The sequence below is a fragment of the Coptis chinensis genome, chromosome 2 (genome assembly GCF_015680905.1).
Source record: "Coptis chinensis isolate HL-2020 chromosome 2, ASM1568090v1, whole genome shotgun sequence".
Taxonomy (NCBI): Eukaryota; Viridiplantae; Streptophyta; class Magnoliopsida; order Ranunculales; family Ranunculaceae; genus Coptis; species Coptis chinensis.
In genome coordinates this window covers 109,298,793-109,411,653 of record NC_141457.1, presented here as the reverse complement: position 1 = coordinate 109,411,653, position 112,861 = coordinate 109,298,793, and the positions used below count along the sequence as shown (strand labels likewise).

At 37.6% G+C, this 112,861-nt stretch overlaps 4 protein-coding genes, 5 long non-coding RNA genes and 2 pseudogenes across 23 annotated transcripts in view; 5 read left to right on the top strand and 6 right to left on the bottom strand.

Annotated features, from left to right (window-relative positions):
* LOC147520433 (cytokinin riboside 5'-monophosphate phosphoribohydrolase LOG1-like) overlaps positions 1-37 on the bottom strand; it is a 3,416-nt gene extending 3,379 nt beyond the window's left edge. Inside the window, exon 1 of the mRNA XM_086591941.1 lies at positions 1-37. This exon is cut by the window's left edge and continues 638 nt beyond it. The gene's annotated coding sequence lies outside the window, so the exon portion shown is untranslated.
* A 21,733-nt stretch (positions 38-21,770) lies between these two features.
* Positions 21,771-35,868, bottom strand: LOC147520432 (5'-3' exoribonuclease 3-like). Its single transcript, XM_086591940.1, has 23 exons — positions 35,465-35,868; positions 35,232-35,334; positions 35,058-35,134; positions 34,777-34,968; positions 34,534-34,653; positions 34,289-34,351; positions 33,540-33,686; positions 33,260-33,424; positions 33,104-33,181; positions 32,863-32,949; positions 31,360-31,731; positions 30,880-30,975; positions 30,098-30,193; positions 28,557-28,627; positions 27,760-27,888; positions 27,588-27,664; positions 27,467-27,507; positions 27,293-27,367; positions 26,009-26,166; positions 25,555-25,659; positions 25,396-25,471; positions 23,397-23,476; positions 21,771-22,676 (listed from the first exon to the last, which is right to left on the bottom strand). Exons 1-23 carry the CDS (start codon positions 35,666-35,668, stop codon positions 22,004-22,006), a joined length of 3,285 nt encoding a protein of 1,094 aa, XP_086448066.1. The 5' UTR covers positions 35,669-35,868; the 3' UTR covers positions 21,771-22,003.
* Positions 35,869-45,462: 9,594 nt separating this feature from the next.
* On the top strand, positions 45,463-48,229 carry LOC147520431 (uncharacterized). 4 transcript variants are annotated; one of them, XR_015212640.1, is made up of 4 exons: positions 45,463-45,864; positions 46,043-46,149; positions 46,384-46,524; positions 47,154-48,229. It is a non-coding gene; the product is annotated as an uncharacterized LOC147520431 (long non-coding RNA). The 4 variants fall into 4 exon arrangements; XR_015212638.1 differs by having other exon boundaries at positions 47,129-48,229; XR_015212639.1 differs by lacking the exon at positions 46,384-46,524.
* A 3,919-nt stretch (positions 48,230-52,148) lies between these two features.
* On the bottom strand, positions 52,149-53,260 carry LOC147520430 (uncharacterized; the record flags this gene model as incomplete). The annotated part of the gene is made up of 3 exons (XM_086594281.1): positions 52,149-52,882; positions 52,945-52,954; positions 53,013-53,260. Coding segments are annotated over 3 exons (747 nt in total), but the record flags the coding sequence as incomplete, so codon positions are not given.
* A 2,215-nt stretch (positions 53,261-55,475) lies between these two features.
* Positions 55,476-98,265, top strand: LOC147520424 (uncharacterized). Of its 12 annotated transcripts, none has more exons than XR_015212622.1 (7): positions 55,476-56,357; positions 56,466-56,535; positions 57,752-58,787; positions 59,094-59,183; positions 89,528-89,624; positions 97,930-97,971; positions 98,080-98,265. It is a non-coding gene; the product is annotated as an uncharacterized LOC147520424 (long non-coding RNA). The 12 variants fall into 12 exon arrangements; XR_015212621.1 differs by having other exon boundaries at positions 97,873-97,971; XR_015212620.1 differs by having other exon boundaries at positions 97,930-98,265.
* On the top strand, positions 60,672-61,873 carry LOC147520429 (uncharacterized). The gene is made up of 2 exons (XR_015212634.1): positions 60,672-61,547; positions 61,652-61,873. It is a non-coding gene; the product is annotated as an uncharacterized LOC147520429 (long non-coding RNA).
* On the top strand, positions 65,129-66,050 carry LOC147520428 (uncharacterized). The gene is made up of 2 exons (XR_015212636.1): positions 65,129-65,511; positions 65,637-66,050. It is a non-coding gene; the product is annotated as an uncharacterized LOC147520428 (long non-coding RNA).
* Positions 66,334-68,479, bottom strand: LOC147520427 (putative pentatricopeptide repeat-containing protein At3g49142; annotated as a pseudogene).
* Positions 68,815-68,983, top strand: LOC147520426 (U2 spliceosomal RNA; annotated as a pseudogene).
* Positions 85,475-87,467, bottom strand: LOC147520425 (uncharacterized). The gene is made up of 2 exons (XR_015212635.1): positions 86,955-87,467; positions 85,475-86,841 (listed from the first exon to the last, which is right to left on the bottom strand). It is a non-coding gene; the product is annotated as an uncharacterized LOC147520425 (long non-coding RNA).
* A 5,325-nt stretch (positions 98,266-103,590) lies between the features above and the next one.
* On the bottom strand, positions 103,591-104,091 carry LOC147520423 (uncharacterized). The gene has a single exon (XM_086594280.1). The coding sequence runs from the start codon at positions 104,089-104,091 to the stop codon at positions 103,591-103,593; it is 501 nt and encodes a 166-aa protein (XP_086450406.1).
* Between the last annotated feature and the right edge of the window lie 8,770 nt (positions 104,092-112,861).

Here is a 112,861-nt window from a genome sequence, read left to right as displayed (position 1 = left end):
TACATGAGCAACTTAATAGTATCTATGGGCCTGGCCTGGATTTTGACAAAAACTATTGAAGTATATTTGTAAAGAACTCGTTGATGCAACTTTTGCTTGTTTGTGGCCATATTCATTGACTTACGAAGGAAGAAAAAACAGTAAACCAAAAAAAAAAAAAAAATAGGGAAGAAAATAAAAATAAAACTTAATAAAAGGGAGTAATAAGGGTATAGTCATACTTAAGGGGAACCAATGGTCATTTGAATACACTTGGACAGTTGGACCTAATGGGCAGGAGTGATTTTGTCATTTTCCCACTTATATAATCCAATTATATCCGACACACAATTGTATGAGAAAAAAAATATTTGTGCACTCAACAGTATGCTATGGTAATATGGTATGCACGTCGCGTAGACTTATGGGAGGCGGTGCTGGGAATCAGGACCCACTAGGTCCATTATACCCGTTGATATTTACGGATGTAATCTAAACCGTCCGCGTTAAAGGGTTTATGGAAATGGAATGTGATATCTTGCTTTTGAGGTGAGTGTGACAACTGACAAGTTCTGCAGACGAGATAATAGCTAAAACGCCTAAAAGGAGAGAAGAAGCCCATGGATCTCATATGTGGGCCAATTCAACTATTGTCCTTTGGACGTGTACCGTGTTTCTGTCTTTCTGATGCTTGGTGGTTGGTACAGTTCTCATGCCCCAGCAAAATAATATTGTATGGTAGGAACCACGTTTGGCGTGGCCCATACTAATGTATTGTCTATGTATTTGGGTCTTACAATCTTGGTTTGAGACTTTGAGACTTCGAGTAGACTAACCAGTAGTAATAAATAATGTAAAAACTTTTACAAATTATTGGGATAAAAATAAATAAATAAACAAATTATTACAAATTTATCATTAACCAAAAAAAACATATTTTGTGTTGGGCACCCCCAAAATATATCAAGTTAACTTATTAGTAAGCACTTCTCTCCTTTTTTTATTTCCCACATTTAAAACTCACGAGTCCTAATTAAATTAGTCCTAAATCTTAATCCCTAAAAACTATACTCTAAGTCCTAAATAACTTAATCAGACATAATCAAAACAATAAAATGGAAGACCCTAACTTTTTATAACATGAAGATCCTCACTACGGACGGATGCCGACGTGTTTGTTCTCCTTCCTCTATTTTTCTCAAACTTATCACTGTGAACCCGAACTACTCCTCTATTACAAACAAGTTTAACCCTAAAGTTATTCTATTATATTTTGATTTGGTTTCGATTTCTATATACTAATTTGGTGAATGCAATTAGAGAGTGGTCGAAGAGAGAAGAAAGACACAAAGGCTAAAACTAGTTAGTCCCAGTTTTTCAATTTTTGGTGAATTGGGTGGGGGGTGTACGGTACCTTGTGTAGTGCCCAACGTAAGTACAGACCCCAAATTGAACTAGGGTTCTACCCAACATAATTTGGAGAGTGTCATAGAACTTGTGAATTGAGCTTTTTCATTGATTTTTCTCTTGTTTTTCCTAATATGTCTGTGAATCTGATTGCTTAAATATTTTAGTGAACTGAATTAGTGAATCTATTTGTTGTGCACTACTCGTGCATTGCTTCTAGATACGCACTGATGATCACACATAATAAGACACTTGACAAGCATAAACTGATAGTTTGATCAATCTGTTGTTTGAGCTGATTCTAGTTAGTCTACATGGTTAATTAGACTTTCATCAAGTCAGACCTCCATTAAGCACAATTTTGTTGGGGAATAACGATTCTAATCGATCCCCACTACACAGATAACTTGTGATATGAACACACTACTACTTCAGACAAATTCTAAATATCCACTACAACCAACCTAGTTTGCCCAACTCTCTAAACAACTATTAACAACAAATAATAATGTAAAGAAAATATAAATCATACCACAATACAAAGATGTACCGTGGTTCCACCAATAATGCCTACTTCCACAAGAGTTAATCATTTTATAACATGGGAAGGAAGATTACAATCACTCCTCTTAACTCTCTCCACCTTACTAGATCACTCCTCTCTCTTTACAGGGTTTTCTCTCTATAAAGGTTTTCTCTCAATCTTGATTGCTCTCAAAATTGGGTTTCAATTTTGTGACTTCTTGTGTTGGCTAGGTTTTCCAAAACCTTGTTTTTGGTTTATATCCCAAAAACTTGATTCGCGGTTACTGTAGATAGAAACTGCGAAAAATATACATGGGCGCGGGCGCGCTCTCAACAAGGCCAATTTCAAAGCGTAATGCCCTCCACGCGTCATGTTACGTTTTTTCCAAGAAGACCTTTAGACTAACTGAACCAATCTGGCGCTCACTTTTTCACATAAACAGCGGAAGCGCTTTCTCTCCTCTTCTTCCTCATCCTCATGTGAGGGATAACTCCAACAATCTCTCCCTCCCGAACAGAGAGGGGGGTTACCTCCATGCAATTTCCAAATCAATAGGAGGAGTGTGCTACCATTCCGGCAGTAGCACAACAAACATCAAACTTACCTTTCGATAAGACTTTGGTCATCATATCCGACCCGTTCTTGTAGGTATGGATCTTCTCAATGCACAAATGCTTGTCTTCGAGTACTTTTCTAATCCAATGATAACGCACATGTATGTGCTTGGATCTAGAATAAAAACTCGATTCATTCTCAAATAGATGGCGTTCTGACTGTCACATAGATCTACAAACTGTTTCTACTTTAGCCCTAGTTTATTGAAGAATCCCTTCATCCATAGCATCTCTTTGCAACACTCAGTGGCTGCAATATACTTGGCTTCTGTAGTGGAGAGGGCAACACACTGTTGTAACTTAGATTGCCAAGAAACTGCTCCCCCTGCAAAAGTAAATAGATAACCAGAGGTGGACTTCATCAAGTCAACATCACCTGCCATGTCTACATCAGTGTAGCCTTCAAGTAAGGGCTTACTTCCACCAAAACATAAACACGCTTTGGATGTGCCCTAGAGATATCTCAATATCCACTTAACACCTTCTTAATGCTTCTTACCCAAATTTGACAGAAATCGGCTTACAACACCAACGGCGAAAGCAATATCCGGTCTTGTACACACCATTGCATACATCAAGTTACCCACTACGGATGCATAGGGAATATTTTCCATCTGACTCTGCTCATGCTCACCCTTTGGACACTTCTCTTTGGTCATGTGGAACTGGCCACCAAGCGGACAACTGACTAGCTTCACTTGATCCATGTTGAATCTCTTCAACACCTTCCCAATGTAGCTTTCTTTCTCAACAACTTTCCACTCTTTCTGTCACGAGTGATCCGCATCCCAAGTATCTGCTTTGCTTGACCCAAATCCTTCATCTCAAAGGGCTTACTCAAGTATTTCTTCAACTTGGATATCTTGTTAATGTTCAGGCCAACTATCAACATATCATCCACATACAACAAGAGCACTATGAAATCCCCATCTGAAATTTTTTGAACAAACACACAATGCTCAGAAATAGACTTCTTGTAGTCATGCTTCACCATAAAGGAATCAAACTTTATGTAACTACTATCTCGGTGTTTGCTTCAACCCATATAAACTCTTTATCAGCTTGCATACTAGGTGCTCCTTACCTTTGACCTCAATCCCTTATGGCTGGTCCATGTAGAAATCTTCTTCAAGGTCTCCATGAAGAAAAGTTGTCTTGACATCTAGTTGCTCAACCTCTAGGTTCATACTTGCGGTCATACCCAATACCACCATGATAAAAATCATCTTAACTACAGGAGAGAAAATTTCATCAAAGTCAATACCTTTCCTTTGACCGAATTCCTTCACAATAAGGCAAGTTTTGTACCTTGGGTGTGGATTATTCTTCTCATGCTTGACTTTGTAGATCCACTTATTCTTGAGAACTTTTCTTCCTTTCAATTTCTCAACTAAGTCATAAGTGTAATTCTTATGCAAAGAATCCATCTCATCATGCATGACCTTTAACCACTTCTCTTTGTCTATACCTTCAAGAGCCTCTTGATAGTACATAGGTCTCCACCATCAGATAATAAAACATACGTATGTGGTGGATACCTGGTTGAATCTTGTCTCTCTCTGTCAGACCTTCTTACCCTATCTTCTTGTGGCTCAGGAGGATGCACTTCTGCTTGCTTAGGTGGTGGTTCATGCACTTTATCTGGATCTTCTATATCAATAGGTTCTATCCCATCATGAACAATAGGATCATCATCATGAGCTTTAAACCCATAGTTCTCTGCATTCTCAATGCCTTCTGCACGTTCCATAGTAGGAACTTCTGGTTTTAAATCAACAAGATCATTAGTTAAAGCTTCTAACTTCTCACCATCCTCAAAGTCTGCTATGGTTTGGTATTCCAAGAACACAACATCTCGACTTCGGATTACCTTATTATTAATTGGATCATAGAGTTTGTAGCCAAACTTCTCATCCCCATAACCCAGAAAAATGCACTGCTTGGCTTTGTCATCAAGTTTGGATATCTCATTCTTGGGAATATAAACAAATGACTTGCACCCAAATACCCTCAAGTATCTATAATCAACATCTCTGCCTGACCATACTCTCTCTGGATAATCACTATTCAGAGGTTTTGACGGCAATAGATTAATCACATGCACAGCGATACACATTACTTCTACCCAGTAACTTCTAAGTAACTTAGAGTGAGACAGCATGCATCTTATCATCTCTACAATGGTACGATTCATCCTCTCGGCTATACCATCTTGTTGCGGTGTCTTAGGAAAGGTCTACTCATGACGAATCCCATGACTCTTGCGATACTCTTCAAACGGCCCAATGTACTCACCCCTATTATCTGAGCGAATACACTTCAAAGGCTTCCCTGTTTATCTTTCCACCATGTTATGAAAAATATTGAACACGACAGGTACTTCATCCTTGGTCTTCAGACTATATGCCCATATCTTTCTTGACGCATCATCAATGAAAGTCAAGTAATACAAAATTCCCCTATGGGACTTATTTTCATAGGACCACATAAATCAGTGTGTACAAGCTCAAGGACATTGTCCTTTATGTGAGAGATGAATTTTTGGAAAGACACCTGTGTTGTTTTCCTACCAAACAATTAGTACATCTATTTAAATGCGTATATTTGATGTCTAGCAAGGCCTTTTGCTTGGCAAGAACTTCCATGCCTTTTTCTCCCATATGGCATCGTCTCTTATGTCATAGCTCGGAGGAAGTTTCTTCTTCTACTGCATTTACTTCTGTTTTACACAAACTAGCTTGTGTCTTGTAAAGAGAGCAAGTTTTCTTCCCTTTGGTTGCTACAATGGAACCTCTACTCAGTTTTCATACCTCATTACCAAACGAGTTTAGAATGCCATTATCATCTAACTTCCCAGCTAAAAATTAGGCTTAGCCGAATGTCAAGAACATGTCTTACATCCTTGAGTGTCAAGGTGTAGCCAACATTGGTTTCTACATGAACATCACCAATGCCTACAATCTTTGATACGCCACTGTTACCCATCTTTATCTCACCAAATTCACCACAGCTGTAGGTAGTGAAGAACCCCCTGTGCGGTGTGACGTGATAAGATGTTCTTTATCTATCACCCACTCTGTATCCTAGCATGAGGTACTGAGATAGCACACACCACATTCTGACATAATTCCCACTAGACCATCGTCGACTAGTGCAGTAGTATCTCTGCCTGTGTTTCCTTTCCTCTTTACCATGTCTTCATGTTCACAGTTATTTTTCTCATCCCTCTTCAGTGTTTTGTACTCATACCTGAAGTGACCCTTGGTGGAACAATAATAATATTGTCTCTCAATAATAATATTGTCTCTCTACCTTAGGAGTTCTAGCTTCATCCCTAGATTTGCTTCTGTCATCACCTCTAGAATGAGATGGTTTTTTGCTCTTACCTCTCCCCCGCTTCTCTGTGACAAGGATCTCTGAGTAAGAGGAGCTGCTTCTTGAACCCCTTCTTGTCTCCTCATTTAACAATGCCCCGGTAGCCATCTCCATGGAAATGACTTACGAAAAACTACTAACGTCTCCCAATTGTTGGGTAGAGAGTTTAATAGGAACAAAGCCTCAACTTCGTCTCCCATATCAATCTTTATCAAGTGCAACTGATTGATGGTATTTTGTACTTCATTAAGATGCTCAGACATTGAAGAACTTTCTTTGTACTTCGTGTTAGCAAACTTCTTAATGAGCAGTACTTTGTTTCCAGCCGACTTCCTCTCATAGAGGTCTTCGGGTTTCTTTCACAAGCCAAAAGCTGTAGTCTCTTAGGATACATGGTGGAAGACATTGTCGTCAATCCACTGTCGAATGTACCCAATTGTTTTTCTGTCAAGCTTGCTCCACTCAGTCGCAGCAATCGTTTCCGATTTTTCTCCTCCATTTTCAATGGATTGTGTCAAGTCCTTACAATAGAGCAAGTCTTCCATCTTGGCCTTCCAAATAGTGTAGTTCGCTCTATTCATACTAGTCATGCGAGTGTTTACAGAATGGTCCATCTCTACAAGTTATTTAAACTCAAATTTTCTCTCAAGAATTTTGTTAAACACCTTTCAAGTAAAATTCGGATAACAACCTAGGTTAATCTAACCTGGCTCCGATACTACTTGTTGGGGAATAACGATTCCAATCGATCCCCACTACACAGATAACTTGTAATATGAACACACTACTACTCCAAACAAATTCTAAATATCCACTACAACCAACCTAGCATGCCTAACTCTCTAAATAATTATTAACAATAAATAATAATGCAAAGAAAATATAAAGCATACCATAACACAAAGATGTACTGTGGTTCGACCAATGATGCCTACTTCCACAAAAGCTAATCCTTTTATAACGTGGAAATAAAAATTACAATCACTCCTCTCAAGTCTCTCCACCTTATTAGATCACTTCTCTCTCTTTACAGGCTTTTCTCTTTATAAAGGTTTTATCTCAATCTTGAGTCTCAAAATTAGGTTTCAATTTCGTGATTTCTTGTGTTTGCAAGGTTTTCCAAAACCTTGTTTTTGGTTTATATCCCAAAAACCTGATTCGCGGTTACTGTAGATAGAAACTGCAAAAAATAAACATGAAGCTGAGTCGCTCGGCAAGGCCAATTTCGGCCAGCGACGCCCTCAAGTGCTTCGCTTTTTTTCAGTGCCTTGGGTTTAAACCAATTTAAGCCTGCGCGCGCTCAGACCTTTTCACGCGAACAAAACTGCTTTCTCTCCTCTTCTTCCTCATCCTCATGTGAGGAATAACTCCAACAAATTTTACATAAGACAACCGAATAGATTATTAAGCATAGACAAGTTCTCTTCAACTTACCCATTCAATCTTGAGATCCATGGATCAACTGCATGTTTTCAATCCACCTATTGGATTTATCCAAGTTTCGGGACTCATGTTCAATGTTATAAAAACGCGATAGGCGGTAGTCGGGCGGTGGGAGAGCGCCTTGGCCTTCTAGGCTCTAAGCGGTTTTTTTCCCCCAATATATTTTATAATATATATAGTAATACACACCTATACTACAAGAAATTGAGAAAATCATTTACCATAACTCAAAAAATAAACACAAACAAAAATACTTCTTACAAAAATGCGTAATAGTTGAAGAATACCGACTTCATATAAAAACATATTCTTTCCTATAGTTGCATATAATTTACATTAAGCTTTAGTTTTTTAAATTCATTCAAATCCTAAGCCTACATGGGTCTTTAATTTTCGACATTTAATCATTTAAAAAAAACATTTGACTGGAACGCCTAGAAGTCGATTAGCCCGTCTAATCGGTCCACCGATTTTTTAAACGACTTGGGCCTAAGTGAGTCGGTTGGGCACCGCCTAGTGCTTAGAGACCGCTTAGATGGCCGCCTAGACCGATTTTTAGAACACTGCTCTTATTGCTATGTGTGACTATGTGTGACTATATGTGGCTATGTGCTCCATTAGTCACTAGTTCGATTCCCCTCAAAGCCACTGGCGAGGCAGTACCCAATCGCATTTCCAGCCAGACCCCGGAATTAGTCGAGGTGCGAAGTTAGCCCGGACACCCGGTTAGCAAAAATAAAAATAAAAGGCTGTGTGATTGACAAATATAAGCTCAATTGAGATACATGGTCTATTTCTCTCACTTTCGTGTAATTTTTAACCATGCAAATTGAAACAAATATTAGTCTAGCATTAGTTGATGCTGGAAAGAAGGATTGACTGACCGACATTCCACCCGATTTTCTCAGATTAACTTCAAATACCTTGATCCATGGATTATGTCTTTTGTTTTACCTTCAAATCATCCATCACCAAATCATTTAATAATTTCAACATAATAACACTTCGTTACAAAGTACGTCTTATCCAAATAAAGGTTTCAACTTATCTCTTTAATTGGTCAATCTTACATGTAGCTAACATATAAAATGACATTTATAGCTGTGTGTTCTCAATCAGTCAGTCCATTGACTCATATGCTTTATATATCCGTTTTTTAATTGGCTCTTATGTGGCTTAAGTCTCAACACACAAGCATGGTCACTATCTACGCATATATTAATTAAAGTGAGTAGGTTTGATCTTATTGAAAGCCTTTTACCATAAAAAGGGGTTTTGAATATTTTAGTTCTTATATGTTATACAAATACAAATGGAAGAGTTTTAAGATTTAATTAGTAATCAAGGTGTGTGACCCAAGGAAGGACACATCTACATGGATTTTGAAGTTTCATCATATGAACCAACCCAACAAAATGGGATTATTCTTTAGGATTCTATTGGTTAGATGTTTTTGGTTGGAAAGTGGTATGGTACTATGGCCAATGGAAAGTGTGTTGGAATTTTCAGGACTTCGTAAGGTCTCATTCATGGCTTTCTAGAGTTAGTCAATCCTATAAAGCTAAAGAATATTTTTTTTTTTTTTTTTTTTTTGGTAGAATAAGAATATTTTTTTTTCGTCACCTGGCCGAATTCCATGACTAATAGCCTAAAAACACTTCAGATAAGTGACCACGTGTCATTGCATGACTTGCATGAATGTGCATTGACTACAGGGTTTAATGTGCATAAGTTAAACCGTCGCAATTGCACCGTTTACCCCCAATATCCAGGAGTTGTTAAAGTTGATATCACAAGTTTAATATACTTGCACTAAATGAGGTTCATGCCTTAAGATAATGCAAAGATTACTCTAATGCAAAATTCCTTGAAAGAGAATTAGCAACTTGACAATGCTGTGAGACTCTAGCCAAGAATGGAAATCATCATGATTTTTAATTATAAAGTGTTTCAATTTTTCGGGAATTTTGACCTAACCCCCCAAAACTATGTAGTGTTTTGATTAAACTCTCCATTTTTAAAATCATTTGAGTTTGCCTCTATTCCATCAATCTTCGGTTACGTAAACGTTAGTATTTAGTATATTGACAATTTTGCCCTTATAAAATAGGCTTTGGAGTTTTGTAAGTTTTGTATAAACCTCTTAAAATTTAGCATCAAATTTGAGCTTGCCCCATTAGCAAAATTGAAAAGAAAAAAACTAAGGAGAAAAGTTAGGGTTTGTACAAACCCCCCAAACTTAGACATCAATTTACCAAATTCGGTTTCGGTTGGTTATGTTTATAAGTCGGTTTAGTTTGGTTATGTATATTTGAAAACCGATAGAATCGGTTTGGTCGTCGGTTTAGTCTCAAACCCACCCGAACCGACCTGCTCTCTCTCTCTCTAATTGATTTAATTTAAAAATATATGAAAACTAGTCGGTTAACATTGGTTAAACCATAACCCAATTGGTTCGGTAAATATAACACAACCGGTTCGGTTCTGTTCCAAAAAAGTATAAACTGATAGGGTCGGTTTGGTTGTTGGTTTAGACCCCAAACCGACCCGTGCACACCCCTACATGGGAGAAATATTTTTTTTCTCCTTAGTTTTAACCAATTCACCCTAGAAATTTTCTTTTTAAAATTTTCACAAAAAAATCAAACTCAAAATTTTTTTTTTGGGTTTATACAAAGGATCCTAATTTCACATCTTTAAAGGAAAGGGGAGGGGGTATAAACTCAAAACACCCTAGTTTTTTTCTTTTAAAATGGGATAAACTCAAATTCGATGTTTGGGGGGTTTATACAAAATTATAAGGGCAAAATAGTCAATAGATAAAATACCAACGTCTTTTATAGACAAAATTGACGGAGTGGGGACAAAATTGACCGAGTGGGGGGCAAACTCAAATGATTTAAAAATGGGTGGTTTAGTCAAAACACTACGTAGTTTTTAGGGGTTAAGTCAAAATTTCCCCAATTTTCCGTTAATTTGTTAGCTCTTTGTTTTATAGGATAACGCGAAAATTTGAAGAAATACTTTAGAGCATTTCTAGGAGGTGGTGGAGGCATCAACTGCATGTTTAAGGCAAGTATCCGCAAAATTTGACTAACTATAGGTAGAGGCAAATAACAGTCGTAAATTTGGAGTATGACTTACCACCCGCGACACTATTACTGTCGCGTGACACTCCCAATGTTGCCACAAGTCTTTTTTTTTTAAAAAAAACTCAAGCAATATTCCTACCATCGCGCCAAATTGAAAAAATAGAAAAATATATATATATATATATATTGTCGCGACATTGGCAATGGCGCGCAACATTATCACTATCGTGCCGCATCCGTATCCGAAACTACAAATTTGCCTCTATGGATGCGGCTAAACAGTTGATACCTCCACATTTGCCACCACCTCATAGTTCAAGATTTCGAATATCCAAAATTTCAACAAATCTAAAAACCGGAATTCCGACCCTTATTCCGCTATATTCTGAAATTCTATATTTTTCGACTCTTGAACCGGAATTCCGACAAATCCAAAAACTAGAATTCCGGCCCTTACTATATTCCGACTATATTTTGAAATTATGTATTTTTCGACTCTTTAGTTGAAATTCCAAATTTCTCAAAATCCGAAATATTAAGTGAAATTCTGAAAATTCCGTCAAAATCACGAGCTATGTTCCACTAGAGATGGTTTTTGACGAAATTCCAATTGTTCGAGGCAAATATGCAATTGATGCCTCCACCTAGAAATGCTCTTAAAGGTTTCCAATAGACACTGCTGGATCTTCTATGGTACTTGTTTCATGTTCCACAACTATATACGCATAACGGCATAGGCTCGTTGTTTTCCCAGGTTGGCATATTTGCCCATGTAATTTGCCCACTACAATTGATGCACTCATGTTCTAAAGAGAGGATTAGCGTGTATATATTTGGATTCTAAGAGACTTAAAATGAGTTTAATTTAAATTGGGAAGTCAGTGGTGATTAAGAAAATCTGATCAGTGAAGTGCAGTGTGCGTCATAGCTTACTTCATGGCAGGTCTAACTCAACAGTAGTATGTTTTCAAATTTATTCCTTGTATTTGCAGTGTGCGTTCTGCTCCACAATAAAAAAAAAAGAAGTCACAATGCAATTTCACTTTGATTGGAACTCGAGTGACATAACAGACGCCTTCACATCCAATCGTGCTTTCAGTTTTGGTCTTTGAATCATGTCTGTCTTTACAATAGCTTGACAACATTTCCGTTCACATTTTGATTAGGGAAAATTGTTATTTTTAGTTGTATTTTTGTTTTGAAAAGCTACACATTTGCTTCCTTTTCTCCACCTAGTGTAGTAGTTGTATTTAGAACTTTCATATGTACAATTTTACATACTTTGATCGACGTTTTTGTGTTTTTTGTTTTGTTTTTTTTTAGGTTTTTCAGACATACACCCTCATTTATAATTGGGAATTAGACATAACCCCCTCCTCTAATTTTCTTTAGACATGCCCCTCCCTCCCCCCCCCATTTTAACACTTGATGCCAGTCAATTAGGTTTGACTCTCATTAACCATTAGTCCAGAATTCTATTTTCTTTTAATAAAATAATAATTATAATAATAATCTAAAATTCATATGATGAAATGTCGAATATGCTCTCAATGGCCATCAAATACATGAATTAAAACTTTAAACACCCGTTGAGTGCGTTCATCGGTTTATACTGGTTAAATAGTATAATACAAAGACTTGATTTTAAATAGCAAATTGCATACGAAATAGAAATCATTGAGGGCATATTTGGTATTTTATAATGGGAGTTTTAGATTTTTTTTTTATTAGAAGAAAATAGAAAGCATGTACTAACGGTCAAAGCTGACTGGCATTAAAGTGTATGCATATTGAGGGTTATGTCTAATTTTTTGAATTATAGGGGTGGGGGTCTAAAAAAAAATTTTTTTTTTTCATATGAAATTTTTATTAATAATGATAAAAAGTTTTACAAAAAATTTTAAAAGTGTAACAAACTGCGCTGCAAGTCCTTTCTGAATGACAAATCCTATCTTCCTAAATACAAACTCGTTAGAACCAGCTGCAATTACGTTACCGTCTATAACTTTCTGCAATCTCTTAAAGAGCTCAACAGATTGTTGTGTCAATAAACCAAAAGTATCGAAATTGAACAAAATGAAACAATGTTGGTTAGCTTTTACAAGCTCTACCGTTTTACCGATCTTTTTATGTTGTTGCTTTCTATTAGTCAAGCTTTTCCTACCTCAAAGACTCCATTCCCCAGCCCTACCAACGGAGATGTTCTAGTTACATCAACACACACATGTCTCCCCTCAAATCAACTATAGGTCAATACATCCACAACTGTAGATCAAACAAAAAAAAATACGGTCAACCCAATTTTTTTTTTTTTTTTTGTGTGTATTTGGAGAGAGACCCTACTTTCCCATCTAGTAGGAGAAAATTCTAATTGACTCATCCAATAGGGGTGGTAATACTAGTTAACCCATTACACCCACATAATAGTTTACCATCTAGTAGGGAGAAATTCTAATTAGCTCATGTAGTAGGGGTGGTAATACCGTAATACTAGTTAACCCATTATACCCACACGATAGTATTATCTGTTAACCAAAAGTCCAAAACCAAAAGATTCCTCTTTAAAATAGATTCAAATGAAAACATTCATTTGACTTGTGAGAAATTCAACAGCAACAGACGACAATTTCTTTAAAAACTTACTCACTGCCGCTCCATATATACTAGTATACGTAACTTCGGCTGCCACTACCTCCTTTGAAATATGAACAGCACCATTTTTTTTTTATTTTTTTTTGTATTTTGTTATAATTATCCAAGGAGGCATGAACTGTCTATTGGTTCCAATTTTCTTTAACAACTAGCTAAACATTACATGTCACGAAGCTACCTCATTATCCATTAACTACATATATAAGCACGCCGACACCGTGGTTAATGAAAATGAGATGAAATGAGAAATGATATTAAAGTGGAAAAAGTGAATTTGAGGTGGTGCAATGGGGGCACCAATGGAAAGGTCCTCACAAATCTCCCCACCAACCCGACAATTTCGAAGCTCTAACTCGACTGCCTCCAAGGCTTATCCGATTTGATCCATTAGTTCTCCTTTTCTCGAAGAGATGACCTTTTCCATCAGCTCCATAGCAAAGTCTCTTTAAGACTCCCATAAAATACTTGTTTAGTAGTAAAATGCTCAAAACAATAAAACACGTGAAGTTTCAGAGTAAAATAATAGATATAAATATAAATTAGAAAGTAGACCAGCATATACTAACTAGTTATTTTAAAAACTTGCTCAACAATCGTAACTATATATATATAAATTTTCTAACAAATTATGATTCTTGTTTTCGTCGCTAATCCGTTTTAATTTCCTAACAAATTGTTTTAATTAAATTTTAAAAATCCATTTTAATTTCTTAACAAATCATTTAATTAAGTTTTAAAATTCCGTTTTTAATTAGGTGAGATATCCTGTTTTAATAGTTGACTTAATTTTAGAAGTAGGATTCCCATTTTAATTAGTTTTTTTTTTTTTTTTTTTTTTTTTTTTTTTTTTTTCAAATGGAATCTTTATTGATAAGAATAACGAGTTTTACAAATAATTAGGGCAAACGTGCAACAAGCTGTACCGTAAGTCCTTTCTAAATGACAAATCTTATCATCATAAATACAACTCGTTAGAACCAACTGTCATTACGTTGCAGTCCATAACTTTCTGCAATCTCTTAAAGAGCTCAACATATTGTTGTGTCAAGAAACTAAAACTGTCGAAATTGAACGGAATGAAACAATCCTGGTTAGCTCTACAAGCCTCCTCGTGTTTCTCAATCTTCCCTGTCGCTGCTCTATTAGCTGCTTCTCTCACCTCAAAGACTCCATTCCCAATCCCTACCAATGGAAAGACTCCAGTTACATCAACACACGCATGCCTCCCCTCAAACCAACTGTAGATCAATACATCCGTAGGCCGAAGTGTCGATCTTTCCTCATTCGAATCAATGAGAAAATTCATGGGAGCCTCCTTCTTCACTTGTACTCCAGCCCGGCCTCCAAAATGCATCACATAAAATATCTCTGATATGATCATGTCGGTATTTGAAACCTGAAAAATATCTACAATGTGCTGCATGGTCCTCGAAAACATCTAGTCTACTCCTTTTACAAACAAGGCATAGACCACCATCAGAGTACAAATGAATTATGAGACGGTATAGGAGAATAGAACGATACTCCACCGATGACAAACGCTGTCCAAATCCCTCTATCAGAATAACAAGTAGAAAATATTTTGCGTGTTCTGACTGCAAGCATCCAATGATTGCTTTCTTACGAGCAGATAACACAAACTCCCTCTCAAGACCATCAACAATCTTATCATAAACACTTCTGCCAAAACTTTTTGTGGTTTTAAGGGGACGATAGCATTCACAGCCATAAAACTGTAGTCAAAATCGGGTAGACATAGACTCAATGCATTGCTAGCAACATCAAGAATATCATCTAAAGGCACTAGGCCACAACTCCTAAGAATGTGGTTTTGAAGCTTAAAGTCTGACAACGAGAAGCCACAAAAGCAAAAGTAGAGACATAAGTGGCACAATAAATACCTAACCCACCTAGACGTAATGGGAGTGTCGATAAACACCACTGCAAATCACCAAAGTCAGGACCATCATAACCCATAATACCTTGGAAAACACTGCGGAGATGTCTATCAAAAGTCTTAAGTGCCTCTCTGAAAAGGGATGAGGGACAGTCGAATTGCAAAGACCAACTTAGAGAGCCCAGCACAAGCACGTAAAAGCGCTAACTCACACTGTGGACTTTCCAATGCAGCTAAATAATCCATCAGAGTCATACCCTTTTCAACACGCTTGCGAGCAAAGCCCATGACAAAGGATGAATCAGTGTTGACCGCATCTCCAAGCAACCTGACCACTTGCTGAGGATAAGACAAATCTGAAGAAAAGAGACCCGAAGTAGAGCAACATGGATCCAGTGATGGCCAAAATATCTCAGTTTTAGCCACATTAAGAACCAGCCCGTAAGAAGGACCTTCTTCCTAAATCATACCCAAAGCTGTCGCCACCTATTCTGTATCTTCGATTAGAGTCCCATCATCTAGGTACCAAGCTTGTAGCAATAACTAACAACTAGACTGGATCTGTAGAATCAGAGGATGCAACACCAGTGCAAAGAGAAGGGGACCCAAAGGGTCGCCTTACTGGACCCCGGTAGCAGACCATATGTAGCCATCCCCCAAATATAACATTGCAGGTTGACAATACAAGTACTCGACCCAAGGGGCAATAGTTGGGCAACAGATACGAACCTCTCTCAACATGGTAGTCCGATCAACCATGTTAAAAGCATTCTAAAAATCTACAAGCAACATCAAAAGAGAAATATTATCACTATTAGCATACCTTACTATATGGTTCACAACATGCAAAATTGTTTCTGCTCCACCATAAACACCAACCCATACTGAAAATCCTATAAGTACCGTACCACATCTTTGGAAACTCCTTTCATTGCAATCTTGGAGACCATATACCACCAAACCATGCCCACAGCTATGGATATCATCCCTGTAACCAAAGATTCACCACAGGGGTCAATGCATCTAGTAAATCAGACGATATAGCTATTGTAGCACCACTCATGGCATCCAACAAATGCTGAGCTCGAAGACCATCACGACCACAAGAAGTACCTTTCGGAAACGACCTAATACATGACAATAGGGCGTCTCTCTCTACTACTAAAAGGGGCTCAACAAAATGAACATTTGGTCTTACCGGTGATTGTCACATCGGGTGCTTCTCTTTTAATGCACATATATGGTCTCCAAGATTGGAGGCAACTCCTGATAATGACAACACTTTTACCGCTACATCAAAGTGTCCATTAGCAACTTTATGCAAGCATCGTTGCACATTCTGAGTGGGGACAGATCTCTGGGGTGGCTGGATTGAAGGATGCTCTATTACAGACTCTAAGAGACGAAACATCCCACCAGACTCATTCCATGTCGTCAAAGCATGGAGAATCTGTTTCTATTAAAGGTTTTTATAGTACCAAAACAACGTTCTTGACGATTTTGTGGTTGAAAAACTTATAGAGTTTAGCGCGACAAAAGAAGGAGATGAACCCAAGGCATAATTGAACCAGGATCAATCGTAATATCTCAAAGAGTAGACTTCAGTGCAGTAGAAAAAGCTAAACAACAAGCACATGGTATACTTTTCACAGTACAAAAAGGTCTACAAAATGCGTTATCAAGTAACCTCTCATCAAGATGCGAAACAACACCAAGCGGATTAGGTATCACAGTCACCCCTGTGTGTCGTGAGTGTAAGGTCCGTAATGTTGGGTTTAGGGGGCGGTTGAGGTATGCCCACAATTACACATGCGGGTTCTCCACTCTCCATCAAAGCAGGCGATTCTATGGTATCATCTGCATGACGACATGGTATACCAAGTGCTTGGATGCAAAGACAAATGTCACACATCCATTTGTCTAATGACTTTAAGGAGTTCTCTAGTGACAAATACAGTTCACGATCATCCTTAATTTCATCTCGTACCCTTTCGATACTCAATTGGTAATCCAAGTGTTGTTTATCGAAATGTGTGAAAATGTAGGAAACAGTAAACCCATTACCGTTTACTCCATTGGTGCATCCATGACGATCCCGAAAAGGACAATGAACATGTTTCTTAGGGGGTGGGGCACAGAACCCCGAAGAAGTAACTGAGAGGGTGAGACCTTTCTTCCCTCTCATAGCCAAATCACATCAGCAGCTCAACAAATCCCTAAACAAACAAATCCCTAAACATGCAAATCCAAAACCCCAAAACTCCTTAAACAAAACACAAAACCCAATACAAACAAATCTCAAAACCTATCAAAAAAATCTAAAACCATCCAAGACCAACTATTTTTTTATTTTTATTTTTTTTATTATATATTTTTGAGTTCACCGGTGGTGGTGGTGGTGGTGGGGATAGGTGGGGCAGGTGCAAGGTAGAAAGTCTGGTTTTTATTGGGGGATGCTGGTGGAAGCGGAGGGTGGTGGTGACGAGGATGCAGCACAAGTGGTGATGCAAGGTTTTTGTTTACCTTTTTTTTTTAGGAGATGATGGTCGAGTCGTGGTTACCCACAAGGTGGAGGTCGGGGTTTGGGGGAGAAGGTGTCTCCCACTCTGCATCACAAGGAGTCTTGGCCGGGTTTTGTCTTTTTCGGTTGGAGAAGAAGAGCGCTTGTTTGTTTTTTGTAAGGAGCTTGTGTTTTTTAGAAGTGTTGAGTTTTTTTTTTTTTTTTTATTTTATTTTATTTTATTTTATTTTATTTTATTTTATTTTATTTAAGTGGAAATTTTATTGATACTGATGAGAAATTTTACAAATAATTAGGACAAGCGTGCAACAAACAAGTCGCTACCACAAGTCTTTTCTCAATAGCAAATCCTATTCTTCTAAAACAAAACTCGTTAGAAACCCGGTTGTCATAACGCTATCGTCCATAACTCTCTAAGTCTCTTGAGAAGCTCAATGTACCGTTGTTCCAAGAAACCGAAGTGTCGAAACTAAACGGAATGAAACAATGTTGGTTAGTCGTAAGCTTCCTCATGCTTCTCCATCTTCCCTACCGCTCTCTTGGCTTTTGTTTTTCTCCCACCTCAAAGACTCCATTCCCAAGCCCTACCAACGGAGAGGTGCGCTACATCAACACATGCATGTCTCCCCTCGGACCAACTATATATTAATACATCCATGGGCGAAGTGTCGATCTGCCCTCATTCGGATCAAAGAAAGTTAACATTACTTTTCTTCACTTGTACCCCACCTCCAAAATGCATCACACAAAAAATGTCTCTAACATGATCATGTCCAGTATTTAAAACCACAAAATGTCTACATGTGCCGCATGGTCCCCAAAGGCATCTAATCTACTTTTTTTTACATACGTGACAAAGACCCCGCCGAGTACGGAGGAATCATAAGACGGCACCGAGAATGGCACGATACTCCACCTGCGGACATACGCCGTCCCCAATCCTCCCATCGAATAGCAAGTAGAAATCTTTTGCATGTTCCGACCGCGCAGCATCCAATGATCGCTTTTCGACGAGTAGAGAACTCAAACTCCCTCTCAAGACTAGCAACAATCTTACAGTAGAAAGCTTCCGCCAAAACTTTTTGTGGTTTTGAGGGGAAATCCCAAAGTCAAAATCGGAAGAAACAAACCGGGTAGCATCACCAAGGATCTCACCCATAGGCACCGGACCACAACTCCTAAAATGTGGTTCAAGCTAAACAAATGAGAGGCCACAAAAGCAAAAGCGGACATCGAGGCATAATAGATACCTAACCCACCAAAGGCGTAAAGGCCGCTAAACGCCAAAAAATCACCAAACCATCCTATAATGCCCCCGCGAACCATTTTTTGTTTTTATCAAAAGTCTTAGAGTTCCCTAAAAAGTGGTGGACAAGTACGAATTTGGAGAGCCCAAAGACAAGCTCATAAAAGTGCTAACTCACACCGGGATCCTCTAATGCAGCCTAAACGGTCTATCGGGTCATAGCCTTTTCAACACGCTTTTACGAAAGCAAGACTCATGACAAAAGAAGAATCGGTGCTAATCGCCCCTCCAAGTAACCTAACCCCATGACAAGATAAATCAAGGAAAGAGACCAGAGTGGAACGACGGATCCAAGGGCCAAAATATCTTTTGGCCACATTAAGAACCAACCCATAAGAAGGCCTTTCTTCCCGAATGATACGCAGAGTTTTGTTGGGTTTTAGAGTCCCATCATCTAAGTACCAAACCTAGAGGTGACAACTTGGGGATCTGGAGAATCGGGGGTGCAACACCAATGCAAAGAGAAGGGGACCCAAAGGATCACCTTTGTGTTATGTAATCATCCCCAAGTATAATCTTGCGGTGACAATACAAATACTGACCCAAGGCGGCAAAGAATGCGAACCTCTCTCAACATAGTAGTTCGATCAACCATATTAAAGGTATTTTGAAAATCTACTAGCAACATAGAAAGAGATGTTTTAGCACATACCATGCGATTAACGGCATGATGCAAATCGCCTCTGCTTTCGACCAGAACCCCATAATGAAAATCCTGCAAGTACCCTACCACCTCTTTGGAAACCCCTTTCATTGCAATTTTGGAAACAAGACGTCGCCAAACCATACCCACAACTATCGGACGAATGCTATTATCCGGCTTAAGAAGTGGAGGATTTTTTTTTTTTAGGAGGAATTCCCGTTTTAATAGGAGATGACATGTAATTTTAATTTAATTTGGTTTTAAAAACCCATTTTGTAATTGGCGGAGGGATCCCGTTTAATTTAGAAGTGTGATTCCCATTTTTAGAGTTCAATGACTGATAATTATTAACATAAGTTTTTAGAGTTGATTTAGCAAGATTTTCTTATTGTAGTCGTATAAAATTTCCTTACCATATATTGATTGACTTATTAGAGTTGTATTATATTATGAAACATCTTAAGATTAAGAGTTCATATTGTATTAAGAAATTTTTTATGAATTAAGAGTGTCCACGTGGCATATACATGTCTCAAAAATGCACCACCTAGAAAAGAAAACGTACACATAAAATGTACTCTGCTTAATATAGAGAAGGTGATATATAGATATATTGATATTGATAAGCCCGATTCATGTTATAAATCATATAATAGCTGATTATAATGTTGTCTAATTCAAACATGATCAAATTGGGTGGGTAAGGAATAAGAGTAAAAAGATGTCTGAACTTAAAACTTCGTTTGAATTTGAATTGGGCTGCCTTTTGGAATGAATGCAGTGCGTCTGTCTCTATTTTCATTGTAAATTCACTTTAACCAGTTGGTGAACCGGCTTTAGGATTGTGGAAATGTGTCTAAAGTTAGTACTTTTTAATCCATCCCCACTTACGCTTGTAACTAGATAAGTCGGCATTAATTCAGTGCTTCAGCGAGTCCAAATTTGAAATGGCTCAAAACAGGGTTTTGGATCCATGAATGAAGCTGGTGAAGCACTTCCATCGCACTGTTCGCTATCGTTGACAAAATGAATCCAAATTCCAAACACAAGTACTAGACTAAACAGCTGGCTACAGGTTACTGAAACTCTGAAAGGAACTCACTTGATTAAAAACAGAATTACCCAATTTAAAAGCCAGCCGCATTTGAGATTGGGTCCACAACACCAAAGAAACTTGCCTCAACTTCGACGCGGATTCCCTTTAAGGAAGTACCATCTCAGAATATTCTTCCCTATCTTTTACTCTCTCTCTGTCATTCGTCATGGCACACGTGTGATCCAAAAGAATCTAATAACATACATAATTATTATTTTATTATTTTATTATTTATAGATTTAAAAAAAACACTTCCAAAATTTAGAAAGAGTTCCTACCGAGTTTATATCATCCACTCATAACTGAACTGAATCAGAGATCTTGCCGAAACAGGATTCAAACTAAAAAAAAATAAAACTTGCCTACCCCACTAGCTAGTGCATGAGCAACAAAATTAGCACCTCTACAGGTAAAATGAAAAGTACACCGTCCAACAGTGAAGTAAAATGATACATGATTATGCCTCGGACTAGAAGGCATTCTTTTTTTTTGCGATAATTATTAGGAGGCATTCTCATTCTATTATCAGCACTTCTGCAGGTGTCTTGTACCCTGACTTAATTCTAGGTATCAACAAGCTGTGCAGGATAACTTCGTTTCCAGCAAAAAACGAAAAAACAACAAACCGTGCGGGAAGCCACTACCTATTGCTAGCTATATTAACATACAAGTACCATCGTTTTCCATCTCTAAAAACAAATCTTCAATTATTTCAGTTATAGTACATCAAACTTGAAATAGAACACATTCTGGTTCTGGATATATTATTTAGATACTGGGTGGGGTGGGGTGCTACTGAGAAGATAGATACATAAATCTAACTCATAGCAATAGCTCATAATAATCTTTCCCTGCCAATGACGAAACACTCTACATTGCTCAGGAACCATTAGCTTTTATGTTTTGTTATTTTCATCTTGTTACATTAACTGTAATCAAACTCAATCATTTCTCCAACTGAAAGTTACGATGTTGTTATGTCAGTTTCTAACACCACTTCTCGAAAATTCCAAAGACATTTTTCAATGCTCCTGTTTTAAATCAATCATAATTTAAAAGTATGTTTCTCGATAAAATTGGTTAACCTCATTGAGGATTTGTATTATAAAGCAGTATGCCACTTTTAACAATTGCATCTGGCTCAACTCAAAACATTCCAGCAAATTATGAGAACGTAGATGGGCTACAAACCGAGTGGAAACTCAAAAACAATAATATCTGAACACCAAAGAATATAATATTTCATGCACTTTGCTCTTTCCATTTTATTAAAAACATTTGCAAAGCTGCATTTTGGTAAACAATACAACAGATCATAAACAACATGGGAGTCGGTAATATGGCGGGAAGGTGAGGAATAAACGTATAGTTGAAAATGAAAACAGAAAAAAAGGGGCTATGGTACAACATTTCTATTACCAGGTAACTATATAGGCCACTACAAAGAATAAATTAATAGGGACCGTACCTAGGTTGAGGATGTGGTCTTCTACTTGCTCCTCTGTTTAATGCAGAGTATTGATTGCTCAATTGCTGAGGGCGACTGTAGCCTTGGCTTACACCCCTCTGATTTGTAACAGGTACCCATCTGCCGGCCAACTGATTATGACTACTAACTCCATATGGTCGGTTTTCGTTACCATTATATCCACCCCTTGGGGGTATATGTGCTCCAGGTGCTATGGGTGGTGGCACCACAACTCTAGGAGGATAATAGAGGCCACCATTCTGAACTGAACCTGGGCTATAGCCATGCATGCGTTGATCTCTAGTGTCAGTTGCTGGCATGTTGTTCCTTCCGTACCGTGGTTGGGAGGATCTTCCATATGAATGATGAGGGGATGACAATACACCCTGCTGATCATACCCAGGATCTGATGGGTGGAGGATAGTGCTTGTATGGGAAAAATAGTCCGCTCTCGGAGGAACAGGCCTAATATATTGCTGATTGTGATGTCTACCATTTGGGTGAGAGGAAGCAACATACAGACCCGCAGGATAAGATGGGCCCACATCCATGTGGTCAATACCAATACGATCATTCCTTGACTGTAAGCTGTTGATCACAAGTCTATGTGCTGCTTCTCCAAGCTGTCGACCAGAAATGGTTCCAGGAGGATTCTGCCTAAGATGAGAGGGAATAAATCAGAAGAAAGAAATTTAGGGGAAAATATACTTCTGATCCGTTAAGTGGATCTTTATCAAATTTAATACTTCATGAAAACTAAGAAAACTGTTTACTTTCAAGCAAGATGATGATCATAGAGCATTCCTTCCCTATGCCAATGATGACATGACTACATGATTTTTGAACCACATACACATTAATCAATGGGACAGGAGCATCTTGATCAAGTCTACAATGTGCCTCAACATTGCAGTTCCCACATTGCAATAATACTTATATGAGGGATAATTCAGATAGTCAATATAGTAATGGATTGTTCCAGTTTGCAATGTCTAGCCGAATGCATTCCATTTTTATTTTCTTTTCTTTTTTTACTTTTTTTTGCTTAGTTTGCAATTTTGAATGCATAGTTGCATGCCCACAGATCTATGTAGAACAAAAGTCATATCAAGATTTTTTAGGATCATATTACTTAGAAAAGCACCCCTATTCAAAATACAGGTGAAATGGAAAGTCGAAATATTGTTTGTTCTAGATACTTAAAAGAGTTTTTTTTTTTATTTATCGGATACTTAAGAGATAGCTGCCTTGGTCTCTTGGATATGTAAGAGATTTAAAATCCGAAATTTTATTTTCTATTAATCGATAACAATTTATTTTCTATAAAATAGAGGTCTCGACAATGAAACATAGTAAATAAATTCAATAGATCATTACCTTCCATTTTCCCAAGGCTTTTTCCCACTGTCTTCATGCCATAATACAGGAGGGGGCTTCAAATCACCTACTGTAACAATCTGCAACCATGAATTGTAGAACAAAAAGGATCTGTTAAAAATTCATTTGAAATTCAAGGTGGTTGTTATCAACTAAACACCCTTAATTAAAATAACATGTAGGTACATTGAGGGACATAAAGAGCTAAGTAACAAAATCATTCAATAAATCAAACCAAATAGAATCATAAGTAGCTTTAATGTTTGTTGGTGCTGATTATATAAATGTTTGTTAAATAAAACGAATTTAAAACAATTAGAATCAGAAGTGCCTTTGTTATCATGTTCGTTTGTGCTGATTACGTAAAAGTTTGTTAAATAGAATGAATATTAGCATACCCTATGGTCTAGAGACAGAAGGTCCTTTCATGAATTCTACGAAAAGCTTGACAACTTTTTTGTTCATATGGACAACATGACCGGGTGATTGGTCTTTCATCCTTTCCAAGACTTTTTGGGGAGAGAGATTGCTTGTTCTCTCATTAAAAGCTATAACTTCGAAGATAAACTATAGAAAAAAGAAAGGCATTTGGTCCGATCAGTCATTTCTTGTGCTATCCCTGATTTTGAGGGAAAATAATCATCCTAGAAATCAAAGTCCACTTTGGTTCGATCTTACAAGTACTTTGAAACTTAAATAATCTTAGTCATGTAAATGGAATGGAAGCACTTTCGGGGTGAAACAAGTCGACTTGCAAAAATATTTATTGGCAATTAAAGAGTTCGAAATCATTAAAATAGATAAAAGGACAAAGGAAGTGCCGAATGATGATGCTCTAATTCAATTCGAGAGGTCCACAAATATATAAATTCTTGGCTATAAGATAATCTAGTCTTAAATAGCACTAGGGAGATGTGATGCCTCATAACCCTTTATCCAAACAGATAATCTGGGTATCTTCCCCTAAACCTACCCCGGAGGTGAGGACTACTAAAGTCATTTTGGCAAGTCCTGATTCACATGGAGACCCCAACCTCCAGAGTTTTTGTTTTTGAAAAGTACATTTCAGAAATACAAGAATGGGAATGCTACATTGCGCAACATAATGGATATCAGAAGATTAGATGAATCACTTTTGGGATTTCATGTTGTTGAGACAAGCATTAGCCGAATCATGAAAAAGGGCACAAGGTGGGCACATCAAGAAGCATTGAGGTTTGTAGTCCACAAACAAAGTGTGAAAACAACAGAAATTTTTGACAAAAATTAAAAAATAAATAAGATAAAGAACAGACATGTGTAGCTAGAGGGAAAAAACAAATCATTGAACATGTTATCTAGATGGGGAGTACAATACTTTAGTTGTCTACGTATGCACTGCAAAGCTAATGGGTGGTCGGACACTTAAATACATTTATGCATGAGAACTAGATTAAAGTATTACTCAACCAAAATATAGGCAAAAAGAAAAAGAAAAAGGAAAAATATCATCACTAATACTAATACTAATACGGGTCAAATGCATGGCTACATCAAAGAGAAGTCACAGCCAACATACTTATATTGGATGTAATTTATAGAGCAAAGATTGTCATGTATGCTATGTAGTAGGCAATAAGGCAAGGCGACACTAGGCGCGAGCCTAGGGTGTCTTAGTCAAGAGGCGCTTGATGTACGCTCTGCCTAGCGAATGGGCCTAGTTGAGCCTTTGACTGCATAGAATGTATGCATATATGTGGGATCTTTAAGGTTGTTTGATCCTTAATTACTGCTCATCCTTTTGAGGTAAGGATATATTTCCTTTTCTGCAGAGATCTGTGAGTGTGTGTGTGTGTGTGTGTGTGTGTGTGGGTTACGTAAAAAGTCAACTAATTGAATCAAGAGAACCGAGCGCTGTAACTACATATAGTACACTGCGAGCATAAATCCAAGGCATCTAAGTTCTGATTGCAAATAACGCCAGATGCAACCGACAGATGATGAGAGAATTTTAGAATACCTTCTCAGGGAATATAACCCCTGCTGGAGGTCTAGTGATATGTTTATGTACATCAGGAAGTCTGTAAATAGCACATCTGGAAAACAGAAAAGGAAACAGTAAGTAATAAGTTACAGATAAAGCCAGTGACTGAATGCACACATTAACTTAAAAGCTTACAGGACTTGGTTGTTCAAAATATCCTCCATTCGCATAACAGGAGAGCGGAACATAGGAGGGCAAGCATCTCCGCTACAAACAGATAGATATCCATTCATCCCACCACTGCATGAAGGCTCAAAACAAATATTCTCCTTTCAATACTTCCTTTGTTGTAACTTGTAAACACAAATTAAGTAAATATGAGGTTAAAGCACTATTTTGAAGATAAGGATCACTGCTAGAGTCCCCGTGTAACCTTTTTCCAGCATTTTATATGACTGTTATGAGGCTTGAAGAATTTCCCGTACAAACTAATAATTCTCTCCATGTTGGGACTAATCAACAATACACAGGAAAACTCAATTACAATGAACAGAGTTCATTTGATTGCGAAAGTTGATGAGTGCAATTGTGTTTCTAGTCTAAAAAAATTGGATATACTGATCATAATAGTTAAATCCATGATACAAACCTAGCCTTTGGGTCAAGTCTCTCTTCAGTTTCAATCCGTTCTTTGTCTGATAAGTCTTTACACTTGTCATAAAGAGAGAATATATATGGGGAGAGAGGGTGAGACACTGACACAAAGAGCATGTCAAACATCATACTATTTCTTCGTGCTTCGTCCTCCTACAACAAAAGAGAGGTAAATGATTATTTTCTTTAAAGTAATCGATCTTCTTCCATGAAGTTTGAAGTCGTTTGTATAAATAATTCGTGCTCAAGATTACAAGGCGTAGAGGCTTGAAGTAGGTATTAACACTTCAAAAGAAATTAATTTACTACAAAATAAATCACAGACAAACATTTACAATAGACATAATTAAAACTTAATACCCGGGGGTTCAATAAAATAAAGCTGCAAATATTTGAACTTTGGACAACAATTTACACATGTCTAGAATGTTTTAAGCAACGGTCTATACTACTTATTACGGAGGCTGGCATAAGCTGTAACAGTGGATTCAATTCCAGATTACTCTTTCGTCATTCCAATGATAGCCCCAGCAATCACATCAAAGTATAAATACGTTATCTCATAGAGCATTAGAACGGTATGATGGCCAATTTTAAATATAAAAGTTTCTAATGCAGAGACGGTGAACCATAACGCAGGCTAAGATCAGAAACTAGTTTAGCCCATTTGTTTCAAGGACTGACTGCCAATCTTTTAGCCCCACAACCATGCACAAACCTACACGTGTATGACTCTTTTGCAAAATGGGCCAAAGCAAAGCAAACTAAACTGAAAAAAGATAACAAAAAGAAAGGAAAAAAAAAAAAAAAAAAGAAGAACAAATTAGTCATTTAATCTTTGAGAGTGAGACCTTTCAATCTTGCATGCATCTATGACCTTCGAGTCCAGTCATTTTTTAAAACACATCAGTTAATCTTAAATGGAAATGATTCTCACAGTTACAAGACCATGCAGAAGTGACATCTTCACACTGACCAATATAATCAGAGATATTAAAGTGTGGTAAAGTGAATCCAATTTAATATAAATGGGTTTTTTTTACCATGAAGTCAGATGAAGATTTTGGTGAAATGCTCTAGAAAGAGTTGTTTGTTTATGACGATATTTAGCCCAAGGTGATCTTCATGACGGGAGTGACAAGGTGTCATCTGATTTTATTTTATCAGTAGTAAACTCAAGTAATATACCAACAAGGTGCCATCTGATTCTAACTACAACCACAAACCTTTGTAAGTGTGTCTGCATAGTGTGTCCATTGCGATTAAATAAATGTCTTACCGTCAAAGTATGTTCGACTTTTTCGATTTCAGCAAGAAGTCGGCCTTCATCAATAAAAGGTAATTTCGCAATACCCTTCAGATAAAGAAAAGAACAATATTTAACAAAGTTATTAGTCTGTACCTGCACATCTCCATATTCATAAACAAAATCTTAACAAAGAGAAAAATAAACCTGCCAAGCAAACCGCTTCCCGTTCATGTCCACTTCAAAATCTGAATAAAAAAATGGGGGGAAAAGTAAACATCTTGTACAAAAAACATTTCAAGGAATTGAATCAAATAACTAAGCATACCAATTGGATAGAAGTCAATAATAGGTGAGTTTGGGTCACTCATCAATTTTCTATAATGTGTGGGAAGTGCATGTGAACTGCAAAAAGGACAAAATAAAAATAAATGAGAAAGAAGCCAATCAATACTTCAATAGGAGAAAATGAAAAAAATAAACCACACAACAATTACAACCTTGCAGCTGGAAATACTCCCATCAACTGATTAAATGGTTTGAAAGGGGCACCTAAATCAAATTCTATTTCTAACTGATCAAGACCCTTCAGATCAGAAGCAAAAGGAGCATAGTGATAGGGATAAAACCTGCATGAAAGAACTGAAACAGTAATGAGAATAATAACAAAACCAGGAGGGAGGGACGAAAGGATTCAAACACTTAAAAAGTAATATACAAACAAATGAAGGTTCTTATCAGATTAAGAAAAAAAAAAACGGGAGTTAAATTTCGAGGAAATCGAAGCACATAAAGAATGTCTAGAGCTCAGAACCGCTAAAAACCAAAAACCAGCCTATCAGACCATCTTTGAGAAGAGGTGACCAGAATGATAATACACCATTTGTTTTTCCCTTACTGCATTATGCGCATCATCCATATGTTGGCATTTGATTTACATAGGATTCACCAGATATGATTAACATAGTATTCATCAGCGAAAAAAATTATGTCTCTACATTATCGAGGCATAATGTGCACTCCAGAAAAGCATAATCCCAAAACCCCAATATGAACATCACATAATCCAGTCAAGTACATCAGTGAAAAACTTCATCCAAAGACATAATTTGAAGTTTCTTTTAGATATAGGGTTACATTTAAAAATTTATAATGGTTCCAAAAGTTCAATCATATTCTATTCTAATGCTCGACATTAATAAATAATCAACTTGTAAATCTAGGGGGTGATCATGAGAATAAGCATCATGGGACATGGACAAAAGTACATCAAATTGTTTTTCAGAATGATACATACCACCGCCAAGAGCAAACCCCTTCATAATAGTAGTGCATAACCCAGCATAGGCCCTCTGTGTATCTCAAAACCTGCCATAAGAGTCGAAAAAGTTTCTGATAACATTGTACAATCCAAATTGGAAGAGGAAAAACATTATCACTGAACAAGTACAGTACAAGTGTACATCTAACAACAGTAACAAGCAGACCTAAAGATGACCCACTTCAACAAAAATAAATTTATATTAAAAATCTATGAACGAGTCACTAAAATAAAACCAATATGAACATGTCTTCTTAATTTTAAGAAAATTATTTTGTGTTATTTATAATTTACTATTATAAATTACAATTATTAAGAAAAGATAATGGCAACATAATTGTAATTTACAGTTGACATTTTATATAATGGGAAGGGATCCATATACAACACTTTTTATACAACAGTTTATATAATAGCCTATATCTCACTCTACAAATTTACTTACGACTTGATTTTTTGTGGATGTCATTTTTCCATCATGGATGACAACCCTGCAAAAAATGGGCTAATTTGGAAATTTCTAAAGATGCCAAAAGAAGGTTGCAAAATTTTAAATCTTGACCGTTAAAAAAAAATCAACATTTTCAAATCAACTTTTGAAAGGGGTAGAGATTTCGAAATGAACTCAAATTTTGTGGATTCTTTATAGTGATAAGATCATACCCGCAAAGTATTAACCCTTAGTTCAACTTAGAAAAGGGTGTTGTATAAATTGTTATACAAAAAGTGTTGTATATGGATCCCTCCCCATTATATAATTAGACAAATAATTCTAAATTTCACATCCCATTTTTCCCAATCATCATTATTTATTTATTTGCATGAAAAACTTCAATAAAATTTCAATTTTTACATGAAGTAAAACATCTGCAAAACAAGTGCAATGCTTAATACTCATCGTAAATATCAAAACTTTGCATAGATTATATATCAACAAAGAAGTAATTTAATATAATAATCCAATATTGCATGATATATTCCAATTAATCAACAAGTAAAAGTTTTGAAGAGATAGAAAAAACGAACCAACATTAGCAGTACGATCATTAACAGGAACAATAGGAATAGATTTCCAATTAACATGATTCTTCGATTCATAGTAAAATTACTTTAAATCATCTTAATATACGAACGAGTCACAAAATAAACCAGTATGAACATGTCTGCTTAATTTTAAGAAAATCATTTGTGCTTATTTATTGCCTCTTTATTTTTTTGGAGTAAACATAATTGTAGGTTCATACCAAATTAAAGTGTCTTTCCTAAAACTTGCAGAATCATAACATGATGTATTGAAGCCTAAAAAAGTTGGGGGCCACACATGACATTTGTAACTTGTTCTACTTTTTATAATTGAGGTTTCACGTGTAATAAAATGGTTCTGAAACTTACAATGCAGTCACATTAAATAAATCAAGGAGGGAACTTTCCAGCTTATCAAATACAATATGTGGTAGCAAGAGTTACATTAAAATGACACATAATTACTACATCTACTTCAGTTTAATCTAACTTACAACGTCTTTACGTATTTTTTCGAGTTCATCAGGTGTCTTTGCAGAAAACTTTTCTTCGTAATACCTTTCTTTCCATCCTGCCTCTCCCAGCTTGACCTGATAAGCATCAACGTTAGTTAAGAGGTCATATGTATAACCAAAAAAGAAATAGGTATATACCTAAAACTTATAGCATAAGCAGCAGTAAAGTATCATTCTATTACTATAAAACGTAAAAGTTTACTTGTCTGTGTTCGCTGTACTTGTCTGTGTGTGTGTGCGCACGCATGGGATGGGATCTATGTAGAAATGGTTTTCTACAAAGGTCTGTAAAAATGGCCCGTTGGTGAACTTACTAAATGAACTAAGTGCAGGTTTTCGGTGGACATGATCTCACCAATTTAGAGATCTCCTCACAAACTATGATGTCAAAGGGCGTGGCGTGGCAGCAGTTAGGATACGGCTTTAGCACCTTTGCCTTAGACCATACCTAACCTTGCCAAAGGAGGATGTGCATTGGACAAGTTTGGAAACTTCAGTATTTGAGAACTACTGTCAAAGTAAACAGACTTCTTGGAACAATGATCTCCATGGCGGGGAGATCATATACACACTGTGATCCATCTTCTAGGCAACCCTTGTGTGTGTGTGTGTGTGTGTGTGTGTGTGTGTGTGTGTGTGTGTTAAGTTATACAGAGAGAGAGAGAGAGAGAGTCAGCAAAATATTTACAATTTGGGAATCTGATAAAATAAGAGGCAACTATCCGATTGAAATGCAAGAGAAGCAGAAAAGAGAGATCAACCTTATCTTCCTCCACATTGCCTGAGTTAAATACGTCAGACTTTTCACGTAGTAGCTCCTTCAGCTTGTACTTTAACTCTTCTTTGTTTTCTTCTACCTAGCAACCAAAAATTATCATAAAATCAATCTTCATGTAACACGGGCTTTAAACATACATAATTCCAATGCAGTTATTTTTTTTTTTTTATTAGTATTTTTTTAACATGCATAGCATAGAACAAAGCACTGTATCATCAAAGTTTCGACCCCCAATATTCAGGATATGTCATTGATATTTCAATCTGCGTTGTAAGATATTGCGATATTTTGTGACATTTGTTCTAAGACGAATATATGTATGTATTCATGGAAGTTAAACTTCACAAGAAGTACTGATTAATAAACATAATGCTAAATTAACATTACCAACCCTGAAGTTTAGTTTATGATTTTTATCAATGTACTATTCCAAACCAAAACATAAAAAGATACTGTATCGTACTTCTGATTCAAGGCTATTTTCAGCCTCAACGATGGCAGCACCAACTGTTGCCCCTGAAGAATAGCGTGCAACTTTCTTGGCCCGCATATGAGTTTCTTTTCTGTTGGGCGGAGCAGAGGTCTTGCTTTTGATGTCAAGAACTGAGAGACCTGCACTTGCTTGTCTGAGGTCACTTTCTCTTCTACCAGAGATTTCTTTTTCCGATCTATAACCAGAGCCTGCTTGTTGATACGGAGAAGGTCCAGGAGCGGAAGCAAGACGAGAGCCTTGATAGCGAGTGACTGGGACTAGAGACTCGGGTTTGAGTTGAGGTTCTGCGTCGTCTCCTCTTCTTGTTTGTGCCTTTTCACGTTTGATCCGTTCTGCCTGCCGCTGAAGAAAAATCAAAGCATTTAAAATTTAGGTCAACTTTTGGACTATTGGTTTGCATTGCAAATAGTTTTCCACTGCATTAGGTTCTCCATGCAGACAAAATCTCTTGTTTTTGTTTAACTTAAGAAGATAGATGCATATCGGATATCATTCTACCCACTACCATAACATATGCATACTCTTGGAATTTCTGGTAAACTGCATGCTTACTTTGATAAAGAACACATGCTTTGGAAAATATCACACACACAATCAACGGAAGAACTAGACAGTTATTTCAACACTACAAAGAATGAATCTGTACCACAAAAGAAGAAATTATAGCTTCCTATAAGAAATGGACACAAGCTCAGCAGATGATAGGCCTATTAATGTGATAAAATCTAGCATTAAGACAAAGGCAAGCTCATAGTAAGCACTGTACGCTATGACAATGCCTTTTAAAATGTTTCCTCAGTAAAAAACATCTATCACCTCTCTGAACAAATACTTATTCACCATTTTGTTCTTTATTACCATGTAACACGTACCAACCCAAAAACAATATAATAAATGGTAGTTACAGTGAGTAGTTGCTATTGTCAGCACTCAGTACAAAAGCATTCCATCAAAACCAAGTATGAACCTAGCCTAACTTGAGAAGACATCCACAGCATCTATACCATAAGACTCTTTGGAATTCAATCAAATATGATGTCCTACCATAGCAAATTTCTAAATAGATTTAATCTTTAATCGGTCATGGGGCACCAAAAAAAATAATTTAGCAAGGCATGGTCTGCTGAATTTAAACATCATGATGACCAGTACCAATTTATAACTCTCTACTCTACAACATAATATACATACACATATATTGAATGATAACAAATAAGCATCCGTTTACAGATAACGCCTTTTATCTATGTAACATGGACACACCATATTTCAAAAATAATCTGCGTCAGATAAGTGTGTCCGTGTCGGACATGTATAGGACACATTGTATGTGATATACCTCAATTTTTTATATTTCACCATGTCAGACACTTTGTATCCATGTCAATGTAACTTAGCCTTTTATAAAGTGTCAAACTCTTAAAAGAATATTCTCAAGGGTGCACTAGTTTTATTTCCAACTGCAGAACTAACCTGATGTAATCGAGCTCTCTTCTGAAAGATTCTATCTTCGTAAGATCCCACCGCCTGAATAAAGTGCTCAACTGTACTCAAATTTGGCTAAGAAAAACAAAGAAAAACAACATCATAATGGGAAAACTGATCCAAACAGGAACTTGAACCCTGCAAGTGTGAATGCTATCTGTTTTACTAAAGTAACTATTTTTTTTGGCAGCCAAAACGCCAATCTGAACTTGTGATCAACATTAAGTACCTTGCTCGCATCCGTTAAATAACCACACATTGATGTGAACTCCTTCTTATATACAGCCATTAGCAAGTTAATAGCACCCTGATAGCAAGAACAAACCATAATTAAACATGTTCACTAGTGATTAAACCAACTGGTCATAAGGGCGAACAAACCTACCTCACGAATTTCCAGTGTGGGCATGTGTGGCAGAAAATCATTCCCAACAAAGAAACACATGAAGATGAAGTCGTCCACAATGCGCTCAAAATCAATCTCAAAAGGAGGGTTTGGAATTCTAAATTCATACTCCAAGTATTCTCGAAGAGTCCAGATATTAAGAAACTGCATAAATCAATGTTTTAGGGAGGATGGCCAGGAAAGAGTTGCCACATGCAATATGTAGGCAAGAATTACCATCCTAGGAAGACTTCTGAGCCAGGCAGGAAGTGAAATTAACCTGATAAGGCTTCTTAGCCACAACATCACCTTCGCCTTTCTCATCGAATTCACCAGACTTTCTCTTTGCCTTTCCTTCACAATTTGCTGCTAAATGGCCCATCTGACCGCATAGAAAGCATTTGTCTTGTTGTGCAGTGAAAACAACCTGGAAAGTGAAAATCAAAATTTTAGCAGGTTAGGAAGGGAAAAAATCATAACAATGTCATAACAAAGGAGTGTTTACATTTTATCAGGTTCAACGTAACCCTCCAACTGGAAATTTCACGTGAAAGACAAGTATTAAACAAACAACTATCCTTGTTAAAAACATATTATTACTATCATACTATGGATCAAGGTAGGATGAATATTGATTGGCATACACTTTGAGCACTGTATCTTGACTCATAAACTTCCTTAGTGTCTTTCATAAGGTTTTGGAGGTGGAAAAAGATTGTATGTATGTCTTATGATCATTTTGTGTTGGTTATTTACTTTAATTTAGGCTTCTTTAGTACGTCATCCCCGACCCACTTCTCTTTGTAATTACCGATTTTCGAGTAATAAACTTTACCACCTTTTTTTATCGGTCTCCGATTAATAAACTTTACTACCCTTAGTAGGTCATCCCAGACCCACGTTTGGCTTTTTCATTTGTTAATTTTGTTTCTAATTTATAGATGGAGCTTCTTATGCTCACACAAGCCTCAATCAAAATTTGGTTTATAGAATTTTGAAAACTCTTTCTAGAGAATAAAGGCATCTGACCTCTCTCAGAATTGAGAAATGCACTTCGTGAGTAGCCAGAGCTAACATAATCAAATCTGCATCCTGCAGTACAGAACAACGAATAGCAAATAGTAAGTACCTAAATAAAGAAAAGGAATAAGCTAATATGAAATAATAAAAGATTCATAACAGATAAAGCTCAGGTAACTTTGCCAAGACAACTAAAAAGTAATTAAAGGACGCGCTTTACATTTTATAAATATAAAACGAAAGTAAGCACATACCAAACCATACAGGCAATGCCGTGTATTTGGATCATAACCAGGTAGATTCCTTTGAAGACGGATATATGACATAACTTTGTGTTCCCCCTCACCAGGAACATTTGCGTCAGAAAGGATAACCTTCAAGGAGAAGCAAATGAAAATAAAATATTAGAGTAACCTTTATTAAATAAATGCACCAAACTCTAACAAGGAACCTGAAATCTTGGGAGGAAAACAAAAATAAATGCAAAGTAGAAAGACCTTAATGGATCTCCAACCAGGGTCATAGTTAAGTCTGAGATGAACGTAGTACTGTAGAGCAGTTGACAAAACGGCCATGAACTCAGTTCCAGGAGTGATAACATTAGAATCACAAACTTGTGAGTCCTTTTTTCGAGGAAGCTTTCTGCCTTCCTCCTCAAACTCCTGCCGCAACCGTTCCTCTTCAGCTGTCTAATGCAGAAAAATAGCAGTAATCAAGATAGACACCGCACCAAGGTACACAAGGTACAAGAACAAGATAAAGACAACAATGCACCCACCGCATCTGCTGCATCTTTAGCCGCTCTAAAACGCCTCGAGCGTTGCTGATTCATTTTAGCCCTTGGAGCAACACCATCTACAAACAATTAAACAAATAATCAATATATATATATATATGATTTGATGATTTGAAAAATTGCTGAAAAGTAAATGAGTAAAAAGATTACACTTACCAATAGCCATGTATAGGAGTTTCCGGGGCCTCACCATGACAAAAAGTCTGTCAATGTAATCAAACATACACTGGAACACCTCGTCAAACGAAGTTGGCGAAGGCTGACAAAAATCAAAACAAAACCAGCTTTTAAAAAAAAAACGAATAAACTAAATCTAAAATCTCGAATCAATTTCAACCACATTACAACAATTGAAAACAAAAATAGTAAAACAAAAAAAAAATACTTACGCGGTCTTCAGGGTGAAAACAAGGATGAATAATACCATTCATATCGAGATAAAGATTATCATATTCCAATTTATTAGGATTAGGTTTACTCGTGTCCACTGGAATTGATGTCCCGTCAATTTCAACTGATTCTTCTTCGATGACGTCAACAACTACCATTGGGTACTTCTCTGCTAACCATCTATAAAACGCTGGTACTCCCATAATGTTTTATTCTTCTTCTGATCTCTCTATCCACTTCAGCTGCGCCTTCGTTTTTCTTTTTATTTGTTAATGAGAGCGGGATTTGTTTCGATGGGGGTCTGGATTCTGGAATATTAGGAAGAATAAAAAAACGCACGTTGGGAAACTAGGGCTTTGGCGGTTTCGTATTTGGCTTAGAGAGATGTGAATCGGGCTTTGGCGGTTTGGGACTTGTGGATTATGGTGATGCATTTGGACCTGGGATTTGGACTTTCTTTTATTAGACTAATGGGCTGGAATTTGTGTTCTGTTTAAGCTACTGCTATGCAAGTAATTTCATCGTGTGGTAATTTTCACGCGGTCCCGGGAAAATTACTTTTATTCGGTGACAGCTGTTACTTTCCGAGGCAGTATGGTAACTCTTATGCTAAGGTGGGTTTGGTGATTTAATTGGGGACATAGTTCGTGATTCCGAACGAAATTCCGGAATTCCGCTTGGAATTTCGGTTTTTCAAAAAATCGGAATTCCGAATATAGTGTTGAAATAATTGAAATTCCGAAATAATTCGAAGTTCCAAATGTAATAGGGTCGAAATTTACTAGATTTCAGTTTTTGGATTTACCGGAATTCCGAGAATTCTGAAATCCCGAACTATGATTGGGGACTCATCAAATTGTATTGGGCAACCCAAAAAAATAGGGTTTTTTAGACATACCCCCCCATTTATAATTGGGAATTAGACATACCCCTCCCACTCTAATCTTCTTTAGACATGTCCCCCCATTTTAACACCTTCATTCCGGTCAACAAGATTTGACTGTTAGTCTATTTTCTTCCGGAAAAAAAAAAACAAAAAACACTATTACAACAACTGCCAGTGCCACGTGGATTTATCTTAATCATGGATCGCTATGGCTTTACGAATTAAAACTTGGGTATACCGTATACCCGTTGAGTAGGTTTATGCTTGTTTAGTAGTAGACTAGTAGTACATACATAATGACTTTATTTTAACGGAAAGCAAGTACTTTTGATTCCATCATGTATCCAAAAGCAAATTACTTATGAAATAGTCAAATACCACATTAAAACATGGGGCCCCTTAAAAGATTCATAATAACATGTGACCATTCAATAAATACCATCATAAAACTCCCAAAAAGTATCCAAACAAAATCGTAAGTCATGCATTTCTTCAAATTAATCACAGTATAATAAAAGTCCTAAACACATCAGAATGATCAGATAGACTGATTTCTATATGACTGTCCATTAGAAGGTGTATTTGGTGGCCTCACACTAGTCATTTTTTGTCTTGACTGCACATGAATTGTTGAAAAAGATGGTTGAAAAGCTGGTGATCTGGATGATGTAAGATGAGGCATTATGTTTGGAGCTTTAGTCGTTGGCACAACAAACATGGAAGTTGGTGTATTGGACTGAGATGATGATGCAGCAGCAGTAGTATCCACAACACCACCTCCTCCATTAGTTCCACAGTTCTCTTTTGATGTGTTTGATTTGTCTTTCTTTGACTTATCAGTTGATGCCTTCTTTGTTGTTGCTTCTTTTTCTACAAAGTAAAAATATAATGTTGAAAATTAATTAAATTAACGTAATAGTTTTTGTGAGGATCTTAGTTTTAATACACTAAGTTTTGTGCATACCTTTGTTGGCATTTTTAGCTATATTGGCTGGAAGTCCTTTACATGTCATTGAGTTGTGACCAGGCAGATGATAAGACTTATAAGTCATTTTTTTCTTAGAACTAGGAGCATCTTCATCCTCCTCCCTCCTTCTTTGTTTTTTTGGTCTGCCAATACCTCTGACATGTGGTGGAGGATTAATAATCTGAGGTACACCCTGTCAAGAAACCACATTAGTATTTGCAACAATCTATATGAAACCAAGAAAACAATGTTTCATGTAGTCACCTCAATAACATGAATTTCAGTGGACCAATCAGCCATATCATTCATGGGCTTGATGTAACCAGCATAAGTTTGTTTATATGCTTGCACAGTGAAAAAAGGACTACAAAAGTCAACCCATGAACACCTCCTGGGGTATATAACTGCAACGGCATGTATACATGGAACTCCAGATTGTTTCCATACTACACATGAACATTCCTTGCTGCGCAAATCTACTATCCACCTAGTGAAAAAACAATAGTACATCTAGGTAGTGAAATATAATAGTAAATAATGTTAATTTATGAATTGTCGTAAAATTAGAGAATAACAAACAAACTCTTAGTAAAATTGTACTAACCTGGTGTCATATGCAGTTTTGACAGAGAAACAATGGTTTTCAGCTCCCTCAACAACGTAGTTCCTTATGAATTTGATGCGAGTCTTAATAGTTTGCTTCACTCGGAACAAGACCACTTTAAACTTATTGTGCCTTCATCGTCCCACTTCTTAGCTTTTTGTTTTCTGTCATATATAGTCCTCATAAAAAAGCTAAATGCAACTTGTCAACGAGATTGCATAACTGGCTTATCTCTAACTTCCTGGATCCAATTGTTAAAGGACTCTGAAAAATTATTAGTTATATGCTCACACTTTGATGTGTGATCAAAACAAGACCGTGCCCATGATTCCACCTTTTCCTTATCGAGCCATTCTCTTGCTTCTTTCTTCGCAGATCCTATCTTGTCCATCCACTTTTAAAGTCCACTTCCTTGTAAGACTTGGCATAAACCATGCCATTTTCTCAAGGTGGCTCCCTTTATACAATTTCTTGAAATTTTTATACATATGGCTAAAACATATTCTATGAGACTTGGTATCGCCAAAGACGTAACTCACGACCTCTACAAGACCCTTTTGTTTATCAGAAATGATAGTTAGTGGTAGAGGATGCTGACTTAGTTTTGGAGCGATGATCTCCAAAAATTTACCCCAAGTTTCGTACTCTCACTCTTGCATATATACACCGCCAAAGGGAAAAGACCATTGTTGGCGTCAATGAAACAACACTAAGTAGTGACCACCATATTTTCCCTTCAAAAACAACCGCCTAACCCAACAATTGGCCTCGCACCCGGTAACAAAACCGATTGAGAGAACCCTCGAATGCAATACAAAGTCCAGTGAACTGGTTGCCATTTTCCATATCCCTTGAGTATGTAGAAATTGAACCAGGATTGCTTAAGAGAATTTGTTTTCTTAACTCAGGGATCATCTTGTAGCTTCCATCATAATCCCCAAACAATTTCTCTAATACTTTTGCTCTAGCATGCCATGCTGACCAATAACTCACCTTTATGTGAAAATTGTAGAACATTTGTTTCTTGATGTCTGAAGGCTTGAAAGTCTTATGATGTAGCGTGATTTGGTCTTCAAGTTCTTCCACAATAAAGTTGGCATCAGCCATACAGTTGTGCTCAAGTGGATCAAAGATAACATGTATGTTAAGGAACAATTTTTCTTAACTTCATAGTAAACTCGTTTGACTTCTTTCTAAAATATGCCATCCATGGGCACTCTTCTGCTTTACAGTAGGCTCTAATTCTATACCCCTCATTTTTCGGTTTCCTAACTTCGAACTTATTGATAATACAATACTTTGTTAAGTACCTCCTACACTCTTGAATAGTCGGCCACTCCATGCCCACTTCAAGAACTAGTTCTACCTGTATATTAGTGTCGCTGGTTTGTCTAGATTCATTATCCTCCTTATCATAAAGATTGTCTGTCTTGCTTGCAAAGTTTGCAAACTCATTTGTTGATGGTAGAAGAAATTCTTCATCCTCACTGTCAGAGCCAGCACTATGATATTCTTCCTCTGGGCTAATGTTGTCGATGTCGATAGTGTTACCATCATTAATTGGAATCACCTCATCCACTTCTTGTACAGTTAGAACTAATTGCGGTAGCTCATCCAAATCTTCTTCGGGGAGTCTCCAAGCACCTCCCCTTTTGGTCGGGTTTTTACTAGCATCCACATTACCAGAGTCAGTTGTAGGTACAACTATTTCTGAAGGTGTTGGAACTGGTTCAACAATTTCCACACCATTGAGAATAACAAACAAATGAGCAAAGCCCTTCTCATCGGTTTCAATATTAGCCCACATTTCCAAATAGTCACTGTCAGTATACATATCTTTTTTCTCACCACTATGCAACCAAGCAGCATGCATATCAAGAGCAGGCATTCCAATTTTGTTTGAAATGTCGTCTTTCAAATCTATCAAACTATAACGATCACCATCAACACCAAGTATATCTGTAAATGAACCCTCATCTCCATAGTGAACCTTCAAGTTTTTAACATCCATGGCTACCTAAGAACAAATTATTTGAGAAATTAAATAATCAATATAAAATCACTATAAATATAACAACGAACAACTTTAAAACTTTTTAATATCCATGACTATTCAAGAGGTCAGAAAGATGAGAACTTCGTTCTTTACATGTTACAAGCAAGAACAACTAAAATCTTCACAAGTTTTACAAAAATGACTTTGATAATTAATTTTCAGTTCAACTAGGTTTACAAACAAAACCGTAAACATTCTTACCTTTCTTATTGCTTTCGACTAGTCCTCACAAACTTTAATCTTTTGTTCTTCACAAACAAAACCTTGCTAACGATTGTTTTGAAGAAAGCTATAGGATTTAGATAAAGAAAATAATCGGTTATGAAAGATAGATAAAATAACTAAATTGAAACTTGCTCATCTAGCGTCTTTTGCATGTATTTCATGGCCGTTGAATTATAAGCGATCCATGGTTCAGATAAACCCATGTGGCAATTGTTGTGAGAGGGTTAGAGAGTATATTCGGTATTTTTCATGGGAGTTTTTTTATCGGAAGAAAATAAAAAACCTATACTAACAGTCAAACCTTGTTGACCGGCATGAAAGTGTTAAAATGGGGGGATATGTCTAAAGAAGATTAGAGGGGGTATGTCTAATTCCCAATTATAAATGGGGGTATGTCTAAAACCCAAAAACAAATATATATATAACTAGTTTGTCATATTATAAATTTGCTATGAAAGTTCAAACCCAACGACCAATCCAACATAGCCGGGTCGTTTGGACTCAAAAAATTGAAAAATTCATTTTGTTTTTTGGTCACTTTCATATCCCTTTCCAAACACAAATTCCACTTTCATATTGGGATTGTCACATGCTAGGGTATAAAATGGGGCGGGTCAGGTCAACCGTGAGTCAAACAATAATGGGGCGGGGCAGGGGTTGAAGGTCCGGCAGTCTCCAACTGGGCGGGTCAAAGTGTCAAGGTTCATACCGTCACCCAATCTGTTGGGGCAGGTCTTGGGGCGGATAATGGGTCGGTTTTTTAAAATGGGTAAACAGTATCTTCTCCACCCATCTTTCTTAACAAATAAGAGAAAAAACACCCATCTACATCAAAACAGATTAATATACAACTGCACCATCATCTTCTAAATCAAAACAAATTAATATGTGATCTCATTTACTTGTTGCATATATTCCAAGTCAGTTTAAATCCACTCCAGATGAACCAAATCCTACTCGAATAATACCAAGGCTCCAGATCTTCAATGTGAATACTGATTACAGTCAAGTGACTCAACCAAATGAAATGAGAAAAGTGTCTGTGTAAATGAAGAAGCTCACTATTGGTGAAAACTCACTGCCATCCCCGCACCCAAAATAATTAACGAAAACTAAGGCTTAAAACATTTCCACCGTTACTGGACAAATTGAATGAATAATACCACTTCATTAATTATATAGCAGAAGACTTGGGCACTTGCCAGTTTTGGTTTATGCCAATTTTGGTTTACAGTTCGTCAGTCCTATTTGACTATTGGGGCGAGTCAACAGGGTGGAGTAAACGGCTTTTGGAATAGTGCGGGTTGGACGGGTCGGATTGGAAGACAATACCTACACCCATATCCAGACCACATAGAAACGGAGGCGGGGCAGGGCAGGGCAGGTCAACTTTTGGGTCGGTCCGGATTTGGGTGGCGGGTCAAAAACAGTTTACCTACTAGGTAATGGGTCAACGTTTTTTTTTTTCCACCCCTATCACATGCTACATCAGTAGATTTGTTAATGCTATAAATTTCAAAACGAAAAGATTTTCAATTTTAATTTTTGGAAAAAAAAACTTTTCAATTTCAAATTTTGGATTTCTTTAGTATGCTTTCTTAATTCGGTCCAAGAACACTGCCCAAATAATGCACCCACCTTTCCAAATCCTTGCTAATTCACCAAAAATGAGATTCCAATCATTTCAAGCTCATTGGAAAAGATGTCGCTAGAAAAGATCAAGCTCGAAAAGGTTGTAACCGGTTTTCCAAATCCTTGCTAACTCACCAAAATTGATAATCCAATCATTTCAAGCTCATTGGAGAAGATGTTGTTGTTAGAAAAGATGATCGAAGTTCGAAAAGGTTTTCCGGATTATCTTTTTAGATTTGGTGGGGGTGGGGGGTTATTGCTATTGGACTTGGTTGTTGGGCTTGGGCTAGAGGCTGCCCGATGCAATTTCGTGAGTTCCCAATAGAGGACCTCGTGGGTTTTTGCTGGCTTATAAATAACAGGTGACTCCACTGGGCTTAGCGATTTCTAGTTTATTACTATTATCAAAAAAAAAAATAAAAAATCAGGCAATATCATTGAAAAAATCCAATTTTTTTGTATAGTGATTTTAGACTCCAGTATTGACACCCCACTTTATGGGATTGACACCCCTTTGGCAAAAAGTATAACAATAATGGTTATTCTTTATATGTCATTTTATACCCCACATACCCGATAGTTATATAGCATCGGGTTGCCGCGATATCCCATATCCCACGGTGAGATGTGTATTGCCAAATTGCACAATGCACAACATCGGTCATCACGAGATCCCATATCCCACGACAAAAGAGTTCTTTGGAGGATTTTTTGTATATATATTATTTTATTTTATTTTATTTTTTCACTTCAAATTTTGTGTATAATCTTTAATCACAAGGTAAACTTGAATGGATTTAACCAAATGAGATTTTTAGCGACCTCTACTCCAAACTCACGGACTCATCGAACTCACCAGATTTTATGTTGACGATTTGTGAATGCCCTTAAGATGTTGGGTGGCTCTCAAGGTAATAACAACTATTTTAATCAAACTATTAGTCATTTACATTTCAAGTGTATTTAAATTTTGAATAGGGAGGCCTTTTAAAAGTTCTATCTGAACGTTGATTGGGTTTTGCATAGAGACCTTATCTCTAAATAATGTGATTGTATTAGTCTCTAAAGTTTGGTTCTAACTATCACTTCCCCCGATTTTTTGTCACATCTTTAGCCAAATACACATATGTTGTGATTGGATTTTGTTGTTTAAGTTATGATATCCTTGAGTTTTCTTTTTTCAATTACCAATTGAATCATGTGCTTAGCTGTGACACATTTAGTAGCTAATATTATTGGGAAAAATTGCAAGGCTCAACATGAGGGTAGAAAACGGCACAATGGTTAATCATGCAAGAGAAAACTATGTAATTCTTTGTCCTCTAGAGAGAAGCTTTGTTGGCCCAAATGGACAATCCTCCATCAATCACAAGGTTTTTTTTCCCCATTTGTCTCTTTTTAATCTAAGATACATATGACTATTTAAGATTGTAAGTTACTCATTGTTTACCGTTAAATCAACACTTTATAATTATATATGCATGATATATCCGCTACAATATTTGTTACTAAGATGTTTTTCGAGTCCTTTTACTCCTTTATAGTAGAAACCAATGTCATTCTTATTAAGAAATTTAACATATTTGTTAGTAGATAACAGTGATCTCTATGATGCAAGTCGTTCAGGGGATCCACTATGGATTTGGCTATGGAAAGTGTGGTCACTGTAATGAGCAAATGGTAATTCAAGTGTGTTGGATTTCGAGATGTTTAGATTGTCACCTTTTCTGCTAAGTGTATCAAGTAGTGGGCAACATTATTCTAGCCAAGAGATCGAGAAAATCTAATCTACAAGTAGGCAACTCCAAGTACTAATTATCTAGGTACACTGTTTTTATTATCTAGGTACATTGTTTTTATCTCAAATTTCTATTACCATGTACCTTTTACACTGATCTTATGTTTTTTTTTCTCATGGTTATTCTATAACTTGAAATTATCGAAAGATTATGTAATAGCTAATACCAGATGAGTAGTTGATCATTGGCTTATAACATGGATGATATTTAGAAGGATTTCATCTACAGTCTCGCGATGAGGATGTTTATATTGGATAGTACCAAAGGGGATTTTTTTAAGTTGTTGGGTCTCCTAATTAGTTATAGGAGCATATTTAGAGAAGAAGTCACCGTTCGAAGCTTTTTGACAATTCTTCTAGGAAATAAAACTGCTTCTACTTGGTTTATTGGAAAAACTATTGATAGTGACCCGATGACTAAACCTTTGTGTACTATATTGATTATGGTGGTCATGAAGTGCTTGGTTAGTATTAAAATAAAATCTTTGATAAAACAGGTGGGAAAGAATAGGTGAATGGTCTTGACCACGTAAAATGAATTGACTTGGATCCAGTTTCCCTACTCCTTTCACGGTTTGTTGATTTCCTATTTCAGTCGCATTGAGTCGTTCTATTTTCAAACTTGAAACTATTAACTAGATGATTAAATGGTGTAAACCAATTTTAATTGTTTTGAATCATTGTTTTACTAATAGAATAAAAGATAAAATGGTGTAAATATGACTTCTCTATGGGTTTGGATTTAATTTGTATAAGAGGCTATTTCTTAGTATGCAGTTGGGAATTTGTTGTAACAAAATACCATGAAAGCTTAGAAATATTTCTATTAGAAGATGATGTTACGCTTGAGGTATAAGAGTAAAGACACAAGTTAATCTTGATCATGAAACTATATCAAATAGATTAAAAGCATCAAAATTTTAAACGACAATATGCAACAATGCACATGATCTGCTAAGGTGCTCAAAACTGACACCTAATAAAGGTACATAGAGTATGAGACTTTCTGTAGGACCTCTAGTTAAGCATAGTCTAAGTATAAAATGAAGTTATAGATAAACTATGATAGAAGAACATATATGTGATGAATTGGCTATATCTTTCCAAAATTTTTTTATTCTAGCATCCAAGATAAATATGATTCCTCTTATTGGTGACCAAACTTAACTATTTATATATTTGAGTCGACTTCATTATTGTTGATTGCTATATACTAAAAGAAAAAAACTCCTTCAACATGCCTACTTATATGGCCTCACAACTTCCCAAATGGTGGGCCGGGGGCATACTTCCAATGAACCCTTCTTATGGTTTTGTTTTCCGCTTATGTTTTTTCTTGTATGGGTTAATCCATCTTAATCCGTACAATAATTATCTTTTATGTCATAGTTGTGCATGGCATTGCTCCTATTTCTACTTATGTATTACTCATTGCAGGTTATTATTTTGTCTCTATGAGAAGGTGTTAATTTGTCTGCATTTGGACCCATGAGAGGAAGAATTCAATGAGAAGGGGCTAGAATTCCACGAAAGCAACTGCGCTCCTCTAACTAAAATAAATCACCTTCACGACTTCACCTTTGTCTTCTCTTAACACGTTGCTACCTATTCGGAATTAGTTTACTATACACTTAAGAAGAATATAGCAGGGTCACTTATTTTACTTTTATGAGTTTTTCCTCATAAAATGTGCAACTCCTAAGCACTATGTAATTAACTCCTAATATCTTCACTCATTCATATGTTGATTTAATTTGGAGCATCTATCTCAAACGAGTGGGCCAGTTACATAACCATCAATTACCATTAACTAGCCTCTCTATACCTGTAAGGGCCTGCTTGATAACCCATTTTCCCGCTGGCAAATCAACATTTTCCTACTTAAAAGGGTATTTGCCGCTGCTTGTTGTTATATTTTGGACCGGCAAAAAAAAAAAGAGATTTGCCGGCAAAACAGTCACGTGATCGAATTTTCCCACTCAAAGCAGGAAAAATATATCCATGTGGGAGCTGGATAAATTTTGCCAGAAGAAATTCGATCGAAATTTTCCCGCACCATTTGCCTCCTCCTTTGATCAACCTGAGACAAACCCATTTGCTCTCTCCCTCTATCTCGCTCAATAGTAAGCGCCACAACTTTATCTCTCCGAATTTCAATTTGGTGAACTGTGATTTCAATTTCAATTCCAGATTTGGAAATTTCCTTCCTCTCTTTCTTCGTTCGAATCAAGGTGAGAAATTCTTCAAGCTTTGATTGTTTTTTTCCGTATATGATGGTGTCAAGGATCAATTTGGAAATTACAATCTGGAATTTGATATATAAAGTTTATTTATTTGGAATCGAGTAATCATCCCAATTAATCTCCTTTGACGATGATTTACGACATGTTCTATCTAACGGAAGAGCAGTTAAAGAATTCACTTTCTAGAAAAGACAAAATAGATGAAGCTACAGAGACAACTCTTAGAATTTGCGGCTGTGATCTCATCCAAGAAAGCGGCATTTTACTTAAACAGTATGTTTTTTTTATGTTTTGAAATGGTTATGATTGCCCATTGGATTTTAATGTTTTATTATTACAAACAAACCTCAAGCTGTAATGGCTACAGGCCAAGTTCTTTTCCATCGGTTTTACTGCAAGAAGTCGTTTGCCCTGTTTTTGAGTGTGAAGGCGCGTGTATTTTGTTTTGTTTTGCATTGTTGGTAGATAGCTGAGTTTATGAGATACTTTATGGTTATAAATTTGTAGAGAGTGGCTGCGAGCTGTGTCTGGCTCGCTTTGAAACTGGAGGAAAGTCCTAAAAAAGCTAGGCATGTTATCTTGGTTTTTAATATAATGGAAGGTCGAAGAGAGAATTTACCTATTGAGCATTTTGATAATTCATCAAAGGTTAGTCTGAAGCAGTTTTGCTCTTTAGATTCGAATATGCAATACTTGCCCGAACTTCTCTTTTTTTTACTACTATGGCCCTATATATAAGTTTCATCAAAATAACTTCGATTTTCCTGTATTTACTCTTTTTCTTGAATTACATTTGAATTGCTGTCTTGTAAATTGCTATCCGGTAGGTTTCAAATTCATTGACCTTTTATCTTGCATAAATTGATAATTGCGTGATGATCGCCATTTTAAGATTGTGGCGGTATATTGTAGCCATACATATGCTTTTTTCATACGCATAACCATCTTGTTACTTGAATCACCATTAGCGTAATGCGTGACTCTGTGCTAACATCACTATTAATAAAATTCTCATCTGGTTGGTTCCAATGACTTATGCTTTCATTGTGTTTCTGTTGGTTCATATGATAGTCTTGTTCTTTACCGTACTTACTTATTGCACTAGTTCTTTCTCTCTCTGAGTGAGCTTGATGACAGTGTGTTTGTTTCTCTTGACGACCCTACCACACTAAAAAAACATAATCTTTTGTACTCGAGTTACTTTCCACTGTAGAGTGAGCTTATTATGTTTACTTCTCCCCCCTCTATGTAGGTTCATTAATAAAGCTCTTGTTTAGGTGTCAAGGATATGATGGTGTGAACAACTTAGATTGATCGAGCAGTTCAAGCTTCCAAAGAAACAGGATAGAAATCCAATCGCGGTTTGTTTTTTTTTTTATGAATATATATATTGGTTTTGGAGCTTGTCATTATATATGTATATGGCTGAATATTTGTTGCTTTGGTTTTGAAAAAACTAGAGTTTTGGAGCTTGTCAACGTTTGTTTTTGTATTATATGGGTGTATGCTATTTTTTCAAATGTATATTTTGAAAATTTTCATGATCGATTTAGTTAGATGCAAGTCTGCGTGCATTCTTTCTAATTTTGTTGTTGTTATTGTCAAACAAAAACTCAGGTATTCATTGTTTTTATATCTTGTACTTAGTTTACCTCAAATGGGTATGTTTGAGTCGGGTAACATGGCTGGTAGTGGTTTAGTTGGAACCTTAGCTTGGGTATGTTTGTGTGTTGGAAATGGTGATGTTGAAGGTTTGGAGACTTGTTTGGAAGTGAATAGATTGTTTAGTTATGTTTGTTTAGTTGTAGTGTAACTGTGTGAGAGTGCTTTTAATTGTGTTGTTATGTTCCAAGTTAAATTTTGCAGGTGGAGTGGAATGTGTGTGATGTGCAGGTGTGTGGGTGATGCTGCTGCTGCTGACAAGTGACAAGTGCAACTGACAAGTGCTGTTGCTGCTGACAAGTGATGCTGCTGCTATCTGCCAGTTGCTTGTGAGTGGTGCTACGGTGTTGCAGGTGTTGGTGGGTGGTGCTAAGGTGTTGCAGGTAGTGAGTGAGTGGTGTTCCTGAGAAATGCGTAAAAGTTTCACAAAGCTCCTGAGAAATTGTTCGAGTATAAACTGCAACTAGGCGACTTTGTTTTGTTCATGCTTTCTGATCCATGCTTGTATTTTGTAGTAACTGCACTCTTGGATACCAACACTGTGAAGTGTTTTTATCTATTTTTTTAATCAACAGAACAAAGATGGGTGCAAAGTAAGAAATGTAATTTTCCTTCATGAGATCACAAGTCAATGTAAAAATATTTACCAACGTTACAATTTAACTTCCAATGATATCACTCTTTCTATCCATATGAACGTGAATAATTTAAAGACATGCACTAGTTGTTATGTGTTTTATCTTTTTAAAATGTATGAAACATTTTAAATACAAAATAATAAATTTTAAAATTTATTTGTCAGTGGAAAATTTTGTGTTATCAAGCACCGGCAAAACTGTCAAATGTCATTTGCCAACATTTGCCAGTCGATGCAAATTGTGCAAACAAGCAACGACAAAACAAAATTTTCCCACTAGGTATTTGTCTGGCAAATTTTGAAGTGGGAAATTATTTTCCCATTATTTATTTGCCCAACAAGTAGGAAAATTTATCAAGCAGGCCCTAACTTCCATGCGTGGGGGATAACATTGGATGCCACGCACACTCCAAAAGCATATAGACACTTTGTAATAGCATAAATGGCGGACTGATGTTCTTCGAAAATTCCAAAACTTTCACAATTGTTATTAGGAACTCTGTATGGTAAGGGTAGTGGTCTCCTAAAATACTTGCTATACCATTCAGATCATGAATTGCTTTGGCAGCTTCAAATGCTCTTTGGGCTTGGCTAAGGAAGATGTGTGCGATATCGGCAGGCAAAATTCATACCATTCACGGGGCAGAAACCGACATATTTACAAACTAATTATTGATTATTATTTAAGAGTTAAAATGGTCAATTGTCTTGTTGCATATTATGCTTCCGAAAGTGTCCTAGAGTGGATCTTTAGCTCAATGGAAGAGCATTTGAGTGTGTATATACATCTCAAGAGATGGTACGTGGTTCAAATCCACCAAGGTCCTATCTATAATTACAATTTTTTTTATTTTTTTTAAATGAAATTAGGACTTCCATTGCTTTAGAGTTGACTCCAGTATTTTACTATGCTATTATTTTGAGTTGCATTTTAATATAAACTCATGATCCCCGTGCTCTGTCTCAATTGGTCTAGATTTTACCTAGAACTTACAAAATTCATCATTGCTATTTGGTGGATTTATTATCTACTTTGAGGAAAATATGCAACTATGTATATTGTAAGAATTATCCAGTTTAACCATTGAAAAAAATGTGTAATATCATCAATTCTTAGTTATATTCTTAGCATTTAATAACAAATTTTTTTAAAAAAAAAATGCAGTTAGAAATCTTTGATGATCCTACGTAGTGAATCATATATGTTTATGTCATGTTTGCAAGGACATTACAAAATAATTAATATAAGTTGGTATTACACACCACCTTAGATAATTAACGGAAAATAAAAAACTCGATGCAAATGTCTTTAGCTAACCTCAAAGAATAATTAACAGAGAACCGGAAATTGGATGTAAATGTATTGAACTAACCCCAAAGAATAAGTAACCAGAAATCGAAAACTTGATGCAAAATGCATCAAATTAACCTCAAATATTAATTAACAGGAAATCAGAAACTGAAGCAACCGTATTAAACTAACATCAATAAATAATTAATAGGAAATCAGAATCTGGATGCAACTGCGTTGAACTAACTTAAGAATAATTAACGGGAAATCAAAAACTATATGCAGCCGTGTTGAATTAACTTAAAGGATAATTAACGAGAAATCATAAATTGGATGTTGATGTATTAAACGAACATAAAAAAATAATTAACAACAAATCGGAAATTGGATGCAACTGTATTGAACTAAACTCAAAAAATTATTAACCGAAAATCGGAAACTAGCTGCAACTGCATTGAACGAACCTCAGAGAATAATTAACAATAATTCACAAAGTGAATGCAACTACTTTGAATTAACGACAAATAATAATTAACAGGAATCAGAAACTAGATGCAACTTCATTAAACTAATATCAAAGAATAATTAATGGGAAATCGAAAACTTGATGCAACTGTATTAAACTAAACTCAAATAATTATTAACGGAAAATTGAAAATTAGATGTAACTGCATTTAACTAACCTTAATGAATAATTAACGGGAAATAACTAAAATGGATGCAAATACATTTAACTAACCTCAAAGAATAATTAATAATAAATATGAAATTAGATGGAACTACATTGAACTAACCTCAAATAATAATTAACGGAAAATCGGAAAATGGATGCAAATGCGTTGAACTAACATCAAAGAATACTTAATGGGAAATCAAAAACTGGATACAACTGTATTGAACTAATCTCAAAGAATAATCAACGGAAAATCGGAAACTTAATGCAAATGCATTGAGCTAATCTCAAAGAATAATTAAAGGGAAATCAGAAATTGGATACAAATACATTGAACTAACTTCAAAGAATAATTAACGAAAAACCGGAAACCGAATGCAATTGCATTGGACTAACCTCAAAGACTAATTAACGGAAAATAATGTTTTGAGATTAGTTTAATATTGTTTAAGATAATTAAATATAACGACACCCGTTCGTAAGAAGAGTTCGAAAGCTAGTGATAAACGGATAAAAAACTCATAAGCATGCATTTTTTTTATTTTGTTATTATTTTGTTATTTAATTTTAAATATTTAAAGTGTTAAGGAAGACCCACACTAGTTACATTGAAAGACCCTAGCACAAAGTCTCATCAACCTCGAAGGGAACCTAGCCCAAAGGCTCTCGCCGATGGGCCATTTTGAGTAGACCTAACCACCTCCACATTGTCCAATGAATACTTGTTTTTGCTCCCTGGTCCACCTATCGTAGCAAAGACCGCCTCTAGACCGAAGGCTCACCTAGCTCATCACGTACATAATTACACAAGAAATTAATTCCAACCAACACTTGGCGAGATTCAAAGTTGCAACCTTTCCCATGACGAGAGGAGTATAGAACCAATTGAGCTAGCAGCTCTTGTGTATTACTACTCCGTCTATAGGTCCATGTCAGTTGTTTCTTACTTGACATGGAGCTTATTACTAATACATCTAGGGGGGGGGGAGGTAAACCTGCTAATTTTTTGCTTCTTTAAAATTCAATTCATTTCTATGCTAATTCACTTCAAGTGTTGAATAGGTGAAAAAGATTGAATATGATTAAGAAACTGAGTGAGGAGGATGAAAAATAGACAAAATGGAAAATTACATAAGCCGATAAAAGAAAGAAACAGAAATGATATATTTAACAACAATTTCTGCATGGTCTTCAATTATGGAAACTTTCTCCAACACCAATTACACCACAAAAATAATCACCAAACAGAAATCTATAGAAACTGAGACGAAAAATAAATGTCAGCCCCTGGTTCAAGTAAGCATCTATTCAAATTTTCAAAACAGTGCATTGTTGTACAGTAGTAACATATTGAAGAACTAGTCTCCGAACCAAGTAATATAAACTTAAAATTATCCTTACACCAGTCCTTGATCCAACTTGAAAATATGTCAATACTCACTTTAATGTTGAATTACCTCATCATGATACCTGATAAACAATATCACCAAGACAACGCCTTCGCTCCTATTAATGCTTTCGACCAATGCAGTTCACAATAACTTTCAGAGTTTAAGTGTGAAACAGAACTGAAGAAATGAACTGTAATCATTGAAGTGAAGTGATCTTACAATACAGGTCAATATATTGTTTACAGGTCATCAGGCAATACATCTAACTCTAGTGACAACTAGACACTACAACTAACTCTAATGCCATCTATTACAGCTGGAAAAATCAACTGCTTCAGCAGTTACAACTAGGTTATGTTTGTTACAAAGAGGCACATATTTGATTCTAGTAGAAAATGGGATTAGATACTAGGGAGATTACACTTACATTATCACACCAGATTGATGAAGGAACTTTAAGGAAAACACGTAAACTCTTTTTAACTGCATTAGGATGTAGAGTGATAGGTGGGGAGGACCATATACTGAAAACCTTAATTTACAGCATCGAGAGATCATCTGGCTTTTTCCATGTACGGTATTGCAATATACCAACAAGCTGAGAGACAAAACACATAATGGTAAACTTAAAAGACATACTTAGAGGTGATTAAATTATAAAACTTACATTTAGACCAAGATGCACATAGTTAAACAGCGAGGGTGTACTTTTAGAAAAACGAGACAAGAACACCTTTTAAAAGTCGATGAGCCTCCATTGGCAAAGCTAAGGAAATTGCAGTCTCATAGAAACATATAATTTACCCACGTGTTTATGTAACCAACCAGTTACCATCGACCTGAACAATTGCCTATATTACATTCTACAATTTCACATTCTTAGATCCATCCTTGGAAGAAATATTCGAACCTTGAGTACTCAACTTCTTTTGGTACTCTTCAAAGAGTTTGGGTTCCTCATGCTGAAACTTGATCACATACTTTGCCAAAAACACATCTTCTGCGACAAATAAGGCCTTACCAATACCATTATAACTTAGTAGACCCTTTGAGAACAGCATTTGAAGAACATAACATCTTGGAACGATCCTCTTTTCCATGTTTAAATTAATAGCAGCCACGTTCTTGGCAATATCTTCTCTAGTCCAATTCAAGTTATTCATGAAGAAATTCACTGCTAAATTGATCTTCTTCACTGAAGTGGCCATTACAGAGGGGTTTTTCTTGAACAAGGAAAGAACCTCATCTTCTGACCAACCAAAACTCTTATAAGCCTCCAATTTCGAGTCCCATATAGGCTTCTTCATCCCCACAAGCACATGTAATCCACTAACAAACACGCACTTGAAGGACTAAAACCCATATTCTTGAGTTCAATACACTTGCATTAAGCTTGCTGGATTCAAAATAGAACTTGAGGGTTCCTGTTAATCAATTTTGAGATCAAAGATTTCGCATACCATGATCTTGCAGGAGGGCTACGTTTTTCCCATTTTGTCCTTTAAATTACTGGACCACTTTAACCGTTGAAGAATAATGGCGATGCCATCATCTGTGGGGAAAAGGCTTCTAAGGAAATTAATGGTAGGGATGGTAGAATTCTCTAAGCTTCTTCTCAAGAAATGTACGTTCTTGGAGAGGAGTTTACCAAGATTGGGTCCTGAAATGCCAATGCTTTTGAAATATTCAAGCTTTGGTTTTAACCTTTTCTCGGGAGGGCTAGGAGAAGTTCAGGGTGGCAAGAGATGACTTTTGAAATGTGGCTATCAGTGAAACCGTAGGATTTGAAGAGAGAGATAACTGAGTCAGGTTTAGCTGTTTTGGATTCCTTGAGAACAAAAATTTTGGAAGTTTTGAGAGCTGATTCTGGGGATAACCCACACGAGTTAATGAGGTACTCTTCTGTGAAATTCGGTCTTGAGACGATACTAGAAATGAATCTAGTCAGTTGGGTTGTTGATATCAGGGTGGGTCTTAAATCTAAAACAATACTAGTAGTGTTAATTCTACTATGAAGTACAACTAAACGTTGCAACATTTTAACAGAATTGATAAACTGTAAAGAGTAGTTTAGTTTTTTTGTAGAAACTTACCCAAAGTGGAGAAAGTGAAATGATACTGTCTTCTTTCTTTCAAGGTCGACCTCTAATCTTCTTCGGTTCCTTCATTCATAATTTCTATCAAGTAAAAACCCTAAACCCCAGCCGAAATATCTTGATATATTTTAAATATCGGCACCAGGATCTAATCCAATATTTCAGATAATGTTCCTACTTCCTATTTTCCTGTAGCTGCGTTGGATGTTACCTGAAATATGCAGGTTGATTTGTCCTGCACGGACGTTGAAATTAAGTATTCAGTTTACTTAGCTACTTTTAAGCTGATGCAGTCTTAATACCAATCAAAGAATGTCTACTTCTAAACTGAAAATATAAGACATAGATTGTGCACTCTTATTTAGAGGTAAAAAAGTGTACAGTTCATGTTGGCTGTTGTGGTATACACAAACAATTGAATGGTACAAAGAAAAACGCTTCAGTGAAGATCGAGCATGGTTTGATGCAATCAACATGTTTCTTAGTTATTCGTCATCTGGAATTATGGGAGTCTGGGATTGGGGACATTGGCGGTAAGCTGTCACGTTAACCTTGGGTTTATTTTTCAAGTAAGTCTGATCAAGTGGGTTTTTAGGCTAAACCATGATCTAGATTTAGTACAATATAGTTCAAGCTCTGAATGGATTTCACTGCATTCATTCGCTAGGTTTCTGTATCCTCAATAGTTGACAAATAAGAAATCCTACATAGGGTTTCTTCAGACCTTGTGATTGTGGGCTTGTGGCCATCTCCGCAGTCCTCGGATCTTGTGTTTACAACGTGCGCCTGGTGCCAAAGGAAGTTGGATACCACTACACTTCCGTGTCATTTGCATCTACCATTGCAATCTTGCATTGGTCCCTTAATGTAATTCAAAATCCTCTAGGCAATGTGATCTTGCGTTGGCCCTTGATGTAAGTCAAACTCCTACCTGTCACTGCTTGGAAGGTTTCTTTTGAATTGTGATGATGGTAATTTGATGTTAATTTGTCTCCGACCTGATTATGGTAGTTCAGATGTCAGCTATCTCATTAAACTTTTTTGGTCTGTGTGATTATGATGTATGAAGCTCAATTTTATACTGCATGTCTTATTGTGTCTCACAGTTGATGTAGTTTTTCTTATATATGTTTGGTTCAGCGATGGATGTATTTTCAAATTTACTGAAATGGGCGGATTCGCTGTTTAGGAACTAGCATAATGGCTTACTGATGGTACAGAATCTTGTCATATATGCTTAAATTACCCATGCATAGGGCTAGGACATACAAAGAACAAATGGTTACAGGATGCCCTATCAAGAATGGTTCCTCACTATCGGAGTACGAGACAATATAATTTCAAGACTCTCAGTCTCGACAATCATTTGAGGAGCCCCAAAATTGACTTATGTGAATCAGAGGTAATATGTGGTCGAGTCCTCAAGTCCTTTAATGGGGCAAGCAAGCTTATTTCTCATTATAGGATTTTCCAAGACTTCAGAGTTGTTTGGTTAGGAGGTAGTGCACAATTGCACTTTGCAAGATACATGTTATCACTTATCAGTTGTGTATTACGAAAAAATACACATGCCTAAGTGCCTAACCTTCGTTGGTTGGTCCGTTGATATGGTCTTGGTTGGTCGTTGGTAGCAGCAGTGAACGTGCGGGAGACAATGGACTGGGCTTTGTTTTCAAGGGTAGTGGGCCGGGCTTTGGACTTTCTTTCACAAATATGACCGGGCTTGGACTTTGCGGTTTTGGTAAGTTAGATTAAATTTCACGCGGTTTGCTTAATTCCGACGCCACCCCTGGTGCTTATTTCCCACGCTACTCGGTTTAAGGAGTTGTTATAAAAGAAGGGGATGGTTGGGTCATTACAGTCATCAGTTGTTCTAATTCTAAAGAAAGATATGGTTGGGTCATTACAATCACATCAGTTGTTCTAAAAACAAGCGGTCTTTTCCGTAGTTTGGTTCTCAAGGGAAACATGCTTTCACGTCGTCTGAAATCTGAATTATAGGTTTTCTCACCAGTTTAGTCGTTTGATTTGATGATGCGATGGTAACCTCGTTATCTATCTCTTCCTCTCTGACGTTTTGTTTTTTACTTAGTTATTAGTGTTTAACAATTTAAGGATGGATTCGTAGATCTACTTTGTGGAATAAGAAGCATCCGAGTGTTTTTTTTTCCGACAGAGAATATAGGCTGACTAAAGAATTTCCTCAACCCATAAGTATCTTCTTTTCAAACAGAAATTCACAGTTTTTCTTTTGTAATTAAAAGAAGTCTTAAAACCTGTTCCATCTTTGATCTGCAGAAAGTAATAGAGTATTCAACTGTTGGTTGTTATATACCTGTTCATTAGTTTGTACTCGAGTTATGTCGTGATGCAGGATTTTAAAGACCGTGGCAGCTCTTCCACGTAAAGTTATAAGTATAGACAAGAAAATCTACCACCGTTCTGGCCCGTGCATAGGAAAAAAATTACGATTGTATTCAAGGATTATGGGGAGAGAAAACATCTCAGAGAGCAGGAAAATTTGGTGACAGCCACACATACTTATTTCAAAACAAAGATTAGCTCCCTAACCCCCATAATCAGTCTTACATATATTTTAATTTTTTTTACTTGTGGTGCTGTTAGATATTGTTTTATCATCATATCATGAACGATCTGGTTTGCTAAGCCTTGTACTTGTTAATAGAGATGATGTAGAAGAGATATACCTGCTTGGCTACTAAAGACTAAGGTATGCTGTTCGCATCAATTATTCGTCGTAATAGATCTATTTTTTGTGTTGTTTTAGAAATTGTATGTTCTGATTGTCATGTATTCTATTTGCCTTTTGTTTTATTAGGGACTAAGGAATGTTTATTAGGCCAGCTCTGGTAGAACCCTTTGGGTCTTATCCTCATAGAAGTATAGCTGTATGTATTAAGCTCAGGATATTCTGAATTCGTTACTATCTGATGAAAAGAAGTTAATGTTTATATGTTTATCATGTTTTATTCCAATATAAAATCTATGCCTGTATAGTGTGAATTTAGGGTTTTTGTTTCTTTTGCTTATAATTATAGTCAGAATTTTTTTGGTACACAATAAAAGTGTTTTAGTACACAATGATTTTGATAACAGTTTTGTGAAGCTAAAATTTTCTTATCTGATGATTTCAAAACAAGGACCCGTTGTTTTTTTTCTTCAACTTGTTTTACAATGCATATTTTTGTTTTTGAAAAAAAATCAACTCTTTCTATATCATGCTGACCAATGGTTTTTTTCTTCTAAAATATTATCGAAAAAAGACTTCTTACAAAAAAAACTCGTTCACAAAAAAAAAAAAAAAAAAAAAAAAACTATTTTAATCTTCTGTTTTCCAAAAAAATGTTTTCTTCCATAAAATAAATGTGTAGGTCTCCATGATTTTGAAAGTTCTCTTACCTATTTCAACTTACCCTTCAGGGGATATTTTTGTGAGTACAGCTCACTTGGTGGTAGAATAGTTTCATGTAGTAAGAAGCATTTGCAAAGGTATTCTCCATGCTTGTGAATTTTCCTACGGAAGAATTCATGGCGTGAGGGGCATGGAGAAATTTCACTTGGCATTTGGCTTTCCTACTTCATGGACGATCTTTTGCATCATGCCATCATGTGAGACTTGCTTGTCAAAGTTATCTCAATCAGTCAGTCATAAACACCGAAGTTCTCCCTGTGCTTCTTTGTTTGAAAACCTTTCATGTATTATTGCCAAAATAAATTTGACAGAGAATATAGGCCGAGTAAATAAATTTTTTCAACCCAAGTGTATTTCTTTTGGAAATAAAAAATGTCTTGAAATGATGTCTCTTCCTTTTTGCAAAATAATTCTATTGTTTCCTGCTTCTTTTCCTCAAAAAATTTGAACATGTCCTCTTTTGTTTGTAAAAAATAATTATGGTTTATTTTCTTCAATTTGTTCAAATATATGTCTCGTATTTAAAATAAACTTTTCATTATTAAAAGTAAAACTCTTGCTGCACGAAAAGATTGATATCCCTTAGTTTAGACTTTTAATGTCTTTAAAACCTGTTCCATCGATCATCTGCAGAAAATAATAGAATATTCAATTGTTGGTTGTAATTTACTTGTTTTCCCCCTGTTCATTAGTTTGTGATGCCAAACATCAGCTTTCACATATACGAAGTGGTCTTTGGTCTTGACTTCATTCTGGTTAGCGGCTTCAAGGTATAAAGATTAAAGACGGATGTAGAACAGTAGCAGATCCTGTAGGAGGCTGGTGTACAAACAACTCTTTCAAGAATTGCTAACGAGACCTTAAAGAAAATTCAACCGAGGGTATCCACTGCAAAAGAATAGGTTTTTAATGGTCATTTTTCTATTAGGGAAGACATGCACGCCGTCCTATTGCGTCCTAAGGCAGGAAATAGCTCAAGATCTATTCGCGACATTTCTGATAAATGGGAAAGGTGAAAGTATGATATCTTTATATAAAAGTCTTTTTTATTCAAGAGCGGATCTATCTATACATATTGAGTACTCATCTATCATACTAACATTATGATTTCTAGAGTCGACGTTAAGGAGGCATTTGGTGAGCTCGCTAGGCGCTGTCTGTTGGAGATATTAAACGTGTTAACATCGTATGTATGTGTGTTTGTTGTTAGTATTGAAGCGAAAAAAAAAAAACAACTAAGTTAGTGGTGGATTGTGGTCTAGGACATTATTTAGTAATCCTATATGTCTCTCCTATACGAAACATATATATTTTTTTCTTCCCCCCACCCCCCTAAATTTAGGTACTTTTCTTCCTGGAGTTTGTTTGTTTGTTTTTTTTTGAATTTCAGAACGTGAATAATAGTTGTTAGGGATCGTTGGAATAAGTAGGTTTTGATTTATTATTGTCATATATTAAGATTTTAGATTTGAATTTTTTTTAATTTTATGATGTGAAAAGGTTCCCTTGGTGTTATAGCAAAACAGATCTGGACTCTTGAGTTACCAGAGGTTGGGATTGAATTATGCTTTACAGGTTCATGCTTGGACACCCCTTTGGTTATAGATCTGTCGTCTGCCTTTTCAAATGAGATCCTCAGCATTCTGTCATTTACATCTCTCAAGTGTAAGCAAGCTATGACGTTCAGAAAGCTGATATTTTGGATCATTTTACAGAAATAGAGCAAAGGTAAGAAACGGAGACAATGAATAAGATCAAACCAGTTAGGAGTAGTCCAAAGTTGTTTGGTAACAAGTCTTCTTGTTAGTACATATTTGGTGCAAATATGCTTGGTGATGTGTGTTCTCTAATGGATTCGTAAGCTCAAAATGGCTAAAGCACTCTAAGTTGAGAGGTTGTTGGTTCAATTCCATCTGGATCCAATTTGAGTAGTTTTTCATTAGATTATGTTAATTGTCATAGTCTATATTTGTTTTCTGCTGTTAAAATATGGGTATCTTACAACTAAGAACTGATTATGTTTGTGCTACAAAGACATCCATTACAGCCGAAGCAATAACAGGCACACGCTTCAGCGTTATCAGGAAAGAAATCATTCTCTGGCATTGAGTTACGGACTTATAGGTAACTGACTATTCATTATTCTACTTTATTTTTTTTTGTGTCCTATAGATGCTAGTATAATATTTCTATGTGACTTCTACATCTATTTCTCCTGGTCACTGTGATTTTATCTGTTTGGTAATTTCTTGTGATGCCTATGAGCCTATTTAGGCGTTTAAGCCATTTGGCATTTGTGAAATTGCCCACATACTGGACTTTGGTGAGACCCCACCTTTTCGGATGATTGAATGTCTACATGAGTCTTGTGGCCAAGCATTCTTACTAACTGGTAAGGGTATTGAAGTAGATTTTGTGATATCTTAGGGTGAGTGATAACATTAAACATTAATATGATTTATGTTATGGTCTGACTATTGAACATTTGCATTTTGTGAAAATAATGTACTATGTGCTCACCCAGTGTCTAATGAAATTTTGTGAATCTAAGAAATTGAGACTTATGAAAGATTTTTTGATTGGCTCGACTTGTTCTAGCAGCATGTTTGTTAATAGTGTGGGTAGAAAATGGATTCCTTTTCAGATGGGAAAACAGGCCTGGAAAGGTAAAAGTGTGGTGGAGTGGAGTCTTATTCAAGATTTGTAATTTGACAAAAAGTTTGGAATTATGCGTGGAGAGGTTGGTTTGCTAGTTGTAATATTCAATATTTTTTATTATCTGAATTTTGGTTTGTTATTGTTATGGTATAGAAATCACCAGGTTAAATTAATTTTGTAGCCAAGGCCTTATGGCATGCAAAAGTTAAAATGGTGATATTTGATACAGGAATTCGTGCTAACCACCCTCACTTTTGTATTATTATGGTACATTATTTCAACGACACATGCTTTGCCAAAATGGTTGCTTGGGACTTAAATAGGCCATAGGGTGGGTTTTAGCACTCTTTAAATGATGTTGGCATTATTTACTAGTCTTTAATAATTGAAGGATGTATTCTAGGGTTTTGTAGTTCTACTTTGTGGGAATAAGAAGCAGCGAGTTTTTTTCTCCCAAGTCTTTGATGGTCATCTTCAGTCAGTATCTTTCCCCTTATATATATATATATATATTTGATCTCAGGTAGGTTTATCAATTACCAACGATTGTGAAACTCGTTCCTTTATGCAACAATTCTTAATTAGGGTTATTTTTTATTTAATATAATGATTCGGTTCTTTCTTCTCTGTTAAAAATAATTCCGTCATTGTCTATAATTTAAGTGACTTACTAACAACTGTTGTCTTTCTCAGCACACCGCTAGCCGTAAATAATGATTTGGAAAACTCATTCAAAACCATGGTTTCAAGAGTTTGTTTCAAAAAGATACCTCTTTTAATTCGACAGTTGGTTTTAAAAAGCTCATTGTTCTGTGCTCTTGTTTTTCCAAAATTGAGAAGAAGAAAATGTTTTACTTGTTTGGTATTTTCCAGTTTGTTATGAAAAAAGAACACATCTCTTTCTTAAAACAACATTTGTCTTTACTATTTTTTTTTAAAAAACGCTTCGATACTCAACTTTCTCTTAAAAGCGCTTTGATTGTAAGGGGGATCATTGCTGGGTACAACTCACAGTAGAATAGTTACATGCCGTAAGAAGCATTTGCTAATGTACTCTTCACACTTGTGGATTTTTTTATGGAAGAATTCATTGTGAGGGGTGTAGAATTCACTTTGGCAATTTGCTTTCCTACTTCATGGAAGTTGTTTTCTATCAATTGATATACTTGTCAAAATTCTCTCAATTTGTCGTGTTTACGAAAATTTCTCTTTAATCTATTTGCACTTCTCGTTTGAAAACCTTTCTTAAATATTTCCAAAACAAGTTTGACAGAGAATATTGGCTGACTAAAAAGAATTTCCTCAACCCAAAAACATCTTTGCAAACGGAAATTCACATATTTTCTTTTTGGTAAGTAAAAAATGTCTTAAAACCCTCTTTCATCAATTATCTGCAGAAAATATTAGAGTTTTCAACTGTTGGTTGTTATTTAGTTTTTTAGAGTATAAGGGTCATAATCAGTGAATCGTGTGCTGTATATATAATATGATTATTTTTGTTTTCTTAGTAGCTCATAATACTAGGATCCTCATGCCCTGGGCTTAAGAAAAGATTTGCGACTCTATTCAAGGATTATGGGGAGAGCAAATATCTCAGAGTGCAGGCAAATTTGGTTACAGCCATACATACTGTACTTCTTTTAAACAAATTTTAGCTCCCTGCTCCCATAATCAGTCTTGCGTATGTATTCATTTTATTACTAGTGGCATTGTAGATTTTGAGTTATTGATGAGCTTATCTGGTTTGCGAACCCTTGTACCCCTTGACCCTTGTACCCGTTAACAAAGATGAGGTAGAAGAGATGTAACACTTGGCTACTAAAGATTAAGGTATGCTGCATCAATTATTCGTTGTAATAGATCTATTTTTTGTATTGTTCTAGAAATTGCATGTTCCGATTGTCTTGTGTTCTATTTGCCTCTTGTTTTATTAGGGACTAGGGAATCTTTGTTAGTCTGGCTCTGGTAGAACCCTTTGGTCTTATCCTCATAGAAGTATATCTGTACATATTAAGCTCAGGATATCCTGATGTCGTTACCATCAAATGAAAAGAAGTTCATGTTTATATGTTTATTAAGTCTTATTCCAATATAAAATCTAGGCCTGTATAATGTGAATTTAGGGGGTTTAATTTAATTTTTTCTTTTGCTTATAATTATAGTATTTTTTTTTTTTTTGGTACAGTTTTGTGAATTGCTCTATAAATGTGTTCATTACGCACAATGATCGTGATAACGGCTTTGTGAAGCTAAAATTATTTTATCTGATGATTTTTTAAAAAGGGATACATTGTTTTTTTTTCTTCAATTTGTTTTACAATACATATTTCTGTGTTTCGAAAAAAATTTAATCTCTTTCTATGTCATACTGAGCAATGGTTTCCCTCTTCTAAAGTATTATCAAAAAAAGACTTTAAAACTCAATGTTTTATTAAAGAAAAACCTCAGTGTTTTATTCCTATGTTTTCCAAAAATGTTTCTTCCATAAAAAAAATATGTAGGTCTTCGTTATTTTGAAAGTTCTCTTACCTATTTCAACTTACTCTTTTGGGGATATTTGAGGGTTCATCTCACTTGGTAGTAGAATAGTTTCATGTAGTAAGAAGTATTTGCAAAGGTTTTCTCTATGCTTGTGAATTTTTCTACAAGAGAATTCATGGCGTGAGGGGTGTGGAGAAATTTCACTTGCCGTTTGGCTTTCCTACTTCATGGAAGTTCTTTTGTATCATGTGATACTCTTGCCCGTCAAAATTATCTCAATCAGTCAGTCATAAACACTCAACTTCTTGTTGTGCTTCTTGTTTGAAAACCTTTCACAAAATATTACCAAAATCTATTTGAAAGTAAAGAATTTCCTCAATCCAAAAGTATTTTCTTTTCAAACATAAATTCACTCTCTTGTTAACAAAAAATCTCTTAAAAGATTGACTTTTTTATGTTGTTGCAAAAGAAATGAATTTCTATGGTATAGAAAGGTTTACTTCCTTTTGTAAAATAATTAGTACCGCGTCCTTCGAATACTAACTAGTTTGGAACCCACACCTCTTACTAATAAATAAAATGCATTTCCTTTATTTTAAAACATTGTGATGCAATAGTGTACATATAGATATGAACGTGATGCCGAAGAATCACAAACTGGTTGCTTGTGAGCCAATCGGACTTGAAACTCACAAGTTTGAGAGAAGGGGGATGACAAGTTATCTCTTGTAATCACCTTACAAATAATCAATAACAAGAAAGTTTACAAACACACAAAGAAAAAACCTTTCTCACACAAACACAAAGTCTACAACTCAATATATAGACTAAAGGAATTATGAATTTAGAAGCTAGGCTTCTAATTCAAATTTAGAAACTAAAACAACTAATTTTTGTATTGTTTCGATAATAATCTGCTTCAACACAACGAGAGCAAATGATAAAGAATGCACTAAGAAACAGAGGAAATTTGATGTTGAGAGAGATGAAACTGAACCAAGATAATGGTTGCCTACGTACCTAAGATCTATTATCTATGGATCAAGTTTCAACGTAGTTCACATTATGAGAAAAAATGGTGTTTTATATGAATGAAGATGTTGAGTCCTAAGAGGACTGTATTTGTTTGTGTCATGAGAATTGTTATCTCTTTGAATTTTTATTCTTATTTTTCTACAATAATAAACCTGGACATATTCATAAATAGACCATTTATTGGGTGTAGCTAGGATTTGTGGGCTTAATTGATATGGGCTGGATTTGTGGGCTTAATGAGCCACATAGTGGGGGTCTATACAATAACCTATGCTAAAAACACCAAATTAGCAACCAAACATGCTTCTAAAATCCCTAGTAACATATGAACCAATTAGGACCCTAGAATGCATCACATTGCCTTCTTTTTTAAACTTTTGCGTGTTTGGTTGCTTCTTTTTTTAGAAAGTTTCACTTGTGTTAACCTATATTCAAGATGATATTAGTTGCACATTCAAGATGAAGATGTGAGAGTTAGAAAGCCGAGGAGTTTGGGTTGGATGCGGCTAAGATTGTAGTGTCTCCCACTAGGCTAGAGATAGAGAAGTAATGTATCTGATGCAAAGCTTGAGAGGGAGCTTCTGTGAGGAGAGAGGAGAGTCAATTGTCTTGTTGTAACTTGCCTTTGGCGGCATTCACATTATTACGATTGCATGCATTTTACGCTTTCGGTTTATAGTTTATCGGTACCGTATCTTTACATATATCTATTTAAGTTGGTTGGTACAGGCGTACAGCTAAAAGTTGGAAATAATTAAATGTGAAACTGTAGAAAAAAAAAGTGACCCCTCGAAGGCAGTAGCATTTTCTAGATCTCCATGCTTTGAGAAGTGGATTGTAAATATTTAAACACTAGTTCGATGTCATGTTTTTTCACAAGTAATGTCTCTTTTTTATAAATTGACGTCCTATTTATTTATTTGAAATAGGTGCTAGTTGTTAACTCAGGTGAGTAATGGTTAGGGTTTTGATTTATTCTAGCACATGCACATTTTCTTAGTTCTTTTGATGTGAACAATTTCTCTTGGTGTTCTAGCAAAGAAGGTAAAAAAGGAGCCTATCTTTAGTCATTGAATCCATTATGCCCTATGATTAATTGCTTTCTTCGCTTTATAGCCGGATTAAATTATGCTTTTGAGGTTTGGGGTGAGCCACCCACCACTCTCTCGGCTATAAAGCACAGTCGGTGCCTTTTTCAACCGAGGTTCTCAACATTTTTGTATTACTTTTATCAAGAGGAAGTAAGTTATTATGGTTTGGGAGCTGATATATTGGGTCATTTTGCAAATATGGAACCAAAGTAAGCAAAGGGGAAAGAGAATAGGATCAAAGCCAGTAGGACAAAATTTATCACTTACATGCAGTCCAAAGTTGATTAATTACAGATACTGATGTAGAACATTAGTCGAGTATGTCAGTGTCATAGGTGTGCGCCTATGTTCCCTCTACATGTTATGGGCATGAGCCCCTTAGTTGAGTCCATTAGTTAGTTGGACACATGTCGTGTTCCTATTGGTTTATGCTTTCTAGATTTATTTTAAATAACAGATTTGTAGTTAGGGTTTTGGTAGTTGTGTTTATGTGTGTGATTTGTGATTGAGAAATTCAATAAAAGAGTGATTTTTAGGTCGTCTTTTAATTGTGTTTCAATTAAAGTGTAGATTCAATTAAACTGAAGCTTTCGCTAGTAAGATCTACATTATTTGGTATCGGAGCAGATTAATTCCAGGAGTTACTATTTATAATACTGTTCACCAAAAGCACTGTTCACGAAACACTGTTCATCGGGTACTATTCACTGAGTCAATGTTCACCCAAGTTACTGTTCATGGTGATTTTTTTTTCTTGAAAAGTCAATTTTTTTTTTTGTGTTATGGTGAATAACAAAACAACTCGAGGTCGTCCTCCATCCATAGATACTCACATGTCTCGTTTAGAAGAAAACATGAAGAACATGACACATGTTCCAGAACTCGATGGAAGCAAAGTTTTCAGTCCAAAGAGAGGTGCAACAACCACTTCCACCACCACAGAATAATGGTTTAGTGGCTAGTACTGATGATGCATCTCAGGTTGATGGTTCAATCTCTCTTTTAAATCCTTTTGTGCCTATAGATTTCGAAAACAACGGAGAGAACAGAGTTGGTATGAAAGATAACACCAACAGGGAACTTCCTTTCAATGGGGAACGTGAGGGTGTACCCCTCAATGATGGCACCGCTCGGCTACCGGCAGGTGTTGAAGCTTCCCTATTTGGCGCTCCACCAATCTTTGATAAGTATGATGATGAGTCAATTTTTGATAAGTATGATGATGAGTCAATTTTTGATAAGTACGATGATCTGATTTGGGAAAGTTTTGTGACTCACTTTGACAAACGAAGTGATTTGTTTTTCAAAAAAGCACGATTGCAGATTTGGATTTCCTTAAAGAAAGTCACATATGTTGGTGAAGTTACAAGCTTTCAAGATGAGCCATTGGTGATAAAAGAAAAGAAAAATATGATCTCAACTCTCAATCAATTAAATATGTACCTGTAACAAGTGCAACTGGCTGTCGCTTCTGTTGAACAAGCGAATAAAGGATGACATGTTGGAAACTATTTTAGCTCGTCTACACCCCTTATCCAAGAAACTCTTAATTTTTTTTTCCTACACTTGCTTTTCTAGACAATTTTGGTTTCATTGTAAAGATATCCAAGAAACTCTTAGATTTTTTTTCCTACACTTGCTTTTCTAGACAATTTTGGTTTCATTGTAAAGAGAGACAGGGCCTTCCCTACACCCTATCCACCTATTGAGAAACTCTGGTTATCCTTATCTTTCTTAGCTCTTTTGTTTTCACAATAAGCATCCCTGAGCTTCTGCTTCGCATCGATTTGCATCCCACTAATATTCAGCCCCGTGTGCACAGATTCTATACTATCCCTGTCATTATAACTCTTGGTCAAAGAAATTGATGCCAAAGTTTTGCTATTAGTCATGTCAACAAGAGGTTTTCTATTGGATGAGATTTTACTATCTGTTGGACTGATTACCTCAGAAAGTACATAAAGTCCCTCATCTAGCTTTTCAGTTTCTTCACTAGTGCTCAATGCGAAAACATGTTAGTTCTGGGTTTGCACTCTGCTGCTTCTCAAAATTGCGAGCAGCAGGAACTAAAGTATTTCTTTCACTGAGCATCCTAACAGGTGTCCAAGGAGGCTGCCGAACACCCAAGTCTAATTGAATACTTGAGGACGGAATGAGACCGGAGTAGGAAGCAAGGTTAGATTCTTTACCTATTAGATTATAACTAGCCTTTAGCTGCTTCAAATCTTCAGCGCTGAACAGGTGCTTGTCATATGCACTACGATCATCAGGGTCGGTAGCGGTTTGAGACATTCACAGAATAAAGAGGACACTCTATTATCACCATAAATATCATTATGTGGTCACCAATAATCTCCACATGAGGATGTGCCATCACGAAAATGATGAAACCGATTCGTATCCCGTACAATGATTTCGCGTTATGTGATCTTAGAGATGTGCTTGGAAGCTACATGACAATCCCCACACACACGGAGGCTCTTGGTTATCCTGATAGGTGTCCCTGGCTCTGTATTTATTATGACAAAAACAATTGCAAGCTTCTCACTGTGGACTGCTAGATGGCATTCCTTGTCTTCCTCCTCCACATCATGGAGTGCAGAATTTGTCTCAGGGACATACCCTGCTTCCTTCATCTTACTAACTAACACATCTAACTCCTCATAGATTTCTTTGGTCTGCGGATGCGATTGGTCACCAACAAGAAAGGTGTGCACTCTCTTACCCATTTCTACATTTTACTACATCCAGGCATTTTACTAATTCCTCTGCTTTTCATGACGGATCGGACAGCTGTAACCTCGTTTCACCAACCTGCCTTTGCATAAATGTTGGACAACAGAACATAATATCCAGCCTGTTCGGGAACAAGTTGAAAGAGATGATCAGCAGCAACAAGCCCCAGACTCATGTTAGAATAAACTTGGCAAGCACTTAACAATGCTCCCCACAGTTGCTCACTCGGCTTCACTGTCATTTGGCTGATGAACTTGTATGCCTCATCAACAAGGCCAGGTCGTCCTAAAAGGTCAACCATGCAAGCATAATGTTCTAACCTCGGAACCATTTTATATTCCCTGGTCATCAATCTAAAATAGTGCTTCCCTTCATCCAACAAACCTGAATGGCTGCAAGCGGAGAGAATCGAGACAAACACAATCTGATCAGGAACCACTCCTGACTCTAGCATATCAGAGAACAGAGCAACGGCATCTCGGCCTTGTCCATTCATTCCATAGGCTGATATCATTGAAGTCCATGAGACAACATCCCGAAGCCCCATCCCATCAAATACTTCCCTCGCAGCCTGCAAGCACCCACACTTAGCATACATGTCAACTAAAGCATTAAGCCAAGAACATATTCTCGTTTCCCCAGTTCCAGAGCAGACAAATCGCCACAAGCAGGAAGAACACTAGCAATAGTGACTGGATCTGGTTCTAGCCATTTGCTTTCAATCTGTGAGAAAATCTCCACAGCCTCAGTAGGCATGGAATTATTCACACAGATAGCAATCATCACATTGTAAGAAACCAACTCCTTCATTGCCATCTTATTAAACATATCTCTAACAAATTGAACATTAGCGGATGATGTATTTGTTACAGCTGGGAAAAGGCTAGCCATAGTACCAGCATTAGGTTTCACCAACTGCGTCTCCATTTCTTTACAAACCTCCAATGCATCGTCAAACCGCCCTTTCTGTGCAAACCCAGCAACCATAGAATTTCAAGACACAACATCTCTTTGACGCATTCCATCTAGAACTCGACGAGCATCGCCTAACCGATGACATTTCCCATACATTGCAATTAACCCATTCCCAACAAAGAGATTTGAATCGAGCCCAGCTCTTACAATAGCAGCATGGACTTGCAACCCAACCTTTAAATTCTCTGACATCGAGCAAGCTTTGAGAACACAAGGGAAGGTATAGTTATCAGGGACGAGTCCATATCTCCACATGTTCATGTAAACAAGTAAAGCCTCTCCATACATACAATTATTAACATAGCTTCTAATCATTACATTGAAAAGCACAATATTCTTGTCTGCAGCTGGAATCTCATCAAACACTTTCCAAGTAGTTTTCGGTTCCCCAAAACTTGAATAGGCCCTCATTAGCTTTATACCTATAGATGGGTTCGAATGCAGATGATCGATAACCAAAACTTGGGCGTGAAAATGTTAAAACATCTGGGCATCCATCCAATTCTTGTACACAAACATGTCTTTGCTTCAAACTCTTCCCAGATTCTAGTTGAGAAACTTGAACTAGTAGGTTTCATCACTAAACCAACCACAGGTTCAAATCATTTTCATTTTAATATTAACAAGTCTAGCTGCTTATTCCTCGTAGAAAATGAGCACGGGCAGTTCTAAGTTCTAACTATCAAACTTGAAATGCATTTTTAGTCCCACACTGCTGGAAGAACAGGATAAGAGGGACAAGTCTAGTATAAAAAAGAGTCTATGAAATGGGTTAAAGCATACCTTTCTCGGCCTTTTGGCTAAGATCAAGTGTAGTATCTGTTCTTATCTGTTTAATATCTTATCCATTGGCTCACACGTTTAAATAATTTTTGTTGGGGAGTTCCCATCCACAACAGCTCACTCATGTGTCGCTCATGCGTTGCACTAATTTTTGGCGCACCTTATCAATTCCCAATTTTATTCTTGTTCTATATAGGAGTTTTAATGTCCGCAGTTTGAAACTTTGAATTAAGGTTTTACTAGTACGAATTTTGTGCTTACAGTGGTTTCTACTCTAGAAATTGGTACCGCAGAACAGACCTGGGTTTCCTCTTCCTCTATCTGTGGTGGTTTCTACTCTAGAAATTGGTACCGCAGAACAGACCTGGGTTTCCTCTTCCTCTATCTGTGTTGATTTTTATATAATTTGCAGCTGGAGGGAAACTAACTTTGGTGCATCCTCAAAGTGCCATTTCTTCAATGTCTTTGTCGATCCGTCATTTACCTTTGGCCAGAACAGTTACCTGGATGATATTATTGAAGGGCCTCAAAGGAAGTATATCCATTTCCATCTGTTTGTGTCGATTTTTATGTAATTTGCCACCGAACTTCAATTATTTGATGACAGACCTCAAAGGGTTTTCCATTTCCTCCATCTGTTTGTGTTTTTTATTTAATTTGCAGCCTGAATTATTTGATGATATGTATTGAAGTAATGAAATGACAATTGGTTAATTATTGTCATGACAATACCTTCCCCTTTAAACATTCTTTGTCCTCAACGATTAAAATTTGGGAAGTTGGTTGCAATATGAGTCCAATCTTCCCAGGTGGCGCCCTCAGGAAATGTGTTATACCAATGGATAAGCACTTCAACTGCCTTAAACATTCGGTATCATCCTCCTAGCCAATACGGCGAAATGAGGCATTGGTGTTACTACATTGCCCAATTTCAATATGAGAAAAATCCATGAATTTTCCCATGTGGCGCCCCTATCCTAGAAAATAAAGGGTCCATAGAACTTACCAAGCTTGAGGTTCTTTTGAACAGCCACATAAGTTTGCCTGTAAGGTTGTAATCTGAGATAAACCAAGTTTTCCACTTCAAAAGACCTCTTGGTTCTCATTTTGTCAACATACCATTTCATCCTCTCCTGCGTCTTTGCAAGCCTTCCTTAACTGCTTTAATCATGACTGCCATTTTCTGTAGGTATTCTTGAACTGCAACCACTGATGTTGTTGCTGATGTTGGTAGTGCGAGGTGAGGTGGTGTATACCCGTAAAGAGCCTTAAAAGGCGACATCTTCAAGCTGGAGTGGTGGTTAGTGTTGAACCACCATTCAGCCAAAGGAAGCCATTTACACCAACTTTGTGGCTTATGTCCCACCATGCACCGACGTAGTTTTATGGACAAGAGTTGGTTCTCTCTGTCTGTCTATCGGTTTGCGGATGGTAGGCGGTACTTAGATGAATCTCAGTACCCATTTCCTTAAACAAATCCTTCTGAATCTCAATACCCATTTCCTTAAACAAATCCTTCCAGAACGAGCTTATAAACACCCCATCTCTGTCTGAAGTGATCGAGGCTGGCAGTCCATGCAACTTGTAAATGTGGTTCATGAACTCCTTAGCTACTGTTGCAGCAGTATATGGATGAGCCATTGTTATGAAATGGCTATACTTTGTAAGCCTATCGACAACCACCATTATTACTTCTTTTCCTTCTGACTTTGGCAAACCTGTAATGAAATCCATGGCGATGTGCTGCCACACATGCTCTAGGACAGGTAAAGGCTGCAGTAAACCAGCAGGGAACACATGTTCATTTTTGTTTCTTTGGCAGACATCACAAGCACTTACAAACTCCATCACATCTTTCTTTAGACCTGGCCAAAAGAAATAAGACTTCGCCCACTGATAACTTCCCTGCATTCCAGAGTGACCACATACGGAAGAAGAGTGTATAGTGGCAATCAATTTCTGTCTCAAGTAACCATTATTCCCGATGTATATCTTGTCTTTGTATCTCACAATACCAGAGGCATAAGAATAATTATGCACTCCAGTGGGATTGAGTATCAACTAAGATATAAGAGTTTGCATCAAGTCATCGTGCTCATAGCTTTGCATTACTTCTTTGAGCCACGGTGGGTGCACTGTCGACATTGCTTGACAATTAGCATGTTCTTCCACTACTCTAGACAGGGCATCAGCAGCCCTATTTTCAGTTCCTCTAACACGTCTCTCCTATTTAATTGATTGAGAATTGAGATCATATTTAATATGGGTATACCATATTGTTTTCATAATCTGTGTGCAAGAGCATGTTGTGGGTTACTGATTTTAAGCCAGGGAAGCTACTATAAAGGAAAAATTCATGGTCGGATTCCTTTCAGCTGGGGTATTGGCCGATTTCCTAAAGCTTGTGGACGTGGTTCTCTTTATCTGAAGTTTTTGTTGATTAGAAATTCGATGACGGAGTTTTTTTCGGTTGGGGAGAGTGATGTAGAACATTAGTCGAGTATAGTGTCATAGGTGTGCGCCTATGTTCCCTCTACATATTATGGGCATGAGCCCTTTAGTTGAGTCCAAGCCCATGGTTGAGTCCATTAGTTAGTTGGACAAATGTCGTGTTCCTATTGGTTTATGCTTTATATATTTACTTTAAATAACGGACTTGTAGTTAAGGTTTCGGTAGTTGTGTTTATGTGTGTGATTTGTGATTGAGAGATTCAATAAAAGAGTGATTTTTAGGCCATCTTTTAATTGTGTTTCAATTAAAGTGTAGATTCAATTAAACTGAAGCTTCCGCCTAGTAAGATCTACATTAGATACTCTTGTTAGCACATAATTGGTGCATATGTATAAGCTCAAACTGGTTAGGGCACTCTTAATTTAGAGGTTGATGGTTCAAATCCATCTGGATCCAATTTTGAAATGAAATCTGATTAGCTATCCACAAAAGTAGTTTCGGTTGAATGCCATAGACTATAGCTGTTTGCGCTGTTAAATATAGATAGCGCTGTTAAAATATAGATAGCTTACAGCCTAGAACTAGTTATGATTGTGCTGCAAATCCTTTGGAGCCAAAGCATTAACAAGCACATGCTTCAGCATATCAGGAAAGAAACTATTCTACGGTTTGAGTTATAGGTACCCGTTATTCTACATTCTTTTTATGCATGATATCTATGGAAGTGCAAGATTTCCATTTGACTTTTACTGTTATCTTTGTTTCTGGTCACCATGACTTATCTGTTTGGTGATGCCAGGGAACTGTACAAATTCTGATGCACCAGAAGTACTGCCACAGCTTTGAGAACTTCTTGAATAAAAGCAAATATCCTGAAGGCACCCAAGCCTGCTTCAAATTGTGGGACAAGCCCTCAAATGTATGGATCTTTCTTCTTATATCTTGTGCTTTTAAGTTATTAAGGAACTCTACTTAAAGACCCGCTGGATTTATAATACACTTCACATTTTCAATCGACCGACTTGAAAAAAAACTCAATAGGTTGACCCACTGCATTACAAGTATTATCTGTTTAAGTTCTGTCGCAACTTTCATGTGTTTGCTTGATCATGAAGCTATGTCAATGTGTGTACATAGGGCATAAAAGTGTGTTCCACCATCTAGAAATGGAGCAAAGGAGACAGTGAATTATTAACTTCAAAACCAGTTGAGGACAAAATCCCCCAATTGCGAGTAGTCAAAAGTTGTTTGGTAACATATATTCTCCTCAGTATGTATTTGGTGCAAATATATTTTTGTTACTGTGTTCTCTAATGGATTTGTAAGCTCAAAACGGTTAGAGCACTCTTTGTTGAGAGGTTGATGGCTCAAATCCATCTGGTTCCAATTTTGAAAGGAAATCTGATGAACTATTCAAATATAATAGATTCTGTTGAACATCATAGACTAGTGTTCTGCCGTTAAAATATGGTTATGTTTGTGCAGCAATATAGTCTCTGGCTTGAAAGTAAGCTTCTAGTAGTTTTGGTATATGTTTCTTATAAATTGTATCATGTCCATTTTTGAAGGTTAGCCAGCCTCTTGGTGATCACAGGCTAGACTTCGACGATTCCCATGTTGCACATGATGTAAAACCCTACAGAATAGAATTGGATTTGGATACCGCTACAGTTAAACTGATATATTCCGTGGAGGATGTAGTGTTTACAGGAGGCCATTACCCCTCAAACCCTCATGAGGTGAGGTGATTGTGACAACGATTTCCTGAAGCAAACAGGGCCCTTCTGTCCTTCACAAGCATTTACAGAAAGTTGCAACATCAATCACGTGTAACTGCAGAGAATCAGATCATACTGGAACTTTGTCCCAATAAAAGGGTATCTCCAAAAGGGAATTTGAACGACAATCCAAAAGGAGTTCAGTTTACAGCAATTCTTAGTTTTGCATGATCCGTTTTGGCTACTTTTTCTCCAGTTTAGGAATGTTGTAGTCTTGGCGTGTTGAGTAATAACTTCGATGGACAGTAGCAATAAAAGAGGCTACGCATGGGCGATATCAGCGGGTGCAAACGCTGCATTAGCTGCCATTGCTGCAAAGTTCTTCTCTTCTCATGTACACACTCATTCTTTCATTTGCACTTCTTGATTGCTGGAGGTTCAGTTTCTTCCTTCCAAAATAACAAGTATAATTCGTGTTTTAATTGCATCATGAACAGTATAATGTTTTAGAATATTAATATTCATCAATTATTAGACACGCCGTTAGTTCAGTTACTTTCAGATGATTTTCACAAAAGAAGTTTTGAATAAACGTGTTTTGATTTTCTAAGAAGCAAACCAAATTACATATGCTAGGCGAACGACCTGATCTAAAACTATGCCATTGATACTCAGTTTCCCGGGATCAGTTTTGAATACTGGGAGGTGGAGAGTCTCATGGCAATGGGAAGAACTATCGGAAATCCTATTCGAGTAGATAAAAACTCACTAGAAAGAGACAATGGGTATTATGCAAGTGTTCTAGTAGACGTATCGATGTCCCCATAAAATCTTAGTGGAAGTTGAAGGTACTAATATTGAATTCTGGCAAGAAGTTCGATTTAACAGCCAAAATTTTGCAACCATTGCAAAATTGTGAGTCACTTGGTGGGAGATTGCAGGCTCCTCAAGAAAGATCTGATAGCAGCGCCTACAACTCCGACGATCTCTACGAAAGAAGGAGGTGACAAGGAGAACCAAATGAGCAAAACCAAAAGAAAAGATGGAGCATGAATGTTACAGAATCTAGTCCACCATCAAATGAAGTTGTGGAAGTAGTAATGGTGGATAAGGATCAAGAAGTTGGAGAGAATGTGGGAACAGATAATGATATGGACACCGATCAGATGACAATTCAGTTTATGAAATGAGGATGCGAGACAGTGGACAGTGAACAAGGTTTTGAGGATGCAGTTGATACTGCACAAGAATTTGTTATGAGGACAAACACTGAACAGGATATGGGGAACATGAAAGACAAAGAGCAGGAAAGTATGTCAAGGGCCTTAGTGGTTCATTCTCCCAAGAGGATGGTATAATGGTACACAAAGCTATAGATACAGCCGGAGAAATCTAGTAGAAGAGGCAACGGAGCAGTAATTAATGAAGAGGTTGCACCGTGGACAATGTAGGCTTGGTCCTTCACTAGGTGTAGCTGATTTGGTTGTGGACCATATAGATATACAATGTTTCAACTAGTAACTACTGGCCCTATAGTCGTACACAAAGAACAATTCAGTCTTGCTTCGAGGTTCAAAGTTATTGGAAGGTCAGCTTCAGTTTGTTTGAAGGAGGTGATTCAAGTTGCTAAAGATGGTTGGAAGCCCCTTCCCAGTTCAACTAAGAAAAAAAAAACATAACACAAATATAAAGCTCAACCTGTTTTTCCACCGGAACCAGGTCGAGAGTGCAGGAGCAAAGAAAACCCCTATTTCTAATTAATGAAGAACATTTACTGGAATGCACTGGTATTGGTAAGAATAATGCTTTATCTAAATCAAAGAGTTTTTACAGCAGTTTAGACCTGAGATTCTATGTATTGTTTGAGCCAAAGAGGAAGCCAAAGAGTGATTACGTGTTGTCTCTCAGACTTTCTTATTTAGATTATCAATTTTTTTCACAATGAAACAAGTGATAGAAAAGGCAATGTTTGGATTTTGTGGAGGAGAGGAGAATGTTAGCCTTATCCATGCCTTGCTCAACACGTTCTGGTGATCACTGGTTGTTACTGCGTTCATGCATTTGTCTTATGTTAGAAGACAACTTTGGGCTAGCTTGAAAATCTTATGCCTAATCTACCTTTTATAGTGTTTGGGGATTTCAATGTTGTCTTTACATAATGATGAGACAAAGTGGGTTTTTGCATCCTAGAAGGTCTTGATATGCTAGAGTTTTCCCAAATTGGTACAATAACCTTGATTTGCAACTTAGTGATCATGTGGGTCTCAAGATGTACTTGGTGTAATAACCGTCTTATCTATGCTGGCTGGCTTAGATTTTGCTTCTTGCTAGGCTTGATAGAGTGTTCTATACAAATGGACCATTCAAAAAATTTGGTGGTTGGAGGTATAAGGTGGGTTCTAGAGAAATTGTGTGCCCCATTATATAAGCGGTGGCTCACATTCAGTTAGACCTACTTCAGTCAGTTCAACCAAGCATGGACTAGTCATAAAGAGTTCAAAGATTTCATGAAGTGTTCACTCAGTCTTTTGTTGAGGGCTCCCCCATTTTCCAAATGAATAAGAAGCTTGGTGTTAAAGCAGTCACTAAAACCCGGAACATATCTGTTTTTGGGTAACATTGAGCAAGTTGTGAATAAAGTTTGCTCTGTTTGCATTGGCACAAAGTTCAGTCATCCTACAAATGATTTTGCAAAACTGAAATGGAAGAGAAGGAAGAGGTATCTAACTGCCTCTTTGCAGTACTTTTTGATGAAAAGCAAAGATTCTTGGTTGAATGGTAACGACAAAATTGTTGACTTTTTTTTCCACAGAATCAAATTAAAATGGACCAAGTCTTATTGGATTTTTGTTATCTGTAATTACTGATTGAATTGCAAATTCAGAAGATAATGTCCTACATAGTCAAGTGATATCTCCCATTACATTGTCCAATATTATACCGTCAAGTTCTATGATAAAGGTGAATATGGATGAAGAGCTAAAATTTATTTGATCCCATCCCCAAAGTAGATTGTTATTAACAATTGTTGTAAAATTCCTAAAAATGAAATTTGAATTTGTTTTAACATGAAGACTACCAAAAAGACCCACTATGGATACAAAAGCCACAATTCTATATTCATTGGGGTCTATCCGTATGATGTTTGTAATCTTGTCAAATCTTTTTTCAGGGAAGGTATCATACCCAATGGTGGCAAAATCAAGTTTCATTACTTTAGTTCCAAAAGATAGGAGTGGATCTAAGTTTTCGCATTATGTATGAGTAACTTTGGATCAAGATCTTCTCCAAAAATTATGCAACAAAGGCTCAATACTATCATCGGACACGGTTTGAAGAACAAAGTGGATTTGTCAAAGCGTAAACTCTCAAGCTAGTATTGGTTTTGCATCGGAAATAAATAAATGAACCGGATAAGAAGAGATATGGTGGGAGTATAGCCATCAAGGTGGACATAACTTCGGGCATATGACACGTTGAGTTATGGGATTTCTTGTTCGAATTTTGAAAAGATTTGGTTTTTTAAAAAATGGAATAGGCTAATCCTGGCTCTCCTTAGTACAACTAGGTTGTCTATTTTGTTGAATGGAGGTCCTATTGGGTTCATAACGCCAAAAAGAGGTTTAAAGCTTGGGGGGATCCTCTTTCCCAAGTTGTTTGCACTAGCGAGGGACTTTTGAACAAACTCAAAAAACTTTCAAAAGGCGACTGTTTATCTAAATCTCTTTTGAAAGTTGATTAAAACAGAGCTAGCCATTTAAACCTTTTGTATGCAAATGATGTTATTATTTTTAGAAAGGGATGCTAGAAGTGTGTCTAACTAACATAGCCGATCTTATGGAGAGATATCAAGTTTTTCATCAGGTTGATTATGAACAAGAATAAATATCACTTAGGATGTTTGTTGGGGGTATGAATATGGAAAGAAGACATCACTTGCAACAACTCTTGAATATTCAAGTGGGAGCTCTACCCGATAAATCTGGGGTGCCGTTGATCAAAGTTTGTAAGGTTACTAGAGTTGTGTTAAAAAGACCCACGATGGACAAGATAAAAAAGAGGATTACAGGTTGGAGAGGAAAATTACTATCCTTTCAAAGGGAGGAGTGTTCTCATAAAGTTAAAGTTTTCTTAGTATTTAATTACAAAACATGGGAGTCTCTACAAGTTTCCTGTAAGTTGCCATAAAAAAGTCGAAAGAACTATTAAGGAATTTTCTCCGGGAAATATCCAATTTCTACGAAAATACTAGTGACAACCTCGTGGGACAAAGTTTGCAAACCTCAAAAAAGGGGTGGTCTCAGGTATCGTGTTATTGAAGGAGTTAAATCGGCTTTGTTAATGAAATTAGCTTGGCATATAAGGTTTAATGATGATGATTATCTTTTTTTCATGAGAAAGAAGTTCTTTACTAGAGATCATCCAGAGTTGATAAACTATTATGCAAAGTCTACTATATGGCCGGGAATTAAGTGGGCTTTGCACGAAATTCATTTCTAGGGCTCGGTTATTTTGGGCTTTGGTGAGAAGGTAGATCTATGGAGAGCTGGCTGGATTGGGGAGCAATCAATTCAACAGAGGCTACAATTACAACCTTAGGTTCTCGAGGGATGTAAAGCTAAGGTTAGCAATTATTATCTCAATGGTGCATGGTCTTCCCTCGAATTTTCAAGTCATTCTTATGATTCGGGGTTTAACTTAAATCACCGCCTATTATCAATGGGGCGCAAATGCGATTTGGAAGCCCCACTTTGGCAAGGTCAATTTTAGGTTCAATCTACATTTGAGACAATTAAAGGAGAGCACCATTCTTGGTGGTGCAAACATTTGTGGCACAATTGGTTGCAACCAAAGATCTTAGATGCTTGCTTTCAGCTATTGAGGAACGTCTTTGCCAAAGATGAGTCTCTCCAAAAAGAGGTGTTAAACTAGTTTCCGTGATGCTACATGGCATGTAATCCGGTGATACACTCCAACATATTTTTGGGATTGTGCAGATGCAAAAAAGTTATGGGAATGGGCTGGATTTCAGTTTGGATGTAACGACAATTTTACAAATTTTTCGGAGGCACTTAGGCTACATAGAAGAAAGGTTCTCGTTAAGCAAAACACAAATTCGACAGCGGCGGTATTAGCATGGTCATGGTCATTAAAACCTGTTCCATCGATGCATCTTTGAAGAAATTATGTCAAAAAAAGCAAATGAGGGGCTAATATCATTTTCTTCTGTTTTTCCTGTTCATTAGTTTGAAAAGAGGGGGTAAATGTAGTCTAGTTATCTTGAAGAATTGGGGTTTGCAAGACAAGCTGGGAGGGCACCTAGGATTAAGGATTGCAAATGGTAACCACCGAGGGTGATATCATAAAAGTTAATGTCGATGGGGACTTCTTGTGGTAATCCATCATTTTAAATAGTCTCTCTATGGTGTGTGCTTTAGAAATTATGAATGTGTTCTTTCTATAGCGTGTCTTTGAACTATATTGGTCATCGATAATTTCATAGTGAATGTTTAGCAACTCTAGAGGTATGCTATTAAGAGAAATTGGAGGAAGGTATGGGTGGAGTCCCACTTCGACATCTGCGGTTAATGTTTTGGAACTTCAAGTGTACCTTGGTGTATGAAGGAGAGATGGCGGGAGATGCATAAATCTTTTGATCATCGCAAATTGACTCCGGTTTGGAGAAAGCCAATTTCCTTTTTGAAACAATTGGCAAAGTACTTCCCTGCAATTTGCAAGACAATGATCAAGTTGTTTTTATTGTAAAACCCCATGGATAACCAAATGGGAGGTTCGAAACATGTTTATTATAGGTTTTGTTAAGTTCTTATAGTCTATTTTTTGAGTTTTTGAAGTCATCCTCATATGTACTCTCCTCCTCCTCCCCCCCACAACCACCTTTATCAATACAAATTTTTGCTTACTGAGAAAAAAAAAATTAATTATCAATTGTTAATACTGAAAACTTACTTCAATTCTTCTAACTTATTTTATAACAACGTTTTACTTGTGTTTCTGAAATATTCTTAGTTTTACACTCTTAAGGTGTCTTTGGCTACATCTCACTTGGTAGTAGAGTACTCACATGCAGTAATTAAAATGCATTTGCTAATGTGATTTTTTTTTTATGGAAGAATTCATGGCATGAGGGGCATGGAGAAATTTCACTTGCCAATTGCCTCTCCTACTTCATGGAAGTTCTTTTGTATCAAGTGATATACTTACTCATCAAAACTCTCTCAATCACTTGTAAACACCAAACTTTCTCTTGAAAACCTTTCACAAATATTACCAAAACACATTTTCTCAACCCAAAAGTTTCTTCTTCTCAAACACAAATTCACAGCATATCTTTTGTAAGTAAAAAAAACATCTTAAAAACCTGTTCCATCATTGATCTGCAGAAATTATTAGAGTATTCAACTGTTGGTTTACATTTACCAGTGTTTTTCCTGTTCATTAGTTTGTCCTGCCTGAAAGTGTACTCTAGTTATGTCGTGATGCAGGATTTTGAAGACCATGGCAGCTCTTTCACGTAAAGTTATAAGTAGAAACAAGAAAATCTACCACCATTCTGGCTCGTGTACCGCGGCCATACATCATTTTAAATAGTCTCTCCTATGTATGTATTCACATGTCGTTTGCTTCTTATATAAGTGGGTAATTGAACTGTATAAGGGTGATACTTAATGCATCGTGTGCTGTATATATAGTATCATTATTTTAGTTTCCTCAGTAACCCATACTACTAGAATACTCATGCCCTAGGCATAGGAAAAGTTTTACAGTCTTATTGAAGGATTACGGGGAGAGCAAACATCTCAGAGAGTAGGAAACTTTGGTTACAGCCACACATACTTCTTTTGAAACAAAGATTAGTTCCCTGCCCCCATAATCAGTCTTTCATATATTTTCATTTTTGTGAGCTAATCTTTTTAATCTGATGATTTCAAAACAAGGATCCATTGTTTTTTTTTTGTCTTCAATTTGTTTTACAATACATATTTTGCTTTTTGAAAAAGAATCATATCTCTTTCTATATCATGCTAACCAATGGTTTTCCTCTTCTAAAACATTATCGAAAAAATGACTTCTTAAAAAAAAACTCGTATGTTAACAAAAAATAAACTCACTGTTTTTTGCTTCTGTTTTTGAAAAAAATGTATGTCTCCATGATTTTGAAAGTCTTACCTATTACAACTTAATCTTTAGGAGATATTTGCAGGTACATCTCACTTGGTAGTAGAATAGTTTCATGTAGTAAGAAGCATTTGCAAAGGTATTTTCAATTTGAATTTTTTGCATGAAGAATTCATTACAAATAAAATATTCCTCTTGTGAGAAATTTCACTTGGCATTTTGCTTTCCTACTTCATGGAAATCTTTTGCGTCATGTGAGACTTGCTCATCAAGGTTTTCTCAATCAGTCACTCGTAAACACCAAACTTTCAAAATATTCCTCTTGTGCTTCTTGTTTGAAAACCTATTCATCACTTTTCTTTATTTTTATTTTTTTAGCAAATGAAATAAATCCATGATGCTTCCTTTTAGATATCTAATCAGTGATATGCCCTCTGTATATCAACTGGTTTGGAACATGCACCTCTTGCTTTTCCTTTGTTTTAAAACTTTGCCTTATTTTCTAAAACTTGCTTGTTTTTCTGCTTCTTATTTTAAAAAACTCTCACTTGAGTTATCATGTATACTTTTGACAGAGAATATGCTAATATCCTCCCCTCGCACTCAAGTTTCTTCAATTTGATAAAACATGAACCTCTTCTTACAAATAAAACTGACGAAATCAAGCACCAAGTTTAGGCAAATATTATAGCAAGGGAGGCTTTTCAGAGAAGATATCAATTGAACATTCAAAATGTAGAGGAGAGTTAAGGCTGATGCGATTGAATATTCAAAATGTAGAGGAGAGTTAAGGCTGATGTGGTTGGGTTGTTACTGTCATAAAGACGACCTCTAAGATCACCAAATAACTAAGCTGGGAGGCCAAGTGAAAAGATAAGCTATTAATAAGCAATCAAAATTAGATAATAGCAGTCAAATGCATGAATAAAGTTAAATATGTGCATAATTGATATACTGAGGAAATAAATGAAAACCATACCAGTTCCAGTCGGTTTAATGCGCTTGTTAGCTTCTTCCAAATAACTCCAAACGGATCTTGAACATCAGAAAAACAAGCAAGCTTAGTACTACAAAGCAGTGAAACAGTGATTGAACACCACCACCAGCACCCGGTCATTGGGTGCTTAACAATATCCAAATAATTAAGTTAATGCAGAATGAACAAAAACCCCAACACACCTTCCAATCAGGGCTAGACAAGTTCTTCAGAAAAGTAGGTGTTATCTTCCCACTAATATCTTCACGTGGAAGGCCATCCAATCCACCAGCGGACATAGACAAGGTGGATTCTGATGCTTTCACAGTTTTCCTTGGTGCTGCAGATGTACCCTATTGCAAATGATATTAAATACTAGAAGCAGTGCTCTTCAGAAAAAATGTGTGGATAGAACGGCATACCTCAAAAGGATTTTTCTCATACTCAGCATCAAGTGCACTGAGAAGTGCAGGCTTAACATCAGTAAGAAATCCTTTAATATCTGCAGAAAATATATTGGAAGTCCTACCACTACTTTAGATCATCAAACTCACACAAAACAAATTAAAACAATTAATAAACCGAAAACTCACCCGGACCAATAAACTTGTGTACTGCCCCAATAAGCTTGATAGTCGCATTCCTGATGGTAGCATTACTGGATTGCAATCCAGTGTCTTTGCAGAACTCAATTAAATCCTGCAGAGAAAATCCAGAAAAGCTTGATTAACATGACAACATAAAGATACACAGCCAAAAATGAATGTCACTAAAATGTGGTAGGAAAGAAATTACAACCACCTTAAGCTTTATAAGTGAAATACCAAAGTCTTCAACTGCCGAAACCGTATATCCAGGTAATCCCCTCACTAAGAACCTTCGGATTCTTGTGTTCTTTCATGATTTTATACAGCTATAACAGTGTATATAAAGCATGTTAGAATTATTTAGGAGAAAAAACAGTGAAGGACAATGAAAACTGCACATGAGGATGATGTACATATCTTGTTGAGGAAAACATAACATAAGACAACTTCCACAAATGACCATTAATAAAAAAAACAGGTAAAAACACGACGAGTCAAATATACGCACTCTAAAAAATGAAGCCTGGGCCGACGGCCTCAGAAAAGGAGGTAAGACACTTCATCGCATGAATGCGCGTTTTAATATCTGCTACTCGTTCACTTATACCTGCAAATGAAACAAAGATACAAGTTTACATTAGTACGTCAGAAGCAAGTTGTACCAAGTAGTGCAAACAAAAAATACAATGCATACAGTTAATACTGGCGTAAGGGTGAAACAGAGCTATGGAAAACGTTCATTCTAATAGAAAACAACTTTTTATTAACATAAAATTTTTACCACTTATTAAGATTCTTACCACTTCAACGCAATGCTCTTCAATGGGGCAAGTGCCGTTGTCATTGGTATGTAAAGCCACATACAAGACTGTTCTAGTAACAGGCCGGAGTGTTAGGATTCTTTTCTTTCTGAAATATTAGAAGAAAAAATCTATGTTATATACACAATATGAGGTTTTTTTTTTTGTCGGGTACCACTTTCCACGTCTGGAATACAATTGAAGCATGGGCACGACTGATTTCACCAAGGGAACTAGAGAATTCTGCAGATTTGCCTCCAACAGGTCTTCCATCTTCATCAAATAGAACACACTTCTTTTCAACAATTGCTATAACAAAGAAAAAGATACCTTAGAAAAAAAAAAATACACATCATATAATTTCCATTAAGTAAACAATACATTAATTACCATCATCACCATGCTCACTTTGTCCAGATCCATCCCCACCCTCTGAATGTTGAGACTTGGAAGACGTACATTATGCTGAAATCTTACGCAAAACATCAATGACTAACTTGAAAGGGGAAAAATAGATGATAAAAATATGCTTAAAAATACTCATAACATATACACTTTCATCTATTAAACCTTCAACCATTCCATACAAACATGAAGTTGCACCCAGAAAAACAAGTTCACACAAAAAGAACAAGTACAAACTAGTACATACAAAGAGGAGCTGCATTCAAACAAGGAATGCGACACATGAAGTACAAACAAACAAATGGACCATAACAAAAATGATGTTGCCTTTTCGAACATCCATTTATTCTATCTCTTGTTCATATCACAACAGAAAACTGTTTGCTTTAGTATAATCCAACTCAAGAATCAAGTTTACAACACCATAATAGGTCATGTCCCCATCAACATAGTTTTTATCTTTTGCACTTGCTCTAAAGCTTGTCATAGCATTCATAATAACCCCGCTGTTTTGTGTTGTCTTAGAAATTTCAGACTTTGCTGTGCAAAATGTATACCCATTTACGCTATACTGATTATATGACATAGCTTTGAAAGACAGGCCTTCGGCAAGCCTTTTCAAAGTGGACATCTCGTCCTTTTCTAACTGGTGGGATGAAAATGCATAATATTAGAATTCTTGTAGAACCTAAATGACAGAAAATATGATAGAGCTATATAAATTACTAAAGAAGAATATATGATTCATACAAACTTGTTCTCTAAGCCATGGAATGTAATGAACACTTCATGTATGTTTCAACATATACAAAAACATTAACAACACAAGAATCACACAAATATAGCTTTTTAGCAAATAACCAAACCAAATTTTAACAAAAGAAAATAATTTCTACAACAAAACTAGTTTACAACTAAAAACTGAACAAGATTAATTAATAATAACATTTGTCACCAATAACAACTAAGATCTAACAACCCTAAAACAACCAGCACCAAATAATTCAATATCAATCAAATTAACATAACCCAAATACCAAAAAGTAGATGAATATTTCATACCCATCAAAGAAAAATCGAAATAACAAATACCCATGATAGATTCAGCGAACCCCATTGAATCCATAGTAATAAAACAATAAGAAATGAAAAAGAATGAAAAAAGGAAAGAACTTTACCTCAATTTAGAGAAAGAACTTTGATTTGATCCAAGTTGCAGATACCCATTTCAGTTTAGTGAACAATACATCAATTTAACAAACAAAAATCAGACGAAAATAAACAAACTTGAAGCTTTAAAATCATTAACTAATTAAATTTTATGTTTTGAAGAGAGAGAGAGCGCTTACAATTTCACTGAAGCTCACAAGCTCTTGCTTTGTGTTCCTTGCAGAAGCTCTGAACGGTTTGTTAGAAGTCACCTTTTTTTTAGTGTTTCTCTCTCACTTTCCACTAGTGTCTCTGGGCTATGTTAGTGAAAATAATGGCGAATGGAAAAAATGGAAAAAATGGCAAAACGAGAATAGTGAAATGGCAGTGAGAACGAGAATGAAAAGCTAGCCCACCACCTATATATACGCGATGAGTTCATGACAACTACCTTTACCATCGGTGTATTTACTACACCAAAATCTGTCCCCATTTTAGGTTCCAACCAACACTTGTTCGGTGCAACCTTTCCCATATCTATAGAACGACCTTATGCCATATATCGTCTATGCTAATTCACTTCAAGTTTTAGCAGTCCAAAATAAATTGGAAAATTACATAAGGAAAGAAACAGAAATGATATATTTAACAACAATTTCTACATGGTCTTCAATTCTGGAAACTTTCTCCAACACCAATTACACCACAAAAATAATCACCAAACAGAAATCTATAGAAACAGGCGAAATCTAAATTTTATGTCAGTCCCAACACCAATTACACCACAAAAAATAATCACCAAACAGGTTCAGCCCCTGGTTCAAGTAAGCATCTATTCAAATTTTCAAACAGTACATTGTTGTACAGTAGTAACATATCGAAGAACCAGTCTCCTAACCAAGTAATATAAACTTAAAATTATCCTTACACCAGTCCTTGGATCCAACTTCCTAAATACTCACTTTAATGTTGAATGTCCTTTTTCACCATGCTTTCGAGCAATGCAGTTCACAATAACTTTTCTGGTGTAGTGCACCTAAATCGTGAAGTGAAGTGATCTTACAATACAGGTCAATATATTGTTTACACCTCAGGCTCTAGATTAAAGGCTCACCTAGTTGGTTCTATTACAGCTGGAAAAATCAACTGTATAGAACCAACTAGGTTATGTTTGTTACAAAGAGGCACATATTTGATTCTAGTAGAAAAATGGGATTAGATACTAGGGAGATTGCACTTACATTATCACACCAGATTGATGAAGGAACTTTAAGGAAAACATGTAAACTCTTTTTAACTGCATTAGGATGTAGAGTGATAGGAGAGACCATATACTGAAAACCTTAATTTACAGCATCGAGAGATCGTCTGGCTTTTTCCATGTACGGTATTGCAATATACCAACAAGTTGACAGACAAAACACAGAATGGTAAACTTAAAAGACATACTTAGAGGTGATTAAATTATAAAACTTACATTTAGACCAAGATCCACATAGTTAAACAGCGAGGGTGTACTTTTAGAAAAATGAGACAAGAACACCTCTTAAAAGTCGATGAGCCTCCATTGGCAAAGCTAAGGAAATTGCAGTCTCATAGAAACATATAATTTACCCACTGTTTATGTAACCAACCAGTTACCATCGACCTGAACAATTGCCAATATTACATTCTACAATTTCACATTCTTAGATCCATCCTTGGAAGAAATATTCGAACCTTGAGTACTCAACTTCTTTTGGTACTCTTCAAAGAGTTTGGGTTCCTCGTGCTGAAACTTGATCACATACTTTGCCAAAAACACATCTTCTGCGACAATTAAGGCCCTACCAATACCATTGTAACTTAGTAGACCCTTTGAGAACAGCATTTGAAGAACATAACATCTTGGAAATACCCTCTTTTCCATGCTTAAATTAATAGCAGCCACGTTCTTGGCAATATCTTCTCTAGTCCAATTCAAGTTATTCATGAAGAAATTCACTGCTAAATTGATCTTCTTCACTGAAGTGGCCATTACAAAGGGGTTTTTCTTGAACAAGGAAAGAACCTCATCTTCTGACCAACCAAAACTCTTATAAGCCTCCAATTTCGAGTCCCATATAGGCTTCTTCATCCCCACAAGCACATGTAATCCACTAACAAACACGTTACTCGAAGGACTAAAACCCATATTCTTGAGTTTGAATACACTTGCATTAAGCTTGTTGGATTCGAGAAATAGAACTTGAGGGTTCCTGATAATCAATTTTGAGATCAAAGATTTCGGCATACCATGATCTTGCAGGAGGGCTACGTTTTTTCCCATTCTGTCCTTCAAATTATTGGACCACTTTAACCGTTGAAGAATAATGGCGATGCCATCATCTGTGGGGGAAAGGCTTCTAAGGAAATTAATAGTAGGGATGGTAGAATTCTCTAAGCTTCTTCTCAAGAAATGTACGTCCTTGGAGAGGAGTTTACCAAGATTGGGTCCCGAAATGCCAATGCTTTTGAAATATTCAAGCTTTGGTTTTAACCTTTCCTCGGGAGAGGCTAGGAGAAATTGAGGGTGGCAAGCGATGATTTTTGAAATGTGGCTATCAGTGAAACCGTAGGATTTGAAGAGCGAGATAACTGAGTCAGGTTTAGCTGTTTTGGATCCGTTGAGAACAAATTTTTTAGAAGCTTTGAGAGCTGATTCTGGGGACAACCCACACGTATTAATGAGGTACTCTTCTGTGAAATTCGGTCTTGAGACGATACTAGAAATGAATCTAGTCAGTTGGGTTGTTGATATCAGGGTGGGTCTTAAATCTAAAACAATACTAGTAGTGTTAATTCTACTATGAAGTACAACTAAACGTTGCAACATTTTAACAGAATTGATAAACTGTAAAGAGTAGTTTAGTTTTTTTGTAGAAACTTACCCAAAGTGGAGAAAGTGAAATGATACTGTCTTCTTTCTTTCAAGGTCGACCTCTAATCTTCTTCGGTTCCTTCATTCATAATTTCTATCAAGTAAAAACCCTAAACCCCAGCCGAAATATCTTGATATATTTTAAATATCGGCACCAGGATCTAATCCAATATTTCAGATAATGTTCCTACTTCCTATTTTCCTGTAGCTGCGTTGGATGTTACCTGAAATATGCAGGTTGATTTGTCCTGCACGGACGTTGAAATTAAGTATTCAGTTTACTTAGCTACTTTTAAGCTGATGCAGTCGTAATACCAATCAAAGAATGTCTACTTCTAAACTGAAAATATAAGACATAGATTGTGCACTCTTATTTAGAGGTAAAAAAGTGTACAGTTCATGTTGGCTGTTGTGGTATACACAAACAATTGAATGGTACAAAGAAAAACGCTTCAGTGAAGATCGAGCATGGTTTGATGCAATCAACATGTTTCTTAGCTATTCGTCATCTGGAATTATGGGAGTCTGGGATTGGGGACATTGGTGGTAAGCTGTCACGTTAACCTTGGGTTTATTTTTCAAGTAAGTCTGATCAAGTGGGTTTTTAGGCTAAACCATGATCTAGATTTAGTACAATATATAGTTCAAGCTCTGAATGGATTTCACTGCATTCATTCGCTAGGTTTCTGTATCCTCAATAGTCGCCAAATAAGAAATCCTACATAAGATCACAAACAAATTTCTATCAAGTGTGGTTATGCTTGTGTCTTGCCTATTGGTAATGTTTCGTCAGACCTTGTGATTGTGGGCTTGTGGCCATCTCCGCAGTCCTCGGATCTTGTGTTTACAACGTGCGCCTGGTGCCAAAGGAAGTTGGATACCACTACACTTCCGTGTCATTTGCATCTACCATTGCAATCTTGCATTGGTCCCTTAATGTAATTCAAAATCCTCTAGGCAATGTGATCTTGCGTTGGCCCTTGATGTAAGTCAAACTCCTACATGTCACTGCTTGGAAGGTTTCTTTTGAATTGTGATGATGGTAATTTGATGTTAATTTGTCTCCGACCTGATTATGGTAGTTCAGATGTCATCTATCTCATTAAACTTTTTTTGGTCTGTGTGATTATGATGTATGAAGCTCAATTTTATACTGCATGTCTTATTGTGTCTCACAGTTGATGTGGTTTTTCTTATATATGTTTGGTTCAGCGATGGATGTATTTTCAAATTTACTGAAATGGGCGGATTCGTTGTTTATGAACTAGCATAATGGCTTACTGATGTTACAGAATCCTGTCATATATGCTTAAATTGCCCATGCATAGGGCTAGGACATACAAAGAACAAATGGTTACAGGATGTCCTATCAAGAATGGTTCCTCACTATCGGAGCACGAGACAATATAATTTCAAGACTCTCAGTCTCGACAATCATTTGAGGAGCCCCAAAATTGACTTATGTGAATCAGAGGTAATATGTGGTCGAGTCCTCAAGTCTTTTAATGGGGCAAGCAAGCTTATTTCTCATTATAGGATTTTCCAAGACTTTGAGTTGTTTGGTTAGGAGGTAGTGCACAATTGCACTTTGCAAGATACATGTTATCACTTATCAGTTGTGTATTACGAAAAAATGCACATGCCTAACCTTCGTTGGGTGGTCCGTTGATATGGTCTTGGTTGGTCGTTGGTAGCAGCAGTGAACGTGCGGGAGACAATGGACTGGGCTTTGTTTTCAAAGGTAGTGGGCCGGGCTTTGGACTTTCTTTCACAAATATGACCGGGCTTGGACTTTGCGATTTTGGTAAGTTAGATTAAATTTCACGCAGATTGCTTATTTCCCACGCTACCCTGGCGCTTATCTCTCACACTCCTTGGTTCTGCTATAAAACAAGTATGTGAACCATACTACGCATTGGTTTTTTTCAAATCTTTAAACCTGTCACTCTAACATTTTTAAAAAACAATATAAAAACATTAGGAGGGGTTGATTTTAATTTCAGTGAACGCTAATTCTAATTTCAGTGAGGTGATGGAGTTTTTTGTAAATTATTTAAAATAGAGGGAGCTTATTAGAATAATTGAGGGAGGTGTTTCTAAATTGTAAAACGTGAGAGATTAGAAATAGCTTATTCGGTTGAGAAGTGTGGTTCCTGATAACCAGGCTCTCATATAGTGTAGAGATAATATAGTGTAGAGATAAGGGGTGGTTGGGCCATTACAATCACATCAGTTGTTCTAAAAACAAGCGGTCTTTTCCGTAGTTTGGTTCTCAAGTGAAACATGCTTTCACGTTGTCTGAAATCTGAATTATAGGTTTTCTCACCAGTTTAGTCGTTTGATTTGATGATGCGATGGTAACCTCGTTATCTATCTCTTCCTCTCTGACGTTTTGTTTTTTAATTAGTTATTAGTGTTTAACATTTGCATTTTGTGAAAATAATGAACTATGTGCTCACCCAGTGTCTAATGAAATTTTGTGAATCTAAGAAATTGAGACTTATGAAAGATTTTTTGATTGGCTCGACTTGTTCTAGCAACATGTTTGTTAATAATGTGGGTAGAAAATGGATTCCTTTTCAGATGGGAAAAACAGGCCTGGAAAGGTAAAAGTGCGGTGGAGTGGAGTTTTATTCGAAGATTTGTAATTTGACAAAAAGTTTGGAATTGCGGTGGAGAGGTTGGTTTGCTAGTTGTAATATTCAATATTTTTTATTGTCTGAATTTTGGTTTGTTATTGTTATGGTATAGAAATCACCAGGTTAAATTAATTTTGTAGTCAAGGCCTTATGGCATGCAAAAGTTAAAATGGTGATATTTGATACAGGAATTCGTGCTAACCACCCTCACTTTTGTATTATTATGGTACATTATTTGAACGACACATGCTTTGCCAAAATGGTTGCTTGGGACTTAAATAGGCCATAGGGTGGGTTTTAGCGCTCTTTAAATGATGTTGGCATTATTTACTAGTCTTTAATAATTGAAGGATGTATTCTAGGGTTTTGTAGTTCTACTTTCTAGGAATAAGAAGCAGTGAGTTTTTTTTTCCCAAGTCTTTGATGGTCATCTTCAGTCAGTATCTTTCCCCTTATATATATATATTTTATCTCAGGTAGATTTATCAATTACCAACGATTGTGAAACTCGTTCCTTTATGCAACAATTCTTAATTAGGGTTATTATTTATTTAATATAATGATTCGGTTCTTTCTTCTCTGTTAAAAATAATTCCGTCATTGTCTATAATTTAAGTGACTTACTAACAACTGTTGTCTTTCTCAACACACCGCTAGCCGTAAATAATGATTTGGAAAACTCATTCAAAACCATGATTTCGCGAGTTTGTTTCAAAAGATACCTCTTTTAATTCGACAGTTGGTTTTAAAAAGCTCATTGTTTTGTGCTCCTGTTTTTCCAAAATTGAGAAGAAGAAAACGTTTTACTTGTTTGGTATTTTCCAGTTTGTTATGAAAAAAGAACACATCTCTTTCTTAAAACAACGTTTGTCTTCACTATTTTTTAAAAACGTTCTGATACTCAACTTTCTCTTAAGGCATCTTTGATTGTAAGGGGGATCATTGCTGGGTACAACTCACAGTAGAATAGTTACATGCCGTCAGAAGCATTTGCTAATGTACTCTTCACACTTGTGGATTTTTTTATGGAAGAATTCATTGCGTGAGGGGTGTGGAGAATTCACTTTGGCAATTTGCTTTCCTACTTCATGGAAGTTGTTTTCTATCAATTGATATACTTGTCAAAATTCTCTCAATTTGTCGTGTTTCTGAAATTTCTCTTTAATCTATTTGCACTTCTCGTTTGAAAACCTTTCTTAAATATTTCCAAAACAAGTTTGACAGAGAATATTGATCGACTAAAAAGAATTTCTTCAACCCAAAAACATCTTTGCAAACGGAAATTCACATATTTTCTTTTTGGTAAGTAAAAATGTCTTAAAACCCTCTTTCATCAATTATATATAGAAAATATTAGAGTTTTCAACTGTTGGTTGTTATTTAGTTTTTAGAGTATAAGGTCATAATCGATGAATCGTGTGCTTTGTATATATAATATGATTATTTTTGTTTTCTTAGTAGCTCATAATACTAGGATCCTCATTCACTAGGCTTAAGAAAAAGATTTGCGACTCTATTCAAGGATTATGGGAGAGCAAATATCTCGGAGAGTGCGAGCAAATTTGGTTCTGACCATACATCTTGTACTTCTTTTAAACAAATTTTAGCTCCACTCCTCCTTGTTTGTGATAAATTGCTTCAACACAACGAAAGCAATGGTAAAGAATGCACTAAAAAAAAGAGGAATTTGATGTTGGGGAGATGGCCCAACCAAATAATGGCTCGCTTTCGTGCAAGATCTATTCTCTAGGGATCAAGTTTCAACGTAGTTCCTTATGAAAAATAATGTGGTATTTATATAGGTAGAGTAGAGAGTCTTTGTAGCTCAAAGTAATCTTGTAGCTTGAGTAATTGTAATGGAGTATAACCATCGGTGATAATTATCTTTTTGATAAAAATGAATCGGACATAAATCAATATACATTAGTGGCAAGCCATGTGGCTAAGGTTGACGCCCTTAGACACATGAGTTAATAGGGCTTTGTATATTGATCCATAATATTAATTGGGCTTTAGCCCCGTGGTTAAAAATAAAATAAAGACCCCTAATAATAATGGATATTTGCCACGTATGTATGGGTTTGAACATCACCCTCTTTGTCATCGCGAACAAAAGTTCACATGGCAAAGAAGAAAGAAAAAGCAAAAAAAATGGAATAAAAAAAAAAGAGCGTAGTGTATAACGCAGTATCATCGCGAAAAGGAAATGATAGAAAAATGGAATGTCGAAAAAAAATGCCCGAAATATTGGCTTTAAATAATTTTAAACTAATTTATATGAGGCTGCAATGTAATTAATTGATAGAGGGGGAAGCAAGAAGTAAAATAGGTGACAAAAAATCGATAAAGAAAACCCATTTTTAACCCGGATTGGCAGATCTAGTATTAATAGAAGTAAAAAAAAAAAAAAAAAAGATTCCTTTCAAGAAAGTGGTTGGGCTGTAGTGGCGCACCCACTAGTTGGTGAGAGGGGTGAACAATGTTCAAGTCTCCACATGGACAAATTCCCAAACCTGGGCTATTAAGCCGGTCCAGTATATTGAAAATATCCGGGTTGGATAAGGTAGGAAGAATTTAAATCTACTAAGTCGGTGGTTGGTTGAGGCAAGAAGGAGATAAAGAGATAAAACAAAAGTAGGAAGTGATAACCACATTCATGCAACGAATTTAAATCCGGATTAGGAAGTGATAAGCTCCGTAACTTGGAACAGTGGACGAACACAACAAAAACATAACTCGCCCGTAACTTGGAACAGTGGACGAACACAACAAAAACATAACTCGCGAAGGAAAAAAAAAATAATGAAGATTAGGAAGTGATCAGCTCCGTAACTTGGAACAGTGGACGAACACAACAAAAACATAACTCGCGAAGGAAAAAAAATAATGAAGCCGATGAAAATTTTCGTTCGAAAAAATTCTCGCAGAGAAAGATCGGCGGAATACCTTAGAAAAATAGTGACCACCGAAAATTTTTGCTTTCGGAGAATTTTTCAGTAGAAAAAGATCGGCACAATGCCTTAAAAAATAATTAAGGCCGAAAATTTTTAAACGGAAAATTTTTTCAGAAAAAAGATCGACACAATGCTTTAGAAAAATAACGGCGTTGGAAAATTTTAAAATTTTCGGCCGAAATTTTTTCAGAAAGATCGACACAATGCCTTAGAAAAATAATGAAGTTTGAACGAAAATTTTAGTAGAAAAGATCGACAAAAATGCCTTAGAAAAATAATGATCTTGACGAAAATTTTAAAACCGGAAAATTTTTCGAGAAAGATCGGCACAATGCCATAGAAAAAATAATGGCGTTGCGAAAATTTTCGCCGGAAATTTTTTCAGTAGAAAGATCGGCACAATGCCTTAGAAAAATAATTAAGGTTTAAAATTTTTCGCCGAAAATTTTTCAGAGAAAAAGATCGACACAATGCCTTAAAAAATAATTAAGGTTGTGAAAATTTTCGGCGAAAAATTTTTCAGAGAAAGATCGGTACAATGCTTTAGAAAAATAACGACGTTGACAAAAATTTAAATTGAAATTTTTTCAGTTAGAAAAGATTGGCACAATGCCTTAGAAAAATAATGAAGGTGAAAAAATTTTCCGGATTTTGTAGAAAGATCGTGAGAATGCTTTAGAAAAAAATAATGATCGACAAAAATTTTCGCCGGAAAATTTTTGTAGAAAAAAGATCGACACAATGCTTTAGAAAAATAACGACGTTGATTAGTAAAAATTTTCGTCGAAATTTTTCAGAGAAAGATCGGCACAATGCCTTAGAAAAATAATGAAGTTTGACGAAAATTTTCCCTCGGAAAATTTTTAGTGAGAAAGATCGGCACAATGCTTTAGAAAAATAACGGCGTTGGCGAAAATTTTCGTTGAAATTTTTTAAGTAGAAAGATCGTCACAATGCCTTAGAAAAATAATGAAGGCTTGAAAATTTTAAACCGGGAAAATTTTTAAGTGAAAAGATCGATAATGCTTTAGAAAAAATAACGACGTTGACGAAAATTTTCGTTGAAATTTTTTTTGTAGAAAGATCGGCACAGTGCCATAGAAAAAATAACGAAGCTGACGAAAAATTTCGCTTGGAAAATTTTTCGGAGAAAGATCGGAACAATGCCATAGAAAAAATAATGACGCTGACGAAAATTTTCGCTCGGAAAAATTTTCGTAGAAAGATCGGCATAGTGCCTTAGAAAAAATAATGACGTTGACGAAAATTTTCGCTTGGAAAATTTTTTCGGAGAAAGATCAGCACAATGCCATAGAAAAAATAATGACGCCGAAAAATTTTATTTCGGAAATTTTTCAGTAGAAAGATCGGCACCGATGCCTTAGAAAAATAATGGCGTTGACTGAAAATTTTTTTCTTCGAAAATTTTTAAAAGAAAAAGATCGGCACAATGCCTAAAAAATAATGAAGTTGGAAGATAGTTAACCGAAAGCACTAGTGAAACGAATGCAGATTTCAAAGAAGAAAACGAAGATTTAATAAAGCGACCGTAAGACAATTGACAGAGACAATTGATTAGGTAATCATGTGAATGTAATACCATAGAGCTAAAACTTCTTTTGATGAAAAATAAAAATAAAGATGGGTTTGTTATTGAATATTGTTGTTGTGTCAGATAACATACCTGCGAAAAACTGACAATGTTGTTGATTTATGCAATTGAAATGAAATAGAACGAGACGCCCCTATGTAGAGAAAAATGCCCCCAATGCTAACTTAACTCGGCAAAATTAGACTAAGCGAGTGTAAAAACGTTCGAACTTCGACTGACAAAACGAAACGCGATGACTTAGTCGGATATTGTTGTAGTGATAGTAACGGACTTAGCGAGCGTAAAAGCATTCAAACTTAGACTGATAAAGCTAAACGTGGTAACTTTGTCAGATTTTTTTATAGTGATAGTAACTAACTAAGCGGCGTAAAAAACGTTCAAACTTTACCGGCGAAGTTAAACGCGTAGTAACCGTCACGATTTTGTTGTAGTGATAGTAATGACTAAGCGGCGTTAAAAACGCGTTCAAATTTAGGCCCGACAAAGCTAAATGTGGTAACCGTCGCCGATTTTTTCGTAATGATAGTAATGAACTAACTGCGGCGTAAAAGTGTTCAAACTTAAGGACGGCTAAATGTGGTAACCGTCGATTTTTTTCGTAATGATAGTAATGAACTAAGCGGCGTAAAAGTGTTCAAACTTAAAATTTAACGAAGCTAAATGTAGTAACCGTCAGATTTTTCAGAATGATAGTAATGAACTAAGCGAGCGTAAAAGCGTTCAAACTTAGGACGACAAAGCTAAATGTGGTAACCGTCAAATTTTTTCCGTAATGATAGTAATGAATTAAAGCCGGGCGTAAAAGCGTTCAAACTTAAACCGACGGAAGCTAAATGTGGTAACCGTCGCCGATTTTTATTGAGAGTAACTAACTAAAAGCTAAGCGTAAAAACGTTCAAACTTAGATCGAAAAAGCCGACCGCAAAAGTGATGTGTCAAGCCCTTCGGCTTCTAACGGTGGCGGAGATAAGCCAATGAATCCGCATGGCGTAAGTCATTTCGGGGTCTTTGAGTGATAGAGATGCTATCAAATTGTCGAACAAGACTATGTATCAAACTAAGATAAGCCACCATACGCTCATCTCTTGCTTCAAAAGACCCACCAAACTAATTTGCAACAAGGCGAGAATCCGTGTATAACTGGAACTTTCGCACCCCTAGTGTCAAAGCTGTTCTCAAGGCACAAATGGCATCCTCATACTCGGCTTCGTTATTTGAAGAGGCGAAGCCAAGTCGCACAGATTTCCCAATCTTTTCTCCGTCGGGTTTAACAAAAACACATCCAATTCGGACCGGATGTACTATGGGAGCCATCCGAGTAAACAATCCATATGTTAATGAGATTAGAATTGCATTTCAATTCATGTTGGTCTTAAATTAAGCTGATTAAGCGTGCGAATATCTTCCATAGATTTTTCCATCAATGTAGCCGCCAACTATATGCCACTAGGTTGACCCGATTGAAGGACTTGTTAATATATATAGGAGGACTGACCAAGTATTTCTTCAGTTGTTGCAATGCCATCTCACAATCAATGTTCCAAGTTGCCGCCCTCTTTAACGTCTGGAAGAAGGGATGACAACGATCGGAATATTTAGAAATAAATCTATGAAGAGAGGCAAGCCGACCAATAAGTCGTTAAATTTCCTTCTTATTTTTGGGTGATGGCATATCAATAACGGTGCGTATCTGATCAGGATTAGCCTCAATACCTCTACAAGTCATGAGGTATCCCAGAAATTTTCCAGAAGAGAGGCCCAAAAGAACATTTGGCGGGATTGAGTCTCATGTTATACTTGGTAAGCCTATAAAAAACAAGTTAAAGATCGGAAAGATGATCACCCGTATTGTTCGATTTAACGACTATATCATCGATATAAGCCTCCATTATTTTCCCAACAGATCGGAAAAATTTGTATTGAAGAGTGAAATCCATTTCACCCAGAAGATTTAAGCAACGGGCGCCCGGTCGAGCCTATGTGGAAGATGACACCGCCATTACCTCTTTACAAGAGTTAGAGATTTTAGAGTACACACACTTTTGGGTCCGACCGGAGATTGTCTTTTTTCTTTCGCGTGTAACCAACCTATCTAGGTCGGTAGTTTATGCGGGATTGTGGTCTTCCCTCTAGTTATTCTGTGACATCTTCCATCCCTGCCTGGTCGGACCTGTCTGGGATGGCAGTTTTTCTCAAATCTGCGAGGTCGGCCTTCCCTGTCAGGTCGGTCCAGCCTAGGATGAAGGTTTTCCTTATACTTTCTTCCGTGACGTCTTTTTTCCCTGTCTGGATGGACCTGTCTAAGATGGCGATTTTTCGCAAATCTGCGAGTCGGCGCTTCCCTGTCGAGTCGGTCCGTCACGGGATGAAGTTTTTCCTTATACTTTCTTCCGTGATGCCTTTTTTCTCTGTCTGGATGGACCTGTCTAGGATGGCGATTTTTCGCAAATCTGCGAGGTCAGCCTTCCCTGTCAGGTCGGTCCAATCTGGGATGAAGTTTTTCCTTATACTTTCTTCTGTGACGCCTTTTTTCCCTGTCTGGACGGACCTATCTAGGATGGCGACTTTCCGCAAATCTGCGAGGTCGGCTTTCCCTGTCAGGTCGGTCCAATCTGGGATGAAGTTTTCGTCACGTTGTTGCTTGATGTTCAAAAGTGATTCGACATCCTTTGGCGTCTTGCAATTGTGGCGGAAACGATTAACAAACTGATTTTCTAGTTCATTGTATTGGTGAATTAATCTTGAAGGCAACTCACTAAACCAGCGTAATGCTTCTCCCTTTAGAGTTGATGGAAAGAGCTTACACATGAGCAGATCATCTCCACCCCATAACACCAACTTATTTTTGAACGATAGAACATGCAAGCCAGGATCTCCTTCCGACTCATCATAAAGTTCAAAATCGGGTTGTTTGAAGTCGGGATGGTGGTAAGCTTCCTGAATGTCGAGCGAAAACTTATCAAGTACGCCATCATTGATTGTCAAGTTTTTCATTCTTACATCCCTTGACTCTCTATCGTTAAGTTCTTTTGCAATCAACTCTTTCAACGGTTCTTGCATTGGCCGATTTGAATTTCGAGGGTTGCAATCCCTATTAGCAGGAGGAATATGTTGACTATTTGGTCTGCTTCTTGTGCTTACCATCTTGATTGTTTCACGTGATAATAAATTCTAAATTCCCCACAAACGGCGCCAATTATGTTTTCGACAAGAAAGCGCTTCAACACAACGAGCAATGGTAAAGAATGCACTAAGAAAAACAGAGAATTTGATGTTGGGGAGATGGCCCAACCAAATAATGGTCTGCCACGTGCCAAGATCTATTCTCTAGGGATCAAGTTTCAACGTAGTTCCTTATGAAAAATAATGTGGTATTTATATAGGTAGAGTAGAGAGTCCTTGTAGCTCAAGTAATCTTGTAGCTTGAGTAATTGTAATGGAGTATAACCTGTCACCGATAATTATCTTTTGATAAGAAATGAATCACGGACATAAATCAATATACATTAGTGGCAAGCCATGTGGCTAAGGTTCAGCCTTAGACACATGAGTTAATGAGCCTGTATATTGATCCATAATATTGCGAATTGGGTTTTAGCCCTGTTGATTAAACGAATAAAATAGAGACCCCTAATAATGGATATTTGCCACGTATGTGGGGGTCGAAACACTCCCATAATCAGTCTTGCGTATGTATTCATTTTATTACTAATGGCATTGTAGATTTTGAGTTATTGATGAGCTTATCTGGTTTGCGAACCCTTGTAACCGTTAACAAAGATGAGGTAGAAGAGATGTAACACTTGGCTACTGAAGATTAAGGTATGCTGTTCGCATCAATTATTCGTTGTAATAGATCTATTTTTTGTATTGTTCTAGAAATTGCATGTTCTGATTGTCTTGTGTTCTATTTGCCTCTTGTTTTATTAGGGACTAGGGAATCTTTGTTAGTCTGGCTCTGGTAGAACCATTTGGTCTTATCCTCATAGAAGTATATCTGTACGTATTAAGCTCAGGATATCCTGATGTCGTTACCATCAAATGAAAAGAAGTTCATGTTTATATGTTTATTAAGTCTTATTCCAATATAAAATCTAGGCCTGTATAATGTGAATTTAGGGGTTTAATTTTATTTTTTTTTTTTTTGCTTATAATTATAGTAAATTTTTTTTTTGGGTACAATTTTGTGAATTGCTCTATAAATGTGTTCATTACGCACAATGATCGTGATAACGGCTTTGTGAAGCTAAAATTATTTTATCTGATGATTTTTTAAAAAGGGATACATTGTTTTTTTTTTCTTCAATTTGTTTTACAACACATATTTCTGTGTTTCGAAAAAAATTTAATCTCTTTCTATGTCATACTGAGCAATGGTTTCCCTCTTCTAAAGTATTATCGAAAAAAGACTTTAAAACTCAATGTTTTATTAAAGAAAAACCTCAGTGTTTTATTCCTCTGTTTTCCAAAAAATGTTTTCTTCCATAAAAGAAATATGTAGGTCTTCGTTATTTTGAAAGTTCTCTTACCTATTTCAACTTACTCTTTAGGGGATATTTGAGGGTTCATCTCACTTGGTAGTAGAATAGTTTCATGTAGTAAGAAGTATTTGCAAAGGTATTTTCTATGCTTGTGAATTTTTCTACAAAAGAATTCATGGCGTGAGGGGTGTGGAGAAATTTCACTTGTCGTTTGGCTTTCCTACTTCATGGAAGTTCTTTTGTATCATGTGATACTCTTGCCCGTCAAAATTATCTCAATCAGTCAAACATAAACACTCAACTTCTTGTTGTGCTTCTTGTTTGAAAACCTTTCACAAAATATTACCAAAATCTATTTGGCAGAGAAAGTAAAGAATTTCCTCAATCCAAAAGTATTTTCTTTTCAAACATAAATTCACTCTCTTGTTAACAAAAAATCTCTCAAAAGATTGACTTTTTTATGTTGTTGCAAAAGAAATGAATTTCTATGGTATAGAAAGGTTTACTTCCTTTTTGAAAATAATCAGTACCGCGTCCTTCGAATACTATCTAGTTTGGAACCCACACCTCTTACTAATAAATAAAATGCATTTCCTTTATTTTAAAACATTGTGATGCAATAGTGTACATATAGATATGAACGTGATGCCGAAGAATCACAAACTGGTTGCTTATGAGCCAATCGGACTTGAAACTCACAAGTTTGAGAGAAGGGGGATGACAAGTTATAAACATTAATCACCTTACAAATAATCAATAACAATAAAGTTTACAAACACACAAAGAAAAAAAAACCTTTCTCACACAAACACAAAGTCTACAACTCAATATATAGACTAAAGGAATTATGAATTTAGAAGCTAGGTTTCTAGTTCAAATTTAGAAACTAAAACAACTAATTTTCGTATTGTTTCGACAATAATCTGTGTATAATCAGATTTTACAACCTTCGAAATCCCTATGTAATCTCTGATCTTACAGCCTCTCTCCTCTCTCTCCTCCGTTCTTTTTTTCTCTTCTTTTCTCTCTTTCCATCCCTCTTATACTCCCTAACCGCTAACTGCTTCCTGATTCCACGATCTCCACCTCACCAGTTCATAACCGCTAACCGTCCACTACTGCCTCAAGTACCGCGGCCTATATCCTGTACTCTCACTCTCTGGTTTCTTAAGTTACCTCGGTCTTTGAGACATGTCATCCCCATGGTCATGAATTTGGTAGATACAAATGCCCCCTCTCGGCCCCCCGAACCTCGTGAAAAACCGTTTGGGGTCCGAGATATTCTCAAATTATCAATCCAGCGGCCCCTACTTCTTTTACTTAATGATATCAACGTGTGCTTTCTCTCAGCGGGCGCGTGCTATCTCTCAACGGACCGCGTGCTTGCTCTGTTCTCTCACCGCAGCGTGCTTAGCATGCACATGCAGCGTCATGATTACCTCTGCGGAACGACACCTCGTTCTTCCGATATCCACGTGGGCCCATCCTGCGGACCATTTCTCTTGACCTTTGGATATCACTCTCACGAATATTACTTGCTTGCCCCTCGATGCCTCGAATCCGGCTCAAACCACCAAACCCTTCATCTTTCCCATTATTCTTCCATCTTTCATTCTCTAACCTCGGCACCTCTCTCTCTTCTTCCTCTTCCTCTGCTCTAATTGTTCCGCTCTTCTTGTTAGCATCTTCCTCCAAATGTTCTCTTACCGTTCTTGTCTCCGTCATTTGTGCTTTCTCTTCCTTGCTTGCGGCCGCGTTGAAGGTCGGGTTAAGCTCTCCTTCCTCTTTCCTCTTTTCCATTCTTGGTTTTTATTTAGTTCGATCCTTTGTTCATCTTTTCCCGCCCGTTAGGCTGGGGATATCTTTATCTTGATCCGAATTTTGGAAATCCACCTTCTTTGCCTCGCCCACCTCTCGAATATCATATGCGCCCGGAGTCCTCGAACTCTCACGTCCGATCGATCGATCGATCGGAGACCCCACCCTCTAGATCTAGTAACACCATCGGCCGACGGATCGGACTCTCCCCACCTCAGCGGCGACAAGCCCCCGCCGTATCCCTTCTACCTCGGGGAGATCGTTTAAGCTTCCCCACCCCCACACACTACCGCGGACCCAACCTAGACGCTTGATCAAAGCCGCTTATGGCATCCCGGATGATGTCTTTGTTAGAGCATGTGTCGGTGTAACTTCGCTTTCCCCATCTTGTAGAACCGCGGCGGGGGCACGGTCGTTACCGTTGGGCAAATAGTAGCCGGCTTAAGGTTCCCCCTGTCTTTGCTTGACGTAGAAGTATGCAATCACTTCAACATTCCGCCATGTCAAGGCATTGGCAATTTTTGGCGTGTCATGTACGCTGCCAACTTTTACAACAAAACCAACTCTCCCCGGATCAAACTCCGGCGATGTCATTGCCCGTTACTTCATCAAAAAGAGTACCAAGTTTGGCAGTGTAGGCTATCAATCCTTTTGTAGTCGTCCACGAAAGAAATCTTTCATTCTTCACATCACCACCTCTGATAAAGTGTGGCACCATTACCCTTTGTATGTGTCCGGGAACTTTTCGTCGTGGACATCCGCCGACGGGGTTTCTCTAAGGCACTTACACTTTCTCGGGAGGTAAGTGTATATCGGCGCGATTGGTGTGTCCTTGTATTCATTCTTATCCGTCTTTGACCTTGCCGCTAACTTTCTTTGTCACGGGTTGGAGGCCGATTCTCATTCACAACTTTACAACGGTGTCTACTCCATGATCTTTCGAAACTCCGCGATCACGGGAAGCGACCCGGTCGCGGCCTTCTAGGCATTGATCCTGAAAAAGCCACTCCGCTCCTTCTCGACCCAACCCTCAAAGACTTCGGCCCGTATCAAGGCCCTTTCTATCGTCTGCCTCCACCTAAAGAGAGATTGCCCAAACCTTCTCCCCCCAAGACTAAGAAGAGAGGCTACACCAAAAAGATCTCTCATTCACAAGCCGAGGCCCTTAGAGCTTCTTTACCGCTGCTGCACGGACCAAGAAACCCTCTACCGCTGCTCGGACCAATCCACCCCAGCAGGTGTCCCTGGCTCATATTCTTCCCTTGCTGATTGGGAGGACGATTTTGCAGTCTCCGACTCCCCTCCGCCCACTCAGAACATGGATGTCAACAAACTCAAATTGTGGGACGGCCGACCACGAAGATGAAAGCGGACTGACTTCGGCGTCGCCCGGGGCCACCCGCCAAGAAGGTGTAGAACTGCGGGTAACACCTCCACTCCTGCTGCCCCATCCGCCCCAGTAGCTGCGGCCCCACGGCCGTTGGTCCCATCGCGCCGTCATGGTAAGGATCCCGTGCCCGTTGGGCCTGAAATCTGGCATCCCGAGTTCAAGGCCAGGGATCGCCCCGTCACCACTAGAGACTCCGCTTTAGACAATGCCGCGGTGGCTGCCTCTCTGTTCTTCTCATCCCATCTTCCACGAGATCAAGCCTACGGTGACTCGGGAACGTTTGCTGGCCACCGCGCTGCCATCTACACTGGGTGGGAGAAGGTGAGTCTCATCTTGATTCTTTTGCCTTGCATCATTACTTTGTGTCACCTCTAACTCCTCTCTGTGTTCAGCTGAGCCTGGATATAGGCTACGTCATCCGGGGATTGACTAACACCTTGGACACCCTGGAGACGGTGAAGCAGGAGATCCATGGGCAGGACGGCTGGAAGGCAAAATATGCCAAGCTGGAGAAAGAACGCGATGACTATCGTGTCGCGCCCTCAAGGCACCTGGCGACAATAAAGGTCCGCGAAGGGGCTCTCCGTCGACAAATAAGCGGACCTTCGAGGCTAAAGCCCGACTAGTGAGAAGGCGAAGCAATGGAGGCCGCCCAGCGCAAACCACCCTTGAACAATCCACGGCGGTACCCTCGACCGCTTCCGCTCTAGCGAAAAGAAAATCGCTAGGGAACTGTCGGATGGCCGAAGCGGCTGGCGGGAGACTTCTTCCCTCGCCCGCCTCCTGCCCTTGACCAAGCTGCCGATCCACTGCTACCTCCCCTCCATTTGTCGACAAAGGAGCCCGCACCTTTATCGGTGGCCACGATGAGGTAGTAAACATATCCGAAGGCTCACCCTGAAAAAGAGATGCCCGAGGACACCTCTACTCCCGCACCAGCCGAGGAGCGGTGATCGGAGTTCAACCTCTTTGTTTTATAGCTCAATATCTTTTGTAATATACTTGTTCTTTACTTGGTGTTACGGATATTATCGTGTCCCGTATTTCTGGGTGTTCCCAGCGGGCTCAAACCTTTGCCAATTAACGATGTATTCCAGATATTTTTTGGGGAAAATGTTTTTCCAAGTTGCTCAACTATATTATGCTTAGGTTCGCGGACAATTTGTTTTCGGGGCCGCCGCGGTCCGCCCGAAATTTGTTTGGACCACAGCATCCGCGGATGGCTTCCCCTCTCACCGCCTATGGCATAAGGCGGTTTGTTTATTTGGGGGCGGCTTAGTTAAGCCCCGGTTGGTTTCGGACCTCGTCGTCCGCGAAGGGCTCGTCCCCTCCGTTATCTTTCTCAGGTGAAGGCTCTTTGGGGCGGCTTCGGTTTGCCCCGGTTGGTTTCGGACCTCATCGTCCCACGAAGGGCTCGTCCCCTCCGTTATCTCTCCGGCCGTGAGGGCTCTTTGGGGCGGCTTCGGTTTGCCCCGGTTGTTTTGGACCTCATCGTCCACGAAGGGCTCGTCCCCTGCATCTCTCTATAGCCGTGAGGCTGTTAGGGCGGCTTCGGTTTACCCGGTTGGTTTGAGTGTTCACGGCCATTACACCGCCAAATTCTTTGGTCTCGATTACTTTTGATTAAGCTGGGACATGGGGCGACACATAACATCATCATACACACTTAGATGAGAATCTCTGTTGATTCGAGCTTGTCTTTAATTAAAATAAAACTCAGAAAGCATCACTCATAAAATTTCTTCAACATTCTTATGTTCCAAGGTCTCGCGATGTCCTCCCCGCCGTGATCACGAACCGATAGGTCCGGCCCGCCGCTTCTCGACCCGCGGTGTATGGCCCCTCCCAGTTGGGCCCCAACTTTCCGTCCTTCTCTTTTCTGGTGGCTGGGGTTACTCTTCTCAGAACGCGGTCCCCCACCTGGAACTGCCGTGGCTTCACCCTCTTGTCATACTGCCTCTGCAATCTCCTGTGGTACTCTTCCAACTTGATGCGCGCCATATCCCTCCTTTCCTCTGTAAGGTTCAGGTCCGCAGCTAAAATAACTTCATTGACTCCTCCCTCTACGGCTCTGGTTCTCGTTGTCGCCTCCACCATCTCTACGGGAATCACCGCCTCCACTCCATAGGCCATGGCAAATGGCGACTCTTGAGTGGAAGTTCGTGGTGTTGTTCGGTACGCCCATAGCACCTGATTCAACTCGTCTGCCCACGCCCCCTTTCGATCTTCTAACTTCTTCTTCAAATTATCCATTATTGTCTTGTTAGAGGATTCTGCCTGACCATTCCCCTCTGGATTGTAAGGAGCTGAGAATCCTTGCTTCACCTTGAATGCTTGGAGGAATTCGGCGTACTTTGCCCCGATGAATTGAATACCGTTGCTGCGATTATGGTATCGGCGGCACCCCAAATCGGCAAATTATATTTTCCCACAGAAATTTCTTGACTTGCTCCTCCCTTAACTTTGCGATTGCCACACCCTCAACCCATTTGGTGAAATAATCCGTCGCGGCCAACCACGAACCTTCGTTTGCCAGCGGCGAGGAGCGGTCCAACGATATCGAAGCCCACATGGCGAAAAGGCCAAGGACTGAATACCTTATGCAAAGACTCAGCCGGAGCATGTATCAGCGGTGAGAATCTTTGGCATTTCTCACACCTCTTGGCATACTCCGTTGCGTCCCGCTTCATGTGCGGCCAAAAATACCCTTGAGATAATAATCGATGTGCCGTGCGATCTACCGTGGCGAAATGACTCCCACAATCCCCTCATGAATCTCACTCAAGACCTCTTACGCTGTTTAAGCCCGATGCATTTCAATAACGGTCCGTGACATTAGCGTCTCAGACAAGTCACCATCTATCGAGTGTATCTTTGAGACACTGTTCCATTCTTTTCTCTCCGTTTGTCCTCGATCTCTCGACCCTTAAAGGAAACTCTTTATGGGTTCCCTCCACCTGTCTCATTCGGTGACTCCCAAAACTTTTCACCCTCGGCGTGCTTGGTTTGTTCAAGCACCCTAATTTCCGCGGCTCGGCCCTCGGTTCCGGTAGAAGATGCCGCCATATGCTAACGTGGTGGGCTGTCGGTTCTCACCGCGGCCCAGGTGGGCGAACTTGATCTGAGTAAACTTGTTAGCCTTTCTCTGTAATACCTCTAAATATTTTGCCATCCGGGGGCACCGGGCTGCAAACTCTCCGTTCATTTGACATATTACCAAATTGGAATCTGAATACACCGTTAATTCATTCACCCCAAGATCAGCGGCCATTTCCAACCCTGCTATCACCGCCTCATACTCTGATTCATTGTTCGAAGCTGCGAACCCCAACTTCATCGATAATTCTAATCGGTTGTTCTCCGGTGTAACCAACACCACCCCGATCCCGCTTCCGGTGTCGGTCGTGGATCCATCTGCAAAGACCCTCCACCCGTTTCTCATATCCCAAGGGTCGAATGGATCATGACTAGGATCGCCTCTCTCGTTCCATAACCATTTCCTCTCCCCATGTAGGGTCCTCGGTACGGGAATTACGCGGGAATTACGCCATAGCATTATGCCTTCTCTGTCCGACACGGTACTCTATGTCGTTATGAACTTCGGCCCTTACCGCCCACTTCAACATTCTTCCCGACTTTTCGCTTCGGGGCTGTTTGAGTGGTAAATTTGTCACCACCACTACCGAAAGTGAGCATCGAAATGCGGTTTTAGTTTCAAAGGCTGAAAAACCAACGCCGGGCGAATTTCTCGATCTGCTATATCGGTTTACGCATCTAACATGGTTTTGCTCACGAAAATACACCGGCCTCTCTATCTTGTCCACCACCCTTATCAACCGCGAGCTGATTGCGTACTCCGACACCCCAATCTGATACAGGTTTTCTCCTTGCCCCGTCAGCGACAAGATAGGGGCTCTTCCCAAATAAACCTTTAACTCACGGAAAGCTTTTTCACACGCCTCGGTCCATTGGAAGTCCGTTGTTTTCCCAAGAAGCAGTCTGAGAGGTCTCACACTTGTCCGGGGATTTTGAAATGAATCTGTTGAGAGCCGCGATTCTTCCCCGCCAACCTCGGACCTCTTTCACATCACGGGGTGATTGCATCTCTACCAAAGCCCGATGCGGTCGGATTTGCTTCTATTCCGCGGTATGTGGCGATGTAACCCAAGAACTTTCCCCGGCGTCACCCCAAAGGTGCATTTGTCGGGGTTCAACATCGGCTTGTAGGTCCGTAATATTGCAACGTCTCCTTCATCCCTCGGATGTTCCTCCTCGGTCATACTCTTTCCCACCATGTCATCTATGTAGATTTCCATTCCCGCCGATCTTGCTCTCAAACATCTTCTCACCTATCCTCACGAAGGTAGCCCGGCGTTCTTCAAGCCGAAAAGGCATTCGGGTTATAACGATAAAACCCCTCTACTATAAACGCGGTTTTGTCTTGGTCCGACTCATACATGAACACTGATTGTATCCCATGGTAGATCGTCCATGAAAGAGAAGAACTTAAACTCCAGCGATCCGATCCACCAACTTCGTCTATCCGCGGCATTGGGTAACAATCTTTTCGGACATTGTAAATTGCCATCCGTGAAGTCGACACACATTCTTACCTTTCCATTCTTTTTGGAACCGCGACAATGTTGGAGAGCCATTCCGTGAATTTGCATTCGCGAATAATCCCCCCGCTTTCAACCTATGTATCTCCTCCCGTATCCCTGCATCTTGCGGCTTTAAGCCTCTCATCTTTTGCGGATGGGCTTGGCCCCCTTCTCTCATATGCAACTTTGTGACAAGCAAATTCTGGATCGGATCCAGTCCGCGGATCCTCCACGGACCATCGCGAACACATCATTGTTCTCCATCAACAAAGGCGGTCAACTTTGCTTTCCAACTCTCCGATAAATCGGCCCCAATAGACACCGGTTTCTCCTCCTCTCCGATTACTTACGTTCCATTTGTCTCCACCTCATCCATTGTCTTAAGCCCCACTGGCAACTCTGGGACCGTTACGCGATCCGTGATTGCTTTCGCCCGTCGGTCCGCCCTCTTTCAGCGCCCCCCATGCATTTACGGATCAACTCTCGAACCACCACGGTGTATTCTTTGAGCAGCGGCTTGGTCTCCTCTTATCTCGTACATTCCTCCCTTAGTGGAAGCGGATCACTTGATAGTAGGTGGATGGAATTGCCTTCATCTCGTGAATCCATCTCCTTCCCAAGATGGCATTGAATTGCGATGTGGAGTCCACAACCATGAAACGGGTGAACACCGTTACAGGACCTGCAGTTACTGGTAGCTCCAGTTCCCCTATGGGTTCGGTCATGCTACCGTTGAATCCAAACAGATTGGTCCGGGGAGGCTTCAATTGTTTCTTCTCAATATTCATTTCCTCCATAGCACCGCTAAACAACAAATCAACTGAGCTTCCGCAATCTATTAACACCCTCTTCACCATGTAATTACCCACTGCAATTGTTATCACCACGGTAGCATCCTCGGTGGGAGATTACCGCTTCGGATCCTTTGGTGAGAATTCTATCCTACCATCCCCTCCATTGGCCCCTCAGCACGGTCGCGGAATGCTTTCGAGACCTCATTTATCTGGCTGTAAAGCTGGGCGTCCTCGACTTTGTCCCGTGAGCATTCCTTCCCTCTTTGTTTCCCCACTTGAAGATGACATTGATGGTTCCTAGGATCCTCGCTACGGTGGCTTCTTTTTGACCGGATGTGCCTCCCGATGAACTCTCTCCGGCAACCCTTTTCTATCATTCTCTCTACCAACCACGCAAAGCGAAACACTCATTGGTTCTGTGGTTTGGATCTCGGGTGAATGCCGCAAAAGCGGCTTCTTCCAGGTTCTCTAGGCGTGCTTCTCCGGACCTTCAAAATACTGCATCCCTTTGATTAACGGCAATATCTCCTCTAAAGTTTTGTTCAAAGGAGTTGTCGCTATATCAGCGGTATGGTTTTCTCTCGCGGCGTCTCTCCTCGCTATGTCTCCGACCTCTCTCGCTTTGTGTGTCTCTTCCCCGTAAGATCCCCTTCACGGGCGCGGCCTTTCCTCTGTCTTTCCGGTCGTTACGTCTACACTATGCACCGATTTCTCCGTCTTCCTAGGCTCCTTAGCGGTTCTCTGCGGTATATCCTCATATATCGTTATGTATTTCGACCTTTTGGATACACTGATTGCATGTAACGTCGTGACTTCGATTTTGGACCCGCAGTTCATGGACTCTAGTACCTGCTTCAACCCATCTTTGAATGCTATTACTTTGCGGTGTGCTCATCAAATTCTCTACCCTCAACGCGTCTCCTCCTTGAACCTACACAAAAAATTCCCTCGGCGTCTCGGCGGTTTTCTGTTTGACATTGAAGAGGTCCGCGATATCCACTATTCTCCGTTTACGATGAATGAAATGGTCCACGAATGCCTCGCTCCAAATCCTCGAACTTCTTTATCTTTATCGGCGTCAATCGGTAATACCAATCCGAAGCTCCCCTTTTCGGACTAGCGGGAAACATCATCAATGGGTAGTCCGTCATACTTACTCTCTTGCCCGCGGCATCTGCCGCCTAAAATGGTGTAAGTGGTCCGCGGGATCACCGCTTCCCCGTCATATCGCTCGAACCTCGGTTGCGTAAACCTCTTTGGTACCTCGGAATTCCAAACTGAATCCGCTAGCGGGTTCTGATTAAGTCCGGCTACTACCTTCCTCACCACCCCTTGGCTTTCTTTTTCCGCCGTCCGACTTATTTCTCTATCCTTTTCAATCATCGCCTGGATCACCTCCAGCGTGACCGCTCCCTCGAGATCACCTCTTAGCCCTTGAGGCGCTTCCTCACTCTGTTCCCCCATCTCGCTATTCTCTGGCTCTCTAGTCCCTTCCCCTCTTTGTGTAGTTTCCCTTTCTCTTCTAAGATCTTCATTCTCCTCCCTCAATCTCGCTACTTCTTCCCGCAAAGAGTCCGGTTTGCCTCTGCCCGTCGCGTCTTGAACTTCCTCTGGTGTTTCTTCCAACTCCACACTCAGAGCCTCTCCCTCATCGATTCCCTCTCTCACTTTTTTTGGTCTCCCTCTCCCTTTCTTAGTCATCGTTGCCATCCTATAACCCTTTCTTCTTGTCTCTAAACCGTAGGTCACTTTTCGTTGTGATCCCCTACGCGGCCGCCAAATGTATAATCAGATTTTACAACCTTCGAAATCCCTATGTAATCTCTGATCTTACAGCCTCTCTCCTCTCTCTCCTCCGTTCTTTTTTTCTCTTTTTTTCTCTCTTTCCATCCCTCTTATACTCCCTAACCGCTAACTGCTTCCTGATTCCACGATCTCCACCTCACCAGTTCATAACCGCTAACCGTCCACTACTGCCTCAAGTACCGCGGCCTATATCCTGTACTCTCACTCTCTGGTTTCTTAAGTTACCTCGGTCTTTGAGACATGTCATCCCCATGGTCATGAATTTGGCAGATACAATCTGCTTCAACACAACGAGAGCAAATGATAAAGAATGCACTAAGAAACAGAGAAAATTTGATGTTGAGAGAGATGAATCTGAATCAAGATAATGGTTGCCTACGTACTTAAGATCTATTATCTGTGGATCAAGTTTCAACGTAGTTCACATTATGAGAAAAAATGGTTTTTTATATGAATGAAGAGGTTGAGTCCTAAGAGGACTGTGTTTGTTTGTGTCATGAGAATTGTTATCTCTTTGAACTTTTATTTTTATTTTTCTACAATAATGAACCTGGACATATTCATAAATAGACCATTTATTGGGTGTAGCTAGGATTAAGCCCTTGGGCTTAATTGATTTAAATTGGGCTGGATTCGTGGGCTTAATGAGCCACACAGTGGGGGTCTATACAATAACCTATGCTAAAAACACCAAATTAGCAACCAAACATGCTTCTAAAATCCCTAGTAACATATGAACCAATTAGGACCCTAGAATGCATCACATTGCATTCTTTTTTAAACTTTTACGTGTTTGGTTGCTTCTTTTTTTAGAAAGTTTCACTTGTGTTAATCTATATTCAAGATGATATTAGTTGCACATTCAAGATGAAGATGTGAGAGTTAGAAAACCGAGGAGTTTGGGTTGGATGCGGCTGAGATTGTAGTGTCTTCCCACTAAGCTAGAGATAGAGAAGTAATGTATCTGATGCAAAGCTTGAGAGGGAGCTTGCTGTGAGGAGTGAGGAGTGAGGAGAGTCAATTGTCTTGTTGTAACTTGCCCTTGGCGGTGGCATTCACATTATTACGATTGCATGCATTTCTACTCAGTTTATAGTTTACTGGTACCGTATCTTTACATATATCTATTTAAGTTGGTTGGTACAGCTAAAAGAAGTTGGAAATAATTAAATGTGAAACTGTGGAAAAAAAAAGTGACCCCTCGAAGGTAGTAGCATTTTCTGGATCTCCATGCTTTGAGAAGCGGATTGTAAATATTTAAACACTAGTTCGATGTCATGTTTTTTTACAAGTAATGTCTCTTTTTTATAAATTGACATCCTATTTATTTATTTGAAATAGGTGCTAGTTGTTAACTCAGGTGAGTAGTGGTTAGGGTTTTGATTTATTCTAGCACATGCACATTTTCTTAGTTCTTTTGATGTGAACAATTTCTCTTGGTGTTCAAGGAAAGAAGGTAAAAAAGGAACCTATCTTTACTCATTGAACCCATTATGCCCTATGATTAATTGCTTTCTTCTGCTTTATAGTTGGGATTAAATTATGCTTTACAAGTTTGGGCTGAGCCACCGACCACTCTCTGGCTTTAGCACAGTCGGCTGCCTTTTCAACTGAGGTTCTCAACATTCTTGCATTACTTCTATCAAGAGGAAGTAAGTTATTATGGTTTGGGAGCTGATATATTGGGTCATTTTGCAAATATGGAACCAAAGTAAGCAAAGGGGAAAGAGAATAGGATCAAAGCCAGTAGGACAAAATTTCCCACTTACATGTAGTCCAAAGTTGATTAATTACAGATACTGATGTAGACATTAGTTGAGTCTGTCAGTGTCATAGGTGTGCGCCTATGTTCCCTCTACATGTTATGAGCGTGAGCCCCTTAGTTGAGTGCAAGCCCATGGTTGAGTCCATTAGTTAGTTGGACATATGTTGTATTCCTATTGGTTTATGCTTTCTACGTTTACTTTAAATAACGGACTTGTAGTTAGGGTTTTCGGTAGTTGTGTTTATGTGTGTGATTTATGATTGAGAGATTCAATAAAAGAGTGATTTTTATGTCGTCTTTTAATTGTGTTTCAATTAAAGTGTAGATTCAATTAAACTGAAGCTTCCGCCAGTAAGATCTATATTATTTGGTATCGGAGCAGATTAATTCCAGGGGTTATTATTCACAATAATGTTCACCGAAAACACTGTTCGCGAAACACTGTTTATCGGGTACTATTCACCGAGTCACTGTTCACCCAGGTTACTGTTCACGGCGATTTTTTTTTTCTTGAAAAGTCAAATTTTTTTTTGTGTTATTATGGTGAATAACAAAGCAACTCGAGGTCGTCCTCCATCCATAGATACTCGTATGTTTCGTTTAGAAGAAAGTATGAAGGACATGACACATGTTCCAGAACCTGATGGAAGCAAAGTTTCCAGGCTAAAGAGAGGTGCAACAACCATTTCTACCACCACAGAATAATGGTTCAGTGGCTAGTACTGATGATGCATCTCAGGTTGATAGTTCAATCCCTCTTTTGAATCCTTTTGCGCCTACAGATCCCGAAAACAACGGAGAGAACAGAGTTGGCATGAAAGATAACACCAACAGGAAACCTCCTCTCAATGGGGAACGTGAGGGTGTACCCCTCAATGATGGCACCGCTCGGCTACCGGCAGGTGTTGAAGCTCCTCTATTTGGCGCTCCACCAATCTTTGATAAGTATGAAGATAGAATCAATTTTTGATAAGTACGATGATCTGATTTGGGAAAATTTTGTGACTCACTTTGACAAACGAACTTTGACAAATGAACTTTGACAAACGAAGTGATTTGTTTTTCAAAAAAGCACGGTTGCAGATTTGGATTTCCTTAAAGAAAGTCACATATGTTGGTGAAGTTACAAATTTTCAAGATGAGCCATGGGTGATAAAAGAAAAGAAAATATGATCTCAACTTTCAATCAATTAAATATGTACTTGTAACAAGTGCAACTGGCTGTCGCTTCTGTTGAACAAGCGAATAAAGGATGACATGTTGGAAACTATTTTAGCTCGTCTACACCCCTTATCCAAGAAACTCTTAGATATTTTTTCCTACACTTGCTTTTCTAGACAATTTTGGTTTCATTGTAAAGATATCCAAGAAACTCTTAGATTTTTTTTCTTACACTTGCTTTTCTAGACAATTTTGGTTTCATTGTAAAGAGAGACGGGCCTTCCCTACACCCTATCCACCTATTGAGAAAACTCTGGTTATCCTTATCTTTCTTAGCTCCTTTGTTTTCACAATAAGCATCCCTGAGCTTCTGCTTCGCATCGATTTGCATCCCACTAATATTAATCCCCGTGTGCACAGATTCTATACTATCCCTGTCATTATAACTCTTGGTCAAAGAAATTGATGCCAAAGTTTTGCTATTAGTCATGTCAACAAGAGGTTTTCTATTGGATGAGATTTTACTATCTGTTGGACTGATTACCTCAGAAAGTACATAAAGTCCCTCATCTAGCTTTTCAGTTTCTTCACTAGTGCTCGTATTTTCATCAATGCGAAAACATGTTAGTTCTGGGTTGGCACTCTGCTGCTTCTCAAAATTGCGAGCGGCAGGAACTAAAGTAATTCTTTCACTGAGCATCCTAACAGGAGGTGTCCAAGGAGGCTGCCGAACACCCAAGTCTAATTGAATACTTGAGGACGGAATGAGACCGGAGTAGGAAGCAAGGTTAGATTCTTCACCTATTAGATTATAACTAGCCTTTAGCTGCTTCAAATCTTCAGCGCTGAACAGGTGCTTGTCATATGCACTCTACGATCATCAGGGTCGGTAGCGG

Coding starts and splice junctions, on each gene's coding strand:
- LOC147520432 (XM_086591940.1), bottom strand. CDS start 35,668: ATGGGAGTACCAGCGTTTTATAGATGGTTAGCAGAGAAGTACCCAATG. Junction 34,352..34,533: donor GGCATTGCCTGTATGGTTTG/GTATGTGCTTAC, acceptor TCTGTACTGCAG/GATGCAGATTTGATTATGTT. Junction 33,182..33,259: donor CCACACTGGAAATTCGTGAG/GTAGGTTTGTTC, acceptor TCTTGCTATCAG/GGTGCTATTAACTTGCTAAT.
- LOC147520423 (XM_086594280.1), bottom strand. CDS start 104,091: ATGGATAATTTGAAGAAGAAGTTAGAAGATCGAAAGGGGGCGTGGGCA.